Here is a 144,179-nt window from a genome sequence, read left to right as displayed (position 1 = left end):
CAGACGAATGGCCAGACGGAGCGAACTAATCAGACCTTGGAAACTTATTTGAGGTGTTTTGTTTCTGCTGATCAAGATGACTGGGTTGCTTTTTTGCCACTGGCCAAATTTGCTCTTAATAATCGGGCTAGTTCTGCCACGTTGGTCTCTCCTTTTTTTTGTAATTCGGGGTTTCATCCTCGTTTTTCCTCTGGTCAGGTGGAGTCTTCGGATTGTCCTGGAGTGGACGTGGTGGTGGACAGGCTACATCAGATTTGGAATCAGGTGGTGGACAATTTGAAGTTATCTCAGGAGAAGACTCAGCAGTTTGCTAATCGCCGTCGCCGCGTGGGTCCCCGACTTCTTGTTGGGGATTTGGTGTGGTTGTCTTCTCGTTTTGTCCCTATGAAGGTCTCTTCTCCTAAGTTTAAGCCTCGGTTCATCGGTCCTTATAGGATCTCGGAGATTCTTAACCCTGTATCTTTTCGTTTGGATCTCCCAGCATCGTTTGCTATTCATAATGTGTTCCATCGGTCGTTGTTGCGGAGGTATGAGGTACCCGTTGTTCCTTCGGTTGAGCCTCCTGCTCCGGTGCTGGTGGAGGGAGAATTGGAGTATGTTGTTGAGAAGATCTTGGATTCTCGTGTTTCCAGACGCAAACTCCAGTATTTGGTTAAGTGGAAGGGTTATGGTCAGGAGGATAATTCCTGGGTGGTCGCCTCCGATGTTCATGCGACTGATTTGGTCCGCGCCTTCCATAGAGCTCACCCTGATCGCCCTGGGGGTTCTCGTGAGGGTTCGGTGACCCCTCCTCAAGGGGGGGGTACTGTTGTGGATTCTGTTTGTGGGCTCCCTCTGGTAGTTGCTGCTGGTACTGGGTGACTTTGGTGGGTTGCGGCCTTTGGTTTCCACCTGTCCATCAGAGGCTGGGTGTTTCCTATTTTACCTGGCCTTTCTGTCATTCCCTTGCCGGCTATCAATGTATTCAGATGTGCTCTGTTTGGTTCCTGCCTACCTGCTCCCAGATCTTTCAGGATAAGCTAAGTGCTGATTTTCAGTTGTTTGGTTTTTTGTCCAGCTTGCTTATTATGTCTCTATGCTAGCTGGTAGCTCTAGTGGACTGAGGTTCTCCCCATGTGCCATGAGTTGGCACATGGGTTCTTGTAATCTCAGGATGGTATTTTTGATTAGGTTTTTTTGCTGACCGCTCAGTCCCCTTTTGTATCTTTCTGCTTTCTAGTTTACAGCGGGCCTCAATTTGCTAAAGCTATATATATCATCTCTATGTGTGTGCCTTCCTCTCATTTCACCGTCAATACATGTGAGGGGGCAACTATATCTTTTGGGGTTCATTCCTCTGGAGGCAAGTGAGGTCTTATTTTCTCTGCAGTACTAGTTAGCTCTTAGGCTGGTGCGTGGCGTCTAGAACCAACGTAGGCACGCTCCCTGGCTATCTCTAGTTGCGTTTGTCAGGCGTAGGGCAGCGGTCAGCCCAGGTTCCATCACCCTAGAGCTCGTCCGTTATTTATTTGTACTTTGTTTGTCCTGTGCTATCCCTAGCCATTGGGGATTCATGACATGTGCCATCCTGGATGAGCTGCACTACCTGAGCCACTTGTGTGGGTTGTAGAGTCAGTCTCATGCTACCACGAGTGTGAAAGCACAACCAACATTCAAAAGTGACCAAAACATCAGCCAGAAAGCATTGGTACTGAGATGTGGTCTGTGGTCCCCACCTGCAGAACCGCTCCTTTATTGAGTGTGTCTTGATAATTGCCAATAATTTCCATCTGTTGTCTATTCCATTTGCAAAACAGCATGTGAAATTGATTGTCAATCAGTGTTGCTTCCTAAGTGGACAGTTTGATTTCACAGAAGTTTGATTTACTTGGAGTTAGATTCTGTTGTTTAAGTGTTCCCTTTATTTTTTTGAGCAGTGTATATAGCCATAGGGAAACATGGCAGCTGCTCAGTATTGGGCTATCAGAAGGATGAGGAGGTGGTACAGATTGGGAATGGTTGCGAGAAATCAAGTCACTATACATAGATTCGCTCTTATACCCAATCTGCACAACCTCCTCATCCTGCTGATACCCCAATACTGAGCTGCTGCCATGTTTCCCTGTTACTGCACCTGCTGCGTGGTACAATAACGGCTCCTCTTATTGCCCTACAGAATAATGCTACCACTCTGCCCCTTAGATCGTAATAATGCCTCCTTTGTGCTCTTTAGATGTTAAAATTGCCCCCAGAAAATATGAATGCACTGTACAAGTGCCCTATAAAACAGTGCCCACATTTTGCAGTTATTATACAGTTTGGGGGCTAATGCGGGGGCCATTATAGAGTGTGGGGTTAATTAATTGATTAAGCTGGGGTTGTCTAGTGGTGAAAAAAACATTTGAAGGGAGTGCTGAAGGACAGGCCAAAGTAAAGCAGAATCTGCTGAGCCTCGTATTGCGCGCTGCTGTCTTTCCTTGTTGCGGAGAGGAGGGGAGGCAGTGGCGTAACTACAAAGTTATGGGCCCCGGTGCGAACTTCCAAATGGGCCCCCCCCGCCATACAATTCAATGTAACCCCCATAGAATACAATGCAGCCCCCCTCATAGTATAATGCAGCCCCTCCATAGAGGGGCAGTGAGAAAGACACGAGCAAATGGTGACGAGGGGGCAGGGGAGAGGGCACAAGGGGGCAAGGAAGACAGGCACAAGGGGACACATGGGGGCTAGGAGGCAGGGGAGAAGGTTACAAGGGGACTAGTGGGCAAGGGAGACTGACACAAGGGGACAATGGAGACTGACACAAGGGGCACACGGGGACAAGTGGGCAAGGGAGACTGACACAAAGGGCACATGAGGACTAGTGGACAAGGGAGACTGGCACACGGGGACACGGACTAGTGGGCAAGGGAGACTGACACACGGGGAATAGTGGGCAAGGGAGACTGATACAAGGGGACTAGTGAGCAATGGAGACTGACACAAGGGGACACACGGGGACAAGGGACAAGCACAAGGGGAGGACAAGGGAGACAGGCACAATAGGACACACAGGGACTAGTGGGCAAGAGACTGACACAAGGGGACAAGGGATACAAGCACAAGGGGACACACAGGGACAAGTGGGAAAGGGAGACTGGCACATGGGGACACAAGCATAAGGGAGACAGGCTCAAGGGGACACACGGCCCCCTGACCTGCCAGAGCCGCTTGCAGCTGCGACTGTGGTAGTTATGCCGCTGCCTCACACACACACACACTACAGATATCACACACACACATACTACAGATATCACACACACACACACACTACAGATATCACACACACACACACTACAGATATCACACACACACACACACACACACTACAGATATCACACACACACACACACACACACACACACACACATACTACAGATATCACACACACACACACACCAGAGATACCAGCTCATATACACAACTCACAATCTCCTCTCTGGTACAGGGGTGGCTGATGTAAACCGGCTGCAGCTCCTCAGCTTCCCCTGACTAAAGCGGCTCTGTCCCGCACCTCCCCCCTGCTCTCGCCTTCTGTCCCGGGGTTATTATGGCTTTCTCTTAAATACGATCTCATTCAGACGTACATGAGATGTATGAGGCGGGAAAAATACAGACTGAGAAGCTGTCTCATGGTAAGGACTGGAGCTGCTTCCTGTCTCTCACGTGCCCCGGCTGCCCCCTTCCCCTAGATAGGCCACGGACTGTTGCCGTGCAGGAGGAATCTCCTGCACTGCAACATGGTGTTGGGTGCCAGCACAGCCCGCACAGTGGTCTATCCAGCACAGCCCGCACAGTGGTCTATCCAGCACAGCCCGCACAGTGGTCTATCCAGCACAGCCCGCACAGTGGTCTATCCAGCACAGCCCGCACAGTGGTCTATCCAGCACAGCCCGCACAGTGGTCTATCCAGCACAGCCCGCACAGTGGTATATCCAGCACAGCCCGCACAGTGGTATATCCATATCCAGCACAGCCCGCACAGTGGTATATCCAGCACAGCCCGCACAGTGGTATATACAGCACAGCCCGCATCTCTCGCCCCCCCCCCCCCCCCCGGAGAATGCCCCTACAGTCCAGTAAAAAAAAAAAAAAAACCACTCTCCTTACCTTTCCTCTTGCCAGCGTTGCTTCTTGCTCCGGTCTCAGGCTCGGCTGCAGTCTGCCCGGGACACAGCAGGTGCGCGATGATATGACGTCATCGCGCACCCGCAGTGTCAGAGGCAGAGCGGGGAATGGGAGACGGAGCGTCTGTAGACGCTCTCTCCTCCGTTATTGCATTCAACTGTACCGGCGTCATAGACGCCGGTATAGTTGAATGCGACGGCAGGGGGGGTGAGTCGGCGGCGGCGGGGGGAGGCGGATCGAGCGGCCCATGACTGGCACCGGCTCTTCTGGCATTTGCCAGAAGTGCCCGATGGCCAGTCCGGCCCTGCTCTGGCCTGCCGGCCCCGGGCCCCTGACCTGCCGGGCCCGGTCGCAATGGCGACCGCTGCAACCGCGGTAGTTACGCCCCTGTCCATACTGTACAATGGCCACACATAGTGCTCCATACTGTACAATGGCCACACATAGTGCTCTATACTGTACAATGGCCACACATGATATTGCCTACAGTATAATGGCCACACATAGTTACTCTTACACACGCGGCTGAGCTCCGTACACATTGCACATGCGGCTCCCCTCCGTACACCTCGTACACACCCGGCTCCGCACCATACACCTTGCACACACGGCTCCGCTCCGTATACCTCGTACACACATGGCTCTGCTCCGTACATCTCGTACACACACGGTTCCGCTCCGTACAATTCGTACACACGGCTCCGCTCCGTACACACATGACTCTACTCCATATACCTCATACACACCCGGCTCCGATCCATACACCTCATACACACACGGCTCCGCTCCGTACACCTCGTACACACACGGTTCCGCTCCGTACACCTCGTACATGGAGCGCCCCCACACCGCCGCAGGGCCTAGGGGTACCCGACACCGGGCCTCTGGGTCTCAGTCCTGGGGTTGTCACGGTGGCTAGACCCGGTCCGTGGCCCTGTCTGTCAGTGGGGGACGTCCGGTAGAATGAGTGACGGTGTAGCGGTGTAGTTGTGGGGTGCAGGTCGCGGTAAATAACGAGGACACCAGGTTGCAGTCTCTTTACCTCTTTACTGGAGATCTCTGAGTCCTCAGTCCAGAATATGGTTCACCAGGCTGCGCAAGTCCGGCCGGTCCAATGGCACTTCCAGAGTTCTCTTCACAGGTGGAAATCAGTGCCTTCCTTCTTAGCGCTATGTGTTGCAGTCCTTCCCTGCTATGCTTACGGAAAGTACCCCACAACTGTTGTGTCTGTTTCTTAAGTTCCCTCACAACAACTCGATTAACTGATCTTCTGCTAATCCTCCGTCCCTCCCTGTTGTTACGGTTAGAATGGCACCCGTTTGACGGGTAGGCTCGGAGCTCTTCCGGGACCCTAGAGACGCCCCTCTCCACTAGTTGCCCCCCAAGACTTCATAGGTGATTAAGGTGAGACAGCCCGCCTGTGACTGACTGTCCTGCCGCTGTTTAGAGTATTGCTTGAAGCTGTCTATTGAAATACTCCCTCGGCGTTCCGGCCACCGGTAATGCGCCTCAGTAGGATGTTGCCCTCTTCTCACAGCATCACCCCTACTGGTATTCTCCTATTGCTTCGATCTCGTTTCTCACTCAGCACAATATATCTCTCTTCTAGTCCTTCCTTAGGGCACCGCCGCTTCTCTGTGCAGGCACGGTCCCGTTACTTTCTTTCCTGTAGCCAGGTCTCCATCAGGGTCCCAAACCTGACAGAGACCCTACCGAATCCTCTCCTGCAACACCCTCTGCCACAAGGTGTTGCCTGGTTCATATCCAGTCAGCTTTCTTCCTAACTTCCTGCCTGACCCCCAGTTTTACCAGTATGTGAGGAGTGGCCTAATGAATAGAACCCTTAGCTCCCCCTGGAGGCCCGACTGTGAAATGTATTGGTGTATGTGATACCTGGTCAGATGAACTCCTTCAGTGCCATCAGACGTACCATAGCTCCCCTTAGTGGCTGAGCCATAGTACTGCAACGACCAGGACTCTGGGGCGCTGCATACACACCCGGCTCCGCTCTGTACACCTCATACACACACGGCTCCGCTCCATATACCTCATACACACACGGTTCCGCTCCGTACACCTCGTACACACACGGCTCTGCTTCGTACACCTCGTACACACCCGGCTCTGCACCATACACCTCATACACACACGGCTCCGCTCCATACACCGCATACACACCCAGCTCCGCTCCGGACACCTCATACACACCCAGCTCCGCTCCGAACACCTCGTACACACCCAGCTCCGCTCCAAACACCTCGTACACACCCGGCTCCACTCTGTACACCTCATACACACCCAGCTCCGCCTTGTACACCTCGTACACACACACGGCTCCGCTCCGTACACCTTGCACACACGGCTCCGCTCCGTACACCTCGTACACACCCAGCTCCACTCCGTACACCTCGTACACACCTGGCTCCGCTCCGTACACCTCGTACACACCCAGCTCCGCTCTATACACCTTGCACACACGGCTCCGCTCCGTACACCTCATACACACATGGCTCCGCTCTGTATACCTCATACACACACTGCTCTGCTACATCCACACAAACCCCTCCTGACCTCACACAAAAGCTTACCCTCCTCCAGCACGATGACAACCAGCACCGCACTACTGTCCTGCACTACACGGAAGCCCTTGATCATGTGACTGACTCCGACTCCTCCCTCCTGTGACCTCATCACAGGTCCTGTGCGCACAGAGCCATAGTTGTGGTGTGCGGCTCTCTGCGGTGGAGGGGCTCTGCTGCGGGACAAATGCAGTCCCACCCGTGATCGCGCATGCACTGAGAGAGTGCACGCGCACCAGGGCCTGTAAAGAAGATTTATTTAAAGGGCTGGCGGCCCATTTTGTAGCTCAGAGTTCTTAGGGGCCCGCCCAGCCTGCTGGACTGGGCGGGCCCCTAAGCACTGCGGGCCCCGTCGCAATTGCGACCCCTGCGACCGCGGTAGTTACGCCCCTGAGGGGAGGTCATATAATATGTGGGATGGTGGGGATTTAGTACCAGTCCGGCCCTAATGGCTTCTATCTTGTATGACAAGATGTGATGCGTTTGGTGTGGAGGAACTCCGTCAGTACAGATCACTGAGCTCAACGTCATCAACCACCTGTGGGCTAAATCCAACATTAGTATCTGACCTCAGCCCCATCCAACACCTTTGGGATGAACTGTGTTATGGATCCTGGTGGTAAGGATAACAAAACTGACCTGATAGGTAAACCAGAATAACAGAACCAGCTCTGGGGATGTGGTAACTATACTGACCGCGACCCTGATCCTATCCAAACACACGAAAGGCAGCCGTGGAGCGTTACCTAAAAACCTAGACGCCTCTTCACAGCCTGAGAAACTAGCTACCCCTAGAGAGAAAGCAAGCCTCACTTGCCTCAGAGAAATAACCCCAAAGTTTAGACAGCCCCCCACAAATAATAACGGTGAGTTAAGGGGAAAGCACAAACATAGAAATGAAAACAGGTTTAAGCAAATGAGGCCCGCTAATACTAAATAGTCAGAAGATAGCAAGGGATCTGTGCGGTCAGTACAAAATGCTATCAAAAATATCCACGCAGAGAATACAAGAACCCCCACACAGACTCACGATGTGAGGGGGCGCACTCCGCACCCCAGAGCTACCAGCAAGCAAGAAAATCACATATAAGCAAGCTGGACTGAACTCATCATATAGTGAGAAACATTTTCAAGGAAACAATGAGCAAATGAACTAGCAAGACTTAGCTTCTCCAGGAGGAGACAGGTCACAAGGGAAGTCCAGGAGAGATCAGAAGCAGTACTGAATACAACGACACCAGGCAACCAGTAAAGGTCCAGGTGAATTAAATAGGAACCAGAATAGCAGGAAACGAGACAGCTGAGCCACCTACAGACCAGCCGTAACGCTAAAGGCCACAAGAGGGAGCCCAAGAACAGAACTCACACAGTACCACTCATGACCACAGGAGGGAGCCTGAGAACGGAATTCACAACAGTACCCTCCCCCTTGAGGAGGGGTCACCGAATCCTCACCAGAGCCCCCAGGCCGATCAGGACGAGCCAAATGAAAGGCACGAACCAAATCGGCCGCATGGACATCATAGGCGACAACCCAGGAATTATCCTCCTGACCATAGCCCTTCCATTTGACTAAGTACTGAAGCTTCCGTCTTGAAACACGAGAATCCAAGATCTTCTCCACCACATACTCCAATTCTCCCTCGACCAAGACCGGAGCAGGAGGATCAACAGAAGGAACCACTGGCACCACATACCTCCGCAACAAAGACCTATGGAACACATTATGAATGACAAACGATGCTGGGAGGTCCAAACGAAATGACACAGGGTTGAGGATTTCGAGAATCTTATAGGGACCGATGAACCGAGGCTTGAACTTAGGGGAGGAAACCTTCATAGGAACATAACGAGAAGCCAACCATACGAAATCCCCCACCCGAAGTCGGGGACCCACACAGCGACGGCGGTTGGCAAAGCACTGAGCCTTCTCTTGTGACAGCGTCAAATTGTCCACCACGTGGTTCCAAATCTGCTGCAACCTATCTACCACAGAATCCACCCCAGGACAGTCAGAAGGCTCAACCTGACCTGAGGAAAAACGAGGATGAAAACCAGAATTGCAAAAAAAAGGCGAAACCAAAGTAGCAGAACTAGCCCGATTATTGAGGGCTAACTCAGCCAAAGGCAAAAAAGTCACCCAATCATCCTGATCAGCAGAAACAAAACATCTCAGATAAGTTTCCAATGTCTGATTAGTTCGTTCGGTTTGGCCATTCGTCTGAGGATGGAAGGCCGACGAAAAAGATAATTCAATGCCCATCTTAGCACAAAAGGACCGCCAAAATCTGGACACAAACTGGGATCCTCTGTCAGACACAATGTTCTCCGGAATACCATGCAAACGAACCACATTCTGAAAAAACAGTGGAACCAAATCGGAGGAGGAAGGCAGCTTAGGCAAGGGCACCAAATGGACCATTTTAGAAAAACGATCACAAACTACCCAGATGACAGACATTCTCTGAGAGACTGGAAGATCCGAAATAAAATCCATGGAAATATGCGTCCAGGGCCTCTTCGGGACAGGCAAGGGCAAAAGCAATCCACTGGCATGAGAACAGCAAGGCTTGGCCCGAGCACAAATCCCACAGGACTGCACAAAGGAACGCACATCCCGCGACAAAGAAGGCCACCAAAAGGACCTAGCCACCAAATCCCTGGTGCCAAAAATCCCAGGATGACCCGCCAACACCGAAGAATGAACCTCGGAAATGACTCTACTGGTCCATCTATCCGGGACAAACAGTCTCTCCGGTGGACAACGGTCAGGTCTATTGGCCTGAAATTCCTGCAGCACCCGTCGCAAATCAGGGGAGATGGCCGACAAAATCACCCCCTCCCTGAGGATACCAGCCGGTTCCGAAACTCCCGGAGAGTCAGGCACAAAACTCCTAGAAAGGGCATCAGCCTTCACGTTCTTCGAACCCGGAAGGTATGACACCACGAAATCGAAACGGGAGAAAAACAGCGACCAACGAGCCTGTCTAGGATTTAGCCGCTTGGCAGACTCGAGATAAGTCAAATTCTTGTGATCCGTCAAGACCACCACACGATGTTTGGCTCCCTCAAGCCAATGTCGCCACTCCTCAAATGCCCACTTCATTGCCAACAACTCCCGATTACCATCATCATAATTCCGCTCGGCAGGCGAAAACTTTCTTGAAAAGAAAGCACATGGTCTCATCACAGAGCCATCAGAGCTTCTCTGCGACAAGACAGCCCCTGCTCCAATCTCAGAAGCATCAACCTCGACCTGGATGGGAAGAGAGACATCCGGCTGACGCAAAACAGGAGCCGAAGAAAACCGACGTTTCAGCTCCTGAAAGGCCTCAATGGCCGCAGAAGACCAATTCGTCACATCAGAACCCTTCTTGGTCAAATCCGTCAAAGGCTTAACCACACTAGAAAAATTAGTGATGAAGCGACGGTAAAAATTAGCAAAACCCAAGAACGTCTGAAGACTCTTCACCGTTGTAGGTTGAGTCCAGTCATGAATAGCCTGGACCTTGACTGGATCCATCTCAATAGTAGAAGGAGAAAAAATAAAGCCCAAAAAGCAAACCTTCTGGACTCCGAAGAGACATTTAGAGCCCTTCACAAACAAGGCATTGGCTCGCAGGACCTGAAATACCATCCTGACCTGCTTCACATGAGATTCCCAGTCATCAGAAAAGACCAAAATATCATCCAGGTACACAATCATAAATCTATCCAGATACTCTCGGAAGATGTCGTGCATGAAGGACTGGAACACAGAAGGAGCATTAGAAAGCCCAAAAGGCATCACCAAGTACTCAAAATGGCCTTCGGGCGTATTAAATGCTGTTTTCCATTCATCGCCCTGCTTTATACGCACAAGATTATACGCTCCACGAAGATCTATCTTGGTGAACCAACTGGCACCCCTAATCCGAGCAAACAAATCGGACAACAGTGGCAAAGGATACTGAAATTTGACCGTGATGTTATTTAGAAGGCGATAATCTATACAGGGTCTCAGAGAACCATCCTTCTTGGCAACAAAAAAGAACCCCGCACCCAAAGGGGACGAGGACGGGCGAATATGCCCCTTCTCCAAAGACTCCTTTATATAACTCCGCATAGCGGCATGCTCTGGCACAGACAAATTAAAAAGTCGTCCCTTAGGGAACTTACTACCAGGAATCAGATTTATGGCACAATCACAATACCTATGAGGAGGTAGGGCACTGGATCTGGGCTCATCAAATACATCCTGGTAGTCCGACAAAAATTCAGGGACTTCAGAAGGAGTAGAAGAAGCAATTGACACCAAAGGAGCATCGCCATGAATCCCCTGGCAACCCCAACTTGACACAGACATTGCTTTCCAATCCAGGACTGGATTATGAGCCTGCAGCCATGGCAGACCCAACACGACAACGTCATGCAAATTATGCAACACAAGAAAGAGAATCACCTCCTGATGTGCAGGAGTCATGCACATGGTCACTTGAGTCCAGTACTGAGGTTTATTCTTGGCCAATGGAGTAGCATCAATTCCCTTTAGTGGAATAGGGAATTGCAAAGGCTCCAAGACAAAACCACAGCGCCTGGCAAAAGACAAATCCATCAAATTCAGGGCAGCACCTGAATCCACAAAAGCCATAACTGAGTAGGATGACAGAGAGCAAATCAAAGTAACAGACAAAATGAATTTAGGCTGTACAGTACCAATGGTGACAGACTTAGCAAAGTTTTTTGTGCGCTTAGAGCATGCTGAGATAACATGAGCAGAATCACCACAGTAAAAGCACAACCCATTCTGACGTCTGTGATTTTGCCGTTCAATTCTGGTCAGAATCCTGTCACATTGCATAGACTCAGGCTTCTGTTCAGAAAATACCGCCAGATGGTGCACAGGTTTGCGCTCCCGCAAACGCCGATCAACCTGAATGGCCAAAGACATTGACTCATTCAGACCCGCAGGCGTGGGGAACCCCACCATAACAACTTTAAGGGCTTCAGAAAGACCCTTTCTGAAAATCGCTGCCAGGGCACACTCATTCCACTGAGTGAGCACAGACCATTTTCTAAACTTCTGACAGTAAACCTCTGCTTCATCCTGACCCTGAGAGAGAGTCAGCAAAACCTTTTCTGCTTGGTCTACCAGATTTGGTTCCTCATAGAGCAATCCGAGCGCCTGAAAAAATGCATCCACATTTAGCAATGCAGGATCTCCTGGCGCCTGAGAGAATGCTCAATCTTGAGGGTCACCACGTAACAAAGAAATAATAATTTTAACTTGCTGAACAGGGTCACCAGAGGAACGAGGTCTCAGAGAAAGAAATAACTTACAATTATTTTTAAAGTTCAAAAACCTAGATCTATCTCCAGAGAACAACTCAGGAATTGGTATTTTAGGCTCGGACATAGGACTGTGAACAACATAATCCTGGATACTTTGTACCCTTGCAGAGAGATGATCCACACTAGAGGACAGACTCTGAATGTCCATATCTGCAGCTGAATTCTGAACCACCCAGAGATTAAGGGGAGGAGAGAAGCAAAACACACTGCAGAGAAAAAAAAATGAACTCAGGATTTCTCTTATCCCTCTTCTGCGATGCATTAACACTTTAACGGCCTGCTGTACTGTTATGGATCCTGGTGGTAAGAATCACAAAACTGACCTGATAGGTAAACGGAATATAGGACAAGCTCTGGGGATGTGGGAACTATACTGACCGCAACCCTGATCCTATCCACACACACTAAAGGCAGCCGTGGAGCGTTTTCTAAAAACCTAGACGCCTCTTCACAGCCTGAGAAACTAGCTACCCCTAGAGAGAAAGCAAGCCTCACTTGCCTCAGAGAAATAACCCCAAAGTTTAGACAGCCCCCCACAAATAATAACGGTGAGTTAAGGGGAAGGCACAAACGTAGAAATGAAAACAGGTTTAAGCAAATGAGGCCCGCTAATACTAAATAGTCAGAAGATAGCAAAGGATCTGTGCGGTCAGTACAAAATGCTATCAAAAATATCCACGCAGAGAATACAAGAACCCCCACATCGACTCATGATGTGAGGGGCGCAACTCAGCGCCCCAGAGCTACCAGCAAGCGAAAAGTCACATATAAGCAAGCTGGACTGAACTCATCATATAGTGAGAAACATTTTCAAGGAAACAATGAGCAAATGAACTAGCAAGACTTAGCTTCTCCAGGAGGAGACAGGTCACAAGGGAAGTCCAAGAGAGATCAGAACCAGTACTGAATACAACGACAGCAGGCAACCAGTAAAGGTCCAGGTGAATTAAATAGGAACCAGAATAGCAGGAAACGAGACAGCTGAGCCACCTACAGACCAGCCGTAACGCTAAAGGCCACAAGAGGGAGCCCAAGAACAGAACTCACACAGTACCACTCATGACCACAGGAGGGAGCCTGAGAACGGAATTCACAACAGAACTGGACCAGAGATTGTGATCCCGGCCTCTCCCCAACATCAGTAACTGACCTACAAAAATGCTATTCTGGATGATGGGGCAAAAATTCCCACAGACACCTCAAAAAATCTTGTAGAAAATCTCCCCAGAAGAGGGGGAGCTGTTAAAGCTGCAAAATAAGGGACCGACTTCCTATTTACAGTCCATAACCTGTCTCCTACATATATTTCCAAACTAATCTCTCAATATCTTCCCTCACATAATCTCCGGTCCTCCCAAGACCTCCTTCTCTCCTCCACTTATTCGCTCCTCACCCAACCGCCTCCAAGACTTCTCCCGAATATCCCCCATCCTCTGGAATTCTTTGCCCCAACACGTCCGACTATCAACCACATTCGGATCCTTCAGACGAAACCTGAAAACCCATCTCTTCAAGAAAGCCTACAGCCTGCACTGACCCCGCTGCCTCCTCACCACTATCGGAGCTTCCGCCACCCCCGACCTGCTGTCTCCTTCCCCATAATCCTGTAGAATGTAAGCCCACAAGGGCAGGGTCCTCTTCCTCTGTACCAGTCTGTCATTGATAGTTTTGTTTACTGTAAGTGATATTTGTATTTTGATGTAATCCCTTCTCATGTGCAGCTCCATGGAATTAATGGTGCTATGTAAATTATTATTATTATTAATAATAATAATAATAATAATAATAATGGTTTTGGAACGGTACCTTATATCCAACAAGCTCTATTCTGTAGGCCTGAGGGTCAGGGGTTCACTTACTTCTGACCATTTAGATGAAAACTTATGTGGTACAGAATTCTACAAACAATGACCAGAGTGACATCTAGTGGTACATTTTCTAACTGCAGCCAGTTGGTGAAAAACTAATTGATACTAATTACTGGTTAAAAAACAACAACATAAGTGAGATCATGTTGTAGCTGCAGTTTGAACATATGTGGATGCTCCTCCTAATTAGGGGGTCGATTCTCTCATGTGAGACAATTGGGTCAATTATGCTAATGTCACTCTGTCAGTGTTATGTTGCATGAGACAGTTGGATCACCGCTGCGGAGAAGACAGAGAACTTAATTTCTTCATCTTCTCCATTCTCTGAGTCCACGGTAATTGTACTGTACTCGGATGACATCTAAGTGCAGTCTGATGTTCCGCATGCACACAGAGACTTGTATGGCTGCTAATGGTCCAATTTTATTGGATGCATTCGATCGGTTTCTCATGCATGAGCAAATAAGCGCTGGTCAGCACTGCCTCATAGTATAGCATTGTGCCGAGTGCTATCAGATAAGGCCGGTTTCACATTTGCGGATGTGTCCGCAGCGTTTGTGCCGCAATTATCCGCATGCGTCGTGTATTCCTATCTTTAACATTAGGGATGCAGGTGTCTGCGATTGGTTGCGTTTTGCCACGTTTGATGACGCATGGTTCGTTTCGTCGTCTGCGGTTTGGCGCGGTAAACGCTACATGTAGTAATTTTAGAGGCGTCAATTTGCCGCCTAGAAACGTATGCGGTTGTTAGTGGAAGGAATGCGGCAAAAAAACGCATTACGGTCTATGTAAACGCATGCGTTCGCAAGCACATGCGTTTGTGAATGCAGGCATTGCAGCACAGGAAAACATGTCTAGACACTGATTAGCCACCCCCCACATATAAACTGATAAAGGGAGGGAGTGGACATTTGCAGGTCATTACTCAGGAGACAGAGAAGCAGAGCAGACGCAGGCAAGAACCTTGGAGGAAAGAAGACACTGAACAATGTGAGTATATCCCAGCCAATGCCTTTATTTTCTATTTTCTGTCTCTATTTGTCCTAATTTCTGCCATTTCTTTCTTTCTGCATGCATCAGAATGTCATCTTCTGAGGAGGAGCAACGTCTTGGGCCTACACAAGCCGAACATGTCAGTGAAGTGAGTACTCACCTCCTGAGATTGGTAAGTATTCACTGTCACATCTACACATATGACAATTTTTTTTTTCCTTTTTTTAGAGCACTTCTTCCAGTGCGGCAGAGGGTGAGCAGGAACAGCGGGTTCACGGTCGGGTGGCAAGGCGACAGCTTGTAAGTATACCTGGCTGACTGTTTACTGTATCCTCACTTTACTATTGGATGTTCATTTCTTTACTTTCCTATTTCTTTCCCTTTTTCTTCTTGACTCCTGTTTTTCTTGACTTTCAATATTCATGCCAGTTTTCAGTCTGTTTTCTTTCTTTTCCTTATGTTAATGTCTCCTACATTAATGTCTTTATTTATTTTTTAGGTTCCAGAACGGGATGAGGTCCTCATTGACAACGATATCCTAATCTCCCTGGTCCAGGAGCGAGTCCCGTTGTGGGACACCCGGGTTCCGCAGCACTCGGACAACGTGACGATCCGGCGGCTATGGAATGAGGTGGCCAAAGCGATGTGGGATGGCTGGGACAACGCCCCGACTCAGGTCCGAAATGCATTTTGTAAGTATTGCAATGCAGTGTAATGCAGCAGAGACCTTGGCCGTGCTCACACAACTGTGTGTGATGAGAGAAACTCTCAGGAGTTTCTGTCATCACACATAGTTGTGTGATCATGGTCAAAAGTGCATTGTCTAACCATTATTTATATTTTTCAACAGTGCTCAAAGTCAAAACACGTTGGCGTTCGATGAAGGACTGCTTCAACAAGGACCTTCGTCAAGAGAGCCGGGTTCCTAGTGGTTCTGAAGCAAGGATCCGCAAATACAAATATCACCGCATCCTTGCATTTTTTAGACCGGTCCTCGCCCAGAGAATGTACTTTTTTTTTGGTGTATTAGGTTGTGTTGTATTGCCTAAATCAGTTTCTATTCCTCAGGAGTTGGCGCTTAACTTTTGTAAATGTTTGGTATAAAATTTTTTTTCTTCTTTTTTCACAGCACATGGAGCAGCACTCTTGACCCTGGTTCTGGAGCGGTCCTTCATCAGACAGCCACGGACCCGTCCCAGCCATCCAGCAGCGCTGCAGCAAGCGGGCCTGCCACACAAACTGGAGACCAGGAAGTTGGTCCATCAGGTGTTCCCCTTTCCCAGTCCTCTGCCTCTTTTTTGGGGGGGGGCTCTTCCCGGCAGCGGCAGAGGGCCTCAGACAGGTCACTCATGCCCGAGTTTTTGCATTTGAGCTCGGTCTTTCATGATGGACTCAAGGCGATTGGTGACCGACTGGATAGTGCCATAAACCATATGAATACACGTATCCAGGAGGTCACCAAAAGCCTTGACCAAGTAAAAGCCGACCTCCAGAGGCCAGCACATCATTTTTTTTAATCAAATAGAAAAGGGCATGTCGGTAAACCTTACTCCTGATCTCCAGCTTAGTGTCATGTAGGCCTGCAATGCTGCTTATGTGCAGGCTATGCAGCAGAGTCGGTATTTTTAGCAGACAGTGGCGGCATATCCACCTGTGCCTACACTGTCACGCTTGACCTCAATGCCGAGCTCTGCTGCATACCACTGCACGGCCACCTCCATTCCAAGCACTGCCGGACACCACTTCAGCACCACCACCATGCCGAGTGCTGTTGGACAGCCCACCGCCACCACCATGACAACTGCTGCTCCTGCTTGGACATCCTCCACTGCCACCACCATGCAGCAGCAGCACCTGGATCAGGACAGGTCGGCCACCATCACCAGGTCCCAGCTGCAGCAGCAGCACCCGGATCCTGGCATGCTTTTCACCACCACCACAACCATGCAGCGGCACACGGACCCTGACAGGTCGGCCACCACGACCAGGGCGCAACAAATGAGCCCACCGAGGCTCCCCAGACCGCAGCGCCGATCCCAAAAAGGGAAACAAAATAAAAAACAAAGGAAGATCTCAATTCCTCCCCCCTCACCTCCCAATGTGTCTGTAATATCAGGTTTGTCTCACCCTTCCAGTGTGTCTCAGCTCTCTCATGCGTCAAGCCCCATCCCCAAACTCCCAGACCCCACTACCTTAATTGCCCCTTCTCCTGCCACCCCTGCATCATCCACAGTTAGCCAGGCCTCACAGCTACACACACCCCATTTCCGTCACTCTACCCCAAGCAGGCGCAGTCAAATTAATTTATTTGCTAAAAAATAAATAATAATGTTTTTTGCCCCCAATAATGTTTGGTTAATTATGTATTTCGCCACCGGCAACACACACCGTGCACCGAATAAAACACTGCGCCGTACACTTTATTTTTTGGCCAACTCATAACTCCAGTAGTTATTAAGTAGAACACTGCACCTTTGTGTGTTTGGTATAGAGCTAAGAGGTGGCAAAAAAAACCAAAATTACTTGCATTTTCTCCATAATCTCTTTAGTCTGATTAATCTGTGTCGCAGACTGAAGAGAAAATGGCGGTAATACAAAGCAGAACTATACTCAACATGTCATTTTTCAAAAAAATAATTATTTATTACACCTGACCTGGTGAGTAGAGAACTGCCGTGTATAACCTCCATTTTTTTTCAGTGTACGTAATCTATTTCACACAGACGGAAGAGACGATGGAGGTCATACAAGGCATATCCATACTCACCTGGACATGTGTCAGAAATAGTGAATTCATGAGGCTGTTATATGTGCATCATGAATTCATTATTTCTGACACCTGACTTGATGAGTATAGATCTGTTTTGTATTAAACCTCCATCGTCTCTTCAGTCTGCGTCCACTAGATACTGCAGAACAGAATCAGAACATAATAACGTCAACTACCTTACCGCTAACAACCTAAGTGGTTTTTAGAGGAAATACATAGGAGACTCGGTCAAGATATCAAAACACTTCAGCAGTTGACCGCAGTGGGTGATGCTCGTAATCTGGCAATGGGTTTGCAACTGGTTCATCCAGTTCAATGTTGGGTCGCTCCTTAGCCATTATGTAATTGTGGAGCACCACACAGGCTTTGACAACCTCATCAACTGTCTCCATTTTTAGATTAATGGCTGTCCCAAGAATGCGCCATTTTGAGACTAGAATCCCAAAGGTACACTCTACTGTTCTTCGGCCCTGGTCAGTCTGTAGTTATAGATCCTTTTGGTGTGGTTCAAGTCCCGACTGGAATATGGCTTCAGTAGGTTTTCACACATCTGAAAGGCCTCATCCCCAACCATAACAAATGGCATCGGTGAACCTTGAGTGTTATGGAGAGGTCGTGGCGGGGGAAAAATAAAATTTTTGCCATACACACGGCGGCCCATATCCGAGTTCTTGAAAGTCTGGGAATCGTTGCCATGGCCAAATGCTCCAATGTCCACGGCGATGAAGCGACAGTCTGCATCTGCTATTGCCATGAGCACAACAGAAAAATATTTTTTGTAGTTAAAGTACTCTGATCCTGTTCTGGCAGGTTTGATAATGCGGATGTGCTTCCCTTCCACCGCTCCCAAACAGTCGGGGAAATCACACACACTCCAGAATTTCTCTGCAATTTCCATCCACATGTCCTCGGTGGGTAGTGGTATAAATCATCCTGGAGAACGTTCCACAAAGCCCGGCCCGGCAGGTGTCCGCAACTATTCCCGACAGGGTGGTCCAAGCCGGTACTGAAAGTGGAGGGATGATAAACTCTCTCCGGTTGCCAGAAATCTGAAATAAAATAAAGAAATAAAATTTCAATCAATTCTATTTATGGTGGGGTTTAGCTAAAGACATAAAGGAAAATACAAATAATACATGGCAGACCAACATTTATTATGACTGGCATTTGTTAAGAATTATTACGTACCTTAATGTAACCAGGAGACGTTCCTCTGCTGGAATCGCTCTACGGAGCTGGGTGTCCTGTCTCCGGATGGCTCCTTGGATACGGCCAAGCAAATCCCGAAAAGAGTCTTGAGACATCCTTGTATATTCTGGGAATTTGTCCGGGTTGGCATTAAGCTCGCCATACAGCGTGTGATAGGCTCCACGGCTCTCACGTAGTTCGATAATGGGGTGTCTCCAAAAAAGCAGACGCCGTGTCCTTCTCTGTCGTTCTCTATTTCTTTGTTTCTCCCAAGCAATCGCACAGGCAAGAAACAGCTTGATGCTTAAATCCAGGTTGAAATAAAAGCTCTCCATGCGAAGATCCATCATGACACAGGATACAGTAGCAAACTGTTAAGATTTCAGCAGTCCTAGGGTCTATATATAGAGATCCCATAATACACGCCCTCTGTAGTCCCATTGGCGGTGTCTGGTTATCTAGATTTTTCTCCTGTTAAATTTTTCACCATGAGCACAGAAAATGCAACCGCATGCAAAACGCATGAAAAAGCGTGAAAACGCAGTGTTTTTTAAACGCTTGCGTTAACGTATGCGTGTAAAAAAAGCTGCGTTTGTACGCGTTTCAATGTGGTTTTTCCTGCATTTACGGTTGCGGATTAAACGCTACGGATTCTAAAGCAATTGTGAAACTAGCCTAAGACATCAGATAGCCGCACTCAGCTGAGTTATACGCTTGTGTCAGTGAGCTCTAATAGTCAGTCTCTGTTCAGCCTGGATAGTCCAGGAGTCTAGAGTAAAAAAGGGAAAGTCTGGACAGGAGAATTGGAACCTATTGTGTGCCGCAGTTAATGGGGGGCCTCTCTAGCCCTGTTAGTAGGGGACACTCATGTCATTATGGCAATTTTACTTTCTGCAACACAAACTAAACAGCATTTAACGTGTCCCTGAGATGGATTCTTGGTAGAAACAGTAGTAGAGGGTGCGTTTCATACCTCATGTTTGATGATGTCCTGTACAGAACCTTCTCATAGTGACCCCTTATGACGCATTGTTAAACAGTGTACTAATACCCAGACCAGACAGTCCGGGCTCGATCCAGGATTGTGCCCTTGGAACCACTGGGATCCTTTTTGAGTCTATTTTTTCCTTCTTGCCTTCCAAGAACTAGATCTGTTGTATTTTTTTGTCGATAGAGTTATATCAGGACTTGTTGTTTTGGGGTTATTTTACATATGAGCTGTAGTTTTTCTATTACCATATTGGATTTTATATGTCCTTTTGATCTCTTTTTAGTCCATTTGTGGGGGAGGAGAGGGCTATATTACCAAAAAACAACGATTCAGTCATTTTGATTTTTTTTCTCTATTTTGACATTCACCGTGTGGGATAAATATACAGTTACATGTGGTGATGTTAAATGTTAGGTTTTTTTTAATTTTAATAATGTTATAAGAACTACACCTGGTGCCAAAGTGATTTTTGCATCATGGTGACACCATGACAGACCTTCCAATCTGAAGATTCCGGAAGGTAGGAGGTGGTTCACAGGGCTCTCATTCGGTACCCACGGACTACTGACAAATCAATTAACTTGTTTATATATATATATATATATATATATATATATATATATATATATATATATATATATATATACAGATATATATAGAGAGAGATATTTATATATATATACCTATAGACACTGTGTTCCAAATTATTATGCAAATAATATTTCCTCATATTTTCTCTAAATTACCTATCTGAATTGCAGTCATTGCTATTTTCCAGTCATCTACTATTCTAGTATAATTGCAATGTTTTGGAACAAACAGCCTATGAAAACAGTATCTTTAAAAAAAAAAAATAAACACTCAAAATGCATGTTCCAAATTATTATGCACAGCAGAGTTTTCAACCTTTTTTTTTATTTTGAACTAAAAAATGGTCATGGTCAAATGTGAAGTTATAAGCATTATCAGCTTATTACAAAATGAAATCAAACAGTTTTCAAGTGAAAACTTTATTCTAGGTGATGTTACATTTGCACATATGTTCTGTCCATTCTAATCAAGGACAGGGTGTTCGTTTCATGCATTAAAGGTTCACTACTAGGGTTGAGCGAAACGGGTCGTTCATTTTCAAAAGTCGCCGACTTTTGGCAAAGTCGAGTTTCATGAAACCCGATCCGACCCCTGTGCAGGGTCGGCCATGCGGTACGTGACTTTTGCGCCAAAGTCGCGTTTCAATGACGCGAAAAGCGCCATTTCTCAGCCAATGAAGGTGAACGCAGAGTGTGGGCAGCGTGATGACATAGGTCCTGGTCCCCACCATCTTAGAGAAGGGCATTGCAGTGATTGGCTTGCTGTCTGCGGCGTCACAGGGGCTATAAAGGGGCGTTCCCGCCGACCGCCATCTCACTGCTGCTGCTCTGAGCTTAGGGAGAGGTTGCTGCCGCTTCATTAGAAGCAGGGAGAGCGTTAGGCAGGGTCCATTAACCACCAAACCGCTTGTGCTGTAGCGATTTCCACTGTCCAACACCACCTTCGGTGTGCAGGGACACTGGAAGCTACATTTTTTTTTTTTCCCTCAGCGCTGTAGCTCATTGGGCTGCCCTAGAAGGCTCCGTGATAGCTGCATTGCTGTGTGTACGCCACTGTGCAAACCAACTGCTTTTTTCAAAGCACAAATCCTCTTGTTCCTTCCTTTCTGCACAGCTATCTTTTTTGTTTGTCCACACTTTTTATTTAATTTGTGCATCAGTCCACTCCGTATTGCTGCCTGCCATACCTGGCTGAGATTACTGCAGGGAGATAGTAATTGTAGGACAGTCCCTGTTTTTTTTTTTTTGTGGGAGATTAAGATTGGCATTTCTGCTAGAGTGCCATCCCTGTGTGTGCCATCTCTCACTCAGTGGGCCATAGAAAGCCTATTTATTTTTTTGCTTGATTTGGGTTCTAAAATCTACCTGAAAAAAAATCACTACATCAATCAGTGGGAGAAAAATATTGGCCTCAGGGCTTGTGTGCCACTCCTGACTCCTGTGTGTGCCATCTCTCACTCGGTGGGCCATAGAAAGCCTTTTTTTTTTTTATTATTTGGTTTCTAAATTGTCCCTGAAAAAATCATTTTATCTTATTTGGTTTCTAAAGTCTCCCTGAAAAAAAAATAAAAAAATAAAACAGTGGGAGATTAATATTGCCCTTTCTGCTTGTGTGCCAGTCTTGACTCCTGGGTGTGCCATCTCTCTCTCTCAAATTGTGGGCCATAGAAAGCCTATTTATTTTTTTGCTTGATTTGGGTTCTAAAATCTACCTGAAAAAAAATCACTACATCAATCAGTGGGAGAAAAATATTGGCCTCAGGGCTTGTGTGCCACTCCTGACTCCTGTGTGTGCCATCTCTCACTCAGTGGGCCATAGAAAGCCTATTTATTTTTTTGCTTGATTTGGGTTCTAAAATCTACCTGAAAAACAATCACTACATCAATCAGTGGGAGAAAAATATTGGCCTCAGGGCTTGTGTGCCATTCCTGACTCCTGTGTGTGCCATCTCTCACTCAGTGGGCCACAGAAAGCCTTTTTTTTTTTATTATTTGGTTTATAAATTGTCCCTGAAAAAAACATTTTATCTTATTTGGTTTCTAAAGTCTCCCTGAAAAAAAAAAAAAAAATAAAACAGTGGGAGATTAATATTGCCCTTTCTGCTTGTGTGCCACTCCTGACTCCTGTGCGCGCCATCTCTCACTCAGTGGGCCATAGAAAGCCTATTTATTTTTTTGCTTGATTTGGGTTCTAAAATCTACCTGAAAAACAATCACTACATCAATCAGTGGGAGAAAAATATTGGCCTCAGGGCTTGTGTGCCATTCCTGACTCCTGTGTGTGCCATCTCTCACTCAGTGGGCCACAGAAAGCCTTTTTTTTTTTATTATTTGGTTTATAAATTGTCCCTGAAAAAAACATTTTATCTTATTTGGTTTCTAAAGTCTCCCTGAAAAAAAAAAAAAAAATAAAATAGGTGGGAGATTAATATTGACATTTGTGCTTGAGTGACAGTCCTGCGTGTGTGGCATCTCTGTGATTTGGTGCCACAGAAAACAGAGTGTGTAACATTGGGCCTGATTTTCCTTGTGGTCTCACCAACCTGTAAAGGGATATTGAAATCATACTGAAGTTATAGCTCACCGTGTAAGTTGTTTGACAGCAACAAATAAAGTTACTTTGGTTAAGTTTTTAAAACAATGAGGAAGTCTGGTGCAAGAGGTCGTGGCCGTGGGCGTTCATTGTCAGCTGGTAATGATGGTAGTGGTAGTGGAGCATCAGGTGGTCATGGGGATAAAAATATTCCACCTAAGTCTGGAGCTGTGGAGCCAGGTTCGTCGTCTGGCTACACAAGGCCTCGAACGCTCTCTTTTCTGGGAGTAGGAAAACCGCTTTTAAAGCCGGAGCAGCAACAGCAAGTTTTGGCTTACGTTGCAGACTCAGCCTCTAGCTCTTTTGCCTCCTCTTCTGAAACTGGTAAATGTAAAAGCAGCGCGTCGCTTGTGGATGTTCACGGTCAGGGACAAGTCGCTTCCTTGTCCTCTTCAGCAAAAACAACAACAAGAGAGAAGGATGCAGCAGGCGACACAACGGGTTACTCCATGGAGCTCTTTACACATACCGTCCCTGGCTTAGAAAGTGAAACACTTAACAGGCCATGCCCATTACAAGTAGATTCTGACATGGAGTGCACTGATGCACAGCCACAGCCAGAGTACTATGCTGCTCCTTTGACTCAGACCACAACATTGCCCTCTCAGGGTACTGATCCACAATCAGACCCTGATGAGACTATGTTGCCCCGCCACGAACGCTATACCACCGACCGACACGGTGACACAGACGAAGTTGCACACGAGCTCGAAGAGGAGGTAATAGATGACCCAGTTGTTGACCCCGATTGGCAGCCATTGGGGGAACAGGGTGCAGGCGGCAGTAGTTCAGAAGCGGAGGTGGAGGAGGGGCCGCAGCAGGCATCAACATCGCAACAGGTTCCATCTGCCGGGCCCGTATCTGGGCCAAAACGCGTGTCAAAGCCAAAACCTGTTGGAGGACAGCATGGCCATCCGGTTAAAGCTCAGTCTGCAATCCCTGAAAAGGGATCCGATGCTAGGAAGAGTGCAGTCTGGCATTTTTTTAAACAACATCCAATTGATCAGCGCAAAGTCATCTGTCAAAAATGTTCAACTAGCTTAAGCAGAGGTCAGAATCTGAAAAGTCTCAATACTAGTTGCATGCATAGACACTTAACCACCATGCATTTTCAAGCCTGGACTAACTACCAAACGTCCCTTAAGGTTGTAGCACCCTCGGCCAATGAAGCTAGTCAGCAACGCAACATCCCTTCCGTCACTGTAAGGCCACCATTTTCCGCACCACCGGCAGTATCTGTGCAGGTTTCTTTGCCAGCCAAAAGCAGTCAGGGTCAGGGAATCACCAGTTTTGTAGGAGGAAATATTGCATCTAGGGCACCGGCGGAAACAATACCGTCTCCAACCGTCTCTCAGTCTGCCATGTCCACAGGCACACCCGAAAGTTCCACGATCTGCAGCTCTCCAGTCCAGCTCACCCTACATGAGACTCTGGTTAGAAAAAGGAAGTACTTATCCTCGCATCCGCGTACACAGGGTTTTAACGCCCACATAGCTAGACTAATCTCGTTAGAGATGATGCCCTACCGGTTAGTTGAAAGCGAAGCTTTCAAAGCCCTGATGGAGTACGCTGAACCACGATACGAGCTACCCAGTCGACACTTTTTTCCAGAAAAGCCATCCCAGCCCTGCACCAGCATGTTAAACAGCGCATCGTCCATGCACTCAGGCAATCTGTGAGTACAAAGGTGCACCTGACTACAGATGCATGGACCAGTAGGCATGGCCAGGGACGTTATGTGTCCATCACGGCACACTGGGTGAATGTGGTGGATGCAGGGTCCACAGGGGACATCAATTTCGGGACAGTTGTGCCTAGCCCACGGTCTAGGAAACAGTTGGCTGTAGGCGTTCGCACCCCCTCCTCCTCCTCCTCATCCTCCTGCAGAAGCGACAGCTCTTCCACAGACCGCAGTCGGCCAACCACTCCATCGGCAGATGACACTGTTGCACACCAGTTGTCCCATTATGGGCCAGCTACTGGCAAGCGTCAGCAGGCTGTATTGGCTATGAAGTGTTTGGGCGACAACAGACACACCGCGGAAGTTCTGTCCGAGTTCTTGCAACAAGAAACGCAGTCTTGGCTGGGCACAGTAGATCTTGAGGCAGGCAAGGTAGTGAGTGATAACGGAAGGAATTTCATGGCTGCCACCTCCCTTTCCCAACTGAAACACATTCCTTGCCTGGCTCACACCTTAAACCTGGTGGTGCAGTGCTTATTGAAAACTTATCCTGGGTTCTCCGACCTGCTCCTCAAAGTGCGTGGACTTTGCTCACATATCCGACGTTCGCCTGTACACTCCAGCCGTATGCAGACCTATCAGCGGTCTTTGAACCTTCCCCAGCATCGCCTAATCATAGACGTTGCAACAAGGTGGAACTCAACAATGCACATGCTTCAGAGACTGTGCCAACAGAGGCGGGCTGTTATGTTTTTGTGGGAGGATACACATACACGGGCAGGCAGTAGGATGGCAGACATGGAGTTGTCTGGTGTGCAGTGGTCGAAGATACAAGACATGTGTCAAGTCCTTCAGTGTTTTGAGGAATGCACACGGCTGGTTAGTGCAGACAACGCCATAATAAGCATGAGCATCCCCCTAATGTGTCTGCTGATGCAAAGTTTGACGCACATAAAGGATCAGGCGTCTGCACCAGAGGAAGAGGAAAGCCTTGATGACAGTCAGCCATTGTCTGGTGAGGGCAGTGTACAGGACGAGGTAGCGGGCGAAGAGAAGGTGGAGGACGAGGAGGATGAAGGGGATGAGTATATTTTTAATGAGGAAGCTTTCCCGGGGGCACTGGAAATTGGTTGCGTGGCAAGGCCAGGTTCTGGTTTTTTGAGGGACACAAGGGACGTAGATTTGCCTGAAAATGCCCCTCAACCAATCACAACCGGAGATTTGACAACTGGAACTTTGGCCCACATGGCGGATTATGCCTTATGTATCCTAAAAAGGGACACACGCATTACGAAAATGATGAACGATGACGATTACTGGTTGGCCTGCCTCCTTGATCCACGCTATAAAGGCAAATTGCAAAATATTATGCCACATGAGAACTTGGAACTAATATTAGCAACCAAACAATCAACTCTTGTTGACCGTTTGCTTCAGGCATTCCCAGCACACAGCGCACGTGATCGTTCTCACACGAGCTCCAGGGGGCAGCAGACTAGGAGTGTTAGGGGTGCACACATCAGAAGTGGCGTTGGACAGAGGGGTTTTCTGACCAGGTTGTGGAGTGATTTTGCTATGACCGCAGACAGGACAGGTACTGCTGCATCAATTGAAAGTGACAGGAGACAACATTTGTCCAGTATGGTTACTAACTATTTTTCATCCCTTATCGATGTTCTCCCTCAACCGTCATTCCCATTTGATTACTGGGCATCAAAATTAGACACCTGGCCAGAATTGGCAGAATATGCATTGCAGGAGCTTGCTTGCCCGGCAGCTAGTGTCCTATCAGAAAGAGTATTCAGTGCTGCAGGTTCAATATTAACCGAAAAAAGGACTCGTCTGGCTACCCAAAATGTTGATGATCTAACATTCATTAAAATGAACCACAACTGGATTTCGAAATCTTTTGCCCCACCTTGCCCGGCCGACACCTAGCTTTCCTATGAAAAGCTCTTGCCTGTGGACTACTGTGAATTACTTTTCTAATGTCTAATTTGCTGCAGCTGATTGTCCAGCATACGACATGTTTACACCTCCCTAAATGGCCAAACTCCCCACACGGGGCCGTGGTATCGCGACTTGGCGCAAGCACCCGTGAGACTGCTGTTTGTCTGAAGAGGTGGGTGTGCTCGCTTTTGGTCGACGGCATTGCTACTGGGTCCCTCATAGTACAATAAAGTGTCTCTGGCGGTGGTGGTGCGCACCCAACGTCAGACACACTGTTGTAACATGAGGGGCCCTGGGCCTGTACCGCCGGCCACAAGAGAGTTCACCCACCCCCAGGTCAAACATTGCTCTACCACTTCCACAGTTATCTCTCACACTTCCACCAATGTTTAGTCTATGCGCTGACATCCTTCCATACCTGCCACTGACAATACCATTGTGTTGACATGTATGATGGTACTTAACATAGTCAGGGGCAGTGTCCTCTATTTACCACAGTAAATACTTTGCGCTAAATTAGTAGGTCTGAAACAACGCAGAGGATCCCACCCCTGAACCTAATGATTGCACCCTTTAGTGTTTTTGTTTTGTTTTAATGCGAGACATTCACATTTATTTGTTGTTTTGGACTACTAACTGGCAGACACTCATTACAATCGGCCTCCGTTGACCAGACCACTGCTGCCCGTGTACCCCTGGAACCAATTATAAAGTGCCTACAGCCAGCCCATTTTATTATGTTAGGCCTTCGAAGCCTGTCTGCGGTCCCTCCTTCCACTAGGCCTCCACTGACCAGACCACTGCTGCCCGTGTACCCCTGGAACCAATTATAAAGTGCCTACAGCCAGCCCATTTTATTATGTTAGGCCTTTGAAGCCTGTCTGCGGTCCCTCCTTCCACTAGGCCTCCACTGACCTGACCACTGCTGCCCGTGTACCCCTGGAACCTATTTTACAGTGCATAGAGCCAGCCCATTTTATTATGTTAGGCCTTCGAAGCCTGTCTGCGGTCCCTCCTTCCACTAGGCCTCCACTGACCTGACCACTGCTGCCCGTGTACCCCTGGAACCTATTTTACAGTGCATAGAGCCAGCCCATTTTATTATGTTAGGCCTTCGAAGCCTGTCTGCGGTCCCTCCTTCCACTAGGCCTCCACTGACCAGACCACTGCTGCCCGTGTACCCCTGGAACCTATTTTACAGTGCATAGAGCCAGCCCATTTTATTATGTTAGGCCTTCGAAGCCTGTCTGCGGTCCCTCCTTCCACTAGGCCTCCACTGACCTGACCACTGCTGCCCGTGTACCCCTGGAACCTATTTTACAGTGCATAGAGCCAGCCCATTTTATTATGTTAGGCCTTCGAAGCCTGTCTGCGGTCCCTCCTTCCACTAGGCCTCCACTGACCTGACCACTGCTGCCCGTGTACCCCTGGAACCTATTTTACAGTGCATAGAGCCAGCCCATTTTATTATGTTAGGCCTTCAAAGCCTGTCTGCGGTCCCTCCTTCCACTAGGCCTCCACTGACCAGACCACTGCTGCCCGTGTACCCCTGGAACCAATTATAAAGTGCCTACAGCCAGCCCATTTTATTATGTTAGGCCTTCGAAGCCTGTCTGCGGTCCCTCCTTCCACTAGGCCTCCACTGACCAGACCACTGCTGCCCGTGTACCCCTGGAACCTATTTTACAGTGCATAGAGCCTATTTTTTTATTTTATTTAATATTAATAAAGCCATGATGGACTACGCTGTACCACGCTATGAGCTACCCAGTTGACAATTCTTTTGCGAGAAAAGCCATCCCACCCCTCCACCAGCATGTTAAAGACCGCATTGTCCTTGCATTCTGTCAATCTGTGAGTCCAAAGGTACACCTGACAACAGACACATGGACCTGTAGGCATGGCCACGGAAGGTTACGTGTCCTTTGTGGCGCAATGGGTTAATGTATTGGATGCATGGTCCACACAGGGGACAGCCTGGTAAGTCTGTCTGCAGTCCCTAATTCAAGTTGTCCTCAAATGAATAAATCTGAGCTTCCACCTTCTGGCTCTCATTAAGTGCTGTTTTTTAAAAGATTGGTGGTTCCGGCCTACTAACGGTGTCTGCCCCTGCCTGGTGTTGTCCTCAACTGAATAAAGCTGAGCTTCTACCTTCTGGCTCTGATTAAGCTATTTTTTTTTTTTTTTTCTAATTGCTGGATGGGGCCTAATACCTCTGTTTGCTGCTCCCTGGTGTTTGTCCTCAACTGAATAAAGCTGAGCTTCTACCTTCTGGCTCTCATTAAGTGCTGTTTTTTAAAAGATTGGTGGTTCCGGCCTACTAACGGTGTCTGCCCCTGCCTGGTGTTGTCCTCAACTGAATAAAGCTGAGCTTCTACCTTCTGGCTCTCATTAAGTGCTGTTTTTTAAAAGATTGGTGGTTCCGGCCTACTAACGGTGTCTGCCCCTGCCTGGTGTTGTCCTCAACTGAATAAAGCTGAGCTTCTACCTTCTGGCTCTTATTAAGCTTTTTTTTTTTTTAATTGCTGGATGGGGCCTAATACCTCTGTTTGCTGCTCCCTGGTGTTTGTCCTCAACTGAATAAAGTTGAGCTTCTACCTTCTGGCTCTCATTAAGTGCTGTTTTTTTAAAAATTGGTGGTTCCGGCCTACTAACGGTGTCTGCTGTTATGATCCTAATGGCAGAGGATCTCAGGAGTACCAGCTAAGTCTGCAAACACAAAAAACCAGCTCATAGGGAAGTGGTAACTTGGCTGACCATATACCTGATCCTAGCACAAACAACTAGCAGCAGCCGGGGAACGTACCTACGTTGGTTCTAGACGTCTCGCGCCAGCCGGAGAACTAACTAACCCTTTCAGAGAAAATAAGACCTCTCTTGCCTCAAGAGAAAAGACCCCAAAGTTAAAATACAAGCCCCCAACAAATAATAACGGTGAGGTAAGAAGAAATGACAAACGTAAGAATGAACTAGATTTAGCAAAGAGAGGCCCACTGACTAATAGCAGAAAATAGAAAGATGACTTATACGGTCAGCAAAAAACCCTACAAAATATCCACGCTGAATATCCAAGAACCCCCGCACCGACTAACGGTGTGGGGGGAGAATAACAGCCCCCCTAGAGCTTCCAGCAAAATCAGGAATCACATTTTAAACAAAGCTGGAACAAAATAAGGGAAATTCAAATGCACAAAAATAAGAAAGCAGGACTTAGCTTATCTTGCAAAATCAGGAGACCAGGAGACAGGAGAAAACAGACTAGGTCTGATAACAACGAATCCAGGCACAATACAGAGTATCCAGGAAGTTTATATAGGCACACCCAGGCCAAACGAACCAGGTGAGTGCCAACCTGGGGAAAGACACTCCAAGTGCCATACCGCTAATGACCACAAGAGGGAGCCAAGAAATATAGTTCACAACAGTACCCCCCCTTTAAGGAGGGGTCACCGAACCCTCACCAAGACCACCAGGGCGATCAGGATGAGCAGCGTGAAAGGCACAAACCAAATCGGCCGCATGAACATCAGAGGCGACCACCCAGGAATTATCCTCCTGACCATAGCCTTGCCATTTGACCAGATACTGAAGCCTCCGTCTAGAGAGACGAGAGTCCAAGATCTTCTCCACCACATACTCCAACTCGCCCTCAACCAACACCGGAGCAGGAGGCTCAACAGCAGGAACCATAGGCACCACGTACCGCCGTAACAAAGACCTATCGAACACATTGTGAATGGCAAACGACACCGGAAGATCCAAACGAAACGACACCGGATTAAGGACTTCCAAAATTTTATAAGGACCAATAAAGCGAGGCTTAAACTTAGGAGAGGAAACCTTCAGAGGGACATACCGAGAAGACAACCAAACCAAATCCCCAACACGAAGTCGGGGACCCACACCGCGGCGGCGGTTGGCAAAGCGCTGAGCCTTCTCCTGTGACAACTTCAAGTTGTCCACCACAAGATTCCAAATCCGCTGCAACCTATCCACCACGGAATCCACCCCAGGACAGTCAGAAGGTTCAACATGACCCGAGGAAAACCGTGGATGAAAACCAGAGTTGCAGAAAAATGGCGAAACCAAAGTAGCGGAACTTGCCCGATTATTAAGGGCAAACTCAGCCAATGGCAAGAAGGTCACCCAATCATCCTGATCCGCAGAAACAAAACATCTCAAATAAGCCTCAAGCGTCTGATTAGTTCGCTCCGTTTGGCCATTAGTCTGAGGATGAAAGGCAGATGATGAAAATGACAAATCGATGCCCATCCTAGCACAAAAAGATCGCCAGAATCTGGACACAAACTGGGATCCTCTGTCAGACACGATATTCTCAGGAATGCCGTGCAAACGAACCACATTCTGAAAGAACAAAGGAACCAAATCGGAAGAGGAAGGCAATTTAGGCAAGGGCACCAAATGGACCATCTTGGAAAAACGATCACAGACCACCCAGATGACAGACATTCCTTGAGACACCGGAAGATCTGAAATTAAATCCATGGAAATGTGCGTCCAAGGCCTCTTCGGGACGGGCAAGGGCAAAAGTAACCCGCTGGCACGAGAACAGCAAGGCTTAGCCCGAGCACAAATCCCACAGGACTGCACAAAAGATCGCACATCCCGCGACAGGGACGGCCACCAAAAGGACCTAGCCACCAAATCTCTGGTACCAAAAATCCCAGGATGCCCTGCCAACACTGAGGAATGAACCTCGGAAATAACTCTACTGGTCCATTTATCAGGAACAAACAGTCTGTCAGGTGGGCAAGAGTCAGGTCTACCAGCCTGAAATCTCTGCAACACACGTCGCAAATCAGGAGAAATGGCCGACAAGATTACTCCCTCTTTAAGAATACCCGCTGGCTCTGAGACTCCAGGAGAGTCAGGCACAAAACTCCTAGAAAGAGCATCAGCCTTCACATTCTTTGAACCAGGCAGGTACGAGACCACAAAGTCAAAACGGGAGAAAAACAACGACCAACGAGCCTGTCTAGGATTCAGGCGCTTAGCGGACTCGAGGTACATCAGATTTTTGTGATCAATCAAGACCACCACACGATGCTTAGCTCCCTCGAGCCAATGACGCCACTCCTCAAATGCCCACTTCATAGCCAACAACTCCCGATTACCAACATCATAGTTCCGCTCAGCAGGCGAAAATTTCCTAGAAAAAAAGCACATGGTCTCATCACAGAGCAACCAGAGCCTTTCTGCGACAAAACAGCCCCTGCACCGATCTCAGAAGCGTCTACTTCAACCTGAAAGGGAAGTGAGACATCAGGCTGGCACAAAACAGGCGCCGAAGTAAACCGGCGCTTCAACTCCCAGAAGGCCTCCACGGCCGCAGGAGCCCAATTAGCAACATCAGAACCTTTCTTGGTCATATCCGTCAAAGGTTTTACAACGCTAGAAAAATTAGCAATAAAACGACGGTAGAAATTAGCAAAACCCAAGAACTTCTGAAGACTCTTAACGGACGTGGGTTGAGTCCAATCATGAATAGCTCAGACCTTGACTGGGTCCATCTCCACAGTAGAAGGGGCGAAAATAAAACCCAAAAAGGAAACCTTCTGCACTCCAAAGAGACACTTTGAGCCCTTCACAAACAAAGCATTATCACGCAAAACCTGAAACACCATCCTGACCTGCTTTACATGAGAATCCCAATCATCAGAGAAAACCAGAATATCATCCAGATAAACAATCATAAATTTATCCAGATACTTCTGGAAAATGTCATGCATAAAGGACTGAAACACTGAGGGGGCATTAGAAAGCCCAAAAGGCATCACCAAGTACTCAAAATGACCTTCGGGCGTATTGAACGCAGTTTTCCATTCATCTCCCTGCTTAATGCGCACAAGGTTGTACGCACCGCGAAGATCTATCTTGGTGAACCACTTGGCACCCTTAATCCGGGCAAACAGGTCCGACAATAGTGGCAAAGGATACTGAAATTTGACAGTGATTTTATTCAAAAGCCGATAGTCTATACACGGTCTCAAAGACCCGTCCTTCTTGGCCACAAAAAAAAATCCCGCACCAAGAGGGGAAGAGGATGGACGAATATGTCCCTTCTCCAAAGACTCCTTAATATAAGCATGCATCGCGGCATGCTCAGGTACAGACAGATTAAATAGTCATCCCTTAGGAAACTTACTACCAGGAATCAAATCTATAGCGCAGTCACAGTCCCTATGAGGAGGAAGGGCACTGGACCTGGACTCACTGAATACATCCTGATAGTCCAACAAATACTCAGGGACTTCAGAAGGAGTAGAAGAAGCAATAGACACCGACGAGGAATCGCAATGAATTCCCTGACAACCCCAACTTGACACGGACATTGCCTTCCAATCCAAAACTGGATTATGGGTCTGTAACCATGGCAGACCCAGAACGACCAAATCCTGCATTTTATGTAAAACAAGAAAACGAATCACCTCCCGATGTTCAGGAGACATGCACATGGTCACTTGTGTCCAATACTGCGGTTTATTCTCCGCCAATGGCGTAGCATCAATTCCTCTAAGAGGAATAGGATTTTCTAAAGGCTCTAGGACAAAACCACAGCGCTTGGCAAACGATAAATCCATAAGACTCAGGGCAGCGCCTGAATCCACAAACGCCATAGCAGGGTAGGAAGACAATGAGCAAATTAAAGTCACAGACAAAATGAACTTAGGCTGCAAATTACCAATGGCAACAGGACTAACAACCTTTGATGGCCGTTTAGAGCATGCCGAGATAACATGTGTAGAATCACCACAGTAAAAACACAACCCATTCTGACGCCTATGATTTTGCCGTTCGGTTCTAGTCAGGATTCTATCACATTGCATTGAGTCAGGTGTCCGTTCAGACAACACCGCCAGAGGATTAGCAGTTTTGCGCTCCCGCAAACGCCGATCAACCTGGATGGCCAGAGCCATAGAATCATTCAGACTTGTAGGAATGGGGAAACCCACCATCACATTCTTAATGGCTTCAGAAAGGCCATTTCTGAAATTTGCGGCCAGAGCACACTCATTCCATTGAGTAAGCACGGACCATTTCCGAAATTTTTGGCAGTACACCTCAGCTTCATCCTGGCCCTGAGAGATAGCCAGCAATGCTTTTTCTGCCTGTATTTCAAGATTGGGCTCCTTATAAAGCAATCCGAGCGCCAGAAAAAACGCATCAATATTTGCCAATGCTGGATCTCCTGGCGCCAATGAGAAAGCCCAATCCTGAGTGTCGCCATGCAAGAAGGAGATAACAATTTTAACTTGTTGAGCTGTGTCTCCAGACGAACGAGGTCTCAAAGATAGAAACAATTTACAATTATTCCTAAAATTCCTAAATTTAAATCCATCTCCAGAGAACAGCTCAGGAATAGGTATCTTAGGTTCTGACATAGGACTGCTAATAACAAAATCCTGAATGCCCTGCACACGTGCAGCAAGCTGATCCACACTAGTAATCAGAGTCTGAACATTCATGTCTGCAGCAGAGCTTCAAGCCACTCAGAGATAAAGGGGAGGAAGAAAAAAAAAACAAAAACAAAAAAAAAACCTCAGACTTCTTTTCTTATAATCCCGCTTCAGCAATGCACTTTTTGGCCTGGATTACTGTTATGATCCTAATGGCAGAGGATCTCAGGAGTACCAGCTAAGTCTGCAAACACAAAAAAACAGCTCATAGGGAAGTGGTAACTTGGCTGACCATATACCTGATCCTAGCACAAACAACTAGCAGCAGCCGGGGAACGTACCTACGTTGGTTCTAGACGTCTCGCGCCAGCCGGAGAACTAACTAACCCTTTCAGAGAAAATAAGACCTCTCTTGCCTCAAGAGAAAAGACCCCAAAGTTAAAATACAAGCCCCCAACAAATAATAACGGTGAGGTAAGAAGAAATGACAAACGTAAGAATGAACTAGATTTAGCAAAGAGAGGCCCACTGACTAATAGCAGAAAATAGAAAGATGACTTATACGGTCAGCAAAAAACCCTACAAAATATCCACGCTGAATATCCAAGAACCCCCGCACCGACTAACGGTGTGGGGGGAGAATAACAGCCCCCCTAGAGCTTCCAGCAAAATCAGGAATCACATTTTAAACAAAGCTGGAACAAAATAAGGGAAATTCAAATGCACAAAAATAAGAAAGCAGGACTTAGCTTATCTTGCAAAATCAGGAGACCAGGAGACAGGAGAAAACAGACTAGGTCTGATAACAACGAATCCAGGCACAATACAGAGTATCCAGGAAGTTTATATAGGCACACCCAGGCCAAACGAACCAGGTGAGTGCCAACCTGGGGAAAGACACTCCAAGTGCCATACTGCTAATGACCACAAGAGGGAGCCAAGAAATATAGTTCACAACAGTCTGAACTGAATACAGCTGAGCTTCAACGTTCTGGCTCTCTTTAAGTGCTGTGTTTTTAAAAATAGGTGGTTATGGGCCTACTAACGGTGTCTGCCCCTCCATGGAGTTTGTCCTCAACTGAATAAAGCTGAGCTTCAACCTTCTGGCTTTTGGCCTACAGTAGCAAATATTAAACTGCATTTGGCCTATTAGTGTGTTTGGGCCCTTAAAACAGTGTCTGCTGCTCCTGGGTTTGCTACTCCACTCAACAAAGCAATGCCGCCTGTTTAGTCCTGTTACCAATTTTGAACTGCATTTAGCCTACTTTATTCTTTGGCCCTATATCTGTTTCCTCCTCATCCTGCCCACTGCCCAGCCACTGCTAGATGAGTCTGCTGGTACATTGACCTAGACCACTACATTCCCCTTGCACTCTACACAGCCAGAATCTGACCCTGCTGAAAGTAAGGTTCCCCTTCCCGCATGTTATACCACCTTACACAGGGACAAAGAGGAAGGTGCAGATGAAAGTGCAGGTTCCTTCATCAGGTGGGGGGGCATACTCGTTGGCGACGTCACTGGCACAGGGCCCCTCAGAGTACGCAAAAGTGTCGCTGCTGGTGGGAGGCGCCCCCGCCGTGCAAACACACTGCTGTACTTTGAGGGGCCCTGTGCCAGTGCCAATGCCAACGAGGTGGCCTCCCTGCTTGCTTAGGATCACAGCACTTGCAAACTTGACATACTTACCTCTCACTGCTCCACCGCCGTGACGTAGTCCACGTTTCCTGGGCCCACTAAAAGCTTGAACCAGCCCTACCCTCCACAACTTTTGCAAAATGACCCCCAAGTTCCAATGCCCAACTATTATTATAAAGTTAATTAAGATTGACAAGCTTCAGAAACAAGAGTGGATGTTTTTGGCATGAAAATGGGCACTGTAGGTGTTTTCCTGGCCTCCACTCACTGCCGACTATGCTTCCCCATTGACTTGCATTGGGTTTCGTGTTTCGGTCGATCCCCGACTTTTAGCGATAATCGGCCGACTGCACTCGACTCGACTCTGGACAAAGTCGGGTTTCACAAAACCCGACTCGATCTTAAAAAAATGAAAGTCGCTCAACCCTATTCACTACTATTAGTGTTTTGGTTTTTGCTGTGTTATAGCACCACCCAGTGGTGGTTAAATTTATTACCTGTGTTTTTTTAGTAATAATTACAGTGTTACATTGTGGGTTGCACCAAGGCATTTTGGGATGAGGAACCTCCATTTTCCTTGTGTTCTTCCTGGACACACGTGTTCTTCTGCTGTGCTGGAAATACCTTACTTAGTTGCCATCCTGGTAAAGTTTATCCGGTAAGATCATTATCCCTGTTCTTGCAATGTAGTGTTGTACAGAATGTGATTAACTGTATAGCAGCCAGTACACAGGAAATGTGATTACCAGGGACTTACTGTATGTAGTTATGCACATAGGTTGCATCATACTGTATACTTTCTTTGTCAGTTGTAAAATATCAGCTGTGTGATTGTTTAGCCCAATACTTATACATGTCATTTGTATTCCTTTAGTTTTACTGCATTTTCAATACCTGTTACCAATAAACAAGTTAGACTACAGAGAACAGTCTGCTTATTTGGAATATCAAACAGGAAAAAGAGAAAAAAGCCAGCTCACCGATATATACAAGAGGCACGGAACTTCGTCCTGACACGACGTAGTGGGATTCCAAAACCAAGAAAAAATGTTCCAGCTTCTTGATAAAATATAGAATTTTAATCCAACATGTTAAAATTGAACAGGACACACTCCTGGGACAATGCCATAGCACATGTGAAGAAAGCTACGCGTTTCGACCTGACGGTCTTTGTCACAGCTGATCTATTAGGTAGTCCATCTGGTATAAGAAGGACTACTACACCAATAGAGAAGTAAGAAAAACTCACATGACCCGAAGGTCCTATACAATGTAGAATAGAAAACATTTGTCAAATTACCATATACATACAGTAGAAAAAATTCTGTAAAATTCAACAGATCCATAAACAAACAGAAAAAACATATAAAAATATATAGATATATACACCAAAATACTGCTATTGCCAATGTTAGTAGTGGAACATAAGTTCATTTTTTTTTGTTGAGACCAAACGGAAATCTTGTACCTAAATTAAATATCTAAAAAGCTTCCCGTGTGAGTAAAGCTCTATGCATATCTCCTCCCCGTGGAGATTTTTTTTTTTTTCAATGCCTGTTACTCTTAGAGAGTCCGTATTACGTGAGTGTGCTTCAATGAAGTGTCTGGCTACAGAGGAAATAGTACGACTGTTCTTAGTTGTGCATTTGATATCGTACAAATGTTCTGATATGGGATTTTTTAATTTTCTTATTGTGCAACCAATATATGATTTCTCACAAGAGATACAGTCTATTTTATATACTACGAAGCGAGTATTACAATTAATGAAAGTTTGAATTTTATATTTATTTTCTGTGTCACTCGTGCCAAAAATTTTTGTAATAGTTAAATGTTTGCAGGTGGTACAGTTAGTGACATTGCATTTATAGCACCCTATGCAACTCAACCAGGTGCTATTCGATTGTTGAGAAGAAAAACAATTAGGGGATAACATGTTACCTAGCGTGGGTGCCCTTCTGGCTACAATATTACAACCATTGTTCAATAACAAAGCAAGAATGGGATCTTCAAATAAAATTGGAATAGCTCGATTAATGATAGTTTTAATTTCATTGAATTGCAGACTAAATTGTAAACAAACATATGGTTTATTGGAAGTTTTATTGATATTTTTATTTTTATTATTATTATTCTTGCTATTTGATTCTGTATAAATAAGATCTGATTGATTTTTCAAATTAACCACATTTAACGCTCTATTGAGCATCCATTTAGGGTAGCCCCACTTAATAAATTTTTTTCGTGATTGAAATAAGTCTTTATCTAAATCATTGTTATTGTTGCAATTCCGCTTCAATCTAGTGAATTCACCCACGGGAATAGCTTTGATTGTATGTCTGGGATGGCTGCTTTTAGCATGGAGAACCGTGTGGCCTGCTGTTGGTTTTATGAATGTACGTGTAGATACTGATTCATCCGGAATACCTATCAATTCTAGATCCAAAAAAGAGATTTTGGATACCGCATGTACAAAAGTTAATTTTATATTGAAATTATTATTGTTAATATAATCCATGAATTCCTGTATGGCAGATACATCGCCCTTCCATATAATCAACGTATCGTCGATGTATCTGCCATACCAATGGATAAATGAAGAAAACGGATTAGATGGTGAAAATAAATATACATATTCCCAATGGACCATCACTATATTTGCCAAAGATGGTGAAAACTTTGCGCCCATAGAAACACCTGTGCACTGCAAATAATAATCCCCATCAAAAGAAAAAAAATTATGCGTTAATAGGAAAAAAGTAACCTGTAGCATGAAATTAGTCAAGTCCTCTGAATAAGTGCTATATTTGTTTAGATGAAATTGAAGTGCTGTCATGGCTACATCATGTGGAATGCATGTATATAATGATGTCACATCACAGCTTAACCATGTAAAGTCTGATTTCCACTGTTTTTGTGTTATGATGCCAAGAACATCTTTGGTATCCCTGATATGCCCTGGGGTTCTTGCAACTAATGGTTGTAGCAAAGAATCTAACCATTGACCTAAAAATTCATTTAATGACCCTATGCTGGAAACTATGGGTCTCATTGGGGGAAATTCAGCCTGCTTGTGAATTTTAGGAAGCCCATATAATATGGGCATAACAGGGTATGAAACATGCAAATAATCCGCTTGTTTGGCCGTTAGAACCCCCAAAGACACACCTTCTTCAATCATTATATCAATTTGTTGTTTGAACAGAGCAGTAGGGTCAGAAATTAATTTTTTATATACATTATTATCAGAAATTAGTTTGGAGATCTCATTTTTGTAATCTATAGAATTCATTATAACGATTACACCCCCCTTGTCACTTGTTTTTATGACTATATCTTTCATAGCCTTGATTTCCTGAATAGCTTTTCTTTGTTTATTAGAAATATTCTTTCTGACTGATTGTTTATTTTCCTGTAGGAGTTTGAGATCACGTTCTACTATTTCCTGAAATTTATTCATGCACTCAGCTCAGGAATTTATGGGGTAAAAATAGGGATTTTTTGTACTGAAATTATCTGCTTGGTTCACGGATTTATTTCTTATGTCATTATCCTGCAAATCCTGCAAAATTAAAAGTGACATTTGCTCGTGAAAATCCAGTGCATGAAAATCATTTTCAACCCCGTCCTCATTTTCTATACAATCTTCCTGATTAGCTATGAAAAAATGTTTTTTTATAGTTAAGTTCCTGATGAATTTATTCACGTCCAAAATACTTGAAAAAAGGTTAAAGTCTTGATCCGGTGCAAAATTAAGACCAAAGGCCAAAACCTGCAATTGCTCCTGTGAAAAAAATTTTTGAAGACAGATTTACAATGTTCTGGCTTATCTCATCATGCCCTTGTTGTGGCGGGTTTGCACACCATCATGATTTTCTGTGCTTCCTCCCACCGCGTCTTTTACGTTTTTTGATTTATTTGATTGTTTAGCTGAATTGTGCTCAATGGGCTCATTGAGAGAAATGTCAGATGTACTGAGACCGTTGTCATCCGATTCGCCGTCTCGTGAACTGAAGCTTACATAGCGTTTATTTGGTTTTCTGCGGCGATTGGAAAAGCGTAGGATTGATCTTGGGGTACTGAAGGACTCATTGCCTTCATTCCAATTATACACTTTATTATTAGCATAATCCTCTAGGTCTCGTTCAAATTTGCGTTTTTTCCGCTGTATAATTTCATCCTCTAATGTTACTTCATCCCGGATCTTCTTATAGGAGTCGCAATTTTCACAAATGATATTCATGTCTTTTAAACTTTCCTTGGAACTGTCAATTTCCTTTTGTACATCCTGAAGTTTTTTTTCTTCGTATTTAACAATGAGCCACATGAGGTTCAGTGAGCAACTGCTTAATATTTCATTCCATTCATTGGAAAATGTTGTACCGAAGTCGGTGGTGGCTTTTTTCTTCAGCCGTAAACCTCTTGGAATCATATCTTTCGATATGTAATTTTGGAGGGTAGTTAGATCCCACCAGATTTTCATCTCTTGTATCATGTTTTTTTTTAGCGCAGTCCATGTACTGGAAATATCAGGGCTTAAGTTGGTCTCATTAAGTCCACCAGAAAACACATTAGCAGCTTTTTGCATGCGGTTTTTGGTGTAATCTGACATGTTGCAATAAAAAGTTTAGTTCTGTCACAAAAGTAGATCGAGACTTCACTAGCTTAATTGCATGCGGTAGGTCCCATATGTGGAGTGAATATCAGGTGCACGGCAGTCAGCATTAAATATCAAACAGTAAAAAGAGAAAAAAGCCAGCTTACCGATATATACAAGAGGCACGGAACTTCGTTCTGACACGACGTAGTGAGATTCCAAATCCAAGAAAAAATGTTCCAGCTTCTTGATAAAATATAGAATTTTAATCCAATATTTTTCTATTTTATGTATATGGTAATTTGACAAATGTTTTCTATTCTACATTGTATAGGACCTTCGGGTCATGTGAGTTTTTCTTACTTCTCTATTGGTGTAGTAGTCCTTCTTATACCGGATGGACTACCTAATAGATCAGCTGTGACAAAGACCGTCAGGTCGAAACGCGTAGCTTTCTTCACATGTGCTATGGCATTGTCCCAGGAGTGTGTCCTGTTCAATTTTAACATGTTGGATTAAAATTCTATATTTTATCAAGAAGCTGGAACATTTTTTCTTGCTTATTTGGAAGACAGAAGTGGTTTATGCTGTATGTTGGATCACACACCGTATCAACGTGTATGAAGACAGAACAACATAGGACCCCTTGTTCAAAAGAAGCTTCTGAACTCTCTCGTCCATTGAATTTGTCAGTTTTTAGATGGTTTCTGCTTCAATTGTTTTGCATGTGGACAGAATCCCCTCCCAGAGCTGTTGCTTAGATGTGAACTGCCTCCCGTGTTGTGAAATTGGATTCTGGGCTCCCCCGGTGGCCACTGGTGGAATTGAACTTGTGTGCATCATCCTCTCTGTTCACCTGTTCCCATCAGGATGTGGGAGTCTCTATATAACCTTGCTCCTCTGTCAGTTTCATGCCGGTCAACAATGTAATCAGAAGCCTTTCTTTGCATGTTCCTGCTACTAGACAACTCCCAGCTAAGTTGGACTTTCGTCCTTGTTTGTTTTTGCATTTTGTTCCAGTTCACAGCTGCTGTTTCGTTACTGTGTCTGGAAAGCTCTTGTGATCTGAAATTGCCACTCTGGTGTTATGAGTTAATACTAGAGTCTTAAAGTAATTTCTGGATGGTGTTTTGATAGGGTTTTCAGCTGACCATGAAAGTGCCCTTTCTGTCTTCCTGCTATCTAGTAAGCGGACCTCGATTTTGCTAAACCTATTTTCATACTACGTTTGTCATTTCATCTAAAATCACCGCCAATATATGTGGGGGCCTCTGTCTGCCTTTTGGGGAAATCTCTCTAGAGGTGAGCCAGGACTGTATTTTCCTCTGCTAGGATTAGTTAGTCCTCCGGCTGGCGCTGGGCGTCTAGGGATAAAACGTAGGCACGCTACCCGGCCACTGTTAATTGTGCGGCAGGTTTAGTTCATGGTCAGTTTAGATTCCATCTTCCAAGAGCTAGTTCTTATATATGCTGGGCTATGTTCTCTCGCCATTGAGAATCATGACAGTTTGACCGGCCAAAAGGGTTAAATTATTGGCTGAGAAAGGAGAGAAAAAAGAAGTCTGCTGAAATTTTTTTTTTTTTTTTCTCTAGTTCTGAGTGTGCTCATAATTGAATCACTTGCTAGTCTGCCTATACTGCAGCCTTCCTCTCTTTCTCTCCTTCTAATCCTTGAATGGCTCTGTGTTCACCTGTTTGAAATGGATCTTCAGAGTGTAGCTACAGGTTTGAATAATCTCGCCACGAAGGTACAAAATTTGCAAGATTTTGTTGTTCATGCACCTATGTCTGAACCTAGAATTCCTTTGCCTGAATTTTTTTCAGGGAATAGATCTTGCTTTCAAAATTTTAAAAATAATTGCAAATTGTTTTTGTCCCTGAAGTCTCGCTCTGCCGGAGATCCTGCACAGCAGGTCAGGATTGTAATTTCCTTGCTCCGGGGCGACCCTCAAGATTGGGCTTTTGCATTGACACCAGGGGATCCTGCGTTGCTCAATGTGGATGCGTTTTTTCTGGCCTTGGGGTTGCTTTATGAGGAACCTCATTTAGAGCTTCAGGCGGAAAAAGCTTTGATGTCCCTATCTCAGGGGCAAGATGAAGCTGAAATATACTGCCAAAAATTCCGTAAATGGTCTGTGCTTACTCAGTGGAATGAGTGCGCCCTGGCGGCGATTTTCAGAGAAGGTCTCTCTGATGCCATTAAGGATGTTATGGTGGGGTTCCCTGTGCCTGCGGGTCTGAATGAGTCCATGACAATGGCTATTCAGATCGATAGGCGTCTGCGGGAGCGCAAACCTGTGCACTATTTGGCGGTGTCTACTGAGAAGACGCCAGAAAATATGCAATGTGATAGAATTCTGTCCAGAAGCGAGCGGCAGAATTTTAGACGAAAAAATGGGTTGTGCTTCTATTGTGGTGATTCAACTCATGTTATATCAGCATGCTCTAAGCGTACTAAGAAGCTTGACAAGTCTGTTTCAATTAGCACTTTACAGTCTAAGTTTATTCTATCTGTGACCCTGATTTGTTCTTTATCATCTATTACCGCGGACGCCTATGTCGACTCTGGCGCCGCTTTGAGTCTTATGGATTGGTCCTTTGCCAAACGCTGTGGGTATGATTTGGAGCCTTTGGAAGCTCCTATACCTCTGAAGGGGATTGACTCCACCCCATTGGCTAGTAATAAACCACAATACTGGACACAAGTAACTATGCGTATTAATCCGGATCACCAGGAGATTATTCGCTTTCTGGTGCTGTATAATCTACATGATGTTTTGGTGCTAGGATTGCCATGGCTGCAATCTCATAACCCAGTCCTCGACTGGAAAGCTATGTCTGTGTTAAGCTGGGGATGTAAAGGGACTCATGGGGACGTACCTTTGGTTTCCATTTCATCATCTATTCCCTCTGAGATTCCTGAATTCTTGTCTGACTATCGTGACGTTTTTGAAGAACCCAAGCTTGGTTCACTACCTCCGCACCGGGAGTGCGATTGTGCCATAGATTTGATCCCGGGTAGTAAATACCCTAAGGGTCGTTTATTTAATCTGTCTGTGCCTGAACACGCTGCTATGCGAGAATATATAAAGGAGTCCTTGGAAAAGGGACATATTCGTCCTTCGTCATCTCCCTTAGGAGCCGGTTTTTTCTTTGTGTCTAAGAAAGATGGCTCTTTGAGGCCGTGTATTGATTATCGGCTTTTGAATAAAATCACGGTTAAATATCAATATCCGTTACCACTGCTGACTGATTTGTTTGCTCGTATAAAGGGGGCCAAGTGGTTCTCTAAGATTGATCTCCGTGGGGCGTATAATTTGGTGCGAATCAAGCAGGGGGATGAGTGGAAAACCGCATTTAATACGCCCGAGGGCCACTTTGAGTATTTGGTGATGCCTTTTGGTCTTTCAAATGCCCCTTCAGTCTTCCAGTCCTTTATGCATGACATTTTCCGCGATTATTTGGATAAATTTATGATTGTGTATCTGGATGATATTCTGATTTTTTCGGATGACTGGGACTCTCATGTCCAGCAGGTCAGGAGGGTTTTTCAGGTTTTGCGGTCTAATTCCTTGTGTGTGAAGGGTTCTAAGTGCGTTTTTGGGGTTCAAAAGATTTCCTTCTTGGGATACATTTTTTCCCCCTCTTCCATCGAGATGGATCCTGTCAAGGTTCAGGCTATTTGTGATTGGACGCAACCCTCTTCTCTTAAGAGTCTTCAGAAATTTTTGGGCTTTGCTAACTTTTATCGTCGATTTATTGCTGGTTTTTCTGATGTTGTTAAACCATTGAGTGATTTGACTAAGAAGGGTGCTGATGTTGCTGATTGGTCCCCTGATGCTGTGGAGGCCTTTCGGGAGCTTAAGCGCCGCTTTTCTTCCGCCCCTGTGTTGCGTCAGCCTGATGTTGCTCTTCCTTTTCAGGTTGAGGTCGACGCTTCTGAAATCGGAGCTGGGGCGGTGTTGTCGCAGAGAAGTTCCGACTGCCCCGTGATGAGACCTTGTGCTTTTTTTTCCCGTAAATTTTCGCCCGCCGAGCGGAATTATGATATTGGGAATCGGGAGCTTTTGGCCATGAAGTGGGCTTTTGAGGAGTGGCGTCACTGGCTTGAGGGGGCCAGACATCAGGTGGTGGTATTGACTGACCACAAAAATTTAATTTACCTTGAGTCTGCCAGGCGCCTGAATCCTAGACAGGCGCGCTGGTCGTTGTTTTTCTCTCGGTTTAATTTTGTGGTGTCATACCTTTTTTCAAAATGTTGTTCGTTTGCATGGTATTCCGGAGAATATCGTTTCTGACAGAGGGACCCAATTCGTGTCTAGATTTTGGCGGGCTGTTGTGAATTTGGATTCTGGGCTCCCCCGGTGGCTACTGGTGGAATTGAACTGGTGTTTTCATCTTCTCTGTTCACCTGTTCCCATCAAGATGTGGGAGTCGCTATATAACCTTGCTGCTCTGTTAGTTGCTTGCCGGTCAACAATGTTATCAGAAGCCTCTCTGTGCTTGTTCCTGCTCCTAGACAACTACTAGATAAGTTGGACTCTTGTCCATGTTTGTTTTTGCATTTTTGTTCCAGTTCACAGCTGTAGTTTCGTTACTGTGTCTGGAAAGCTCTTGTGAACAGGAATTGCCACTCTGGTGTTATGAGTTAATGCCAGAGTTTTAAAGTAATTTCTGGATGGTGTTTTGATAGGGTTTTCAGCTGACCATGAAAGTGTCCTTTCTGTCTTCTGCTATGTAGTAAGTGGACCTCAAATTTGCTAAACCTATTTTCATACTACGTTTGTTATTTCATCTTAATTCACCGCCAATACATGTGGGGGGCCTCTGTCTCCTTTCGGGGTATTTCTCTAGAGGTGAGCTAGGACTAATATTTTCCTCTGCTAGCATTATTTAGTCCTCCGGCTGGTGCTGGGCATCTAGAATCAACGTAGGCATGCTACCCGGCCACTGCTAGTTGTGTGTTAGGTTTAGTTCATGGTCAGCTCAGTTCCCATCTTCCAAGAGCTAGTTCCTATATATGCTGATGCTATGTTCTCTTGCCATTGAGAACATGACAGTTTGACCGGCCCACTAAAGGGTTAAAATCCTTGGCTGAGAAAGGAGAGAAATAAGAAGTCTGCTGAGAATTTTTTTTTTTTTTTTTTTCTCCTTTTAATCTTTGAATGGCTCTGTGTCCACCTGTTTGTAATGGATCTTCAGAGTGTAACTGCAGGTTTGAATAATCTCGCCACGAAGGTACAAAATTTGCAAGACTTTGTTTGTCATGCACCTGTATCTGAGCCGAGAATTCCTTTGCCGGAATTTTTCTCGGGGAATAGATCTGGGTTTCAGAATTTTCGAAATAATTGCAAATTATTTTTGTCCCTGAAATTTCGCTCTGCCGGAGACCCTGCACAGCAGGTCAGGATTGTGATTTCCTTGCTCCGGGGCGACCCTCAAGACTGGGCTTTTTCATTGACACCAGGGGATCCTGCGTTGCTCAATGTGGATGCGTTTTTTCTGGCCTTGGGGTTGCTTTATGACGAACCTCATTTGGAGCTTCAGGCAGAAAAAACTTTGATGTCCCTATCTCAGGGGCAAGATGAAGCGGAAATTTACTGTCAAAGATTCCGTAAATGGTCTGTGCTTACTCAGTGGAATGAGTGCGCCCTGGCGGCGACTTTCAGAGAGGGTCTCTCTGATGCCATTAAGGATGTTATGGTGGGGTTCCCTGTGCCTGCGGGTCTGAATGAGTCCATGACAATGGCTATTCAGATCGATAGGCGTTTGCGGGAGCGCAAACCAGTGCACCATCTGGCGGTGTCCACTGAGAAGTCGCCAGAGAGTATGCAGTGTGATAGAATTCTGTCCCGAAGCGAGCGGCAGAATTTTAGACGGAAAAATGGGTTGTGTTTCTATTGTGGTGATTCTACTCATGTTATATCAGCATGCTCTAAGCGCACTAAAAAGCTTGATAAATCTGTTTCCATTTGCACCTTACCGTCTAAGTTTATTCTATCTGTGACCCTGATTTGCTCTTTGTCATCTATTACCACGGACGCCTATGTCGACTCTGGCGCCGCTTTGAGTCTTATGGATTGGTCCTTTGCCAAACGCTGTGGGTATGATTTAGAGCCTTTGGAGACTCTTATTCCTCTGAAGGGGATTGACTCCACCCCATTGGCTAATAATAAACCACAATACTGGACACAAGTAACTATGCGTATTAATCCGGATCACCAGGAGATTATTCGCTTTCTGGTGCTGTATAATCTACATGATGATTTGGTGCTAGGATTGCCTTGGCTGCAATCTCACAACCCAGTCCTCGACTGGAGAGCTATGTCTGTGTTGAGCTGGGGATGTAAGGGGGCTCATGGGGATGTACCTGTGGTTTCCATTTCATCATCTATTCCCTCTGAAATTCCTGAGTTCCTGTCTGACTATCGTGACGTCTTTGAAGAATCCAAGCTTGGTTCATTACCTCCGCACCGAGAGTGCGATTGTGCCATAGATTTAATCCCGGGTAGTAAATACCCAAAGGGTCGTTTATTTAATCTGTCTGTGCCTGAACATGCTGCTATGCGAGAATATATAAAGGAGTCCTTGGAAAAGGGACATATTCGTCCATCGTCATCTCCCTTAGGAGCCGGTTTTTTCTTTGTGTCAAAAAAAGACGGCTCTTTGAGACCATGTATCGATTATCGGCTTTTGAATAAAATCACTGTAAAATATCAATACCCATTGCCGTTGCTGACTGATTTGTTTGCTCGCATAAAGGGGGCCAAGTGGTTCTCTAAGATTGACCTTCGTGGGGCGTATAATTTGGTGCGAATCAGGCAGGGGGATGAGTGGAAAACCGCATTTAATACGCCCGAGGGCCACTTTGAGTATTTAGTGATGCCTTTTGGTCTTTCAAATGCTCCGTCAGTTTTCCAGTCCTTTATGCATGATATTTTTCGCGATTACTTGGATAAATTTATGATTGTGTATCTGGATGATATTCTGATTTTTTCGGATGACTGGGACTCTCATGTCCAGCAAGTCAGGAGGGTTTTCCAGGTTTTGCGGTCTAATTCTTTGTGTGTGAAGGGTTCTAAGTGTGTTTTTGGGGTACAGAGGATTTCCTTTTTGGGATATATTTTTTCTCCCTCTTCCATTGAAATGGATCCTGTCAAGGTTCAAGCTATTTGTGATTGGACGCAGCCCTCTTCTCTTAAGAGTCTTCAGAAATTTTTGGGCTTTGCTAACTTTTATCGTCGATTTATTGCTGGTTTTTCGGATATTGCTAAGCCATTGACCGATTTGACTAAGAAGGGTGCTGATGTTGCTGATTGGTCCCCTGACGCTGTGGAGGCCTTTCGGGAGCTTAAGCGCCGTTTTTCCTCTGCCCCTGTGTTGCGTCAGCCTGATGTTGCTCTACCTTTTCAGGTTGAGGTCGACGCTTCTGAGATCGGAGCTGGGGCAGTGTTGTCGCAGAAAAGTTCTGACTGCTCCGTGATGAGGCCTTGTGCCTTCTTTTCCCGTAAATTTTCGCCCGCTGAGCGGAATTATGATGTTGGGAATCGGGAGCTTTTGGCCATGAAGTGGGCTTTTGAGGAGTGGCGCCATTGGCTTGAGGGGGCCAGACATCAGGTGGTGGTATTGACTGACCACAAAAACTTGATTTATCTTGAGACCGCCAGGCGCCTGAATCCTAGACAGGCGCGCTGGTCATTATTTTTCTCTCGGTTTAATTTTGTGGTGTCATACCTACCGGGTTCTAAGAATGTTAAGGCGGATGCCCTTTCTAGGAGTTTTGAGCCTGACTCGCCTGGTAACTCTGAGCCCACAGGTATCCTTAAGGATGGAGTGGTATTGTCAGCCGTTTCTCCAGACCTGCGGCGGGCCTTGCAGGAGTTTCAGGCGGATAGACCGGATCGTTGCCCACCTGATAAACTGTTTGTTCCTGATGATTGGACCAGTAGAGTCATCTCTGAGGTTCATTCTTCTGCGTTGGCAGGTCATCCTGGCATTTTTGGTACCAGGGATTTGGTGGCAAGGTCCTTCTGGTGGCCTTCCCTGTCACGAGATGTGCGAGGCTTTGTGCAGTCTTGTGACGTTTGTGCTCGGGCCAAGCCTTGTTGCTCTCGGGCTAGTGGATTGTTGTTGCCCTTGCCTATTCCTAAGAGGCCTTGGACGCACATCTCGATGGATTTTATTTCAGATCTGCCTGTTTCTCAGAAGATGTCTGTCATCTGGGTGGTGTGTGACCGTTTCTCTAAGATGGTCCATTTGGTTCCTCTGCCCAAGTTGCCTTCTTCTTCCGAGTTGGTTCCTCTGTTTTTTCAAAATGTTGTTCGTTTGCATGGTATTCCTGAGAGTATCGTTTCTGACAGAGGGACCCAATTCGTGTCTAGATTTTGGCGGGCATTCTGTGCTAGGATGGGCATAGATTTATCTTTTTCGTCCGCTTTCCATCCTCAGACGAATGGCCAGACCGAGCGGACTAATCAGACCCTGGAGACATATCTGAGGTGTTTTGTGTCTGCTGACCAGGATGATTGGGTTGCTTTTTTGCCATTGGCAGAGTTCGCTCTCAATAATCGGGCCAGCTCTGCCACTTTGGTGTCCCCGTTTTTCTGTAATTCGGGGTTTCATCCTCGATTTTCCTCTGGTCAGGTGGAATCTTCGGATTGTCCTGGAGTGGATGCTGTGGTGGAGAGATTGCATCAGATCTGGGGGCAGGTGGTGGACAATTTGAGGTTGTCCCAGGAGAAGACTCAGCTTTTTGCCAACCGCCACCGTCGTGTTGGTCCTCGGCTTTGTGTTGGGGATTTGGTGTGGTTGTCTTCTCGTTTTGTCCCTATGAGGGTCTCTTCTCCTAAGTTTAAGCCTCGGTTCATCGGCCCGTATAAGATATTGGAGATTCTTAACCCTGTTTCCTTCCGTTTGGACCTCCCTGCATCCTTTTCTATTCATAACGTTTTTCATCGGTCATTATTGCGCAGGTATGAGGTACCGGTTGTGCCTTCCGTTGAGCCTCCTGCTCCGGTGTTGGTTGAGGGTGAGTTGGAGTACGTTGTGGAGAAGATCTTGGACTCTCGTGTTTCCAGACGGAGACTCCAGTATCTGGTCAAGTGGAAGGGATACGGCCAGGAGGATAATTCTTGGGTGAATGCATCTGATGTTCATGCCTCTGATCTGGTTCGTGCCTTTCATAGGGCCCATCCTGATCGCCCTGGTGGTTCTGGTGAGGGTTCGGTGCCCCCTCCTTGAGGGGGGGGTACTGTTGTGAATTTGGATTCTGGGCTCCCCCGGTGGCTACTGGTGGAATTGAACTGGTGTTTTCATCTTCTCTGTTCACCTGTTCCCATCAAGATGTGGGAGTCGCTATATAACCTTGCTGCTCTGTTAGTTGCTTGCCGGTCAACAATGTTATCAGAAGCCTCTCTGTGCTTGTTCCTGCTCCTAGACAACTACTAGATAAGTTGGACTCTTGTCCATGTTTGTTTTTGCATTTTTGTTCCAGTTCACAGCTGTAGTTTCGTTACTGTGTCTGGAAAGCTCTTGTGAACAGGAATTGCCACTCTGGTGTTATGAGTTAATGCCAGAGTTTTAAAGTAATTTCTGGATGGTGTTTTGATAGGGTTTTCAGCTGACCATGAAAGTGTCCTTTCTGTCTTCTGCTATGTAGTAAGTGGACCTCAAATTTGCTAAACCTATTTTCATACTACGTTTGTTATTTCATCTTAATTCACCGCCAATACATGTGGGGGGCCTCTGTCTCCTTTCGGGGTATTTCTCTAGAGGTGAGCTAGGACTAATATTTTCCTCTGCTAGCATTATTTAGTCCTCCGGCTGGTGCTGGGCATCTAGAATCAACGTAGGCATGCTACCCGGCCACTGCTAGTTGTGTGTTAGGTTTAGTTCATGGTCAGCTCAGTTCCCATCTTCCAAGAGCTAGTTCCTATATATGCTGATGCTATGTTCTCTTGCCATTGAGAACATGACAGCGGGCATTCTGTGCTAGGATGGGCATAGATTTGTCTTTTTCGTCTGCTTTCCATCCTCAGACTAATGGCCAGACCGAGCGGACTAATCAGACCTTGGAGACATATTTGAGGTGTTTTGTGTCTGCGGATCAGGATGATTGGGTTGCTTTTTTGCCATTGGCGGAGTTCGCCCTCAATAATCGGGCCAGCTCTGCCACCTTGGTGTCCCCGTTTTTCTGTAATTCGGGGTTTCATCCTCGATTTTCCTCCGGTCAGGTGGAATCTTCGGATTGTCCTGGAGTGGATGCTGTGGTGGAGAGGTTGCATCAGATTTGGGGGCAGGTAGTGGACAATTTGAAGTTGTCCCAGGAGAAGACTCAGCTTTTTGCCAACCGCCGTCGTCGTGTTGGTCCTCGGCTTTGTGTTGGGGACTTGGTGTGGTTGTCTTCTCGTTTTGTCCCTATGAGGGTTTCTTCTCCTAAGTTTAAGCCTCGGTTCATCGGCCCGTACAAGATATTGGAGATTCTTAACCCTGTGTCCTTCCGTTTGGACCTCCCTGCATCTTTTTCTATTCATAATGTTTTTCATCGGTCATTATTGCGCAGGTATGAGGTACCGGTTGTGCCTTCCGTTGAGCCTCCTGCTCCGGTGTTGGTTGAGGGTGAGTTGGAGTACGTTGTGGAAAAGATCTTAGACTCCCGTGTTTCCAGACGGAAACTCCAGTATCTGGTCAAATGGAAGGGATACGGTCAGGAGGATAATTCTTGGGTGACTGCCTCTGATGTTCATGCCTCCGATCTTGTCCGTGCCTTTCATAGGGCTCATCCTGATTGCCCTGGTGGTTCTGGTGAGGGTTCGGTGCCCCCTCCTTGAGGGGGGGGTACTGTTGTGAAATTGGATTCTGGGCTCCCCCGGTGGCCACTGGTGGAATTGAACTTGTGTGCATCATCCTCTCTGTTCACCTGTTCCCATCAGGATGTGGGAGTCTCTATATAACCTTGCTCCTCTGTCAGTTTCATGCCGGTCAACAATGTAATCAGAAGCCTTTCTTTGCATGTTCCTGCTACTAGACAACTCCCAGCTAAGTTGGACTTTCGTCCTTGTTTGTTTTTGCATTTTGTTCCAGTTCACAGCTGCTGTTTCGTTACTGTGTCTGGAAAGCTCTTGTGATCTGAAATTGCCACTCTGGTGTTATGAGTTTAATACTAGAGTCTTAAAGTAATTTCTGGATGGTGTTTTGATAGGGTTTTCAGCTGACCATGAAAGTGCCCTTTCTGTCTTCCTGCTATCTAGTAAGCGGACCTCGATTTTGCTAAACCTATTTTCATACTACGTTTGTCATTTCATCTAAAATCACCGCCAATATATGTGGGGGCCTCTGTCTGCCTTTTGGGAAAATCTCTCTAGAGGTGAGCCAGGACTGTATTTTCCTCTGCTAGGATTAGTTAGTCCTCCGGCTGGCGCTGGGCGTCTAGGGATAAAACGTAGGCACGCTACCCGGCCACTGTTAATTGTGCGGCAGGTTTAGTTCATGGTCAGTTTAGATTCCATCTTCCAAGAGCTAGTTCTTATATATGCTGGGCTATGTTCTCTCGCCATTGAGAATCATGACACTCCCGCCATCATAGACACTCCTTTTGATGATGCTCCAGAGGTTCTCAATGGGGTTGAGGTCAGGGGAAGATGGTGGCCACCCATAAGTTTGTCCTCTTTTATGCCCATAGCAGCCAGAGATGCAGATGTGTTTTTTGCAGCATGAGACGGTGCATTATCATGCATGAAAATGATCTTGCTGCGGAAAGCATTGTTCTTCCTCTTGAACCCTGGCAGGAAGTGTTGTTTTCGAAACTCCACATAGATTATGGAGTTCATCTTTACCCCTTCAGGGATCATAAAGGGGCCGACAATCTCTCTCCCCATGATTTCAGCCCAAAACATTACTCCACCTCCTCCTTGTTGGCACCTTAACTGTGTTTTCATGGGGTGTCCATCCTCCACTCCATCTATCTGGACCATCGAGTGTTGCACGGCACTCATCGGTGAACAAAACAGTTTGGAAGTCAGTCTTCATGTATCGTTTGGCCCACTGGAGCCGTTTCTGCTTGTGTACAGTGGATAGAGGTGGTCAACAGGATGGCTTACGCACAGCTGCAAACCTCTGAAGGACCCTGCATCTTGTTGTTCTGGGGACGTTGGAGGCACCAGCAGCTTCAAAAACTTGTCTGCTGCTATGACAAGGCATTTTTGCAGCTGCTCTTTTAACCTTACGCAATTGCCTGTTGGAAAGAGTCCTCAATTTTTCCTTATCAGCACGCACACGTGTGTGCTGGGAATCAGCTACATACTTCTTGATTGTGCGATGATCACGATGAAATGTCTTGGCAATGTTGATTGTAGTCATGCCTTGACCTAAATACTCCACAATTTGTTGCTTCTCAGCAGCCAACACATCCTTTTTCTTTCCCGTTTTGGCAAAAAATGTAGGCTGCTTAATAATGTGGAACAGCCTTCTTAAGTAGTCTTGCCTTTATTTGGACACACCTGCCAAACTAATGTGCACAGGTATCTGCAATTGCTTTCAGTGATATAAAGAGCCCTGACCCACATCACCAGCAATGAGTTTAAATGACAAACAAAAAAATTCTAACCTTATCACTCCTAAACTCTTTGTGCATAATAATTTAGAACACAGTGTATATATATATGATAAACGGCAGCAATCAAAGCTACTGTTTAACATAGGTGACTCAGTTTCTGATCAGACCCAATACATACAGTGTGTACAGGGCCATGGCGTTTGCGTGCGTTCATCAGATGCTGGTGTATTTTTATTTTATTTTTTATATACTTTTGTATTTTTTTTTTTATTTATTTTTTTTTTACCCTTGTTAGTGCTTTCTACTGTGTAATGAAGAAAGTGACAAAGATCTGATCAAGTTTATTATTCATGTATAGTCCTTTTTTGAGTGCAAAATATCACTATGTTCATAAAGGGGATGAGAGAAGAACATGTTAAATAAAAAGAAATAAATAAAAATGAATGCCTGGCTTCATTTTTTTATTCCCTTTATGTTTCATGCATACATTACCAAATAACTTCATTTGTGCAATAACGAAAAACTCCAAACTAGATGGAAACAGTCAACAAGCAGCTCATTGTTGCCAATAGATCTTGTGCCGCTTTATTTTTACTATTTAAATTGCGACATTGCCAACTAGGCGTGAAACTTAGACTTCATTTGTCCAACAAAAAGACCATTCTAAACCACAAGGAAACAGTCATCAGGTAGCTTGTTGCTGCTAAAATATATTCTATGGTTTTATGTTTGTACTACTTGTTGTTTGCGCTTACATAATGTTTACGCAAAACTTCCTACACCCTTTTGGAGATAAGTAGAAACTTTTGACTTTTTGATAATTTTTATTATTACACTTTTTAGATAGTAAAATGAACAAGCACATTAGAAATTTAGGATTTATTTTTTTTTTTATTTTAAACTAAACACTGGTCACTAATCAGTTTAATTGGCATTTACATTATTTTTCACGTCAATGTAATACTAACAATACCAAGGTTTTTTACATCGAAAAAAAATTACATCTAAAAAACGAACATAATATTTGTGTTGCTGAATTCTAATACCAATAATTTTTTTTTTCCTTACACAAGCCCGAACAATGATGGCGCCTGCGCAGGGGAGACAGGTCACTGAGAGAAGAATGAGCTGTCAATCAGTGACCAGAGGCCGTCAGTGGGTGCCGAAGTACAGCAGAGCTGAGGAGTGAAGTGCCCGCCTTGCTGTACTTAAAGCACCACTCCAGTGTTTTTTTCTTTTTTAATTTTCCCACTGGTAGTGCTTCTAATCTAAGGTCTTCACCTTCTATCACCGCCGCTCCCGTTAGTCTCCACCAGATTGTTTCATGGAGCGCGCCGCAGATCACAACTCTATACTAGTCTATGAGAAACTGATTCTGGCTCTCATAGATTTGCATTGAGATCTTGTGACGTAACTTCTGACTTCAAACAGAAGTTACAGTCATGAGATGGCACGGGGGGTGGGGGGGGGGTGGCGAACAGAGGGGCGGTGAAAAAAGGTGAATGGGTCTTGCAACTCAATGCCCGGCACTGCCGCCGGCACTGGGACCGGAGTGAGCGGTTGCATGTATTTCTATGTAGCTGAGCGCTCCAGTCCGAGTGCCGCGCATTGAGGTGTGAGACTCGGACGAGTTTCTCGCAAGTGTGACCCCCACCTGATCTGGAGAATCGTGTTGTCAGGTCACTTTTCCTGCATTATAAATACTATAGAGAAAAAACTAAATAAAACAAAAACATTGCAGAATTTAGTTTTGATTTTTTTTTACATTATTTCCATCACAATTGGATTTTTTTTTACCAAGTTTTCAGAACTTAATATGGTAAAATAAATGGTGTTATTGAAAACTATACTTTCTCCTGCATAAAAATAAAAATCCCTAATATGGCTAAAAAAATTATTGAGCTCTTGATTACAAAAAAAAAAGCGTAAAATTGGGGAGATGGATTAAAGGGATCTTTTCTTTGGAAAACCTCTTTTTGTTGGATGGATCCCCCAAACTTAAGATGATCGCACACTTGCTGTCATGGGGTCATATTAGACACAGAACTTTCCTTTATTCCCTTCATCCAATCACTCACTTGATCATGTTACCTGCTTATTAAAAACATCTCCAGAATCCGACCTTTTCTCACTTTTGTAACTTCAAAATCTCTTATTATCCCTCTTATTCATTCTCTTCTGAATCCATCCTGAATGTGGCAGCCAGGTGGTTGTATTTCTGTCCAGCCTCTACACCGATGCCTCCACCCTGTGCCAGTCATTGCACTGGTTACCCATTCTCTATAGAATACAATACAAACTTATCTATCTCACCCATAAATCTCCCCACAGTTCTCCACCTCCCTGTATCTCCTCCTCATCTCTGTCAGGCTCTACTTTACAGCAAGTTTCCCTACCATACGTGAAATTAAAAATTACACTATTTTCATAAAGTACTTCTGTTTATTAATGTTTTTTAAAGATTGCATGAAAAAAAAATAACAGATTTTCTGAACTGGATAACTGTAAGCTTTCTCCGGCAACACCACTACAAGGATTTACAAGGGTCATGTAGTAACTTGCACATTATGAACGCTGTCATTTATTTACTTGGTCACATACAGATGAGTAAAAATATATTTTATTTGTGCAAAACAATGGATCAAAGATTGACAATAAAGAGCGGAAGGATATCTTATCTCTCTGCAGTACAAAGTTGGCAGGTAATGGCCATGTTAGGTATGTAAAGCACATACCGCGGCAGTAGTCGGGTGAAATAAGTTTTCTGTAAGTGCTGAGCAATGCATGTCGTGATATTATGAATGACACGAAGAATTGTAAAGATAGAGCAGATAACAGAAAACTTACATCATTTAGCACTGTTGACCCTGACTTAATTAACAGGTCTGAGGAGGCGCTGAGTCGCACAGATAATTTGGCTTATTCTGGGCACATTGGTGTTCTAGTGTCAGGTTGGGTGACCAAGATGGCCCCATTCTTGACTCTTAGGGCAGGTTATTATTTATTATTATACACCATTTATTCCATGGCGCTTTACATGTGAGGAGGGATATACATAATAAAAACAAGTACAATAATCTTAAACAATACAAGTCATAACTGGTACAGGTGGAGAGAGGACCCTGCCCGCGAGGGCTCACAATCTACAAGGGATGGGTGAGGATACAATAGGCGAGGGTAGAGCTGGTCGTGACCAATTTCTCTACTGACCAATTATTCTGATCAGACATTGATCAGAGTGGCATCTGTTTTTCTCGTATGTGGACAGAAAAAAAAAAAATTCTCCACTTTGTCCATTTTGTCAGTCCAAGAGCATCACACGGCAGTTGAATGTCGTCCGAGTGCGGTACGATTTTTTTTCAAGCACCCATAGACTTGCTTTGCCGATTTTGATCCCACCCCTCGGTTCAAAATTGGACATGTCTCTAATTGTTCTAAGTTGACCACTGAGTCCAAGGAAAAAAATCGGACCTGAGCGAGTCACAGGTATGAGTTCTATTCATGAAAACCATGGAGATAACATCGTACGAGAAAATCGGTCGTGTGCCCTGATACGGCTAAATCCAGCTCTGCACCGCTACATCCCATGTCCTGCCTGTAGCATTACACCAGCTTCACGATTCTCTTCTCGTTCGTTACAGTGTATCAGGGCAGTGTCTAAACTGGATGCAGTGGACAAAAAAATTGTGCGGACATAACGTTTTAATCCAGCTAAAAAAAAACGGATTGCAACTGGGTCTGTGTTTTTTTTTCCATTGAAGTCTATGGAAAATGGATCTGTTACATAACCATCTGTTTTTCTTCCTTTTGATATTTTTTCTTTAATTGATGATTTACTGGACACATGAACTTAGCCTAAAAGCAGGGCTGGGTACTTAGTCTTTGGCCGCTTGTAAACAAGGGAGTGTTCTCATTCACTGACAGCAAATAAATCTATAAAAAAAATTGTAAGGAAACAACAATCATTAGAAAGTTCATTAATATCGTAATTAGGTTTTAGTTACCAAAAAATCTAGAAAAGAAAAGAAAACACCTTTTACTTATTTGTGCAGTGCCAAGAGCACGGGGTTAGTGCCCAGCACCATGGATTATGGCACTGTGATCTCCGCAGTTATTCTGTGCAATATCTGGTGGTGGGAGAGCTGTGGTCAGAGGAGAAACTAACCGTTGTGATAAGGAAAAAGGTATTTTCAGTATCTGATTTTCAGCAAGGGCTATCACCAGTACTTGCACATCTGGGTAGATGTCAGGGCCCACCCCAATTTGTGACATTCGGCAGCACATGTACCTCAGCTCATTAGACGAGACCACTCCATACAGTGCAGGTGCCAGCTGTGTTATACAGCCGGCGCCCGAGTCTAACTGTTGCGATTGCACCTGGTAGTTTAACCTCCTACATAGCACGGTCAATCACAAAAACAGCTGCATTAGAAAGGTTGGAAAATGAAGAAAGTGTCCCTTCCGATCCCCCATCAATCACCATGCAACATGATTGTGACATTACTGAAGGCCCCCCGCGTCAGCCATCTTTGTACACCTATGGATAGGAGATATTTAACAATACGCTGTAATAATACAGTATTGCAGTGTATTGTACAGGCGATCAAGTACAGTTAGTCCTCGGGTTACAACGGTCTCGAGTTACATCGTTTCGTGGTTACAACGCTTTATACGAGGCCTCGTTCCGACTTACATGGTTTTGCGTCGTAAGTCGAACTACATGCAACTACGTGCAGTGGCAGAAGAATAGAGTCCAGTACTGTACACTGTACCCGGTTACATGAGGAAAACGAGTCTCCTGCACACCATTATACCCTAATTATGTAGGGTACTGTGTTAGGATAGGTGTTTGGATAGGCTAAGTGTTTGCAGTACTGTACTGTTATTATGGTACAGTACTGTATGAATGTATGGTCCGACTTACATCGAAATTCGGTTTACGACGCCGTGTAAGAATGGATCAACGTCGTAAGTCGAGGACTACCGGTAACTGCAAATGACAAATTAAAAAATGGGGAAAAAAAGAAGATATAAACGTTCATAAAACACCTAATCTCCTTATCCTGTAATGTAAAGAAAATCTAAAAAAAAAAAATAGGGGTCAGAATGAAATATAAAATTTATCCCATACAAAGAACCTTTGAAAGAAAAAAAAGGCAAAATGGCAGAATTGCTGTTTGTGGGTCACTTCTCCTCCCCAAAAATGGAATGTAAAGAGACCAGAAAATCGAATGGACCTCAAAATGGTGCTGATAAAACAACAGTTTGTACTACAAATAACAAGCCTTATGCAACCTTACCAACCAAAAAACAAAGAAATTAATAGTTTTTGGTAGGCAAAGAGAAAAAAAAGAACAAAGATGTACCTACTGAAACTTTGTCGTCCAAGAGCCCGCATAAACCTGCAGCCGGCCTGGCAGGGGTGATCCTCATATACAGATGTCTCTTCCCTGCCTTTGTGCTTTTGGTCCAACCTAAGTCAATGTGAGCTGCATTTTTTAAAAACATGTATTTGTGATACTCTGTTAGGGGAGGTTTATGTTATACTAGATGGTGGCCCGATTCTAACGTAAGGTATTCTAGAATATGTATGCGTATGCGTATGAATTTTGGTACTCTAAAAAATGGTTGCTTCCCCTGCGGGTCATGTGTGGCATGCCCCAATATATTGAGGTGCGGGACTTTTAAGACATCAGATGGGAGCAGGGAATTTAACATTCGCGAGTATATTTCCTGCAATACAGCATATGTGGTTATTATGCCACTTGTCCCTGCTCCCTAATATATGTGGGCTTGACATCTAGAGAGCTTAAGATTAGAACCCGTGAGCATGTATGTGACATTATAGCTTCCAGGGAAGTGGTAGATACTACCACATTAAAAACAATACCAAGACATTTTAGGGATTTTCACGGATCCGATCCCCGTGGCTTAAAGGTGAGGGGCATTGACTGTGTTCATGGTGGGGTCAGAGGTGGAAACCTCAAACAGACCCTTGCTCAATGGGAATGTAGGTGGATTGCAATCCTTGACACGATATCCCCGAAGGGGCTCAATGAGAAACTGACGTTTGCACCATTTCTATGATCTATGGCACTAGACCTTGTTTTGCTCTGTTTCTCCACAGTCAGCGAAAAGTACAGTATTGATGTATATTGACTTAAATGTGACATAGTAAGTAAATTAATTCCCTGTTGTTACGAGTTTTAATTTTTGTTTGTTCTGTCTTTTGTCCTTTTAGTGTATTTATTGTTCTATCTTGTGAACATACATAGGATGCATATGGACTGATTCTTCCCTTGGGATTATTTCCATCTTCATTCTTTTTTGGAGGACAAGTTGACGCTATTAATGGCTACTTGGATTGCCTGTTTCTACCATTTTGTTACACTTTTTTATTGTTTTTTGTTTTTTTCTTTTTTATATGTAATACTTGTTTGTGTATATTGTGTATTGTAAGCAACATAGCATTATACACTCACCGGCCACTTTATTAGGTACACCATGCTAGTAACGGGTTGGACCCCTTTTGCCTTCAGAACTGCCTCAATTCTTCGTGGCATAGATTCAACAAGGTGCTGGAAGCATTCCTCAGAGATTTTGGTCCATATTGACATGATGGCATCACACAGTTGCCGCAGATTTGTCGGCTGCACATCCCAAAGATGCTCCATACAAGGCAGGATGGATCCATGCTTTCATGTTGTTTACGCCAAATTCTGACCCTACCATCCGAATGTCACAGCAGAAATCGAGACTCATCAGACCAAGCAACGTTTTTCCAATCTTCTACTGTCCAATTTTGATGAGCTTGTACAAATTGTAGCCTCAGTTTCCTGTTCTTAGCTGAAAGGAGTGGTACCCGGTGTGGTCTTCTGCTGCTGTAGCCCATCTGCCTCAAAGTTCGACGCACTGTGCGTTCAGAGATGCTCTTAGGCCTACCTTGGTTGTAACGGGTGGCGATTTGAGTCACTGTTGCCTTTCTATCAGCTCGAACCAGTCTGCCCATTCTCCTCTGACCTCTGGCATCAACAAGGCATTTCCGCCCACAGAACTGCCGCTCACTGGATTTTTTTTCTTTTTCGTACCATTCTCTGTAAACCCTAGAGATGGTTGTGCGTGAAAATCCCAGTAGATCAGCAGTTTCTGAAATACTCAGACCAGCCCTTCTGGCACCAACAACCATGCCACGTTCAAAGGCACTCAAATCACCTTTCTTCCCCATACTGATGCTCGGTTTGAACTGCAGGAGATTGTTTTGACCATGTCTACATGCCTAAATGCACTGAGTTGCCGCCATGTGATTGGCTGATTAGAAATTAAGTGTTAACAAGAAGTTGGACAGGTGTACCTAATAAAGTGGCCAGTGAGTGTAGTCACTTTATTACCTTTTATGGTTCTTAGAATGGTTTTTTATAACTATATAAATACTTATCGCGCTATTCATACATATGGGGCACAAGATTTTGCACTATATAGTCCTGTGTGGACTGTTTGTTAAAGGGTGCCCGCATTATTGTGTGGCTGTATATCAAAATCAGATTAATAATGACACTTCTATCTCTGCACTGTTTGTAATTGGATGTTTATGTGGCCGATAGAATGAAATTGATGGCCACAATAGAAAAAATAGGCAGTCCGTGGTTCATAGGATTACTTACTTGATGTATCCTTACTTGCCCTCCAACAAAATGGCCGCTGATAGTGCGCATGCGCACCGCGACCTGTCCCACACTGCGTGACTCAGGGAGGCGATTGGAATGTGCAGTGCGCATGTCTTTGATGTCATCGAGTGTGATTTTACCCGCATGCGCAGTGCACAAATGACGCCGACAGGAGGGGGCAATTTGAGTGTGGGAGGACGCGGGCGCATGCGCCGTTGTAGCAATTAGTAGGCCAAATCCCTATAAAAGGGAAAGTAGTGACAGGACTTGTTTATGATATCCCCTTTGAGAAAGCCATCAGGCGAAACGCGCGTCAAGGGGTTAATAAGGAGGACCACTGCATGATCCGGACCTACTATGGGTGAGCACTGAATTCTGAACTTACATATATCTTGGGGATAGGGTAGAACATTACTAGCACATATGTGCCGTTTGTATGAGTGACTATTCTTATAATTAGTTTACCTTATCCTCTCTATAGTGGCTTTGTTACACTTACGTATATATATGTGCCCCCCCAAGTCCTATAGTGGAGCAGTGGTCTCCCTTTTTGGAGTATCAGTTGCTGTCCTCCCTCCTATTTGCTTATTTATGAAGCATGTTACATGTAATTATGGTATATGTTTAATAAAATGTGTTTAATATAAAATAACAGTGGTGGTGTCGTATATACTCCCCTTTTTTTGCGTTAATAATGTTGTATTGGAGTATTTCACCCGGCGCTGTGCCAATATGAGATATATGGGGAGGGTTTTTTACTGATATACCCTTAGCCCTGATTAAAATGAAGTGCTGGATTATTTCTGTTTATAAATATGTATGCGTAGTATATTGCGCAGCCCATGCAGTACATTGCGCAGCCCACGTAGTACATTGCGCAACCCAGGTAGTACATTGCGCAGCCCACGCCGTACATTGCGCAGCCCACGTTATATATTGCGCAGCCCACGCAGTACATTGTGCAGCCCATGCAGTACATTGCGCAGCCCAAGTAGTATATTGCGCAGCCCACGTAGTACATTGCACAGCCCACGCAGTACATTGCGCAGCCCACGCAGTACATTGCACAGCCCACGCAGTACATTGCGCAGCCCACGCAGTACATTGCACAGCTCACGTAGTACATTGCACAACTCACGTAGTACATTGCACAGCTCACGTAGTACATTGCACAGCTCACGTAGTATATTGCACAGCCCACGCAGTACATTGCGCAGCCCACGCAGTACATTGCGCAGCTCACGTAGTACATTGCACAGCTCACGTAGTACATTGCGCAGCCCATGCAGTACATTGGGCAGGCCACGTTGTATATTGCCCAGCCACGTAATATATAGCACAGCCCATGTAGTATATTGCCCAGCCACGTATATAGCACAGCCCATGTAGTATATTGCCCAGCCACGTATATAGCACAGCCCATGTAGTATATTGTAAATATAAGAAAACTGACTGAACAGCAATATAGTCTGAACTGGTGCATAACCAGAAAAGTCATATAGCAAATAGATCAATGGCTGCACTCAAAATGTACTCTGCTAAGGCAAGGAAATGTGCAATACATGAAATGTGAATAGCATAATGGCTTGGGAAACATATATGTTTCGTATATGTATACGTATAATGTAGTATATTGCGCAGCCCACGTAGTATATTGAGCCCACGTAGTATATTGCGCAGGCCACGTAGTATATTGCGCAGCCACGTAGTATATAGCACAGCCCATGTAGTATTTTGCCCAGCCACGTATATAGCACAGCCTATGTAGTATATAGCCCAGCCCATGTAGTATATTGCCCAGCCCACGCAGTATATAGCAATGCGGGCATCATATCCCTCGCGAGATGGGCAGCACGGTGGCGCAGTGGTTAGCACAGCAGCCTTGCAGCGCTGGAGTCCTGGGTTCAAATCCCACCAAGGACAATGGAGCGCCCCCACTGCCGCAGGGCCGAGGGGTACCCGGCATCGGGCCTCTGAGTCTCTGTTCTGGGGTTGTCACGGTGGCTAGACCCGGTCCGTGACCCTGCTGAGGGGCGTCCAGTGAAAGGTGGTGGTATTGCGGTGCAGTGTAGGTCGTAGTAAATAACGAGGACACCAGGTTGCAGTCTCTTTACCTCTTTACTGAAGGTTTTAGAGTCCTCAGTCCAGAGCGCTGTTAACAGGGCTGTTTGAGACCGGTCGGTCCAAAGGCACATCAGGAGTTCTCTTTACAGACAGGTGGGAATCAGTGTCTACCTTCTAGCGCTGTGTGTTGTAGTCCGTCCCTGCTGAGCTCCCGGGATAGTCCTCACAACTGATTCTGTCTGTCTCTGATGTTCGTTCTCTCCGTCCCCCAGGTGATATGGTAGGACGCACCCGTATGACGGGGTAGGCCTGGAGTTCTTCCGGGACCCTAGAGTCGCCCCTCTCCCACAGCTGCCTCCGTTGTCTGCTTAGGTGATTTGTGTGAGACAGCCCGCCTATGACTGACTGTCCGGCCGTGGTTTGCAGTAGTACTTAGAGTCTCTTACTTGCTCGGCGTTCCGGCCACCGACTGTTTGCGCCTCAGAAGGATGTTGCCTCGGTCTAACAGCATGACTCCTTCTGGTCCTAATGCCTCTTTTCTGTATTCCCGTTGTTCACTGGTTAGTTCTGCTCTTAGGAGTCTGCCAGGATCCCATCCCTGACAGGTCCTCTCACTAGCTCTTCCCAGTTACTTCTCTCTCTCTTCCTGTCCAACCCCCAGTTTTACCAGAGTGTGAGGAGTGGCCTACTAGATAGAACCACCCCCCCTGGTGGCCGGAGTGTGAAGTGTAGTGTGAGTGTTACCTGGTCAGAGAAACTCCTTTAGTGCAATCAGACGTAACATCACTCCCCTTAGTGGCAGAGCGACGTTACTGCAACGACCAGGACTCTGGGGCGCTGCACTCCCCCCCCGGTTAAATCCAGTACTCCCGGACTGGGAAAACAAGAACAACAATACATGTTAACAGAAAACACACAAAATTTTGAAATAGCATAAACAATTAAACATAACAGTGCTTCCCTTTATGGGAGGTGAGGACTCTTGAACGTTGCGAAAGTTAGGTCATGCACAGTTTATGACTCTCAGTTCAATGGTTGAAACAGCGGGGACCCCGGGTAAACAAAGGGGTCCCCCTTTTGAAAGTTTTTGAGCAATTCACCGTCCATTACTCTATTGTCCATTTTAAAACCTGTAACAAAAGATATGCACACAAACATTTTCAACTAAATAGCAGCCCTCGCTAATACCTCCAAGTTTTGTAGCGGAGGGGAGTTTGGTTCTGAGTGCTGCGTGTGGACCTTCGCAGCGCAGGGGTTGCTATTGGCCTAACAGGACCCGCTATGCTTGCTACCGCTGGTGTAGTGCACTGTCTTCTAGCTACACTTCTAGTGAGTCTGGGTAGCACTGGCAGGTTGGGGCTCTCAGAGCTGCTGCTATCAACAGTGGGTACAGCAGATTCACCGATAGCAGAGGGAGGATTTGCCGGTTCAACGGTTGGCATGGCATCTTCAGGTAGGGCTTGTTGAGGCTGCGAGGCCGGATGGTCTGGTACCACCATTGCTTCTGGTGGGTCCGGCTGTTGAAACGTTAGAACAGGTACCACGACGGCCTGATTTATCTGAGTCCAGGACTGGGGAAAGTCACCAAGGACGGTATGGATCATCTTCTCCTTTTCCACCGGCGGGGAGATTCTTGGGGCCATGTCCCTCTCTCTCAACTTATTGGGGCAGACCTTAAGGTGATCCCTGGATACCGCTGTCGAGGTCTCCCCTCTGTCCTTGCTGATGAGACAGACCTTCGTGTTGTCGAAATCGGATGGCAGGATGGTATACGGTTCTGCTTCCCATTGGTCATCGAGCTTGTGTAGTCTCTTTCGTTTAAGTACTTGCTCACCAGGTGACAGGGGAATCGCAGGAGCGTGCTGGTTGTAGTCCCTTTCTTGTTTTTGCCTAGCCTGGGCGAGACTTCTTTCCACGCACTCCTGTACTTTGCGGTACCTTCGCTGCCTTTCTGCATCCCAATCTGCATCCGGCGAGGTATCTTCGGGGACTAGGACCCCCCTATCCACATCAACGGGTAACTGGCTAGGCCTTCCCCTCATTAGGTACGCTGGAGTACAGTTGGTGGAATTTACTGGGATGTGATTGTAGATATCCACCAAGTCAGGCAACTTTGTCGGCCACAGGTTCCGTTCCTCTACGGGCAAGGTCTTCAATAAGTCGATCACCACCTGGTTCATCTTTTCGCACATCCCATTGGTTTGAGGATGGTACGGCGTGGTTCGGATCTTCTTACACCCGTACAGTTGGCAGAACTCTTGGAACACTTCTGCTTCGAATGCTGGTCCCTGATCGGTCAGTACCTTCTCCGGGTAGCCATGGGGCCTACAAAAGTACTGCTGGAAAGCCTTGGCGGCAGTCCTGGCCGTTAGATCCTTGACAGGTACAACCACCAAAAATCTGGAGTAGTGATCTACGATGGTAAGAGCGTAGATATAGCCTGACCGGCTAGGTGTCAACTTCACATGATCCAGCGCGACCAGTTCGAGCGGCCGTTTGGTGATGATAGGCTGCAGGGGAGCCCGTTGGCTGCTACGGTCCTTCCTGCGTAGGCTACATGGACCGCACTCCCGACACCACTTCTCAATGGCTCTCTTCATGCCAATCCAATAGAACCTCCCTCGGAGTAGCCTCTCTAGCTTCCTCCATCCGAAGTGTCCGGCTCCATCGTGGTAGGCTCCCAGAACCATGGGCGCATCTCGCCTTGGCACCACTATCTGCCACACCAATTCATGAGTACGTGGGTCGATGCTCCTCCTGCACAGCTTGCCATCATGGATAAACAGTTTGCTTCTCCCCTTCCACAGCTGTTGGGTTTCCTGTGGATCATCTGGGCCGGGATGCAACCCTGCCTGCGTCAAGAGCTCTTTCACCCGACGGACCGCGGGGTCACCATCCTGGGTCTCCGCCCACCCGTGATGGGCCAGGGGATTCAGCGTGGCATCCGGTTGGTTCCTGTGCCTGTTCTTCACATGATGGGAGTTCTGAGTGGCTTTGGGGCGATGGAATGCAGGCAGCTCCACCTCTTCAAGTGCCTCCGGGTCTTCTCCCGTTTCTGGCAAATTGGGCATTCGGGACAAGGCATCGGCATTGGCATTCTTGTGTCCTGCCCGGTACTTGATGGTGAAATCGTAGTTGGACAGCCGGGCCATCCACCGCTGTTCCAAGGCTCCGAGTTTGGGAGTATCTAGATGCGTTAGCGGATTGTTATCCGTGAAGACGGTGAATTTCGCGGAGGCCAGGTAGTGTTTGAACCTCTCTGTCACTGCCCAGACGATGGCAAGGAATTCCAGCTTAAAGGAACTGTAGTTGTCAGGGTTTCTTTCCGTGGGACGGAGTTTCCTGCTGGCGTAAGCGATCACCCTTTCTTTGCCTTTCTGGACCTGGGACAGCACGGCTCATAATCCCACATTGCTGGCATCTGTGTACAGCACAAACGGTTGGTCGTATTCGGGATAAGCCAGTACCTCTTCTCCCGTCAGTGCCGACTTCAAACAAGTGAAGGATCCCTCCAGCTCCTCGTTCCAATCAAAGGGGGTGTTCCTCCCCTTGGTCTTCTTTGGTTGGCCCACCAATAGGTTTTGCAAGGGCGCGGCATTCTTGGTAAAGTCCTTAATGAACCTCCGGTAATAGCCTACCAGCCCGAGGAATTGCCGGACTTCGTGAAGGTCACTGGGCTTTGGCCAGTCTCTGATCACCGTGACCTTGTCGGGGTCTGGGGCCACTCCTTCAGCGCTCACCACATGGCCCAGGTACTGCACTTTAGGTTTCAGCAGATGACACTTGGACGGTTTCACCTTTAAGCCAAAGTTGGACAGGGTTTCAAACACCTCGGCCAGGTGCTTCAGATGGTCTTCGTAGGTCTTAGAGAAGACAATGACATCATCCAAATACAGCAGCACGGTTTCGAAGTTCATGTGTCCCAGGCAGCACTCCATCATCCTCTGGAACGTCCCGGGAGCATTGCACAATCCGAAGGGCATGTAATTGAACTCGCAGAGACCCATTGGTGTCGTGAAGGCCGTCTTCTCTTTGTCCGCCTCCGCTACAGGAACCTGCCAGTACCCACTGGTGAGATCTAAGGTAGAGAAGTAGTTAGCAGATTTTAAGGCAGCCAGAGACTCCTCTATCCTGGGCAGTGGGTATGCGTCCTTATGTGTAATGCGATTCAACTGCCTGTAATCAACACACATCCTCATTGTACCATCTTTCTTTTTAACAAGGACTAACGGAGCTGCCCAGGGGCTACAGCTGTCTCTCACCACCCCAGCCTCCTTCATTTCCCGCAACATGTCCTTGGCACACTGGTAATGAGCTGGGGGTACAGGGCGATATCTCTCTTTTATGGGTCGGTGGTCTCCCGTGGGGATATGATGTTGGATCCCTTTCACCTGCCCAAAATCTAAGGGGTGTTTGCTGAATACCTGCTCGTACTCGTGTACCACCCTGTAGGCCCCCTGTTTTTGATGGGATGGGGTAGAATCAGTGCCCACATGTAATTCCCGACACCAATCTTTCGAGTGCTCTGCAGAACCATTGTCCTCCGCCACGTTTGACGGGACCAAGGGTTCAGGTGTCTGTATCACACTATTATTAACAGTGAACAATCTGGCGAGCGTGGCATACTTGGTGAGGTTAACCTCTTCCTCCCCACAATTGAGGACACGTACGGGCACTCTCCCCTGGCGAACGTCGACCACCCCCCGGGCTGTCAGAATAGTAGGCCTATTGTCTGAATATACGGGTTCTACCAAGGCCTGGTAGTCCTTTCCCCTGAGGCCTATGGCTGCCCGACACCATATTAACATTTCACTCCTGGGGGGTATCGCAATGGGGTTTGAATCATTCACGGTGACACGACCAATCTCACCACCAGTCAGCTCTACCTGCTGTCTCTGCATCAGAGCTCTGATTTCCTTCTGCAGGGCACGTTGCTCACTGTGGCCAGCGGTTTCTGCCACCTGTTGCAACAAAACAATAACTTCTGCAAGACAATTTTCTATAACATTAGTACCAAGAGTCATCATGGGATTACATTCTCGACGATCAATATCAACAATCACAATCCCTTGGGCTTTCAATTCCACCCACCCCACCTTGATGGTGACCTCCTTATACCCCACTTGTGGCAACGGCTGACCATTACTGGCTATTATGGTGAAATCATCGTCAGGGCCACGAGTAATATCGGTGTCCTCCCAATACCGTTTATAAAGCACGTAAGGTATAGTCGTCACCTGAGAACCGGTGTCCAGCAAAGTGTTCAAGGGGATTCCATCAACCACTACAGGGAGAACTGGTCGTCCTCCAATGTACTTGGTTCTCCAATGCTGCGGGCCTGACCGTCCTACTCCTGGGGGTTGGCCCTTTGCCCCAGGGGTTGCTCGTTTAAAGGACAGTACCTTGCAAGGTGGCCCACCTGGCGACAGCGGCGGCAGATGGGTCGTCCGTCCTGGTGGAAGCGATCGTCGTTCCGGCCTCTGGTCGGCGGAGTCCTCCTCTGTCGCATCCAAGGGACATCCTCTGGTCTGGAGGCTAACCGGATCTTCTCCTTGGGGGCCTCCTGTAGGGACTGCACCGTCCGGGTCAGGGCAGCAACGCTCTTGGTTAGCTCCTGCATCTGGAGGCGAAGTCCTGCAGGGGAGTCATCCTCTAGGCTCTGGGCATCGGCCTCGGCGGCGACTGGGGCATCCGACGCCACCTCCTGGTGGTATGTGAGAGCGGGACGCCGGGGAGGTGTTGCACGGCTGGGCTGTTGCTCCTGCAATGCCTGGATAGCTTTATCTTTGAATTGCGCAAAAGTCAAGTCTGGATTTTGCATGGCCAGGAAGTGCAATTGGCCCCGCTGGTGACTGCACAGGAGCCCCTCAATGAACCGCTCCTTCAGGATTTTATCCTCATCCTGCATGCTGCCGGGGTCACTCTGCTTAATGGCCCGCATCGCCTCCTGGAGATTAAGGGCATAGTCCCGTAAGCTATCCTGTGGTCTCTGTTTGCATCCATAGAAAGTCAATTTAATTTCTGTAGCAGTGCGAGTATCGAAGGTAGCTTTAAGCTTTGCAAAAATCTGCTGTGCAGTTCCCTTATCCTCGGCGGGCCAGGACTTCAATTCTCTCAGAGCCGCTCCAAAGAGTTGGCCGGTTATCATATGAACCTTCTGCGGCTCTGTCAGGGGATAGAACTCGAGCAGGCTGCAGAGCCCTTCCTTAAAGTCAGTGAATGTATGCGACTCCCCAGAGTATCGTGGGAGCCAGGCCGCTCCGGGCAGGTACGGCATAGAGAAGGGCATTATGGCTTTTGTGTTAGCGGCAGTGTCCGACTGGCTGAGGGGAACAGCGGGTTCTGCGGCAACCGGTGGTGGTATTAGGGCCGCGGCTTCGCCCGCTGCGGGGCCCGGAGGTGCCCCTGCGTCCCCGGCTGCGGCCTCTTCCCCCGCTCCTCCCGACTCGGACATGGCTGGCCCTTCCTCCACTAACCTGCTGGAGATCGGAGTTCCTCTTCCGGGATCGGCACATTACCGCGCTTTCTCGTTCCGCGCTTCTTTTTGGCCGGTCCCGCCCACGAAGCTGAGGCTCCTCCCTCCACACACTGCGATGGCGAATCGTGGCGGGAACTCTTGGCGGTAATTGTCCAAGCACAATAAATCACAGTTCCAAGGCACACATGGCCTGATTCTTCAGGCTTAAGTAGAATCCTGTTCGTGACGCCAAGTTGGAGCGCCCCCACTGCCGCAGGGCCGAGGGGTACCCGGTACCGGGCCTCTGAGTCTCTGTTCTGGGGTTGTCACGGTGGCTAGACCCGGTCCGTGACCCTGCTGAGGGGCGTCCAGTGAAAGGTGGTGGTATTGCGGTGCAGTGTAGGTCGTAGTAAATAACGAGGACATCAGGTTGCAGTCTCTTTACCTCTTTACTGAAGGTTTTAGAGTCCTCAGTCCAGAGCGCTGTTAACAGGGCTGTTTGAGACCGGTCGGTCCAAAGGCACATCAGGAGTTCTCTTTACAGGTGGGAATCAGTGTCTACCTTCTAGCGCTGTGTGTTGTAGTCCGTCCCTGCTGAGCTCCCGGGATAGTCCTCACAACTGATTCTGTCTGTCTCTGATGTTCGTTCTCTCCGTCCCCCAGGTGATATGGTAGGACGCACCCGTATGACGGGGTAGGCCTGGAGTTCTTCCGGGACCCTAGAGTCGCCCCTCTCCCACAGCTGCCTCCGTTGTCTGCTTAGGTGATTTGTGTGAGACAGCCCGCCTATGACTGACTGTCCGGCCGTGGTTTGCAGTAGTACTTAGAGTCTCTTACTTGCTCGGCGTTCCGGCCACCGACTGTTTGCGCCTCAGAAGGATGTTGCCTCGGTCTAACAGCATGACTCCTTCTGGTCCTAATGCCTCTTTTCTGTATTCCCGTTGTTCACTGGTTAGTTCTGCTCTTAGGAGTCTGCCAGGATCCCATCCCTGACAGCTCCTCTCACTAGCTCTTCCCAGTTACTTCTCTCTCTCTTCCTGTCCAACCCCCAGTTTTACCAGAGTGTGAGGAGTGGCCTACTAGATAGGACCACCCCCCCTGGTGGCCGGAGTGTGAAGTGTAGTGTGAGTGTTACCTGGTCAGAGAAACTCCTTTAGTGCAATCAGACGTAACATCACTCCCCTTAGTGGCAGAGCGACGTTACTGCAACGACCAGGACTCTGGGGCGCTGCAACAACATCTGCAAAGAGTTTGTATGTTCTCTCCGTGTTTGCGTGGGTTTCCTCCGGGTACTCCGGTTTCCTCCCACATTCCAAAGACATACTGATAGGGAGTTTAGATTGTGAGCCCCAACGGGGACAGCGATGATAATGTGTGCAAACTGTAAAGCGCTGCGGAATATGTTAGCGCTATATAAAAATAAAAAATAAGGATCTCAGCATGGAGCGTCGGGAGGAGCGGGAAAGGCCTGTTGTCATTCAGGGGGCCGACGGACTGTGAGTATCTAACGATTTTTTATTTTTTTAAATTATTTTTAACATTAGATCGTTTTACTATTCATGCCACATAGGCAGCATGAATAGTAAAAAGTTGGTCACACAGGGTTAATAGCAGCGGTAACGGAGTGCATTACACCGCGGCATAACGCGGTCCGTTACCGCTGCCATTAACCCTGTGTGAGGGCAGACTGGAGGGGTGTATGCGGGCATCGGGCAGTGAGTGCGGGCACTGCGGGGAGTAAGGAGCGGTCATTTTCTTCCGGACTGTGCGCGTCGCTGATTGGTCGCGGCAGCCATGACAGGCAGCTGCCGAGACCAATCAGCGAACGAATAACCGTTACAGACAGACAGACAGAAGGACAGACAGACGGAAGTGACCCTTAGACAATTATATAGTAGATGTCTCTATGTGTCGCCACCCAGTGGTTGTGATGTGGGTTGCAGACTGTCAAGGGGGTTTGCTTGTAATTTGTGATATTGAATTGACCTCGTACTGTGAAAAATTGGAGTACGTGACAAAATTCGAGCAAAGGTAATGGTGAACAAATCTGTACCCAAATGTGTATATACTATCAGCTGTCTGTACATTTCACAATCATGGAGAGTAATGCTTCACAATAAATTGTTATAACCATTCATTTTAAGACAAAAATGGAATTGAAAAGTGAAAGTTCCCTTCCGAAACCAAAAAAAAATTACTACATTTAAATGGAATATTATTGAGTAAAAAGTACATACCAAAATGCAAAAAAATTAGACCTCTCTATTAGAAAAATGAAGGTCTAGATTAAATAGGGGCTGTATCCATACACGGCTGTGTGCTTAGTGTATACTGGCAGTTTGGGCTGTCTGACTCCTATCAAATATTTGGAAGCCTATAAATTAAACCAGGGGTGGGGAACCTTAGGCTCGTGGCCTCAATGACCTTTTATCCAGGCAGATTCCAAGGAACCGCAATGCTTGGGCCAGCAGGTGTGTTTTGATGGCCACCAGGCCTTTAATTCCTTCTTGCTCTGTGACTACAAGCACACAGTGTTCACTACTGAATGCTGAAGTGCATCCAATGATAGATTACATCCTGACACCAGTGCCAGCATCAGTATGTCCTTTAGGGGAGGAGTTAGAGCACAATTTGTACCGCCCCCGAGGGGTGGAATAAATATTGAAATGACACTTGGCAGAAAAAAGATTCCCCAACCCTGAATTAAACAATAGGAAGCAAAACTTTCAATGCTCACGCTTTCACTCTCGGGTCAGAAGAGCCGCCGGCCAGTCCGTGCACTGCGATGTGATAGTCGGCCGTGTTATACGGCCTTCTGACTGCACCCTAATACTCATGGATTTTCATCATTTCAGAGCTCGTCCTTAGTGTGTGAATAACAAGCACTTTAGATGACTGACGGTGTGAGGACACATTACTCTAATAAGTTTATGATCTTCATGATTGAACCTGCTGATGCAACTGATAACAAGTCTGTCCAGGTGAAGGCAGTTTATACAGTTCCACAAAAGACAGAGACCGGAATTCACCTAGAATTAGAGGTGCACAGTGTACACGAAATGGTCATTGTGTGCTGTAGATAATAGATAAGTATAGTAATTATTAGATAGATTGAGTGATCGAACAAGGAATTGGCGCAGCACCAGTCCAAATTGATTTAGGTGCAAGACTCCAAGGAAAAAAACAAAATATGTGACATGACTGATTCTGGTCTGAGTGTCGGATCAAATTTGGCAATGTAAGTCTATGAATCCTTGGAAAACAAGTCTGACATGCCAAGGTGAGGAGTCTTCCCGGAGGAGCATGGCAAGGCTTAAAAGTCTCCTCACCGTGGCATGTCAGGCTTGACATGTCACTCTCTGCAAAGAGAAATGTTTCCCCTTGGATACCAGTCAGATGCATCTAACACAGCCAAACCAGATCTCACACATTGCACTGACAAGGGACAGCATCCCGAAACACAGTGCCTGCAAATTGAGATTAAGGTTTTGGCTTTTGTCCTAACTTATATAGCAGGTAGATGGTCGACATTGACTTTTAGGATTGCTACTTTCAATAGATATCTTAGGCAAAATGAAGACCGCGCTCACGGGATATATTTTAGGTAGTTTATTAGAGCCTACGCGTTTCAAGAGCGTTCTTGCTCTCTTCCTCAGGGCATGTAGTACATAACACAATATGGGGTATATTTATACAAAGGAAGGGGAGGGGCGGCCAGGCCCTTGTATTATAATGCGTAAACTAGATTAAAAACATATATATAGTAACACAGAAGCAATACACATTACTATTAATAACCTAAAACAATAATTAATATAAAAACAGAAAAAAATAGAAAAAATAAAAAAAGAAAAAATAAGCAGGGATCTAAATATAAATAGGCAGGGATCTCAGGTAGCCCAACGAGTGTTCGAACCAGGGACCCTTGTGTATTATTTAGGCTGTTCAAGTCATTGTGCCACAGGATACTAATAGGTTCTTTTTTGATTTTTCTTGTGGAAATAAGAAAATCCAGAACTGTTCTTATAAGAAAAAGGAAAACACAATCTTGCAAAAAAGATGTACACTGTTGTTAATTATACAATAAATAATATTATAATTTTCATAATATAATATGTACTAGAACCCTCCAAGAAACCAGAGATAATTATTAGAATGAGACTCAGTCATTATAACCACACTTCAGTTCAAGGTTTTGTTAGGTCAAAGGATATCTGCTATTACATTTAGCCCTTCAGGCTCAAGGGAATTCAAGGTGTATATCCAAAAAACCTCTTTCCTATTAAGTGACTGTGTGCGATTAGAAACATGTTGGTAAACAGAGCATTCGAACACGTTTTTATGAATTTTAATCAAGAAATGTTATTAAAAAAAGAAAAAGCTGACACTGCAGCTAGTCTAGAAGAATACACCTGTAGTTTTTTAACCACATTCAGTACAGACCACAAATTCATTAAAAAATCTATTAATGAGTTGTGGTATATAGTAAGAGAGGATAATATACTTGGTAAGCTGGTGCCTCAACATCCTAAAATTATTTTCAGGAGAGCACCAAGCCTGAAAAATAAATTGGCTCCTAGCAGACTTCTTGATGAACGAAAAAAATCATTTGTTTCACAAAAACCAGGGATCTTTAAATGTCTCCACAAAAAATGTCTGTGTTGTGGTATTATAGCACATACCAGTACAGCATTTAAACATCCCTCCTTTCCTTATCCTTTTCCAATCAGTCATTTTTTCACCTGCACCACTTCCTTTGTTATTTACATTATCACTTGTCCATGCAACAAGATATATGTTGGTAGGACTACACAACCACTTCACCTCCGCATGAATTCCCACCGACACAATATTAAAATAGGTTACCTTAAACATGGTCTTTCCAAACATTTTAGCATCGCACACAATTCCAATCCTTTATTATTCCGTGTTCACCCCATTGATCACGTTCCTGCACATGTTTCTAATCGCACACAGTCACTTAATAGGAAAGAGGTTTTTTGGATATACACCTTGAATTCCCTTGAGCCTGAAGGGCTAAATGTAATAGCAGATATCCTTTGACCTAACAAAACCTTGAACTGAAGTGTGGTTATAATGACTGAGTCTCATTCTAATAATTATCTCTGGTTTCTTGGAGGGTTCTAGTACATATTATATTATGAAAATTATAATATTATTTATTGTATAATTACAACAGTGTACATCCTTTTTGCAAGATTGTGTGTTTTCCTTTTTCTTATAAGAACAGTTCTGGATTTTCTTATTTCCACAAGAAAAATCAAGAAAGAACCTATTAGTATCCTGTGGCACAATGACTTGAACAGCCTAAATAATAGAATTACTACACAAGGGTCCCTGGTTCGAACACTCGTTGGGCTACCTGAGATCCCTGCCTATTTATATTTAGATCCCTGCTTATTTTTTCTTTTTTTCTTTTTTCTATTTTTTTCTGTTTTTATATTAATTATTGTTTTAGGTTATTAATAGTAATGTGTATTGCTTCTGTGTTACTATATATATGTTTTTAATCTAGTTTACGCATTATAATACAAGGGCCTGGCCGCCCCTCCCCTTCCTTTGTATAAATATACCCCATATTGTGTTATGTACTACATGCCCTGAGGAAGAGAGCAAGAACGCTCTTGAAACGCGTAGGCTCTAATAAACTACCTAAAATATATCCCGTGAGCGCGGTCTTCATTTTGCCTAAGACTACTACCCTCAACATCCTTTTGGATTTCTGTGGAGACCTGCTGCTACGGTTACGCCTGCATGGGAGTTGTGACCTACTTTCACAACTTCAATAGGTGAGCACATTCCCTACAAAGTCTGTATTTATTCATATACAGTGTGACACATTGGGGGCGCCTTGTGTTTTTTTTCTTTTTTACTTTCAATAGATGGCATTAGAGTTCTAGTCCTCTTCCTCGCTGAAAAGACAATTTGTATATTTCTCAGAGGAACATTGCAAGGCTTAAAAGTCTCCTCACCTTGGCATGTCAGGCTTGACATGTCACCCTCTGCAAGGAGAAACGTTACTTCTAGGTATGGCAAAGCTTTTAAGGAAAAAAAGTGGTATTGTAAACTAAAGCTATGTGCACAAGACATCTTTTTAACTCAAGCGAACCCGATGGTTTTTTTGTTTTTTCCTAAGCAATTTAAATTAAACAATTTTTTCCGCTGTTGTTTTTTTTTTTGGAGAGTTTTCACATGTTTTTTGTGATGTCTTTTTTTTCCTTTATTTTTTTCCCTCTAATGAATAATACAAGAAATCGCTAGCATTTTTTTTTTTTTTACAACAAGAGCAATGGCAAAACGCTCTAAAAGATGTCCGGCCTTTTTTTTAGCTCTTCCATTGACTTGTATTGTAATGTATAGAGCGTTTTTAGAGCAGAAAACACGTCAAGAATGAGCAGGTCACATTTTTTTTATCCGCTAGGCGTTTTTAGAAACCTGAAGAGGTTAAAAGACGATCAAAAGTCATGATATGTGCACTGAAAGTCGTGCGCTTACCCTAAACGTCCCCTCGTGGAACCAAAGAAAAAATGTAACAGAAGTTTAATTAAAAAAATTTTGGATGGAAAAACTTCTGCCATAAAATGAGGCAATGTTTTTATAGATGCCGTAGAAGGGCTCCTGTGCTCGGCTGCAAGAGATTTATTAAGCTAAATGCTCCAGAATTGGCCCCAAAAGCTGCCACCCAGGCCGTGCACCATACTTATTTTGTGTTTTTCCCTTAATTGTGCTTTTCATTGAAATTTTTAGACTTTCTCAACAAGGTCTAGAGAAAAGAGATGTGACTTGGCAGGAAAGCGGTGTGCGCTGAAATAAAGTATAGTGGGTGCCAAAGATACACCAATATTTTGGTGCAAAAAAAACCCCAACTAATAGGTGGTGTAAAATTAGACTAAAGTGTCTAGAATAGAATAATATCTCCCCTATGGGGCTGATGAGGACGTGGCTGCCCAAAAAAAAATGAATAAAGCGGCTTTGGACATTCAGAGGAAAGTTCCTCGTTGGGGATAAAAGTGTCTTGTTGCTGATCGGTGCTGATATTATCCCCCCGATGATCAGTAAGGAATCAATTATCCTTTGGATAGGTGATAATTTATTTTAACTGGCAACCCCTTTAAGTAAGCTAGTAATCCAAAAGGGCCAGTAGTAGGGGCTCGGAAATGCGAATATTCACAGAGATTTATCATTTCATTCGTGGTCCTATATAACTTACAGAGAGAATGACAAAGCACATAAGATGAATGACGGAGTGTGGAATGTCAGGCACATTACTATTATAGCTTTACAACCTTCATGGCTGAACATGTAAGTGCAACTGATAACAGGTGTCCAGGTGAAGGCAGTTTATACCGTCCTATGTATGGCACAGACCGGAACTCACCTAAAATTAGATATACACAGTATACACGAAAGGTTACTGCATGCTATAAATAGTAGCTATCCGGATAAATAATCAATGGAATAATAGATAGATAGATAGATAGATAGATAGATAGATAGATAGATAGATAGATCGATCTAACACCTGCATCAAATTAGATCTGCTCATTAGTCTGCATCTAAAAAGGAGTGATTGCACCTTGGAGAGCTGTTGCACCAAGTGGACTGACGTGAATCATGGCTCCAACACGAGAGATGTCAATTGAAACAAAGGAGAGGATTATCAAACTCTTAGGGTATGTGCACGTCAGGATTTCATCAGGATTTTGTCAGGATTTTCCATCAGGATTTGTAAGCCAAAACCAGGGGTGGAACAATCAGAGGAAAAGTATAACAGAAACATATGCACCACTTCTGTATTTATCACCCACTCCTGGTTTTGGCTTACAAATCCTGATGGAAAATCCTGACAAAATCCTGATGAAATCTTGACGTGTGCACATACCCTTAAAAGAGGGTAAATCATCACCCAATGTTGCAAAAGATGTTGGTTGTTCACAGTCAGCTGTGTCTAAAATCTGGACCAAATACAAACAACATGGGAAAGTTGTTAAAGGCAAACATACTGGTAGACCAAGGAAGACATCAAAGCATCAAGACCGGAAACTTAAAGCAATATGTCTCCAAAGCAGGAAATACACAACAAAACAAATGAGGAACGAATGGGTGGAAACCGGAGTCAACATCTGGTGACTGAACTGTAAGACACCACCTAAAGGAAATAGGATTTACATGGGATTTAAATGAGATTTAGAAAAGCTAAACGAAAGCCATCACCTAAACAGAAAAAAACAAGGTTACAATGGGCTAAGGAGAAGCAATTGTGGACTGTGGATGAATGGATGAAAGTCATATTCAGTGATGAATCGCGAATCTGAACTGGACAAGGTGATGATGCTGGAACTTTTGTTTGGTGCCGTTCCAATGAGATTTTTCAAGATGACTGCCTGAAGGGATCATGCAAATTTCCACAGTCATTGATGATATGGGGCTGCATGTCAGGTAACGGCACCGGGGAGATGGCTGTCATTACATCTTTAATAAATGCACAAGTTTATGTTGATGTTTTGGACACTTTTCTTATCGCATCAATTGAAAGGATGTTTGGGGATGATGAAATCATTTTTCAAGATGATACTGCATCCTGCCATAGAGCAAAAACTGTGCAAACATTCCTTGAAAATAGACACATAAGGTCAATGTCATGGCCTGCAAATAGTCCGGATCTCAATCCAATTGAAAATCTTTGGTGGAAGTTGAAGAAAATGGTCCATGACAAGGCTCCAACCTGCAAAGCTGATCTGGCAACAGCAATCAGAGAAAGTTGGAGCCAGATTGATGAAGAGTCCTGTGTGACACTCATTAAGTCCAGGCCTCAGAGACTGCAAGCTGTTATAAAAGCCAGAGGTGGTGCAACAAAGTACTAATGATGTGTTGGAGGGTTTTTTTGTTTGTTTGTTTTTCATGATTCCATAATGTTTTCCCACATAATTGAGTGAGTCCATAATTTTTCCCCACTGCTTGTTCTAAAAAAGTAACCATTACTGACTACAACAATTTTTGTTCTTGAATTCTTTTAGTGTTTCTTAAAGCCACAAAGTTGCCATTTGAAATTACTTTAGTTTTGTGCCATGTCTGTGATCTGCTTTTTTTCTACAAAATTAAACAACTGAATGACCATCCTCCAAGGCCGGTGATTCCATAATTTTTGCCAGGGGCTGTATATATATAATAGATAGCTAAATAGATAGATAGATAATAGATAGATAGATAGATAGTAGATAGATAATAGATAGATAAAAGATAGATAGATGATAATAGATAGTAGATAGATAATAGATAGAAGATAGATAGATAGATAGATAGATAATAGGTAGATGATAGATAATAGATAATAGATAGATGATAGATAGATAGATAGATAGATAATAGATGGATAATAGATAGATGATAGATAGATAGATAGATAGATAGTAGATAGAGAATAGATAGATAGATAATAGATAGCTAATAGATAGATAGATAGATGATGATAGATAATAGATAGATAATGGATTGATGATGTTGGGTTGCCCGCCTGGGCCGTGGGGTACTCGGTACCGGGTCCGGTCTTAAAGGGGATGGCTGTGACCCTGTCCGTGGCCCTGGGTGCCCAATTAAAGGGGGTAAGGTCTTTTAAGGGGTTTTGCGATAAAGTCTGTCGTGACGCCACATGTGGTGTTCAATCAGTGGAGACCGACGCCGCTTTAAGGGGTCCTCTGGGATGATGGTATGGCGGCCAGATGGTGACGCTTCCCACAGGTAAAGCGGAGTCCCGCGGGGTCCCCAGGGCTCCCAAGGTGTGTGGCGATGATGGTGTATGCCAGTAAATGAGTAAAGGACACAGAGTTGTAAAGTCTTTACCTAGTTTACTGGTGGTAGTAGTCCACAGTCCAGGGTACCAGGTACAGGCGTCCTGTGGTCCGGCCGGCTCGGAGGCAATGGGGGAGTCTCCTTCCCAGTTGAGGTCCATCAGCCTTTCCTCCTTGCGCTGTTTTGTGAGGTCCCTGCTGCCATAAGCTTTCTAACAAGGTCCTCGTTGTTTCCCCCTGTCCTGGGACAGGTACCTGCATGACGGGCAGCTTGAGCCATTTTACAGGGACTCTTTCATGCCCCGGGCTCTTCAGGTGCTGCTGCATATAAGGTGTGGTGTGGCCAATTACATACAGTTCTCGGCCCTCCTGTTCTGCTCTGTGTCTTAGAGTCCCACAATAGCCTCGGGCTCCCGGTACCCAGCTGCTGCGCTCTAGCTCTGAGGGTATCTGATCGCAGTTCCCCTCTGAGCCCTTTCTCTCTCCTTTTCTCCTTCCCTCTGTAGCTCCACCACATACAACAACCCTTCAGGTTCTCTCTCTTTCCAGAGGCTGCAGCTCCCTCGGGACTGCTAGGCCTCTCTGTCTTTTCCAGACTCCTTCCTCTATCTCTCCCTCCTGGAGACTAACTCTGACTGACTAGCCCCTCCTCCAGGTCAGGATACATATAGCTTAGGGAAGCTCCCCTGAATCCGGGTCCTGAGCTCCCCCTCCTGGCCTGGATTTGTAAAGTGTTGTGTAAGTTGCTACCTGGTAAAGAGAACTCCAAGCATGATATTACCCTTCCTGAAGGAAAGGCAACATCACTGTAGCAACCGGTTACCTGGGGTGCTACACTCCCCCCCCCCATTAACAGCAGTACTCCCGGACTGGGAAAAGAAAACATAAACAACAGGTTATTAAAAGACAATTTTTGGATATGCATATCAACAGGTGAAAGCTTAAGCATCCCTTTATGGGAGGCACATTGAGGTAGCAAGGCGCATTAACCAGTCCTGGTCCCCGCTGCGCCATGCAGTTTTGCTCCAGTCCTGCAAAGCAAAACGGGTACATACAGTATATATGCAGTCCTGCTCACGCTACCAGCACGCGATAATATCAAAGAGGGGCACTGGAACAGGTGCCAAACTATTTATAAAACAGTTCTCAGGTATCACTGTCTATTTAAACTTTGAAGAAAAACATCAAAACATATTTACAGCATCACTTTCACGCAGGTGAATGTCTCTTTAATTCTGTTCCTTACAGGGCAGGTCCTGGCGTGTGTAGCTTCCTGACTGGGGAAGTTCATTAACACTGGGGTCAGCAGGTAACTCCTTAGAAAAGTGTTCACATGTGGTCTGTGTAGCCCGGGTTTGCTGTCCACTTGCAGTCGCTACACGAGTATAGGCATGCTGGATTGGGCACCTTTTAACGTGGAGGGCATAATATCCCTTTTCTCCATGGTGCCGGGTATAAGTCATTTTGTCTCCAGGGTATAAGTCACGGTCAGGGTGTCCCCTCAAGAGGTGCGGTTCCACATCCCTGCGGTTGACAAAGAGTTCCCGGTGTGCTATTTGTTCCCTGATAAATCCCCATCCTTTTTCCAAGTTGAAGGAAACAACAGTTCCAGTTCTAATAGGTCCTCTATTCGCAGGTTTAGCCTTGCGGGACTGGGCTTTGGCTAACAGGTTCTTTTCCTCCATAATCTCCCACTTGGTTTTACGTTGTCTTTCCTCTGCTGCTAGTTTTAATATTTGCTGTCTGCAGTAGTTTTCTGTCTCAGTGATTTTAACACTGTTTGCTGCTGATTGGGCCTCTATTGGGAACCCCATAAGATCTGTACTAGGGTACTTCCAGTGAACAATCCTTTTGGGCCTGCATGCTTTCATGGGCGATGGCACAGGTGTCATTGGCTCTGTTAGTGCGTCGCATATGTCAGTCATACGGTCCCAAGTTATGGCAGTTGTAATCTTTCTGAGCATTAAGGTTGGCGGGGGTGCTAGTGGTCCCACTAGGGTGTCTTCAGCTATCGGGGCAGTTAGTGTACCTGTTTCGCCGGTGCCGATGTCTTGTTCCGCCTCCTCTGCTGGGGTTAGGATGTCTGGCTGCAGGGCCTGGTCCACGGGCTGCAGGGCCTGGTGTTGCTGCGTGGTCGTCTCGGTTTTTGGCGTTTCGCTTTCCGGTGGTGCTTCACTTTCTGGCTCCATCGGGGTTGCAGTCGGTAGGCCCAGGTTCTCCGTTTGCGGCGTCACCCTTTCCAGCAGAGTGTTGCGTTCCGGCTCTACCGAGGTCGAATGTGCAAGTTCCGCCGGGGCTGGGAGCAAGGCTGGTGAGTACTGTCATTGCGGCTGGGCAGTTGTCATTCTCTGTACCAGGGATTCTTTCCAGGCAGCTATCGCTGTCATCTGGGGTCAGAAGTTGGTGGGCCAGATCCTCCATTTCTGTGGCGAGGAGTTCCGGGTCCATGGCAGGTTTCAGGTCCGAGGTTTCATGCCGCTGTGGACCGGGGACATCTCCACAAGTTTCGGCTGTTTCTAGCGGTCCTTCACAGCTATCCGCCAATGTCTTTTTCAGGTAGCGAGCAGCCATGCCGCTGCCACGCTTTCCCGCATCTTCCTCCATCACGCTTCCAAGGCTTTCAGGGCGGTGCCTTATGCACTTTCCTGCCAGCCATCTACTGGGGTGGATCCATCCTGGTGACGGACATGTTTTTCTGGCATCAAAGTCACTGTAGTAGGTGGGCCCTGCTTTCGCACCGGTTCTTGAACTCCACCCATGGCAACACATCTTCTTCTTTTATCCGCTGCGTGGTTCAGTAATGGCGGCCATTAACAATTTCACACAGTCCATTATAATCCATGGCGCACAGGACCCATTTCAATGGGTCAGTCCATCCTGTTCGTGACGCCAAGTTGAGTTGCCCGCCTGGGCCGTGGGGTACTCGGTACCGGGTCCAGTCTTAAAGGGGATGTCACGGTGGCTGTGACCTGGTCCGTGGCCCTAGGTGCCCAATTAAAGGGGGTAAGATCTTTTAAGGGGGTTTTGTGATAAAGTCTGTCGTGACGCCACCTGTGGTGTTCGGTCAGTCAGGACCGACGCCGCTTTAAGGGGTCTTCTGGGGTGATGGTATGGTGGCCAGATGGTGACACTTCCCACAGGTTAAGCGGGGTCCCCAGGGCTCCCAAGGTGTGTGGCGATGATGGTGTATGCCAGTAAATGAGTAAAGGACACAGAGTTGTAATGTCTTTACCTGGTTTGCTGGTGGTAGTAGTCCACAGTCCAGGGTAACAGGTACAGGCGTCCTGTGGTCCGGCCAGCTCGGAGGCAATGGGAGAATCTCCTTCCCAGTTGAGGTCCGTGAGCCTTTCCTCCTTGCACTGTTTTGTGAGGTCCCTGCTGCCTGAAGCTTTTTAACAAGGTCCTCATTCTTTCCCTCTGTCTTGGGACAGGTACCTGCATGAGGGGCAGCTTGAGCCATTTAACAGGGACTCTATCATGCCCCGGGCTCTTCAGGTGCTGCTGCATCTCAGGTGTGGTGTGGGCCAATTACATACAGTTCTCGGCCCTCCGGTTCTGCTCTGTGTCTTAGAGTCCCACAAAAGCCTTGGGCTCCCGATACCCGGCTGCTACGCTCTGGCTCTGAGGGTGTCCGATCGCAGTTCCCCTCTGTCCTTTCTCTCTCCTTTGCTCCTTCCCTCTGTAGCTCCACCACATACAACAACCCTTCAAGTTCTCTCTCTTTCCAGAGGCTGCAGCTCCCTTGTGGCTGCTAGGCCTCTCTGTCTGTTCCAGAGGTCCTTCCTCTATCTCTCCCTCCTGGAGACTAACTCTGACTGACTAGCCCCTCCTCCTGGTCAGGATACATATAGCTTAGGGAAGCTCCCCTGAATCCGGGTCCTGAGCTCCCCCTCTTGGCCTGGATTTGGAATGTGTTGTGTGTGAGTGCCTTACCTGGTAAAGAGAACTCCATTGCCTCCAAGCATGATATTACCCTCCCCGAAGGAAAGGCAACATCACTGTAGCAACTGGTTACCTGGGGTGCTACAATAGATTATAGATAGTTAGATACATAGATAGATAGATAAGAGATAGATGACCCCTTTAAATTTTTCACTCTTTGTTTCATTGCAGCCATTTGGTAAATTCAAAAAAGTTCATTTTTTTTCTCCTCATTAATGTACACTCTGCACCCCATCTTCACTGAAAAAAAAACAGAAATGTAGTAATTTTTGCAAATTTGATAAAAAATAAAAACTGAAATATCACATAGATAATAAAAATATAGATAGATAATAGATAGATTAGATAGATAATAGGTAGATAATAGATAGATTACATGGATAGATAGATATAGATAGATAATAGATAGATGATAGATAGATAATAGATAGATAGATAGATAATAGATAGATAGATAATTGTCGCGTCTGCGGATACTTATCTACCTTCTCCCATCACTCGGCACGCTTCCGACGTGGTCCCTCGCCGCTTCTCTTCTGTCTTTTCCGGGTGTCGGCGTGTCCTATCCCCGCGTATGCGCAGTCGCGTCTCCTCTGCCGCTGGGCTTCCTGGGAGGTCGCGACCTGATGGCTCCTCCCCGATATGACGGCGCTCATCAGGTATTTCTTCCCGGCGTCTTCCTAGGTAAGACGCCTGTGCTTCTTAGGGTATCGCTTAGCATATCTTGCCTGCATTCTCTCTTCCTCAGGTCCCTCTTTGTTCCAGTCCAGTACCTCTCCCGTGCCTGTCCTGAGTCTCCCATGCCTGCCGTTCCAGTCCTGTCCCCGCCATGCCTGCCTGGTGTCCCTGCCGTTCCAGTCCTGTGCCTCTCCCATACCTGCCTGGTGTCCCTGGCGTTTCCAGTTCAGTGCCTCTCCCGTACCTGCCTGGTGTCTTTGCCGTTCCTGCCCAGTGTCTCAGCCGTGCCTCCCCAGAATCTCTGCTGTGCCTACCTCGTGTCACTATTGTGCCAGCCTAGTGCCACTGCCACACTCGTCCTGCGTCACTGCCTTATCTTCCCTGTGTCTCCGCTGTGTCTCACTTGTGCCTCAATCCTACCGGTCAGGCTTCAGGCCTCGCCTCCCAGTTCTTCCAACTAGTTCCCTCTACCTCCGGTCCTCTGTAGTCGCCCCTTTAGCTCAAGCAGTTGTGTCTCCATCCCCTTTGGGCCTGCTCCTGACGCTCCCTACAAGAGAAAAAAGTAAGCAAAAACCCTGATGTAACTAAAGGTACCTTCACACTAAGCGACGCTGCAGCGATACAGACAACGATGTCGATCGCTGCAGCGTCGCTGTGTGGTCGCTGGAGAGCTGTCACACAGACCGCTCTCCAGCGACCAACGATGTCGAGGTCCCCGGGTAACCAGGGTAAACATCGGGTTGCTAAGCGCAGGGCCGCGCTTAGTAACCCGATGTTTACCCCGGTTACCAGCGTAAAATGTAAAAAAACAAACAGTGCATATACTCACAATCGCGTCCCCCGGCGTCCGCTTCCTGCACTGTGTGAGTGCCGGCCCTAACAGCAGAGCGGTGACGTCACCGCTGTGCTGTACTTTCACTTTACGGCCGGCGCTCAGTCAGTGCAGGAAGCGGACGCCGGGGGATGGGAAGGTGAGTATGTACTGTTTGTTTTTTTACTTTTACGCTGGTAACCAGGGTAAACATCGGGTTACTAAGCGTGGCCCTGCGCTTAGTAACCCGATATTTACCCTGGTTACCATTGTAAAACATTGCTGGCATCGTTGCTTTTTGGTATCAAACACGACGATACACGGCGATCTGACAACCAAATAAAGTTCTGAACTTTAACCAACGACCAGCGATATCACAGCAGGATCCAGATCGCTGCTGCCTGTCACATTCAACGATATCGCTAGCCAGGACGCTGCAACGTCTCAGATCGCTAGCGATATCGTTTAGTGTGAAGGTACCTTAAGTAAAAAAGCAAAAGTGCATTCAAATAACAGAGTTTTTAGTAATACTGTTTTTTGATCAAAAAATAGCACAAAAGCCATCCCGCCTCATCAAGGTAACTCTGATTGGGACAGTCCTACACTGTCTAATATTAAAACCTTACCATGTGTCAATGTTGACCTCAGTGTGAATAAGGGCAGACAAAAGGACTGGGCCCAACCAGTGAAACACTAGACTGTGGAAGCCTTATATATAATCTCTAGCTCAGAAACACACACTGAGGTCAACATTGACACATGGTAAGGTTTTAATATTAGACAGTGTAGGACTGTCCCGATCAGAGTTACCTTGACGAGGCGGGATGGCTTTTGTGCTATTTTTTGATCAAAAAACAGTATTACTAAAAACTCTGTGTTATTTGAATGCACTTTTGATTTTTTACTTAGTTACATCAGGGTTTTTGCTTACTTTTTTTCTCTTGTAGGTTTTAATGTTTTGTGGCCAATGTGAACATGCGTTTAACCTCTGCATGTGTACCAACTCAAGTTAAGCTCAATTTTTGTGTTTTTTTTCCTAACGCTCCCTGTATAGGGGGTGGTTCCAACTGGTCCACTCGCCCTCGGGGGCTCTAGAGCCATGACCCAGAGGGTCCACTCTCAGGTTATCCCTGAATCCTAATAATAATAGATAGATAATAGATAGATAACAGATAGATAGATAGATAATAGATAGATGATAGATAGATAGATAGATAGATAGATAATATATTTCTTATAAACGTGCTGTAAATTTGAGAGACAGGTTGGTGCATTCCGATATAGGTCCTCAAAAAATGGCTAGACGGAGTTTTTTAACAGATAAGTCTAGGACTGGTTGTTTTCCATTCTTACATTGTGTGAATTGTTCATATATGCTGAAAGGTAGCTCCTTTCCACGTCCAATTACCAAGGAAATCTTTTTTATTAATCATTACCTTACCTGTTCTTCGGAATTTATTATCTATCTTCTGCAATACCCGTGCAATCTCCTGTATAGAGGAGAGACCACTTGTAATTTTAAAACGAGGATGAAGGAACGTCTATATACCATCAGAAAGAAGAGGATGGGTTTACCAGTGCCAAAACACTTTGTGGAGCATAAACATGCTGAGAAAGATCTGAAATTTAGAATGATAGATCCCGTACCCCCACTGTGGAGTGAGTGAGGTTACTTAACATTAAAGAGTTGAAGCGGATTAAAAAACTTAAAACGCTAAAACCGTTTTATTTGAATGTGGATTATAAGCTTGGTATTACATTATAGAAGTCTGTGGTTTGCCCTCTGTTGTATTAATGAGTTTTCTTAAATACTCTGTGCTGTAATTGTTAGGTATTCTTTATTCATTATTTTTTATTATTATTTTCTTCTAACTAGTTATTATTATTTTTTTTTCCTTTTTAGATCAACTGACAGCTCTTTACTTCTGTCTGGATGTATGACTCCCATTTATATCATTGTTTGATATAATTGCTTCACCCATTGTATTACTCTATGATGCATTTATTGATGGAGCCTGTATAAGGAAAAATTGCTTGGAAGAAAATTTTCTTGGAAGATATTTCAAATAATTTTTTTTGCTTTAAAATTCATAAATTAAATAATTTTTCTATGTGCTTAAATGTTTCCGGTGGTGACATGCTGGTATTATTTGGATACTTACCCAATTGGGTTGTGGTTGAGAATTGATCCCTCACAAGGGGGCAGTTCTCCCACTGCCCTGTGGTATTATGGGCTACCTGTCCCAGCTCATGGGGATGTTCCCAGTACCATTGGGGCTCTTTTCCATAAACCTGGAATTCCCGGTTAGGAACTATAAGTTCTGAAATATTGCACATGGATGAACCTAATCTCCATTTGAGACCTATTTTTGGTATATTACTTTATAAACATGTTAAGAGCAGTTGTGCTCAATATTCCAATCCTTACAATGAATTTTGGGATTGTTACTTGCCGGTGCCTGCGTGTTTGAACATGGCGCCTGAGGATTCAATGGATACCCGCGCATGAGCGGAAGTACTAGTATTCTGTGTTAAGGTTTTTAACATTTCCTGACATGTGCAGTAGAACAATTAGGACGCCGTGTATTGGCGCTAGTCTTGGAATATGAATGGGGTTAAAATCAACTGTGTACAGCTGTCATTGATCACCAGTTATTATTCTAATGGTTATATCTATCTTTGTGTATGTCTGTCTGTATAATTGCACAGTATAGCGCTTTTTATACAGTATTAATGATCACATCATGCTGGTATGTTATTCCTAAGATTATGATATAACACTTAATCACAGTAATTGTCACTAAATGCTTAAACAATTTGTTTGCTATAAAATATCATGTTCTTGCACTTTTTTTGAATTGCTGGAGAAAAGTCCACACTTGGGACCGAAACGTTTCATGTGGGCCAATAAATTGCGTGTGAAATTCTACTTATTAGTGTGCTGCCTTCGATTTTTTGGAACTATTACAAAGGTTTGGTATATGCCTGGGAGGCTTTTTGCACCCTATTTTGTAATTTTGTGCTGCTTTTTGTTTTTTTAATTTAGATTATAGATAGATAGTAGATAAATAGATAGATGATAGATAGATAGAAGATTGATAATAGATGATAGATGGATGGATAGATAGATAGATAGATAGATAGATAGATAGATAGATAGATAGATAGATAGATAGATAGATAATACACAGATAGATAGATGATAGATAGATAGATAGATAGACAGACAGATAGATAGATAGATAGATAGATAGATGATAGATAGATAGATAGATAGATAGATAGATAGATAGCTAGATAATAGATAGATAGATTAGAGATAGGTAGATAATAGATAATAGATAGATAATGATAGATAATAAATATATAGATAGATAATACATAATAGATAGAGATAGATACCTTATATACTCAAGTATAAGCTGAGATTTTCAGCCCAAATTTTTGGGCTGAAAGTGCCCCTCTCGGCTTATACTCGAGTCATGGTCGGCGGCGGGTGAGGGGGAGAGAGGCTGTCACATACTCACCTACTCCTGACGCGGTCCTGATGCGGTCCTGACGTGGTCCCCGCATGTCCCACGGTCTTCGGGTGCCGCAGCTCTTCCTCTGTTCAGCGGTCACATGGTACCGCTCATTAAAGTAATGAATATGGACTCCACCCCATAGGGGTGGAGCCGCATATTCATTCCTTGTAATGAGCGGTACTAGTGACCGCTGACAGTTAGAAGCTGCCGTGCCCGGAGGCCATCTGTCCGGGAGAAGGAGCCAGGGACCGCGCCAGAGCAGGTAAGTATTTCATATTTACCTTCCCTTGTTCCACCCGCCGGGCGCCGCTCTGTCTTCCCGTCCTCTTGCTGTGACTGTTGAGGTCAGAGGGCGCGATGACGTACTAGTGTGAGCGCCACCCTCTGCCTGAACAGTCAGTGCGGAGAGACGGGACGCCGAGGAGCAGCGGGCAGCAAGAGAGGTGAGTATGTCACTTCTTTTTTTTTATTACAGTAGCAGCAGCAGCATTAAATGTGGCACAGTTTTATTTGGAGCATCTATGGGGCAATAATGAATTGTATGGAGCATCTATGGGGCAATAATGAATTGTATGGAGCATCTATGGGGCAACTAGATGGTGGCCCGATTCTAACGTATCGGGTATTCTAGAACATGTATGCGTAGTATATTGCACCGCCCACGCAGTACATTGCGCAGGCCACGCAGTACATTGCGCAGTCCACGCAGTACATTGCACAGCCCACGTAGTACATTGCGCAGCCCACGTAGTACATTGCGCAGCCCACGCAGTACATTGCGCAGCCCACGTAGTATATTGCGCAGCCCACGTAGTACATTGCGCAGCCCACGCAGTACATTGCGCAGCCCACGCAGTACATTGCGCAGCCCACGTAGTACATTGCGCAGCCCACGCAGTACATTGCGCAGCCCACGTAGTACATTGCGCAGCCCACGTAGTATATTGCGCAGGCCACGTTGTATATTGCCCAGCCACGTAGTATATAGCACAGCCCATGTAGTATATTGCCCAGCCACGTATATAGCACAGCCCATGTAGTATATTGCCCAGCCATGTATATAGCACAGCCCATGTAGTATATTGCGCAGCCCACGTAGTATATTGCGCAGCCCACATAGTATATTGCGCAGGCCACGTAGTATATTGCGCAGCCACGTAGTATATAGCACAGCCCATGTAGTATATTGCCCAGCCACGTATATAGCGCAGCCCATGTAGTATATTGCACAGCCCATGTAGTGTATTGCCCAGCCCACGCAGTATGTAGCAATGCGGGCATCATATCCCTGTAAAAAAAATAAAATAAAAAATAGTTATATACTCACCTTCCGGAGCCTCCGGATCCCAAGAGTGCATTGCGGTCTCGCGAGATGATGACGTAGCGGTCTCGTGAGACCGCTACATCATCATCTCGCGAGATCGCAGCATGGAGCGTCGGGAGGAGCGGGAAAGGCCTGTTGTCGTTCAGGGGGCTGATGGACTGTGAGTATCTAATGATTTTTTATTTTTTTTAATTATTTTTAACATTAGATCGTTTTACTATTCATGCCGCATAGGCAGCCTGAATAGTAAAAAGTTGGTCACACAGGGTTAATAGCAGCGGTAACGGAGTGCATTACACCGCGGCATAACGCGGTCCGTTACCGCTGCCATTAACCCTGTGTGAGGGCAGACTGGAGGGGTGTATGCGGGCGTCGGGCAGTGAGTGTGGGCACTGCGGGGAGTAAGGAGCGGCCATTTTCTTCCGGACTATGCGCGTCACTGATTGGTCGCGGCAGCCATGACAGGCAGCTGCCGAGAACAATCAGCGAACGAATAACCGTTACAGACAGACAGACAGAAGGACAGACAGACGGAAGTGACCCTTAGACAATTATATAGTAGATAATGAATTGTATGGCACATTATATGGAGCATCTATGGGGCAATAATGAATTGTATGGCGCATGTATATATCTATTTTTATTTTTGAAATTTTCCGGTAGCTGCTGCATTTCCTACCCTAGGCTTATACTCGAGTCAATAAGTTTTCCCAGTTTTTTGTGGCAAAATTAAGGGGGTCGGCTTATACTCGGGTCGGCTTATACTCGAGTATATACGGTAAATAGAAAATAGGTAGATACAAGTGCTTTTCACTAAATTAGAATATCATCAAAAAGTTAATTTATTTCAGTTCTTCAATATAAAAAGTGAAACTCACATATTACATAGAGTGATTACAGACAGAGTGATCTATTTCAAGTGTTTATTTCTGTTAACCCCTTCATGACAGGAGGTATTTTTGTTTTTGCATTTTCATTTTTTGCTCCCCTTCTTCCCAGAGCTATACCTTTTTTATTTTTGGGTCAAAATGGCCATGTGAGGATGTGAGGGCTTATTTTTTGCAGGACGAATTGTACTTTTGAACAACATCATTGGTTTTAACATATCTTGTACTGAAAAATGGGAACAAAATTCCAAGTGCGGTGAACTTGCAAAAAAAAAAAGCGCAATTCTACAATTGTTTTTTTGTTTTGCTTTTTTACTATGTTCACTAAATGCTAAAACTGACCTGCCATGCTAGGTTCTTTTTTATCTAAATGGTGAAAAAAAATCCAAACTTTGTAAAAAATAAATAAATAAAAAATTGCTCCATTTTCCAATACATATAGTGTCTCAATTTTTTTGTGATCTCGAGTTGGGTGAGCGCTTATTTTTTGTGCGCTGAGCTGACGTTTTTAATTATATCATTTTGCTGCGCTATCTTCTGAACATTATTGTATTTTAATGCAATGTGGAGACTAGAAGCTGCCATAACCCGGTCAGCTCTGTTACATACAGGCGATGATCAGATCACCTGTATGTAGCAGAATTGCTTACTTGCTATGAGCGCTATCCACCGGACGGAGCTCATAGCAATCCGGCAGTGACAACCATAGAGGTCTGCTTGAGACTTCTGGTTGTCATGCCAACCCATGTGCGACCTGTGGTCATGTGACACGGGCGCTGATGTGTGGGATTTCCTGAAGCGTATGTTAAATGCCGCGGGTGGATCGCGATTCCACCCTCGGCTGTTAGAGGCACATGTCAGCTGTTCAAAACAGCTGACATGTGCCAGAAAAAGATGCGCTGGAGTCCACATCAAAGAGAGGGAGTCCAACATCGGACCCGATGTTAGAAAGGGGTAAATGTTGATGATAATGGCTTACAGCCAATGAAAACCCAAAAGTCATTATCTCAGTAAATTAGAATAATTAACAAAAAATTGAACCGTTGGACATATTGGACCTTTGGACATATTGGACCATTGGACATATTGGACATGTTGGACATTTTGGGACATTGAACATATTGGACCATATGCCACCAGATGATGGTTAGGAAAAATGAGAGGTAATTAGAGTTGATCAAAAAGTTCAGAAAGGTTCACAGTACCCTGGTATAACGGCCGAATCAGTTGTCCATTGGCCCAGAGCCCTGCAAACCTCCCACTACCTCTCGGTGTCCCTGGCACCCTCTTTGTGTAATACTCCATGCCTTGGTGCTGGGTCTACTGATCAGGAGATGTGTGGTGATGCGGTCTAGTAGGAGAAGGTGTCCATGGTCTGGTCTGGTGACCACGGACTACCAACTCTAGTGAATATAATTTTTCTTTCAATTGTATCTGCAGCTGTTTTTACATTATTGTAGAAGCTGGATAACTTCTCTAATGGGGCATATCCGGTATATCCATATGGGTACTCTTCATGAGATAACTCCTTTATATATACCTCATGAACCCTATGAACACAGCTCACCTCTACATATATATTGTAGTAGTCATTTACGACGTCTGAATAGTGAGGATAGAAAGACGGAGGACAAATAAAGGCAATGAACTGAATGCTCCTGTGAACACAGTTGAACCATCAAGTCCTTGTGGCGTTCTTTCAAGAAAATAGGTTTTATACATTTCTGGTAATTACATAACTCTGTTTTTTTTTATTGCTGCATTAATTGCTGGTGCACTCAGATCAATGTTCCTGGGGAGGTGAAACAAAACAGTAACTTGACCTGAGAAAGTAACTACAATCACTCTCAATTTAAGTCAATCATTAACAAAAGTCCCCAAACCTTTCACCTTATACACGGCACAAGTCAAATCACCGTGGGAGGATCACGCTTTCTGCTTCCGCTGTATTAATCAGTCGTATTGTGAATTTCACCTAGTATATAAGAATCTTCTTCTTCTGTTTGTAACATTACTGTAAATAAAATACAAAAGTTGGATGTCGGGTGATCAAGTTCGGGAAGCTTAAACCATACATGGATGGCTCGTTTTTTAGTTGCTGCATAAGTTTTAGTTTACCATATATTATATTGAAAAATTTGAAAAAAAAATAATTGTCTGTGGAATGGAGTAAACATTGTTAAAAGTTTAATTTTTAAAACCTTTATTGTGTGGTAATGAGAGCATTTTACTGTCATTTACTGCTAAAAAAAACGCTTTGAAAATGTATACCTATAAACATTAAACCTATAAACTTTATTTTTTTCGTTGCTGGAGCTCATTGGGGAAATTTATTTACAGTATTTATTTTTTGCAGCAAGAGATGTCATTTTATTTGTACCATTTTGGGGCTTATACGGCTTTTTGTTTGCTTTTATACCATTGTTTTTGGCAGCAAATCTGCGTTCATTGTGCAGGGTGAGTATTATTTTATTTTAAAATTCAAGCGTTTTTTTTTTTAGTTGCTGCGATACCAAATATATTTACATTTTTATGTTTAATTTACATTTAGTTACAAACATTTATTTTATGGGATTTTAATTGTAAACTATTTTTACATATATTTTTTAGTCCCCGTAAGTGACTTAATCCGTAGATCATAGAGGCGTACCAGCACGACTATGCAGAGAATCAGTACAGAAAAGGCTGTCAATCAATATGCTCGGACGTCCTTACTACCGCTAGTCACTATATAATGAGCGGTGACTGAAGCTGTGGCGGCCCAGCTTCTATGACTGAAAGCTGGAGGCTGCCAGATGGATTACAGTTAATTTCCTACCGGCAGCCAGGCTTTCAGTAGAGCTTTAGAACGCGATTAACCTGCAGATTAGCCCCATATCTGTAGGTTAATAACATTAGGAGACATGACATGTTAGAGGCAGGAAAAATGAGCAAATGTGATGGCTCGATGACTGGGTTAGAGGATCTCCAAAATGGTAGGCCTAGAGGGGTATTCCCAGCATGCAGTGTCTCATATTTTATACAGGAAAGATATATATCTTGGTACCGTGTTAGCCAGTGGATAGAATATTTAGTCTATGCCTGATGAAGGGACCTGCTTAGTCTTGAAAGCTTGCAATTTGTTACCATCTTTTCAGTTAGCCATTAAAAGGTATCAACCACTGACGACTCTCAATTCTAAATATTTTTCATATTTTATATACATTTTTAATCTCTCCTTTTTTAATGTACTTTAATAAACGTGATGTTTTTATGTACTTATTTTTGCGGATACTGTCATTTTTTCTTCTTTTTCATACCAGTGGGTTTTTTTACATCAAAACTGGTACTCCAGTCTCTAACTGGAGTAGCATTTCTGGCAAGGTGAATGCTACTGGGAAGATGTGCTGAATTTATTAAGTGCTCTTCTTTATGAGTTTGACTCATCATACTCCAGCGATCCCTTCATTGACACTGGCGTACGCTAAGGCAGTCTTAATGAATCAGCTCCGAAGTGAAAAGTATGTTATACTGAGTTGGGCCACATTTAGATCATAACAGGGCTGCATTTATGGAATCACGAACACCGAGACCTTGGAATACTCGATCACATGAAATCCCATGGTGATCTAACTTCTGTTTAGTTAAACCGTAGACGGTCTGGATACTCCATTCATAGCGTAAAAACTAATATGTGACCAAGAACGTGGCCCCAGATGAACTCTCCCGTTTGCTCGGCCCCTTGCCAGGTGTCTTGGCAGCGATAGATGTCATGTACTTGTTCAGAACATTTTTATGCCCAGCCCTGGCTTATAAATAAATATGACTGGTAGATAATTACGATTAATGACTTTTGTAACTTAGCTTTCTCACATAAAGGAATGCATCGATTCGACAGTCCTTGGCAAAACATTCAAAAATTTGACCAGTTTATTACATGATAATTGCGCTGTTACTTGACAGTAAAACACCCTGAGTTTCCATGCCTTATAGTACGGAGCACAATAATCGTGTTTTATGTGTTACCCATTGTTTTCCTGCTCCCAATCATTATGAACTGTACCTCAAAACTGGACTGAGGACATCTGGTATTAAAGTTCATTGGTATCCCAACAGGGGCAAGCGGGCCCGTGCTTGAGGGGGCCGCCATATTTCAGCTAGATGTGTGTCCGAGGACGCATATTAAACTGAAATGCATTGTGGCGCAGAGACCCGCTGGGTCCCTGCACTATATTACAAGCTGCGGCCAATCAGAGGACGGCAACTGAAATCGGCGCACAATCACTGGTGGCGCATGGTAGTGACATCATACGCTGCCTGTTGCTTGAGCATTAAAGTCAGTTACCGGCTTTTGCACCAACTACTGAACAGGATGCCGCACGAGGAAGAGGAGTAGAATCATTTTTTATAGGGGACGCTTATTTTTTATTTAGGATGGAGGGCATATATACTAGGATGGGCCCAGGATGGGGAACATATTTACCAGGACAGGGTGCAGAGTGGGGTACATATATACCATGATGGGGGACAGGGACATATATACAGTACCAGGATGGGGAGCATGATGGGGTACATATATGGATCACCCAGTCTAAGGAAGCGGGCGACTCGGTTTCGGGTCCTTCGGTTCTCAAGGGGATGTCACGGTGGCTGACCCGGTCCGTGGCCCTAGGGACGTCCGTGTAAATGGGAAAGGTCTTTAAAGGGGAAGTGCTCGTGACGCCACCTGTGGTATTCGGTCAGGGTGACCGTCGCTGCTTTAACTTTAAGGGGTCCGCATGGGTGATGTTATGGCAGCTAGATGTTAGACCTTCCCACAGGTGAAGTATGTCCCCAGGGCTTCCCAGTGTGTAGATGGTGGATGGCGAGAGGCGCAGTGAAGAGCGAGGACACAGGGTTGCAGTCTCTTTACCTTTTACTGTAGGCTTCAGCTTCCACAGTCCAGAGCACCAGATCACAGGGCAGACAGAGTCTGGCCAATTTGGAGGCAAATCCAGAGTCCCCTTATCCAGGTAGAAATCAGTAGCCTTCCTCTAGCGCCTGGGGGTTGTAGTACCTTACTGCTAAGCCTCACATAAGGTCCTCACAGATGTTGTAGATGTTGTTGATATTATCTCTCTCTCTCTGTCCCCCAATGGATAGGACAAACCCGTATGACCGGTGGCTTGAGGCTTTTTACAGGGACTCTATCATGCCCCAGCCTCTAAGCGGTGCCACCTTGCCTCCTGGGTGTAGGGGCGGATCAGTAACTTGCAATTAGCTGTCCTGCTGGTCTCTGGAGCAAGGCAAAAAGGACTGTTGCTCCCTTGGTGTTCCGGCTACCGGGATCCTGCGCCTCAGAAGGAGGCAGCCTGTGTAGGGCAGAACTCCTCCTGGTATCCACTCCATTGCTATGACTTCTTCACCCTCTCTACAGTACAATTCTCTTTTCGTGTCCTTTCTTAGGAATTGTCGCACTTAGGGCAGGCACAGCCCTGTATCCTTCCGTCTCAGCCTCTGACAGGCTCCCACCCCTGCCAGGGACCAACTACCTGAGCAAAGCTCAGCCAGCAACTGCCTAACTTCCTCTCCAGACAACCAGTTTTACCTAAGTGTGAAGAGTGCCCTAATAAATAGGAGCATAGCTCCCCCTGGTGGCCTGGAGTGTGAAATGTGTTGCATGTTTGTGATACCTCGATTTGGTTGTCCTTCTTTTGCCTCCAAATGCAACATCACTGCCCCCTAGTGGAGAATGATATTACTGCAACGACCAGGAACCTGGGGCGCTGCACTTATACCCGGATGGGAGACATATATACCAGGATGGGGGACATATATACCAAGAAGGGGGATATATATACCAGGATGGGAGACATATATACCAGGATGGGGGACATATATACCAGGATGGGAGACACATATACCAGGATTGTGACGACTCTCGGGTATTACTGCTGCGGGGAGCGCTGCACACAGCAGCAAGGGAGCTGAGCAAAGCACCGGGAACTAACCAGGTACCAACCAGGACCTGAACCATGTGACAGAGTAAAAGGTGATGACAGAAAAACGACTGGCACATCCAAACTAGTATGAATAGGTGCATACCAGGAGCAGCTACCTCCATATATAATATACAAAAAAAGGTTGCACTCTATCGTGCCAAAACACGTCAAATATGAAATACATGAAATATGAATAGCAAAATGGCTTTTTGAACATTAGGAAAAAAAATTTGAGATGCTTAGCACAAAATTTGGCCATTGAGCCCATTTTGTATATTATATATGGAGGTAGCTGCTCCTGGTATGCACCTATTCACACTAGTTTGGATGTGCCAGTCGTTTTTCTGTCATTTCTATGTTAGCTTACTGACTGAGCACTCCTCCCTTCACCATCTGATTTTTAATTACATCTAATCACACTTGGTTCCGGCCAACCCATATGTAGGCTTTGCTGAGAGAGGTGTCCATATTCACCCAAGCATACAGACATTAGCCTTCGGTAAGTGTTCACATTTGGACAGGGAGGTCAGGTACCCATCAGTTTAATGAGACCACCTTGACGATGGTTGATGGGCTCACACTATTTGGCCAAATTTTGTGCTAAGCGTCTCAAAACTGTTTTCATATTTCATGTATTTCATATTTGACGTGTTTTGGCACGATAGAGAGTAAAAGGTGGTCGGGGCGGAGCCAGACGCCGGAGTGCAGAGGAGAGATGAACACAGGAGAGTTGTCAAACAAGCTAAGATCGGAGCCAGGAAATCACGAGGTACCTGAGTCACCCGCCAGTGCCGTGGGGTACTCGGCACCGGGTCCGGTCAGCTTATAGGGGAATGTCACGTGGTGGCGACCCGGTCCTTGGCCCTGGGCGCTCATGCAAAAGCGAAAAGTCTTTAAAGGAGTTTTAGGAATAAAATTTGTTCGTGACGCCACCTGTGGTGTTCGGTCAGTAGGGACTGACGCTGCCTAGAGGGGTCTTCTGGGGTGATGGCATGGCAACTAGATGGTATAACTTCCCACAGGTGAAGTAGGTCCCCAGGGCTCCTGTATGTAAATGGAGATGGTGAACGGTTCAGTAAAGAACAGAGGACACAGGGGTGCAGTCTCTTTACCTGGTTTACTGATGGTAGCAGGCAGCCACAGTACAGGGCACCAGATCACAGGTACAGGCAGGGTCCGCCCGGCTTGGAAGCTAATCCAGAGTTCTCCTTTACCAGGTGGAGTTAAAAACCTTCCTATAGCGCAGTGGTGTTGTAGTCCCTTACTGCCTATGTCTGATAAGGTCCTCACAGTTCTTCTCTGTCCCCCATATAGGTTTGGACACAAACCCATATGACAGGTGACACGAGCTTTTTTACAGGGTCTCTATCACAACCCGGGCTCTATGTGTCACTGTGTCTCCTGGGTATTAAGGCGGACAGGTAACTTGCAATTCATCTGTCCTGCCGGTTTCTGCTGCAAGTCATAGAGTCCCTCACAACCTCGGTGTTCTGGCTACTGGTAACCTGCGCTTCACAGGGAGATAGCTCATTCGCAGCTGTCCTCCCCTGTTGTCACTCTCCTGTGCCTCGCTCTCCTTCTGAACGATGTTCTTTCCTTTTCTGTTCTCTTTCTCCAGGGGCTGTAGTACCTCAGACTACAGGGCCCCTTCAGACCTTCTGACACTCTGTGCCTGTCTGCGCTCTCCTCTGTCTCTCTGACAGGAACTAACTGACTGACTGAACTCTCTTTCCCTCCAAACCAGAATTTATATAGGGAAGCCACCCTAAACCAGGTTTAGAGCTCCCCTTTCTGGCCTTGAGTGTGAACATGTTGTGGGCATTGTGGTACCTGATAAAGAAGATCTTTCATCACTTCCAAGCGTAACATCACTCTCCCCGAGAGGAAAGCAATGTCACTGTGATGACCAGGACCCTGGGGCATCACATACCAAAGGGGTGAGACAGGGGATTGTCAGAAAAGAAGCCAGAGGTCAGAAATCCAAAAGAACGAACAAGCAGAGTAAAGCATGGAGAGCAAGGATAACAATTTCAAACTTGGCACACACTCCAGGTGTCAGGCACACAGACTAGAACGAAAGTATAGCTGACAGGGAATCCTAGTCTGGAGTGAGTATAAATACCCCTCCCAGATCCAAAGGGAGGCCAGAATAATTAACCCTGAGAGACGGACATTAACCATGTCCTAACCATGACAAGGATGTGGGATATATATACCGAGATGGAGGACATATATACCAGGATGGGGTGCAGAATGGGGGACATGTATACCAAGATGGGGAAATATATACCAGGATGGGCAATATATACCAAGATGATCCCAGGATGGGTGAAATATATGCTAGGAAGGGGGACATATATACCAGGATTGGGAACATATATACCAAGATGAGCGACATCCACTTTTGCTTTGAACGTGAGGCTAGCATCATTTTATAGACAATCATCTCACCTATCTCATACATAAATTTGACATGCAGCTATTTAGCATATTATTAGTCATGCAGATTATTGTCATGTCACTGCATTGTTACTGTTTTGCTCCTGGTGGTGGAAGAATAATTTTCTTCCTGAATATTACAATGTACAACTTGTTCTCAGATTCCTTAATAGCTCAGTGTATTGTTTGGTTGATTTTGAAACAAAAGATCACTGGTTACAATCGAGGAGCAGTGATGAAGAAGATTTCCCAAGAAAAGAGAAACAGCGTCATCCAGCTCATTCACAGAGGCCTCTTGGCCATGAAAATTGCCAAACTGCATCACGTGAGCTCCATGACAGTTGGAAGAATACAAAATGAAGTCCATCTATCCATTCAAAAATCAAGAGGTGGACGTCCAGGTAAAATATCAACAAGTCGGCTCATCACAAGGTCTATCAATTCTGTTGCGACAAACACGGTAATGGAGGTGGCTCGTATGCTTCGTAGTAGAGAGGCCACAGACACCCATGCAAGCACTGTGTAAGGATAGTCCCACAAGCACGCTTGTCACCTGTCTACTGGTGCAACCCCCATGAATCAGGAGGCTGAGGGTCCTGGGATTGAATGGAGTGGCAGTTGACCATGCTCCATAAAAGGCCTATGGAGAATATGGAGATAGCCAAGAACTGCGCTCACCTACGTCCATCAAACACATGAACTTTTTCTGCAGCAGCAGTAACCATGGTCAGCTACTTCTCTGGTGGTTCAGGAGCTCCATTCTCGTGACTTGATGATGGGACCCGCAGCAATCTTGTGCATCGGTAATGATTGTGGAACAACCTCTTAAAAAAAACAAAATAGGCTGGTCACCAAGGGGTAAAATGTAGACATGCACTTGCTCTAAAGTGTGAGTCCTCAGAACCATTTACTCAGTTTGGACCGAGGTCAGCCAAGCAACAAGTACAGTAGCCACCTTAAAGGGAATCTGTCACCTCATTTTTTGACTACAAGCTGCGGCCACCGCCATCAGGGGCTTATCTACAGCATTCCGTAATGCTGTAGATAAGCCCCTGATGTAACCTGAAAGATTAAAAAAACAAGTTATATTATACTCACCCAGGAGCAGCCCGGTCCGATGGGCGTCGCGGTGCGGGTCCAGTGCCTCCCATCTTCATGCGATGACATATTCTTCCTTGCTTCCTGTCGCGGCTCCTGCACAGGCGTACTTTATCTGTCTTGTTGAGGGCAGAGCAAAGTACTGCAGTGCGTGGGTCTCTGTGCTGGAGCTGCGACAGGAAGCAAGGAAGGTGGGAGGCGCTGGACCCGGACCACAGCACCAATCGGACCGGACCGCACAGGGACCGTCTCTGGGTGAGCATAATCTAACTTGTTTTTCTTATCTTTCAGGTTACATCGGGGGCTTATCTACAGCCTTACGGAATGCTGTAGATAAGCCCCTGATGGCGGTGGCCGCAGCCTATAATCGAAAAATGGGGTGACAGATTCCCTTTAACAATCATCATGCTAGAAAATCTCCAGTTGCGTAAGTCATGGACTAGATGCTTGGAATGGGCATCTTTGCTCTACCTAACCAGGAACAGATAGCGGTAATCATATGCACTCAGCCCTTCCTGCACACCATTGGTAAGGGCACACGTCGCCTCCTCGATAAGTGATATTATAACACTTTCTAATTGGGACATATTACTGTAGACATGTCACAACCGTGCCCAATATGGTAACCATCCAGTAAATGATATATCTATTGCTTGTAGCATAGCTCCTCCTGTTACACTGAATCTTTATGTCCTGAAAAGGAAATTATGCTTGTGGTTGCATAAGATTTACTTCTTTGTCATTGCTTCCTACCTGTACAGGTCAGGTGCTGATGAGTCACTGCCATCTAATGCAAAGTAACCTAAAAACTTCGCACCCCGACACTTCTAATCATAAAAACTGAATCAGTAAACCTTACGAAATGAAATGTTAAGATAAAAAATAAATAAATAAATAAATATATATATATATATATATATATATATATATATATATATACATACACATATTACAATCTTCACATCGTGGAGTAAAGTAATGAAAACATACCTGTCAATTATTTTTCAAAGAAGTCTATAAAATATGGATCTATCACGGAAAGAAAGATAAGGGCCATGGAAATGTCTTTTTTTGGGAGGGTGGAGGAGAGGAGTGGTTTTGGGAATTGGGAAGTGCTATGTCTCACCTGGTGAGGTGGATCCTCAAGGCTCTCGGTCCAGATGAGCAGTTGTTGTGCAGCACAGACAGATAACGTTGACGCAGCGGGACAGTCTGGTTGACCCAACGGGGACTTGAGAGGCTAGACAATAACTAAATAACTACAGGAGCTGAGAAGTAGACCGCTTGGAAGCCAGATATTTAGTGTAGACAGACTGATGAGGCAAAGTTGAAATAGTGGCAGAGTAGACTTAACGATGTAACAGAGCTGGAATCGTCAGAAGACTCAATGGAGAGAAGATCAGCTGAGTTGATCAATGTGGCAGAGACGAACTATGAGGCAATGCTGGATACTTCAGGTGGCTTAGTCAAGAGGTGCTCAATAAAGTTTACCAATGTAGCAGAGCCCAGCTTTGCAGCAGAGTTCTGATATTAAGCAGACTCATTATAATAATAATAATAATGCAGAGCCCAATATTGTAAAGCATTGGCGATGATGTCAACTACCCGAAAAATCAGGTGGTTGGTTGACTGGTCGAGATGACCTATAAGGCTAGTGAGTGTGCCAGGTTATCATGGTAAAATTATGTGATGAAGAACAGAGGTAGTCATGCGTAGTAGGTAGAAATAGGAGTGCCTGGTGGCTGGTGCTAAAGCCAACAGAGGTGAGTGGCTGAGCGACTCAATGGCAAAGTCAATGGCTATTACCGCCATATGGTCAGTGGTAGATACCAGCCCTACAGAACATATAACTGATTATTGTACAGTAACAGATAGTGACTTACAGCTGACATTCTTTCTGATCGAATTGTTCACTTTTCCCGTCTTTTCCATCTGGCCCAGACCGACATTATAACTTCTCAGGACTCGGCTGCAGAGATTACAACAAAAACACATCTGACTTCTCACATTTCCAGCCCCGTCCCCATCTATTCCCAACCTACGAAAACTCCTCATTCTGCTGATACCCCAATACTGAGCCGCTGCTGCCGTATGTGACCCTATTACTGCACCTGCTGTGTGGTTCTTTGTGCCCTCTAAATGGTAAATCAAACCTCTAGAATATAGTAATGCTTTGTGCAAGTGCCCTAGAAAGCAGTGCCCACATTATGCCCCCTAGAAAGTAATATTGCCCTGTGCGTGCCCCTTTGACAGTCCCAATAACCTGATTTCCCCTATAACAATGTGTTCAATAATGTCCCGAGTCTCCCCCTGTACAGCTCCCCTATATAGAGTATGATGCTCTCTTATACATAGTATAATGCCCAAAGACCCCACATTATCTCCCGCACTGTATGATGGCAGCTTCACTGTAATCCCCACACTCTATGATGGCCCCCTAAATAGCTTCCATATAGTAATGACCAGATAGTCCTCAGTATAGTTGTCACGACTGACATGGTTAAGTCCAGCGGGCGACACAACATATACCAACAATGAGATGGAATGGGGTGAGGAAAGCCCTAACCGTAGGGAGTGAGGGATGGGTCACCTCCTGAACTCCATGTAGAAAAACCGCGGAGACACCATCACGTGTTTCTCAACGCAAGCAATGAATAGCCAGGTCTTTCACCGGGAAGGAACAACCACGGGAAGGGCAGCATCCAATAAAGGAAAACCACCTAATCCAAAACATGGTATCCATCCACAGACAGCTGTTTCGGGGTATTTGCCCCTCATCAGTGTGGAGTAGGAAACTGGCTATTAGGAGCAGTGCCTAGTGAAAAGACTATAAACATGATGTGACAAAACACTCCGGGATCGCCTTTGCTGGGGTCAAAGGTCACGTGGTTTGTGCAATAAACTCTAAGGCGTACAGCAGGATTCCGAGTAGACTGACCGTAGGTCAGGTTTATTAACGTGAAAGCAATCATAAAACAAAAACAAACCATAAAAATAAATCCTTAGCCTGTCCGGCTCTAACTAAACAGATACGATGCTATCTAACAACTGGGGGGGCTTCTCCCACCCAGCTAACATTACACGGTTCATGAGCACAGCTCTCACTCACGTTTGTCCCACACAGACAGGCATTCTGTGTGCCCCAGGCTGACGCCTGATTCCTCCAGCTGGTCATCTTTTAAACCTGCACTTATTAACCCATGAGTATGCTGAAGACACTGAGCAGCCTAACTCACATAGGACAGGTATCTAGGCGAGATATACCTGCCCCCAACTACCAGACCGACATGACTCTTACATATCCCCCCCCCCCTGCTCAGACCACTCCGGTCGAGCAAGGACACCCCCGAAACAGTGCACTCGGGATAGGGCATCGGCGTTTCCCATCTGCGTCCCTGGGCGATGCTCTACTGTGAAAGGGCAAGGAACCAGCGAATTACCCTACTATTACGGTCCTTGTGGAGGTGCATCCACTTGAGAGGGGCATGGTCCGTGACCAGCTTAAACTTCCTACCTGCCAGGTAATACTTGAGGGAGTCGAGAGCCCATTTAATGGCTAGGCACTCTTTTTCAACCACGGCATACCTCTGCTCATGTACATTTAATTTCCGGCTGAGGTAGAGGACCGGGTGTTCCACTCCGTCCTTCACCTGGGAAAGTACAGCTCCGATACCAGTATCAGAGGCATCAGTTTGCACCACAAACTCGCTGCTGAAATCGTGAGTCACTAGTACGGGCTGAGAGCACAAAGCCCGTTTCAGGCTGTGGAAGGCCTCTTCGGCCGCTGAAGTCCACTTTACCATGACGGAATCCTTCCCTTTGGTAAGATCCGTCAAGGGGGTGGCAATGGCTGCAAAGTTGGGTATGAACCGGCGATAATAGCCGGCAATCCCCAGGAACGCTTGAACTTGTTTCTTGTTCACTGGCTGCGGCCAGCTCTGAATAGCCTGTATTTTGTCGATCTGGGGCTTAATCACTCCTCTGCCTATCACGTAGCCCAAATATTGGGCTTCTTCAAGCCCGATGTGACATTTCTTGGGGTTCGCAGTTAAGCCTGCTTCTCGCAGGTCATCAATCACTGCCTGTACTTTCTGGAGGTGAGTCCCCCAGTCCATGTTGTAAATTACGATGTCATCGAAGTAGGCCTGGCCTCAAGACTCGATCCATCAGTCTCTGGAACGTTGCTGGTGCTCCGTGCAGTCCAAATGGCATGTAGATATACTGGAACAGACCTTCCGGTGTAGCAAACGCCGTCTTTTCTCTGGCCGCCTCGGCTAGAGGGATCTGCCAGTACCCCTTTGTTAGATCCAGGGTCGTAATGTATCGGGTTTTACCAAGCCGGTCGATCAACTCATCGACCCGGGGCATAGGATACGCATCAAATTTAGAAGCCGCATTCAGTTTCCTAAAGTCATTACAAAATCTTATGGAGCCATCCGGCTTGGGTATCAACACGATTGGACTGGACCAAGCGCTGTGCGACTCCTCAATGACTCCTAAGTCCAACATTGCCCTCACTTCCCGGGAGACGGCTTCATGGCGGGCTTCCGGAATCCGGTAAGGCTTCACATGGACTGTGACCCCGGGTTCTGTGACGATCTCATGTTTCACCAGCTTAGTCTGGCCAGGTTTTTCTGAGAAAAACTGTCGGTTCTGTAACAAAAGCTGCTTCACCTCAGATTTTTGTCATTCCGAGAGAGTCTCGGCAATCTGCACCTCCAGTACGGTAGGTGCGCAAACCGGGCGGGGTATATCCACCGCTAGGGCAGAGCGGTCTTTCCAGGGTTTTATCAGATTCACATGGTAAATCTGTTCTGGCTTTCTTTTACCAGGCTGGTATACTTTATACTTCACTTCACCAACCCTCTCCATGACCTCAAAGGGGCCCTGCCATTTCTGGGCTCCCTGGGCCTGTAACATATGGTCCCTAACAATGGGCATGACCGCGGCAATATGGTCTTGCATTTGTGTTACATGGTTGATCACCGTTTTAAAGGGAGTGACTTGACCTTCCCAGGTTTCTTTTGCGACGTCCAACAGACCACGGGGACGATGTGCGTACAATAGTTCAAAAGGCGAGAATCCTGTGGAAGACTGGGGAACTTCCCTAATGGCAAACAGCAAATAGGGTAACAAGTAATCCCAGTTCTTCCCGTCTTTGTCTATCGCCTTCCGGAGCATTTGTTTTAAGGTTTTATTGAACCGCTCAACCAACCCATCTGTTTGAGGGTGATAGACAGATGTACGCAATGGGTCTATTTGTAGGAGCCTACAGAGCTTCTTCATTACCCTTGACATTAAGGGAGTCCCCTGGTCGGTGAGTATCTGTTTAGGAATTCCCACCCGACTAAACACTTGTACCAACTCTTTAGCAATCGTTTTGGTAGCCGTGTTTCGTAAAGGGATGGCTTTCGGGTAGCGAGTGGCATAGTCCACAATGACGAGAATATGTTGGTGCCCACGTGCGGACCGGGGAAGGGGCCCAACCAAATCCATCCCAATTCTCTCAAATGGGACTCCAATGACAGGGAGAGGTACCAAAGGGCTACGGAACCGAGTTTTAGGTGCGGAGATCTGGCACTCTGGACAGGACTCACAATAGTTACGCACATCACTATGTAAGCCGGGCCACACAAAACAATGGGATATCCTTTCTGTGGTTTTCTGCACCCCCAGATGTCCCCCCATTATATGTCCATGGGCCAGGTCCAGTACCTTCCACCGATAAGGTTTGGGTACCACTAACCGTTGCACAGTGTCCTCCCCTTTTTTCTCTACCTGGTAGAGCAAATCATTTTCAAGAACCATATACGGGTATGCTAGCCTAGAGTCAGGGTCTACGGGTACCCCATCTATTATTTTTACGTTTTTCCTAGCCGGAGCCAGAGTAGGATCTTTCATTTGCTCGCTGTGAAAGTCATCCACCTGGACTTCCAAATCTGGCAGGAAGGGGGCTGGATGGCTACCTGCCCCCGCCTCTCGCTGAGTTTCTTCAGTTTCCCCCGCCATAACTGAGAAGGGGTACTGAAGGTTAGATTCACTAATCTCCCCAGCAGCATCTTCCTGTGGGGTCTCCTCCAGGAGCTCGGGACCTCCAGATAGCATGGGAGAAGATTCACGGTTACAGCTACCGTGAAGGAGCAACTGATTCTCCCATAACTGCCAGAAATGAGGAAAATCCCTGCCCAGGATTATATCATGTAACAATGCGGGAACGAGTCCCACTTTGTGTTGCACCGACCCATAGGGAGTGGAGATACATATGACCGCTGTAGGATACGAGCAGGTGTCACCATGCACACTCGTTACAGAAAATTTATCAGACGGACCAGATGGAAGTGCCACCAGACTGGCTTTCACCAGAGTCACCACACTTCCAGAGTCTAGTAATGCCACAACATTTTTCCCATCAACAGATAATTCACACAGGTGTTTCACTGTATCATTTTGACCCGCATTCACACTTACTAGCCGTGTAACCAAAGACATGCGTTTCTTAGAGTCCGTAACGTCGCACTGCATGGGTTCAGTGGTAACAGGACAGTTCGCAGAAACATGGCCCTTCTCATGGCAACGGAAACACCTAACAGGCCCCCTATTGAAACCAGAGTCCGACACCCTTGATCTCGGGGTGCGAGCAGTCCCGTGTTCCTCCCCCACAGTTTTTGGCAATTTTCCTTCCCCCGCAGTCCCTGGAACAGTCTTACCGGTTCCACGAGGAGGAGGTACAGTTCGGGTAGTAGCGGTATCATCAGGAAGTCCTTCCGCCACAGAATAAGGCTCCACCAAGTCCACCAATTGATCCGCTGTCGCCGGATTTCCTTGGCTCACCCACTTTTTCAGCGCCGGTGGTAGTACTCTCAGGTACTTGTCCAGAACGAACCGCTGGATTATCTCCGGAGTTGTCAGTACCTCGGGTTGCAGCCATTTCTTTATCAAGTAGATCAGGTCGAACATCTGCGATCGCGGCGGTTTATCTGGCTGATAGGTCCACTGATGTACCCTCTGTGCACGGACAGCCGTCGTCACACCCAGCCGGGCCAGGACCTCAGCTTTCAGCCTCTCAAAGTCCTGAGCGACTTCCGGGTCCAAGTCATGGTAAGCTTTTTGGGCCTCACCGGAGAGAAATGGAGCAATTAGATCGGCCCATCGTTCCTTTGGCCACTTCTCTCTCAACGCTGTCCGCTCAAACGTTGTCAGGTACGCCTCAACGTCATCTTCTGCGGTCAGCTTTTGCCAGTACCGACTCACATGGATTCTCCTGGACTCTGCTTCCGGGTTAGCCTCAGGCATGCTCACCAAGCGCTGCGCCACCTGTTGGAGAAGCTGGCGGTCTGCAGTTGTCACGTCCACCAACTCCTTCAGCTGTGCGGCCATCAAGCGGTTAGCTTCCTGCTGTACGGCAGCGGACTGTACTAGGGCTTTCACCACATCTTCCATACTGTCGCCTGTGCCACGGAGTGCCCGCATTCTCCACCACAATGTGACAAAACACTCCGGGATCGCCTTTGCTGGGGTCAAAGGTCACGTGGTTTGTGCAAAAAACTCTAAGGCGTACAGCAGGATTCCGAATAGACTGACCGTAGGTCAGGTTTATTAACGTGAAAGCAATCATAAAACAAAAACAAACCATAAAAATAAATCCTTAGCCTGTCCGGCTCTAACTAAACAGATACGATGCTATCTAACAACTGGGGGGGCTTCTCCCACCCAGCTAACATTACACGGTTCATGAGCACAGCTCTCACTCACGTTTGTCCCACACAGACAGGCATTCTGTGTGCCCCAGGCTGACGCCTGATTCCTCCAGCTGGTCATCTTTTAAACCTGCACTTATTAACCCATGAGTATGCTGAAGACACTGAGCAGCCTAACTCACATAGGACAGGTATCTAGGCGAGATATACCTGCCCCCAACTACCAGACCGACATGACTCTTACAATGAGGATGAATGACCTCGGGGAGAGCAAAAGATCCAACATTGAGGAGACACAATCACGTGTTTCTCAACTCAGTGATCCAGAACACTGCCCCCATCCCTTATGGGAAATATGCAAATGCATGTAGAAAAGCCGCGGAGACACCATCACGTGTTTCTCAACGCAAGCAATGATTAGCCAGGTATTTCACCGGGAAGGAACAACCACGGGAAGGGCAGCATCCAATAAAGGAAAACCACCTATGCCAAAACATGGTATCCATCCACAGACAGCTGTTTTGGGGTATTTTCCCCTCATCAGTGTGGAGTAGGAAACTGGGACTATTAGGAGCAGTGCCTAGTGAAAAGACTATAAACATAAGGATGAATGACCTCGGGGAGATCAAAACATCGGATGCTGCCCTTCCCGTGGTTGCTCCTTCCCAGTGAAAGACCTGGCTATTCATTGCTTGCGTTGAGAAACACGTGATGGTGTCTCCACGGCTTTTCTACATGCATTTGCATATTTCCTATAAGGGATGGGGGCAGTGTTCTGGATCACTGCGTTGAGAAACACGTGATGGTGTCTCCGCGGTGTTGGATGTTTTGATCTCCCCAAGGTCACTCATCCTCATGTTTATACCTCCTGAACTCCAAACTGTGCCTGTCCCTAAACTCCCCTAATGCCTTAAGCGGGTCCTTCCCCCCTGCTGCTGTCATGTGCCTAGTCCCTGATTATCACCTCACTATTCTCTGGCTAGTGCACTGAACGGCATGCACGCTAGTCTGGGAGGTCTCCAGTTTTACCGATATCCTTCTGGATGGGTCCCCCAATGTCCTCTCCTGTCTGGCTAGTGTACATATTTCCAGCTGATATTTAGCCATGTGACAAGTAATATATAGGTATGTCTCACAAAATTAGAATATCATCAAAAAGTTAATCTACAAAAAAAGTGAAACTCATTTATTATATAGAGTAATTGCAAACAGAGTGATGTATTTCAAGTGTTTATTTCTCTTAATGTTGATGATTAGGGCCAATTACAGCCAATGAAAACCCAAAAATCATTATCTCAGTAAATTAGAATACTTTATAACACCAGCTTGAAGAATTATTTTAAAATCCAAAATGTTGGCCTTCTGAAATGTATGTTCACTTTCAGTAAATGCACTCAATACATGGTGTGGCATGGAGGCGATCAGCCTGTGGCACTGCTGAGGTGTTATGGAAGCCCAGGTTGCTTTGATAGCAGCCTTCAGCTCCTCTGCATTGTGGGGTCTGGTGTCTCTCATCTTCCTCTTTACAATACTCCACAGATTCTCTATGGGGTTAAGCTCAGGCGAGTTTGCTGCCAATCAAGCCCAGTGATACTGTTGTTTGTAAACCAGGTATTGGTACTTTTGGCCATGTGGACAGGTGCCAAGTCCTGATGGAGAATTAAATTTCCATCTCCAAAAAGCTTGTCGGCAGCGGGAAGCATAAAGTGCTCTAAAATGTCCTGCTAGATGGCTGCGCTGACTTTGGTCTTGATAAAACATAGGCAGCATCAATAGTAAAAAGTTGGTCACACAGGGTTAATAGCAGCGTTAACGGAGTGCGTTACCCGTGGCATAACGCGGTCCGTTACCGCTGCCATTAACCCTGTGTGAGCGCTGACTGGAGGGGAATATGGAGCGGGCACTGACTGCGGGGAGGAAGGAGCGGCCATTTTGCCGCCGGACTGTGCCCGTCGCTGATTGGTCGTGGCTGTTTTGCCGCGACCAATCAGTGACATCGGATTTCCGTTACAGACATACAGACAGAAAGACGGAAGTGACCCTTAGAAAATTATATAGTAGATATGAGTTTCACTTTCTGTATTGAAGAACTGAAATAAATTACGTTTTTTAAGATATTCTAATTTTGTGAGAATCACCTGTAGTTATTACTATACCTATATGGTTTGTAATATATTTTGTTTAGAATCTACGTAATTAATCCATACTACATGAGGGCTACATTGTTTGTCACTGAGTTTTCCTATACCTTCAAAAATAATAAAACAGACAATGGAAAGACATCTAGTCACCGCTGATGTAAGGGAGAACTGCTGACCCCCTCAGTGACATGTGACGCATCTTGTATCGTGGTTGGACATTTCTCGTTGTAAAAGAGGAAGGGACAGAGTCAGTTTCTCTTGTCCTTTAGTAATGAAGACATGCACGAGGGGTGATCTCATACACATTACACTTAGCACAGACTAATTGAGTTTTTGGAGAAATGCCAGATCTGAGTAAGATATGAAGTCATCAGCACCCACTTTACAAGAAAATACTAAAAATATGCTGTGGAATCATATCTTACATCTATTGGCCAGCAGGAGGTAATAACCTCCAATAGTAGACTATAATAAGAAAGCCTGACCAGCAACTTCTTAGTGTGAACAGGTGCAAGCTGCAATGACTGCACAATATGTAAAAAGAAAACACAGCAGCACTCTGTGAGGATCAAGATAAATAGAAACAATGGAAAGATTAAACCTAAGCTGTATTGTTAGGGTACCGTTACACAAAACGATTTACCAACGATCACGACCAGCGATACGACCTGGCCGTGATCGTTGGTAAGTCGTTGTGTGGTCGCTGGGGAGCTGTCACACAGACGGCTCTCCAGCGACCAACGATGCCGAAGTCCCCAGGTAACCAGGGTAAACATCGGCTTACTAAGCGCAGGGCCGCGCTTAGTAACCCGATGTTTACCCTGGTTACCATCGTAAATGTAAAAAAAAACAAAACGTACATACTCACATTCCGGTGTCCGTCAGGTCCCTCGCCCTCCGCTTCCCGCACTGACTGAGTGCCGGCCGTAAAGTGAAAGCAGAGCACAGCGGTGACGTCACCGCTGTGCTCTGCTTTTACTTTACGGCCGGCAGTCAGTCAGTGCGGGAAGCGGACGGCGAGGGACCTGACGGACACCGGAATGTGAGTATATACTGTTTGGTTTTTTTTACATTTACGATGGTAACCAGGGTAAACATCAGGTTACTAAGTGCGGCCCTGCGCTTAGTAACCCGATGTTTACCCTGGTTACAAGCGAACGCATCGCTGGATCGGTGTCACACACACCGATCCAGTGATGACAGCGGGAGATCCAGCGACGAAATAAGTTCCAAACGATCTGCTACGACGTACGATTCTCAGCGGGGTCCCTGATCGCTGCTGCGTGTCAGACACAGCGACATCGTATGGATATCGCTGGAACGTCACGGATCGTGCCGTCGTAGCGACAAAAGTGCCACTGTGAGACGGTACCCTTACTCAGTAAGATGTATTACAAAAAACGAAGGTTCTTAGTGCATTAATTGGCCAATTTGTGTGTGCCCATCAATCACGGCAAGGTGACACTTCTCTAATGGGTCCTATCTAGTCTGACACTGCACTCCTCCCATTAACCTGCAGGTGATTTTAACCAATTCTACTTGCCCATATAAATTGTAGACTTATAGTACAAGAGAGACATGTTTGTCCATTTAACTGTAGGCGTTTAACCCAAGAGTGGCATGTTCAGTAGGATAGGAAAATGGTATGAAAGTGCAGCGCCCCAGAGTCCTGGTCGTTGCAGTAATGTCGCTCTGCCACTAAGGGGAGTGATGGTACGTCTGATGGCACTGAAGGAGTTCATCTGACCAGGTATCACATACACCAATACATTTCACAGTCTGGCCTCCAGGGGGAGCTAAGGGTACTATTCATTAGGCCACTCCTCACAGTCTGGTAAAACTGGGGGTTAGGCAGGAAGTTAGATTAGAAAGCTGACTGGGTTGGAACCAGGCAACACCTTGTGGCAGAGGGTGTTGTAGGGGGAAGATTCGGAAGGGTCCCTGTCAGGGGTGGGATCCTGACAGAGGCCTAGCAACAGAGAGAACGTAACGGGACCGTGCCTGCACGACATTGCGGCGGTGCCCCAAGGAAGGATAAGAAGCGAGATATATTGTGCTGAGTGAGAAACGAGATCAACGCAACAAGGAGAATACCAGTAGGGGTCGTGCTGTTAGACGAGGCAACATCCTACTGAGGCACATAACCGGTGGCTGGAACGCCGAGGAAGTACAGTGCTCCAGGCCATACTTCAAACCTACGGCAGGACAGTCAGTTAGAGGCGGGCTGTCTCACGAAGAACACCTAGGAAGGCACAGGGAGGTAACAACAGGAGTAAGGTGACGCGAGGGTCCCGGAAGAACCTTCGAGCCTCCCCGTCAGACGGGTACCAAGAAGAACATCAGAATCAGAATCGAGTTGTGAGGGAACACGAGAAACAGACACAACAGTTGTGGGGACTTCCCGTAAGCACAGCATGGGAGGACCACAACACACTAGCGCTGGAAGGTAGGCACAGATTTCCACCTGTGAAGGGAACTCTGGAGGTGCCATCGGACCGGCCGGACTTGCGCAGCCTGGTTAACCGTATTCCGGATTGAGGACTCAGAATTCTTCAGTAAAGAGGTAAAGAGACTGCAACCTGGTGTCCTCGTTATTTACTGCGATCTGCACAGCACCACAACCCCACCACCATTTACCACCACCTTTCACTGGACGCCCCTCAGCAGGGTCACGGACTGGGTCTAGCCACCGTGACAACCCCAGAACTGAGACTCAGAGGCCCGGTACCGGGTACCCCTCGGCCCTGCAGCAGTGGGGGCGCTCCATTTTTGGCGTCATGAACAGGATCTACGTAAGCCTGAAGAATCAGGTCATGTGTGCCTTGGAACTGTGATTTACTGTGCTTGGACTGTGCTTTATTAGAAGGACTGTGTATTGCCATTTACCGCCAAAATCCACCATTACAGCGCCCTGAGGAGAGCGCAGGAGAAGAAGAGGGGCGTGGAGTGGGCGTAGGCAAGCTGGAGAGCGCGAAGGACAATGGCCGCCCAGTCTAAATATTTCTGCACCGTGAGGACGTGTCCGTCAGCAGCCGAGATCCGCCTCCTAATCCTCAATGGAGGGCGGAGACAGAGAAAACGAAACCGCCCACGAAGGAGAGAGCGGAAAAAGGACCAGGAAGTGACCCACGTGGAGGACGCCATGGCCAGCAGCTCAGAACCCGAAAGTGGGGTTGAAGCAGAAGTCTCCCCCAACTACCCGGATGAGCACCGCAGCCGCTTCTCCACGGACAGCACCGATCTCTTGCAGGCTGAGATGGAGAACTTGATCGACCAGCTCCTTCAGCTGAACGTGAAGGCCCAGGCTCCGCACCAGGTAGCGCCGGAAGAAAGTCCTCTGGCATCGGATCCTGTACCGCTACCGGAACTGCCGCTGAGGACCTCGCCGATACCGCCAGAGGAACCCGCCACGGAGGGGGAGCCTGCATCGGCTGGTGAGTCCGCCGACCTCATACCGCCAGCCGAGGACTTGCTAGTAGGCCCCGTTGCGGCACCCCCTCTCCCTGGGACCCATAGACTCCAGCGCCTGTTACCATAGGAGGAGGCCACGGGTCTGGAACACCGCCTGAAGGCCCCAATTCCGCCCACTACCCTGTTGTGTGAGATCCGCGCGGAGCGCACAGTGTGCCGCTGGGTGAACCCAGGATCCAACCTTATGGGGTTCCCCGGGGTGAAGACCCAGGAGGGAGAGATGGTACAGACCCTAAGCTGGGAGGAATACCAGACCCAGCTAGAACAGCAGTGGGAGGAGAGGGAGAAGGTGTACCAGGCCGGACTAGAGGCCCACCATCAGAAAGACGTGGCGGTCAAGGACCGGGCCTGCAAGGACCCCACCGCTCACCAGGCCCCGCGCAGGCAGGGCACCGTTGTTGCCTTCAAGCTCCGCGGAGGATGGGGCTTCATTAAAGAGCCGGGCTTGTACGCGGAAGTGTTCGTCAACCGGAGGGATGTCGAGTCTCACTTGAGGGAGGGTCACCCGGACCGGGACCTCTACCCAGGGGACGAAGTTACCTACACCTGGCACTTGGGGGAGAAGGGATGGTTCGCTTTAAATGTCCACAAGAGAAAGCCGATGGAACCCCCGACTAAGGTACCGGAAAAGCTGTCCCCCGTAGCCAAGGTGTCCCCTTGTGGCCGGCCCACGATCACCACCAAGACCACCGTGGTCACTCCAACATGCACGGTTGTGAAGACCACGACATGCAGTATTGTCACCTCCACCGCCGTCGTGGCCCAGGAGGCACCTCCTCAGGTGACCGGTGTCCCTGCTGCCCCAGAACTGAAGACTGTGGGTACACAGACCCCCAGATGGGACAACAGACCCCCTTATGCAGTACCAGGCGGTTCGCAATACCCAAAGGGGTTGCCTCCGCCGGTGCTGCCTCCTGAGTGGTTCAAATAAATGTCTTAATCTACTGATTCGTTACATGTATATAGTTTAGTTAACTGTTTTCCTGATTTTGCTGCTAAAACCCGTACGGGGTTAGTTAGCGAGTCCTCCTAGGAGCCATGTAGAGATGGCTCAGTGATCTTGAACTGAAGGAAAAATGATATGTTCTATACTTTGTATAGTAGTGGAAAAGGCAGAAGGCTCGGGCAGAAAGGGGCGGTCCTGTATAGAAAGGAGAGGCAGCAGGCCTGGAGCAGTTAGGACAGGCGGTCCTGCAGACTTAAAGTAGGAGAATGAAGAAAAGTTAATTAGCCTTATAATGTGTTATAAGAAGGTCTTTAGTGGATGCAAAGTGTACGTCCTTAAGGGCAATGTTAAACTATTGTTCAGAAATTTGCACTAAGTAGAATACCCGGTTGGGTGAGAAAAGTTATTTATAGTAAGTTATTCAAAGTATTTAACCATGTTTGTAACGTTCAAGTGTCCTCACCTCCCATAAAGGGAACCTCTGTTCAAACTTGCTTATTGTTATTACACTCCAAGAAAATTGTATGTCTTTTTGCTGACATGTATTGTTGTTTTCTTCCCAGTCCAGGAGTACTGGATTTAACCGGGGGGAAGTGCCAATTTGTGTGTGCCCATCAATCACGGCAAGGTGACACTTCTCTGATGGGTCCTATCTAGTCTGACACTGCACTCCTCCCATTAACCTGCAGGTGATTTTAACCAATTCTACTTGCCCATATAAATTGTAGACTTATAGTCCAAGAGAGACATGTTTGTCCATTTAACTGTAGGCGTTTAACCCAAGAGTGGCATGTTCAGTAGGATAGGAAAATGGTATGATAGTGCAGCGCCCCAGAGTCCTGGTCGTTGCAGTAATGTCGCTCTGCCACTAAGGGGAGTGATGGTACGTCTGATGGCACTGAAGGAGTTCATCTGACCAGGTATCACATACACCAATACATTTCACAGTCTGGCCTCCAGGGGGAGCTAAGGGTACTATTCATTAGGCCACTCCTCACAGTCTGGTAAAACTGGGGGTTAGGCAGGAAGTTAGATTAGAAAGCTGACTGGGTTGGAACCAGGATACACCTTGTGGCAGAGGGTGTTGTAGGGAGAAGATTCGGAAGGGTCCCTGTCAGGGGTGGGATCCTGACTGAGGCCTAGCAACAGAGAGAACGTAACGGGACCGTGCCTGCACGACATTGCGGCGGTGCCCCAAGGAAGGATAAGAAGCGAGATATATTGTGCTGAGTGAGAAACGAGATCAACGCAACAAGGAGAATACCAGTAGGGGTCATGCTGTTAGACGAGGCAACATCCTACTGAGGTGCATAACCGGTGGCCGGAACGCCGAGGAAGTACAGTGCTCCAGGCCATACTTCAAACCTACGGCAGGACAGTCAGTTAGAGGCGGGCTGTCTCACGAAGAACACCTAGGAAGGCACAGGGAGGTAACAACAGGAGTAAGGTGTCGCGAGGGTCCCGGAAGAACCTCCGAGCCTCCCCGTCAGACGGGTACCAAGAAGAACATCAGAATCAGAATCGAGTTGTGAGGGAACACGAGAAACAGACACAACAGTTGTGGGGACTGTGGGGATATCTTGGCCCTCACAGAGTGCTGCCGTGTTTTCTTTTTACATATCTATCTATCTAGCTATCTATCTACAAATAAAAGAATACAACAGCACTCTGTAAGCGCTAATATGTATGCAAACGTTAAATATTTGTTCGCCAATTCATAAGAGCCCACCAGCAATGACAAGGCGTTCTTTCTTTGAGTCCGTAAGCCTAATATGTATCAGACATACCCATACCAGGCTATACGCTTACAATTTTAAAGGGCAGGTAGGATTCAGCACTAAGTAAAAACAGCCTTAGGTTTTATTTACACCTCAGTATTTTTTATCAGTATTTCATCAGTATTTGTATGGCAAAAAAGGAGTATTTGCAAAACACAGGACAGGTGTCAATCTTTCAATGACAGTTTTTCTCTAAATTTTAATCCTTGTTTTGGCATAGAAACACTGATGCAAAATACTGACATGTGAATGAGGCCTTAGGGTGATGGGAGACGTTCTCAGCAAAGTATGGTCAGTCACCACCTCCAACAGTATACTACAACAAAACTGATTAGCACTTCTGAACAGAATAAGGAAAGTGAGAACAGCTGCAAGCTGCTGTGACTGCAAAATATACAAGCAAAATAATACAGCAGCACTCTGTCAGAGCTAAGATCCATGCAAACATTGAATACAGTGGGGCAAAAAAGTATTTAGTCAGTCAGCAATAGTGCAAGTTCCACCACTTAAAAAGATGAGAGGCGTCTGTAATTTACATCATAGGTAGACCTCAACTATGGTAGACAAACTGAGAAAAAAAAATCCAGAAAATCACATTGTCTGTTTTTTTATCATTTTATTTGCATATTATGGTGGAAAATAAGTATTTGGTCAGAAACAAACAATCAAGATTTCTGGCTCTCACAGACCTGTAACTTCTTCTTTAAGAGTCTCCTCTTTCCTCCACTCATTACCTGTAGTAATGGCACCTGTTTAAACTTGTTATCAGTATAAAAAGACACCTGTGCACACCCTCAAACAGTCTGACTCCAAACTCCACTATGGTGAAGACCAAAGAGCTGTCAAAGGACACCAGAAACAAAATTGTAGCCCTGCACCAGGCTGGGAAGACTGAATCTGCAATAGCCAACCAGCTTGGAGTGAAGAAATCAACAGTGGGAGCAATAATTAGAAAATGGAAGACATTCCAGACCACTGATAATCTCCCTCGATCTGGGGCTCCACGCAAAATCCCACCCCGTGGGGTCAGAATGATCACAAGAACGGTGAGCAAAAATCCCAGAACCATGCGGGGGGACCTAGTGAATGAACTGCAGAGAGCTGGGGCCAATGTAACAAGGCCTACCATAAGTAACACACTACGCCACCATGGACTCAGATCCTGCAGTGCCAGACGTGTCCCACTGCTTAAGCCAGTACATGTCCGGGCCCGTCTGAAGTTTGCTAGAGAGCATTTGGATGATCCAGAGGAGTTTTGGGAGAATGTCCTATGGTCTGATGAAACCAAACTGGAACTGTTTGGTAGAAACACAACTTGTCGTGTTTGGAGGAAAAAGAATACTGAGTTGCATCCATCAAACACCATACCTACTGTAAAGCATGGTGGTGGAAACATCATGCTTTGGGGCTGTTTCTCTGCAAAGGGGCCAGGACGACTGATCCGGGTACATGAAAGAATGAATGGGGCCATGTATCGTGAGATTTTGAGTGCAAACCTCCTTCCATCAGCAAGGGCATTGAAGATGAAACGTGGCTGGGTCTTTCAACATGACAATGATCCAAAGCACACCGCCAGGGCAACGAAGGAGTGGCTTCGTAAGAAGCATTTCAAGGTCCTGGAGTGGCCTAGCCAGTCTCCAGATCTCAACCCTATAGAAAACCTTTGGAGGGAGTTGAAAGTCCGTGTTGCCAAGCGAAAAGCCAAAAACATCACTGCTCTAGAGGAGATCTGCATGGAGGAATGGGCCAACATACCAACAACAGTGTGTGGCAACCTCGTGAAGACTTACAGAAAACGTTTGACCTCTGTCATTGCCAACAAAGGATATATTACAAAGTATTGAGATGAAATTTTGTTTCTGACCAAATACTTATTTTCCACCATAATATGCAAATAAAATGATAAAAAAACAGACAATGTGATTTTCTGGATTTTTTTTTCTCAGTTTGTCTCCCATAGTTGAGGTCTACCTATGATGTAAATTACAGACGCCTCTCATCTTTTTAAGTGGTGGAACTTGCACTATTGCTGACTGACTAAATACTTTTTTGCCCCACTGTATATAAAGTTTGAACTGTATTACTGCTATATAAAACATATTTATAAAATTAAAATATCATAGCACAAATTTGCCAATTTATGAGAGCCCATCAGCCATGACAAGGCATACCTTTTTGGATGGGACCCTAAACCTAATATACTGTATATATGAAACACGAATCTCTGTCTAAAATCCTACAAATTTGAACGGCAGGTGGATTCAGCCCGAATTAAAAACTCATAGATTGATAGACAGAATTTGGTGCTCACAGTGGCTGCTGCACTCTATGGTGATAATAAGTATTGCTGTCTGACCTTTGGGGGGACAGCCTCAGAAGAGGGTAGCTTTGATGGCCCACACTCTTTTATTTTTTCAGAACGATGTTACAATGATGTGAAACAAAGAAAGTCCTACCGTGTTTCCTAAGTAAACAGACACGACACGGCCCAGTATTAAAATAATATTTAAGGAAAGAATATTTTGACTTTTTAAATATTTTGACTCAAAAATAACTATATTGTTTCTGCACATCCCTTTTACAAGGTCCTGCCAGAATCAACTATAAAACGGAAGGCAATTGTATTTAGAACAGTAGGACACTTTCATTGCGCAAAACCCTGATCTAATCTGTGTCCACTACTGGGACAGTAGCCAGAAAATGTTATTAATGGAAACCTGGGGCTCCTGACATGTCTGCCTTAGTGAATACTTCCCCATGAAATAACGCTGGGACGTCTTCTCAAACATAGGTGGTCATGCAGTGTCAAGGGAATATTTTTAAGGTAGTTCTCTGGCCTAAAGACATTGATGATCTATCCTTAGGATTAGGTCATTAATATCAGATCTTTGGAGTCCGGCACCCCCACCCCCATGAGAAGCTCCATTGCATGGTGCTGAAATGTCCAGATCAATTCAAAGTGTAGTTGCTGGTGAAGGGTACTGCAGAACAGATCTAATTCAATGTGTTTACATCTGACCGATTGGTGGGGATGACAAAAGTCAAACCCTAACCTATCTGATAGTGATGACCTATCCCTAGAATACATCCTCAATATCTTTAGACTGGACAACCCCTTTAAGTCACTTTTTAGGAGTGTGATTTTTTTTTTCCTAAACTTTTCTCCAAATTTATAAAATGGTGAAATTTAAAAAAAAAACGACAAACAAATCTAGAGCTGTCAGGAAAAAAAATATTTCCACATCCATAGTAGTACCAAACTAATAAAATTGTCACATTATTTTACATGAAAGGTCAACACCACCATCTGTATATGTGATATATTTTATTAGATTGTATTATTTAATTAGCTGTCTTGCCAGAAAAAGATTATATATATATATATATATATATATATATATATATATATTTATATATTATAAAAAATAATTTTGCACCAAGAAATGCTAAATATTGTAAAAATGTAATCAACTAAAATCTTCCAAAATTGGCGGACAAAATTATAAAAGATGCATATAAAATACCCTAAAAAATGATAACTTGATATCAGCGATCTGATGTCTCATTCCCAAGAAATACACGTTTTTCTTAATATGTAAATGAGCTATTCAGATCTATGTGTCGGATGTAGATCTCACAGAGACGTGTAAATCAGGAGAGCAGACTGTCAGTCATTACATGTCTCATACATGCGCAGAAACGGCCATAGTCTGATCTTGTCTCCCGTCGCCATGCTTTAATTGTTTTGAATAAAGGACTGCATCAGGAACGGTGAGTGCGACCTTTTTCTTTTTTTCTCGGTGCTTATAAATATTTGACCTATATTGTGAATAGATGAGTAATGAAATGGATGTCTTGGGCCAACGTCTTTAATTAATTTTTGTGCTTAAAATTATCATTTTTTACTAAGATATATTAAAATAATTTCTTAGTATATCTTTGCGGCAGTGGAAATACAGATCTCCAGGTGTAATACACAGTTATGGATTGATGAAACTGTCTAAAAAAAAAGCTGTCCATAGCAACCAATCACAACACAGCTTTCATTTCCTATAGTCCTCTTGAAAAATATAAGCTGCACTATGATTGGTTGCTATGGGTAGCAAAGACAGTTTTGTTTAGAGACAGTTTTAATAGCTCTGTCCTACAAAAATTAATGAGAAATTGAGTTGGAAACTTAAAGGGGATCAACATCTAAGGTAATTATAACATATCATAAGTATGTAGCTAAATGTATGGTAGGTTGGGGTCTCACCTCTAGGTCCCTCTCCTCTTGCCGCCTGGTTTTGCTCCAGCACCACATGAGTGCTTCTTCCCATTCATGTTTATGGCAGTTATGAAGATTGTTAAGCAAGAGCATTTGTTTAATAAGGGGCCTCAGTGGTAGCAGTAGCAGTGCAAGGTTTTGCAGCATTTGGCAATGAAAGTGAATGGGGCAATCAGGGGCTTACATAGAAATCATGGGTCCCATAGCAGAAGTTCTAAGTCCCCTCCAAAAAATGATAATAATTAATATTTAGCTGGGTCACAGAAGAGCATATCTCAAAACTTTGCAGCCTTTACAAAGTAATTTTCTTCCTACTGAAGTCCCCTTTCATTGTACCCATAAAGTATGATGCCAACTATAGTGTACCATCCATATGCCGAAGACACTCAGATCTACCTCTGTGGCCCAGATGTCGCCTCTCTGCTGTCCAGAATCCCAGAGTGTCTATCAGCCATATCCTCCTTCTTCTCCTCTTGCTTCCGCAAGCTCAATATGGACAAATCTGAACTAATTATCTTTCCTCCATTTCGCATATCTTCCTTACCTGATCTATCTATCACAATAAATTACACAATAACTGACATCATACTTTCACCTGTCCCGGAAATCCGCTCTATCAGAGTAACCCTTGACTCTGTCCTGTCCTTCAAACAGCACATCCAAGCTCCTCCTGTCACCTCCAGCTGAAAAATATTTCCAGATTCTGTCCTTTCCTCAATCCTCAATCTACCAAAATGCTTGTGCATGCCCTAATCATCTCCCACCTCGACTACTGCAACATCCTCTGTGGCCTACCATCTAACACTCTCGCACCCCTCCAGTTCATCCTTAATAACTCTGCTGCCCGACTAATTAATCTCCCTCCTCGCTACACTCCTGCTTCCCCTCTTTGCAAATCCCTTCACTGGCTCCCACTTTCCCAGCGTATCGAGTTCAAACTACTAACACTGACCTACAAAGCCATCCATAACTTTTCTCCTCTGTATATCTCCGAACTAATCTCCCAATATCTTCCCTCACGTAATCTCTGGTCCTCCCAAGACCTCCTTCTCTCCTCCATGCTTATTCGCTCCTCACCCAATCGCCTCCAAGACTTCTAAATATCCCCCATTCTGTGACCCAACACATTTGACTCTCCACCACATTTGGATCCTTTAAACGGGTCCTGAACAGCCATTTCTTTAAGAAAGCTTACAACCTGCAATGACCACTCTGCCACCTCAACACCACCGGAGCTGCTGCAATCCCCAACCTACTGTCTCCTTCCCCATCATCCTGTAGAATGTAAGTTCACAAGCACAGGGTCCTCTTCCCTTTATACCAGTCTGTCATTGTTTGTCTACTGTAAGTGATATTTGTATTTTGATGTAACCTCTTCTCATGTACAGCACCATAGAATCAATGGTGCTATATAATAAATAATACTAATATAATAGCTCAACACCTCACCACACTGTATAATAGTCCCCACTAGCCCTCCAAACAGTATACTGGCCCTCACACAGCGCTCAACACAGTATAATGGACCCCACACCAACCTTCACTCTGTATAATTGCTTGCATACAGTATAATGGCCCCCACATAGCCCTCCAAATATTATAAAGACCCAGCATAGTCCCTCAAATGTAATGGCCCCCACAAAGACCTCCATAAATTATAATGCACCCCATAGTCCTCTATATAGTATAATGCACTCCCTATAGTCCTCCATATACTATAATTCACCCCATAGTCCTCTATATAGTATAATACACTCCCCATAGTCCTCCATATAGTATAATGTACCCCATAGTCCTCTATATAGTATAATGCACCACATAGTATAATGGACTCTCCATACTCCTCCATACAGTATAATGCACTCCCCATAATCCTTCATACAGTATGATGGCCACCAGATTAAAAAAAATAACAGTACTCACATCTCCAGTCTATGTGCTGAGACGTCAGGCGCAGAGGAAAAATGATCGAGGAAGAAGTTTCAGCTGACGCTCTCTCTTTCCTCATTACTTTGAACAGTTTTGGCATCCAGGATGGCCAGAGTTTGGTAACAGAGAGCTGGCTGTCAATTAGGAAGACGTCGGCAATCTTGCCTCGTCAACAGAGAATACCAGAAGTGAAGCCGCTGCTTGCATATATAAGTACACCGTCTTTGAATTCAATTGTCTTGTATATCAGGACATCAAGAAAAAACATTGTGGCCTTATAAAATCTTAAAATTCTTTAAATACTACCTCCGATGAACAACAACACATTGCAGATTACACCCAAGTCATTATTTATTTGCTAAACATTAATCCAAAGTACAGAAGCAGTGTATGAAAAATTAAGTACACCCCATTTACCAATAGCTTGTAGAACAAACTTCATCAGCAATAACTTGAAGGAATGTCTTCAGTATGACTTTATCAGTTGCCCACATCGCTCTGGAGTGATTTTGTCCCGCTCTTCTGTACAGCGTTGCTTCAGCACATTGAGGTTTGCTGGTATTCGTTTCCGCACAGGCATCTTAAGGTCCCACCACAACATCTACAGTATGTTAGGTTTTGGTTTGGACTGTGACTCAGCCAATGTAACACCTTGATTATTTCCTGTTTCAGCCATTCTGATGTAGATTTACTGGTAAGTGTGGGAGAATTGTCATGTTGCATGACCTAGTTTCAGCCAAGCTTTAGCTTTTGGACAGTTGTCCTCATATTTGACTTTAGAATAGTCTGTTGTACATAGGGTTTCATGGTTGACTCAATGACGGCACGGTGCCCTGGTCCTGCGGCTACAAAACCAGCCCAAATCTTCATCCCTCCACCACCGTGCTTGACTTCAGATGTTTGTGCTGTGTTTGGATTTAATCAGGTATAAGGGTTAACTTTTCTTTTTGGTTTGTCCTATTCTAATGGTCCTACCCAACCCCGTTTAGAGTAGATAATTATACAATTTGTATTTAGCACTGATTACTTTACAGATGTTTCACAATGAGTAGACCTATTGAATAAAGGAGAGACAAGGAACGAGGGAGAAAAAAATGTTTTCCTTTCTCTCTGTTTATTCTTGAAAGAACAGGACATTCTCTTTCTATGCTATTGTTGATTTTGGGAAAACTGAGAAGATGCCAATAGTAGATCCAGAATACTGGACTGTATTTCCGTTACTTTTTGTTTCTTGCTTTACGCAAATCAGTATCGCTACAGGAATTCGACTATTGGTAGAGACCTGGTACAAGGTGGCAGAATCAATATTTCTATGGGAATTCGACTATTGGTAGAGGCCTGGTACAAGGTCACGGTGTAAACGTAGGCACCGTGTGCTTAGTTTATATAGGAAAGTCCTGTTCTCCAAAATCCAGTCCTTCTTGCAGAAAGGAAATGCAATCATGTTTTTATCCTGGAACCCTAAATAATGTAATTTCTAATATCAGCAGTGATAATCGACATTTGTTAATTTATTAGCAATTTTACATTTTTTCCTCTAAAACTTAATCTGGTAAAATATCTCCCCTTTCTATTCCCAGACAGTTCACAAGTAGACTTTACATTTAAAGGGTTTGTCTCAACTTCGTTAATGGCTACAATTACAAGGAGCTTGTAAAAAACAAGCAAATTTGTATTTTACCTTTTACTAAAAATCCTTTTTCTCCAGAACAGAGTTCATTTAGTGACAATATGATTGTTCCAGTTAGTACAGTTATGGTGATACCAAACTTATACGTTTTTTGTTTTGGTTTGATCGCATTGTAGACGGGGTGATGGATGCCAGTGCATGTAAATACACCAGCAACCCGGCCATTTAAATGTCGATTCTCGACCTCCATCTATCAGAAATTTATGGCATACTTTGTGGTAGACATTCAGCACCTCTTTGGACGAATGATTCCCGGAAATCCGATATTTCTTAAAACATCTATTTATTTCTTCATATTAAAAACAGGTAGCAAAAAAGATTAGGCAGTTTGGATACATTCATGATTAAAAAAATGCACAGAGACCAACATGTTTCGACCCAGGCAGGTCTTAATCATGGAGTTGTCACGATTAAGACCTGATTAAGACCTGCCTGGGTCGGAGCATGTTGGTCTCTATGCCTTTTTCTTAATCATGAGTGTATCCAAACTGCCTGACCTTTTTGTTTTTACATGTAAAAACATATAAAGACAAAATAGATGTTTTAAGAACTCTTGGATTTCCTGGAATCATTCGTCCAAAGAGGTGCTGGATGTTAATTATTTGATGCATATCAACCTTCATTAAATGGATCCGTGCAGCCTGGAGGACATATTAACCAGAGGAGGAGGTGAGCTAACAATCTCATTTTATATAAATTTTGTGGTTGTGCCATGAATGTCTAAATAATAAAATAAAACACATTTTCTAATATACGCATATTACCATTTAAAGGGAACCTGTCACTAGATTCTTGCTGACTAAATCACAGGCATCATGAATCAGAGCCTGGCTGCCCGATTGTATCCAAGTATCCATAAAAACCAGATGGTACTATAAGGAAAAACATGACTAGTCCGGTGTAGTCCCCGGCCGACGTCTCCCCACACCGCTCCAAGTGTCTGACAGATCTGTCCTTCTGTACAAACATGATAGAGACCTGTCAAGCAACTGGGGGAAAGTCAATCGGGGGCAGGATCAGACCAGCTAGCTCTGCAATTGTTCAGGCAGGCTCTGATTCATGCTGCTTGTGGTTCGGGCAGTATGAATCTAGAGATAGGTTCTCTTTAATTTACAGATCTGCTCCCCAATCTTGTCTGGTCTAGTTTATGGCCAGGAGAAGACCAGTTAGACTAGTAACTTGCTCCTGAGCTCCAATGCAAAATCTCTTACAGGACGCCCAACTATGACGTCTCATTTGTAGGACTGATCTATAGATGCTATAGAGCTCAGAGACAGGATATATCTGTGGCTTATGTGGTGGGACAGGCTGCAGCACTTCTCACTTTGCAGGCACTGATGTCTTCGTTTCACTCCTGATTTTGCTTTTGTATGTAAACTGCTTGGTAATTGTGTAGTCTGAGGACAACAGCCACCACCACAGGTCACATTGTTTCCACTCCTCCTCATGTGTGCAACCTCATGGTGCAGGGGAACACAACTGCTTCACCCCCTGATGGTGCAGAGGCTGCCTGGATGCTGGAGGTATCAGACCCTGACAACTGATGAGTTGGAGGAGGCATGCTAAATGATTAACACCCTGGGACTTGTCTGCAGAGATGGAGCTTGTTATATATGGCTATGCATTGGGGTGTGCTGTCTATGATACAGGGCACTGAACTGACCATCATTTACAAGTCTGTGTGGCTGGCAATAGCATAGGGCGGCAGATACCCAACCTTTCTTACCGTGAGATTCACATTCAAAACTGAGAGATGGCTCTGGGCCACAGTCTATGCAAATAAATCTTAAATGCCCCCTGTTTTCTCCTTCACATAAATCTTAAATGCCTCATTTTGAAGCAATAACGCCCCAAATTACCCAGTTATATGGTAGTAATTCTAAGCACCCACTTATAAAATAATAATGCCCAAAGTGGCCCTTTATAATGAGCTTATGACCCATGTACCTCCTTATAATATGCCCCAAATTCGCCGTTATAAAGTAAGAAAGCCCTGAGGTTCCCCTTATTAAGTACTTGTGACCTGAGTACTCCCTTATAATATGTCCTGAGTTCCCCCTTATAATGTACCTATGCCCCCTTATAAAATAATAATTTACTAAGTGCCACCTTATAAAGTAATAATGGTCAGAGTGGCCCTTTATAAAGTAGCAATGCTCCAAGTTCTCCTAATAAAATACTATTGCCAAAAGTAATATTGGCCCTCTCCACAAGTAATAATCATTGTCCCTGGCAGTGATATGGGGCACTGTGTTTGTCTATATGTTATAGGTCTCTGTGTCCAGCAGTAATATGGGGCACTGTGTTTGGCTATGTGTTATAGGACACTGTACACAGCAGTTATATGGGGCACTGTGTTTGGCTATATGTTACAGGTCTCTGTGCCCGGAAGTGATATGGGGCACTGTGTTTGGCTATATGTGTCATGACTTGGTTGTCAGGTGACCCGCGACCAGGGGATCCTACCTTGTCCCTAACACTAGGGGGCACCCTAGCTTGCCCTATTCCCCGGTTCCTTCTGAAGGTGAAGATGCCGGGGCCGCCAGCCTTGCCTTATCTCCTGTCTTACTCTCCGTCTGATCCCTTCCCCCACCCAGGGAAGTGGGGAGCAACCTTGCACCGCAGTACACCATCTAGACGAACAAGGCAACACAAACAAGGGCAACTGAAAATACCAGGCATACAAAATATTCAGTTATATATTACAGAGGAATACACCAGGGAGTGGAGGATGGGAAAACCAAAGAAAGAGGAGGAAAGGGAATTATCACACTTACAAACCCAAGCAACAGTCACAGATAAAGCCACCAAACTCCTTTTCATATAACCACCAAACAACTCTCCTCCAAGCCATGCAGCATAAGCTAGCTCTGACATGTGTTTGAATCAGGACCCAGATTATATAGGGGATAGGAGTGGCTAACTGTGCTCAGCTGAGAGCTCAGACTCCCAGAGCTCCCAAAATGGCTGATTAACCCGTGTACTGCCAAAATACATTAACACCATTTAAAAAGAAGGTGAAATGTTTATTTTCCGCACTGAAGTAGGAGCAATCAGACGCTGTGGTCTTCTGGCTCCTCTCTGTTGTGGTAACCCCGTGACATTACCCCCTCTTCTATGAGGAACCTCAGGACCGGGTTTATCGGGGTGTGCCACGTGAAAAGACCAGATCAGTCTGGCCGAATGGACATCAGACGCAGGTACTCACATCCTCTCCTCAGGACCGTATCCTCTCCAATGTACCAGATACTAAAGCGACTGACGAACCAAACGAGAATCCATGATTTTCGCTATCTGAAATTCTAAGTTTCCATATACAATGACAGGAGATGGTGGTAGCTGTGATGGTTCCGAAGATGCAACTTATTTTTTGAGGAGAAATCGATGAAACACATTATGGATCCTAAAGGTAGGTGGCAAAGCAAGGTGGAATCCTACAGGATTAACAATGGCTATGATCTTTTAAGGACCAATAAACCTGGGACTCAGTTTCCAAGATGGAACCTTCAACGTAATGTTCCTAGAGTACAACCACACCAAGTCACCAATACACAGGTCCGGACCCACCAAGTGTCTCCGATCAGCCACACTCTTATATTTGGACCCCATCTTCCTCAATTATTAGTAACCCTCTGCCACAATGACGCAATAGATGATGAAAACTGTTCTTCTTCAGGTAGTCCAGAATAACAATTCCTATTAACCCCTTTACCCCCAAGGGTGGTTTACACGTTAATGACTGGGCCAATTTTTACAATTCTGACCACTGTCCCTTTATGAGGTTATAACTCTGGAATGCTTCAACAGATCCTGATGATTCTGACAATGTTTTCTCATGACATATTGTACTTCATGATAGTGGTAACATTTCTTTGATATTACCTGTGTTTATTTGTGAAAAAATGGAAATTTGGCAAAAAGTTTGAAAATTTTGCAATTTTCCAAATTTGAATTTTTATGCCCTTAAATTACAGAGATATGTCACACAAAATACTTAATAAGTAACATTTCCCACATGTCTGCTTTACATCAGCACAATTTTGGAACTAACATTTTTTTTTTTAGGGAGTTATAAGGGTTAAAAGTTGACCAGCAATTTCTCATTTTTACAACACCATTTTTTTTAGGGACCACATCACATTTGAAGTCACTTTGAGGGGTCTATATGATAGAAAATACCCAAGTGTGACACCATTCTAAAAACTGCACCCCTCAAGGTGCTCAAAACCACATTCAAGAAGTTTATTAACCCTTCAGGTGTTTTACAGAAATTTTTTGAATGTTTAAAAAAATGAACATTTAACTTTTTTTTCACAAAAAATTTACTTCAGCTCCAATTTGTTTTATGTTACTAAGGGTAACAGGTAAAATTGGACCCCAAAAGTTGTTGTACAATTTGTCCTGAGTATGCTGATACCCGATATGTGGGGGTAAACCACTGTTTGGGCGCATGGCAGAGCTCGGAAGGGAAGGAGCACCGTTTGACTTTTCAATCCAAAATTAACTGGGATTGAGATAGGACGCCATGTCGCGTTTGGAGAGCCTCTGATGTGCCTAAACATTGAAAGCCCCCACAAGTGACACCATTTTGGAAAGTAGACCCCCTAAGGAACTTATCTAGATGTGTGGTGAGCACTTTGACCCACCAAGTGCTTCACAGAAGTTTATAATGTAGAGCCGTACAAATAAAAAATCATATTTTTTCACAAAAATGATTTTTTCGCCCCCAATTTTTTATCTTCCAAAGGGTAACAGAAGAAATTGGACCCCAAAAGTTGTTGTGCAATTTGTCCTGAGTACGCTGATACCCCATATGTGGGGGTAAAGCACTGTTTGGGTGCATGGCAGAGCTCAGAAGGGAAGGAGCTCCATTTGGAATGCAGACTTAGATGGAATGGTCTGCAGGCGTCACTTTGCGTTTGCAGAGCCCCTGATTTACCTAGACAGTACAAACCTCCCACAAGTTACCCCATATTGGAAACTAGACCCCCAAAGGAACTTATCTAGATGTGTTGTGATAACTTTGAGCCCCAAGTGTTTCACTACAGTTTATAACGCAGAGCTGTGAAAATAAAAAATAATTTTTTTCCCACAAAAATGATTTTTTAGCCCCAAAATGTTTATTTTCCCAAGGGTAACAAGAGAAATTGGACCCCAAAAGTTGTTGTCCAATTTGTCCTGAGTACGCTGATACCCCATATGTGGGGGTAAACCACTGTTTAGGAGCATGGCAGAGCTAGGAAAGGAAGGAGCGCCGTTTGACTTTTCAATGCAAAATTGACTGGAATTGAGATAGGACGCCATGTCGCGTTTGGAGAGCCCCTGATGTGCCTAAACAGTGGAAACACCCCAATTCTAACTGAAACCCTAACCCAAACACACTCCTAACCCTAATCCCAACCATAACAATAACCCTAACCACACCCCTAACCCGAACATGTCCCTAACCCTAATCCCAACCATACCCCTAACCCAACACACCCCTAACCCTAATCCCAACCATAACCCTAACCACACACCTAACCCTGACACACCCCTAACCCTAATCCCAACCCTAATCCCAACCATAAATGTAATCCAAACCCTAACTTTAGCCCCAACCCTAACCTTAACTTTAGCCCCAACCCTAAACCTAACTTTAGCCCCAACCCTAACTGTAGTCCCAACCCTAACTGTAGCCCTAACTTTAGCCCCAACCTTAACCCTAATAAGAAAATGGAAATAAAAAAAAAATATATATTTTATTATTTTTCCCTAAGTAAGAGGGTGATGAAGGGAGGTTTGATTTACTATTTATAGTTGGGTTTCTTAGCGGATTTTTATGATTGGCAGCTGTCACACACTAAAAGATGCTTTTTATTTCAAAAAATAGTTTTTGCGTCTCCACATTTTGAGAGCTATAATTTTTCCATATTTTGGTCCACAGAGTCATGTGAGGTCTTGTTTTTTGCGGGACAAGTTGACGTTTTTATTGGTACCATTTCCAGGCACATTACATTTTTTGATCGCTTTTTATTCATATTTTTGTGAAACAGAATGACCAAAAACCAGCTATTCATGAATTTCTTTTGGGGGAGGGGGGCGTTTATACCGTTCCATGTTTGGTAAAATTGATAAAGCAGTTTTATTCTTCAGGTCAGTACGATTACAGCAATACCTCATTTATATCTTTTTTATGTTTTGACGCTTTTATACGATAAAAACTATTTTATATAAAAAATAATTATTTTTGCATCGCTTAATTCTGAGGACTATAACTTTTTTATTTTTTTCGCTGATGACACTGTGTGGCTGCTCGTTTTTTGTGGGACAAGATGATGTTTTCAGCGGTACCATTTTTTTATATCCATCTTTTTGATCGCGTTATTTCCACTTTTTGTTTGGCGGTATGATAATAAAGCGTTGTTTTTTTGCCTCTTTTTTTTACGGTGCTCACTGAAGGAGTTAACTGGTGGGACAGTTTTATAGGTCAGGTCGTTAAGGACGCGGCGATACTAAATATGTATACTTATATTTTTTTTTATTTAGATAAAGAAATGTATTTATTGGAACAATATATGTATTTTTCTTCTTTATTTAGGAATTATTTTTTTTTATACACATGTAAATATATATTTTTTTACTTGTTTACTTTGTCCTAGGGTGGGACATTATAGTATAGTGTCAGATCGCTGATCTGACACTTTGCAAAGCACTGTGTCAAATCAGTGATCTGACAGGCAGTGCTGCAGGCTTGCCGGCGCCTGCTCTGAGCAGGTGATTGCAAGCCACCTCCCTGCAGGACCCGGAAGGAGCCCCTCGGCCATTTTGGATCCGGGGCCTGCAGGGAGGAGAAGCTTGGAACAACGCGATCACATCGCGTTGTTCTGAGGGTCTCAGGGAAGCACGCAGGGAGCCCCTCCCTGCGCGATGCTTCCTTATGCCGCCGGAATGCTGCGATCATGTTACGGGGGTTAATGTGCCAGGAGCGGTCCGTGACCACTCCTGGCACATAGTGCCTGATGTCAGCTGTGATAGTCAGCTGACACCCGGCCGCGATTGGCCTCGCTCCCCCCGTGAGCGCGGTTGATCAGTGATGACATACTATCCCGTCGGTTGTCATAGGGGCCCAGACCACCCCGATAGGATTGTACGTCTCATGTCAAAAAGAGATTAAATGAGCTGAACTTAGGATGAAACCAGTATGCCCCGAAGAACGGGGACTTACCAGTAGACTCATGACTACTATTCTTTACAGCAAATTCGTCTAACAGTAAGTAGGTAACCCAATCATCCTGATTCTCAGACACAAAACACCTAAGATAAACCTCTAGATTCTGGTTTACCTGTTCAGTTTGCCCATTAAACTGCAGGTGAAAGGTAGAAGAGAATAACAGATGGATTCCTAGATGGGTGCAAAATGCCATCCAAAACTTGGAAACAAACTGTACCCCACAGTCAGAAACAATATCAGTCGGGATCTCATGTAATTTTACAATTTCCCAGATGAAAATTTGCGCCAAGGACTTGGCGTTCGGTAAAGCTGGTAATGCAATAAAATGAGACATCTTACTGAATCTATCCACCACCACCAAAATTACAGTATTCTCCGCCGACACAGGTAGATATGTGATAGAATTTGACCGACAAGTTAGTCCAAGGTCTATTGAGAATCTCCAATGGTTGGAGAGACCCCGACGGATGAGTACGAGAGGTCTAAAAATGCGCACAGACACTGCAGGCAACAACATACTCCCAGTCAACCTATGACCACCAAAAACGCTGAGTAAGAAGATCAGTGGTTGCTTTATTACCAGGATGTCTGGCCAAGACCGAATCGTGATGTTCACTAAGGATTCATAGACAAAAATTCACAGGTACAAACAGTACAGGCAGCAGGGGCATTCCCTTGAGGGTCAACGACCTCTTTTTCAAGATGGAAGCAAACAGACGCTATAACCACCCCTTTTTGTAGAATAGGTACTGGCTCATAATTATTTTCTCCCACAGGAAAATGACATAAGGCATCCGCCTTAATGTTTTGGTTCCCCGGCCTATAGGTGACCAAAAAAGTTAAACATGGTGAAGCACAATGCCCATCTTGCCTACCGAGGCGTGAGACCTTTTTCAGATTCTAAATATACAAGATTCTTATGATCCGTGATCACCATAACCACATGAACTGTTCCCTCCAAAAAATAACTCTACTCTTCCAAAGCTCTTTTGATTGCCAAGAGTTCCCTATAACCTATGTCATAATTTGCACATGGACGCCATGTACCAGGAGATGCACCCTGCGACAGTCCATCGCCTTCCTAGTCATATCCGTCAGAGGTTTGTCTACTACCAAAATGTTTTTGATAAATTTACTGTAGTAGTTGGCGAAACCTAAGAACCTTTGTAACGCCTACAAATCCTCATGAGGATCCCATTCCAGTACCGCCCGGACTTTAACCGGATCCATGCGAAAACCAGTGGCCAATAACACATATCCTAGAAAAGGGATCTCCTCAACTGAGAACACACATTTCTCCGGTTTGACAAATAATTTATTGTCTCTGAGTATTTGTAAGACCTGCCTGACATGTACCTGATGTGACTCAAGTTCAGGTGAATAAATTATGTCATCAAGATAGTATACCACAAATCTACCTACCAGGTGATTAAAGATGTCAACATGGCCGATTAACCCCTGTACTGCCAAAAGCAATTAACACCATTTAAAAAGAAGGTGAAGTACTTATTTTCAGCGCAGGAGTAGGAGCAATCAGACGCTGCTGTCTTCTGGCTCCTCTTTGTTGCGGTAACCCGTGACAATATGTATTAGGTCTCTGTGCACGGCAGTGATATGGGGCACTGTGTTTGGCTATATGTTATAGGTCTCTGTGCCCGGCAGTGATATGGGGCACTGTGTTTGGCTATATGTTATATGTCTCTGTGCCCGGCAGTGATATGGGGCACTGTGTTTGGCTATATGTTACAGGTCTCTGTGCCCGGCTATGTTATACTGTAATTGCTAGCAATAAGAGAAAACTTCCAGTGACGTTACATTATTCAGTCTTCATATGACACACAAAATGTTCACACTGTGTTTAATAATCTTATTGGCCATGTAACCAAAATTGCTCCTCATAGAATGCCCTAATCAGTCGAAGAAAAAGAGGTAGAAAAATTAATAGAAATTGTAGGTTGCCAGTAAAAATAAAGCCATGCAGCGCCCAGATCAAAAGCATAATATTTCCCAACAGCTCAAAAGCAGCTTTCACAGTCAAACTTCTGCAGTGAGTCTCAGTCGCATGTTTTGTATGCAGTCGTCACTGACTGATAGAGTGAGCTGCAGAGAGAAACTGAACAACATAATAATAATAATAATAATAATTTTTATTTATATAGCGCCAACATATTCCGCAGCGCTTTACAACTTATAGAGGGGACTTGCACAGACAATAGACATTACAGCATAACAGAAATCACAGTTCAAAACAGATACCAGGAGGAATGAGGGCCCTGCTCACAAGCTTACAAACTATGAGGAAAAGGGGAGACACAAGAGGTGGATGGTAACAATTGCTTTAGTTATTCGGACCAGCCATAGTGTAAGGCTCGGGTGTTCATGTAAAGCTGCATGAACCAGTTGACAGCCTAAGTATGTAGCAGTACAGACACAGAGGGCTATTAACTGCATAAAGTGTATGAGAACATGATGCAAGGAACCTGATTATGTTTTTTTTTGCTTGTTTTTTTTATTTTTTATTAGGCCACACAGGGATAGTTAGGTTAATGCGTTGAGGCGGTAGGCCAGTCTGAACAAATGAGTTTTTAGGACACGCTTAAAACTGTGGGGATTGGGGATTAATCGTATTAACCTGGGTAGTGCATTCCAAAGAATCGGCGCAGCACGTGTAAAGTCTTGGAGACAGGAATGGGAGGTTCTGATTATTGAGGATGCTAACCTGAGGTCATTAGCGGAGCGGAGGGCACGGGTAGGTTGGTAGACTGAGACCAGAGAGGAGATGTAGGGTGGTGCTGAGCCATGGAGTGCTTTGTGGATGAGGGTAGTAGTTTTGTACTGGATTCTGGAGTGGATGGGTAGCCAATGTAATGACTGGCACAAGGTAGAGGCATCGGTGTAGCGGTTGGTGAGGAATATGATCCTGGCTGCAGCATTCAGGACAGATTGGAGCGGGGAGAGTTTGGTAAGAGGGAGGCCGATTAGTAAAGAGTTACAATAGTCCAGACGGGAATGAATAAGTGAAACAGTAAGAGTTTTTGCAGAGTCGAAAGTAAGAAAAGGGCGAATTCTAGAAATGTTTTTGAGATGCAGATAAGAAGAGCAAGCCAGTGATCGGATGTGGGGGGGTGAATGAAAGCTCGGAACAACATCAGAACAGGTCCAAAATCCAGGTCGGGTTAAATGATTTATTAAAAATATAGATTATTTTCCCAAACAGATGACAATAACAATTGATAGTGGCACCCATTGGACCAAATCGTGCCATATGGGGGGATTATAAAGATACTTTTTGGCATATGCAGTGGGGGTTAGGGGCTTATGTACAGTGTAAGGGTTCACTCGCTTTCAGGCAGCTGGTAGCGTTCACACAAGTACAAGAAAGCAACGCGGTTGAGCCCAAGCAGGAGAAGTTTATTATCTCCCCAGACAAAACTAAACAGCCTTTCTGACATAAAGCATAAGAAAACAATGTTCTCAGCAAGTACAAGGTCCCCTGTTTACTAACAAGTCCATACAAGTCTGCAAAGACGCACAGGCTCCTTCACCTTTACAGAGTCAAGTCTCAAAAGTGTTTCCACCTCTACTGCCATACATCTCTGAAGCAGCTCAGCTCCCCTTTTACACCAGCTGCACCTTTTGGATTGGAAGATGGTAATGACCAGTCCCACCCAGCTCTTCCACTCATTCCTAAAATCCGGACCCAAAATGCGGGCTCATTAAAACACTTCTCAGCACTATACCTGCTGGATCCTGCTTCTTTGGGTTTCACATCACCGAGGCTAGGCACCTCAGTGACACATATATTCTATCCAGGACCTTCTTTCTTGCAACAGGTTTCTAGACTACTATAAAAGAGGTGGCCCTAGTTTATATTGGAAAACCTGGTGTCAGGTTCCCTTTAAGCCAGAATCCGGGAGAGACAAGGAGAACACTATGGCAGATGAAGGGTCAAACAGTCCACAGTCAAAAAAAGAGCAGAAGAGTAGACACACAAAGCTGAGTGAAAGATCAGGGTTAAAAATCCAATGTGACGACAGGTTATCTAGGGACGCAATAACTGGCACAGATATAACGAAGTCCCCATCCACACATCAGTATTTTCCAGGTATGAGAAAAACAAACCAGTTATGTTGATCAAACTTTGATCAGAGTGTTATCAACAGTTTTTCTAGCACATGGCGAGAAAAAGTTTCTCCACATTCTCGTATGTGAACTTCTATGAAAATTGGACCGTATTTAGATGGTATGTCTTTCGACCAGAAACCCCTTTAAAGATATTTTAAGTATGGAACTCCCTCGGCTGTCAATGACTTTCTGATGTATCTATGCATGTCATATTTTCTGGGAATTGCGTTGCAAATTATTCTTAGCTTTGTGCTTATTGTAGTGAGGTTATACAGGATACGCACAGTTTTGTATTCCAGGACAACAAATGTAACGTAAGAGAACTTCAAGTAATGACTTTACCTATGTATACCTGTTGCAACAGGAGCGGGAGAGGCTGATTATTAGGGCGGAGTGATGTGTAATTAATGGTTTTGCATTATCCAGTATTTCATAATAATGTCACGCTCACACTTTCAGTATTTGGTCAGTATTTATAAGCCAAAACCCGGAGCGAGTAAAAAATACAGAAGTGGTGACTGTAACAGCATGTCCCTTCCCCGGCCTGTGTTCCTGGACTGTAATGTAATCAGGCCTGGGTCCACCTTGCTTGTACTGCATCTAGTGGGGGATTCTGTCTTTGTTCTTCTCAACATGGGACTCATCCAATACACAAACCTGTAAGACAGAACAGAGCCAGTAGCTTCTGGAAACTTCTCAATGTAGCCACATGTTAAAAGTTGATGTGAACCTTCCCCATGGATGGGCTGATCCAAGGACACAGGACAATAGACTCATGTTTTTGGCCAAGTCAGTTGGTGGTGACCTGCGAAGGGCTGGGATCTTATGCTGACGCGAGATCCCGGTGACCGTGCGTATTGTTAGAAGCTGCCACGTGGGACTGCGTTGTAACTCTCATCTGCTGGATACATTGAACTCATCCAAGGACTACTTCTATATTTCCCTGTCGTCGGATTACCGGGTGGTGCCCCCGAGTCGGCTCCCTTTGTGTGGACTCATTGTGGACTCATTACAGATGCAGTAGCATTACCCTTATTTGTGCTTCCCAACTCCCTGTTCCAATAAATCTCATTGGATTTTTTATCAGCCTGGTGTCTCTTCCTGCTCTGTCGCATACCCCGTCACAGTGACGTGTTTCTATTGTACTTTTCCTCTGACTGTTCCTCTCCTGATTTTGGCTACAAATACTGATGTTTATTACTGACCAAATACTGAACAAGTGAACATGGCCCAACAATATATACTGGTTTTCATCCTGCAATAGTCTACATGTACATTCACTCTCATTCTGGAGCCACATGGAGCTACGACCAAAGATGCCCTCAGACAAAAAGCCCTGATGTGACTTCTGCCTCTGTACCTCCTATAACCCCTTCTGGGGCTCCAGCATGTTTTATAGGAACTGATTTAGGCCCCCATCACATTACCAAGGACAGAGTAGAGTTCTTATTGAGTCACTCGAATTGATAGAGGCCATGCATGTCTAGTCGGAATGTGGCCATGAGTATGCATATCACATACTGATCGCTGGGTCTCGCCGCTGGCACTGGAGAATCCTCACAGCATGTATAGTGACTGCAGACGTTCGAGAAAAATCTGGACAACGTCTTTAAGAACTGTGAGAACTACAGAAGTTAGATTGAAAGATTGTACATTTCATAATAGACAAAACTATACTAACTTGCACCACAACATTGATTTTCTCATGACAATGGCACCCATCAAAGAGTCAAATATATTAGACAGCATGTGAACAGTCTATTCTTAACCTCTTCTCGAACTTCATCGTACATGTACAGCAGTTAGTGTCTTGAGTGACAGTTTAACCATCCGATCAGGGCCAGGGTGTGTCGGGGCTTCCTCCGTGTGTCTCCTGTTTGGAGTAATTACCTGACTATTTAGCCAGTTCTTTGCCTTAGATTTCTTCCAATTGTAGCTTTGCCCAGGAGGTTAGTCTTTGCTCTGTGCGCCTAGGGATGTATTCTGATCATTGTTGCTTAACCTTGGATTTAGCTTTGACCATCAGTTTGCCTAGCGCCTTGTCGTGATACGCTACCTTCTTGGAATTCTGACTGTGACCTGACTATGCTTTTGTCACACCCCTCTGTCTATGATGTACCCTCCTGGCTTTTTACTTTGGACCTCTTGACTAACTAGCTTTGTGGCTTGCGACTAGCACCACACTACAGTTGGCAACTACCTCCAACAGAAGCATTTGGTGCTATCTCCAATTTCTGCTGATTACTCACTTAAAGGAAACCTGTCATCTGACTCATGCTGCCTAAATCATGGACAGCAGGAGTCAGAGGCTGACTGCACGATTACGTTTTTTGTGCTATAGGAGAGACCTGTCAATCATCTCGAGCATTGCTAAGAAGAGACATCCGGAGGTGGAGAAAGACCAGTCTTGTTTCCAGATCTTTAAAGTATATATTTTCTTAAACGCTGCTGCATTTCAGAGAAAAATATACCTGGCTGCAATCATGCATTATTTGTGCTGCCCACGGTTTTGACAGCATGAATGAGATGACAGTTTCCCTGTAAATACTGCTGTCATTTTCTCCACTCATACACCAATTCCCCACTGCGATATCAGAGTGCTAATGGGTTGATGTGACAGTCAGAGGCCTATTGAAGGCCCCTATCTTTGCTGTCTTAGTTGTTTGGCAGCAAATGAGATTGTAAATGTCACTATATACTGCAACATTTTAGAACAAGAGATTAAAGAATTGCAGGTTCAATGGAAATTAAACAAAAAAATATATTCAAAAAAGCTTTGAAAAATATAAAAAAAAGACTTAAAAAAGATAAAGTTTAAAAGTGTGAATCAGCCATACCCCCCTTTTCACAATACAAAAATAAAGAAAAAATATATACGGGATATTTGGTATGATCGTTTCCGTAAAACTCTGATCTATCAAATTCTAAAATTATTTCACTTATATGGTACACTCCATAAAGCTTTAAAAAATTCAAATGTCAGAATTGCTGGGGGGTTTTTCTGGTCACTTAACCTCTAAATAAAAATGTACCAAAAAATGGTCAAAACATCAAGGATGTTCCCTAAAATTATCCTAATGGTCATGTCAGCCCACAACGCAAAAAGCAGCTCCATCAACCGAGCAAGAGGAGTGTGACTGTAATGTAGGTGCCAACCAAATTGTTGGCAACCAAAACCCTAACAAAATACATTTTAGGAAAAAAAAAATTAGCTAATTGTCTGTTTCTATAAGAAAAGGAAAAAGTAGTAAACCTTTAAAATCTTTTGTCTTAAGTTGTATTTTTATAATGTTTCCTTCCTTTTTGGCAGGATGAGTGGGCTGGATCTGCGCCCCAAGCCCGATATAAATAAATCACACAGCTACAAGTGCTGGCTCCATGTAACGAGCGCACACCCTTATTCAAGGGTTACGTTCAAGGTACAAGTTATAAACAGTCACATGCCGACATTAGTTACCAGAATATGGATTTCACAATAGTTATGGCAGCAAAAAATGAATATACAGTGTACAGTGTTACTGGCTTCACAGAAATCTTGCATCATGCAGGATGGAGAAAATACTGACACCTACCTATATCTATGAATCTATCTGTCTACAGTTCTCAGCATAAATGAATACACCCCCTTTTAAAAAGTAGCATTTGAATCAAGTTCAACCTTTCTCCACCAATTGTTTTTTTGTCATTAAATTAACTATAACCCAAAATGTGATGTGTACTGAGGAAATCATCCGGCCCTTGTATAAAAGCTGTTCTAGTGTCGGCCATTACTACCTCTTGTGGTCGGCGTTCCACAGTCTGACTGCTCTAACTGTAAAAAACCCTTTCCTACTTAGCTTTCGGAATCGTCTTTCTTCCACCCGTAATGAGTGCCCCCTGGTCCTTAGCATTGTATTTTTTCTAAGCTAAACAAGCCCAACTTTTAGATTTTTATACTCCTGAAATGCTATTTCTGTATTCTCGGCCTTCAGGATTTTGAATGCCCTTTGTTTAAGTCTGATTAAACTTTGTATTGTCTTATTTATCCACAATGGTTTCTTTTTATTCCTGGACATTATATTACCAAAGGGTGTAAGTTTTCTACAGGATTCTAGTAGTGTATCCTTAAACATGCCCCATTTATGGTCGGTATCCACAGTTACCCTGAGATGGTCCCAGTCTACATGATAAAGGTCTTCTCTTAAATTGTTGTAATCAGCTTTCCAAAATTTCCAGGTTTTTGCATTTCCCCTTTTTGAATGTTTGATTGAAAATTACTTTGAAACGTACCATGTTATGGTCACTGCAGCCCAAATGCTCCCTGATCTGTAGATCTCAAATTGTATCTGGTTTACTTGACAGAACTAGATCCAGCAGATTACCTCTCCTGGTCGGTTCATCTACCAGCTGAGAGAGGTAATTGTCCTGAATTGTGGATAAGAACTTGTAGCTTTTAGCACAACCAGAAGATTCTACATCCCATCATCCTCTACCTATATTAGGAGGCTTGTAGCAAACATCAGTTATTCGCTTTCCATTATTGCCATCCTCTAACTCTACATTGTCAAAGCTGCTCCCAATGTTGTCAGTGAGCACAAGTCTTAAGCACACCCATCCACCTTTTCTGTCTTTCCTGTCCTTTCTAAATGTAGTGTACCCCTCTATGCTATTCATCCAGTCATGGCTTTCGTCCAGCAAGGTCTCCGTAATGACCACAACATCGTATTCTGTGGCCGACATAAAAGTCTCCAGATCATTTCTTTTGTTTGCAAGACTTCTTGTATTTGCCAGTAGACATTTAATACTATTAGCACATTTATTACTGCTTCTCACCTTCCTTGGTTCCTTGCGTGTCCCAGCCCCCTAAATCCTCAATGACCCCCAACTGTCTCACTCTCTTTATTTACTCTACCTATCCACTTATTAGCACAACTACCCTCTTTCCCCATATCCTAGTTTAAAAGCTCTTCCATCCATCTGACCATTTTTTCCCCAAGCATAGCTGCATGCTCCCCATTGAGGTGCAACCTGTCCTTACCGTAGAGCCTATAGCCGACAGAGAAGTAGGCCCAGTTGGCCATGAACCCAAACCCTTCCTTCCTGCACCAATTCCTTTCTGCAAGCCACTTATTTATCCCCCTAAGCTGACGCTTTCCTAGTGATGCTCGTGGCACCGGCAGTATTTCTGAAAACACCACCTTGGAGGTCATGGCTTTCAGCTTCTCTCCTAGTTCCCTGAAATCATTTTTATGAACCTTCCGCCTCCCTCTAACTTTGTCATTGGTACCGATGTGTACCATGACTGTTGTTTTTTTACCAGCCCCTCCCAGCAATCTGTCTATCTGATCCGCAATATGCTGAACCCGAGCACCCGGCAAACAACACACTGTTCAGCGTTCACGGTCTAAGCGGCAAATGACCCTGACTGTCTGCCTAATTATAGAGTCCGATACCACCAACATCTGTCTGGTCTTTGCTGCACTCCTATGTCCCTTCTTCCTACAGCAATCGTTTTTCTGGCTACTAGGAGCTATGGCCTACTGTCAGGGTTGGTCTGGCCTGGGGGTTTCAGGGAAATCTCTGGTGGGCCCTTGCAGTGGATCAGGGAGATGGCGTGGGAAAAAAGTAGAGAAAAGAAGAAGACATTTTTTTTTGCAGTTTTTTAGGGGCATGGGCTCTTTAAAAGAAAGGGCAGAGTATGTGCAGCGGTGCGTGCAGCGGTGCGTGCAGCATTCATTACCTGAACCGCCACGGCACACGATTCAATCAACACTGACTAGTGTGCGCCTGTCGTCCCTGGCGTATGACATCAGTGTAATGCGCCACATGTTACAGGCACACACAAGTCAGCAATCAGCCTCTGCTATGTCAGCTGCCATCTTAACATGAGTGCGCCAGACCTACAGAGGAGGAGGACGCCGCCTGGCACCTGGAGCGCAGGCAGGTAAGAAGAACTTTTTTTTTCTGTCCATGCTGCTAGGATGGATATATGGGGGGGAGCAGCACAAGGGACCTGGATGGATATACGGGGGGGAGCAGCACAAGGGACCAGGATGGATATATGGGGGGGAGCAGCACAAGGGACCAGGATGGATATATGGGGGGCAGCACAAGGGGCTAGGATGGATATATGGGGGGGAGCAGCACAAGGGACCAGGATGGATATATGGGGGGGAGCAGCACAAGGGACCAGGATGGATATATTGGGGAGGAGCAGCACAAGGAGCCAGGATGGATATATGGGGAGGCAGCACAAGGGGCTTGGATGGATATATGGGGTTGGGGTGGCAGTACAATGGGCTAGGGTGGTTATATGGGGGGAGCAGCACAAGGGGCCAGGATGGATATATTGGGGAGGAACAGCACAAGGGGCCTGGATGGATATATGGGGGGAGCATCACAAGGGACCAGGATGGGGGGGGGGGGAGCAGCACAACGCACCAGGATGCATATATGGAGGGGAATCAGCACAAGGGGCCAGGATGGATATATGGAGGGGAGCAGCACAAGTGACCAGGATGGATATATGGTGGAGCTAGGATGGATATATGGGGGGCTCAGGATGGATACATGTGGGAGCCAGCATGGATATATGGAGGGGCAAGGATGGATATATGGGGGAGTGTGCAAGGACAAGGGATCAGGATAGATATATGAAGAGGCAGAATTGGGGCAGGACAAGGAACATATGGGAGCCAGAATAGATAAATGGGGGGGCCAGAATGGGTATATCTAAGCCAGGACAAAGGACCAGGTTAGATATATGAGGGATCCAGGATGGATATATGGGGCGCCAGGATAGATATATGGGGGAGCAGGACAAGGGAAATATGGGGGCCAGTATGGATACCTGAGGGGCAGGATGTATATCTATGGCCCAGGTTGCAGATATTGGGGCCAGGCTAGACAAGGGATATAGGGGGCCAGACTGGGACATATTATAAAATAAAGGGTGATAGGCTGGGCAAAATTATTAATAAAGGGGGTCAAGGATGAGGGACTTGGATACTGTGTGGGGGCCAGAATGAGGAACATGCTGTATTAGTTCATGGTGACTTGTGGGGAACATAATTTTTTAGGGTCCAATTAGGGAAATTATTACTACTGTAATATAATTTACTTTTTAGGAAGCTGTTTTCCATGGAGGGAACAAAAGGGGGGTCCATTTACTGGTCAGTGTTTTACATGTACACGCATGCTATACACTATATACTGTGTACATAGCTCCTGTGTATAATGTCACCAGTGATCACTGTATTACCTGTATACTGAAACTATATACAGGGCTCCTGTGTGTGTAATGTCATTGGTGACCACTGTATTACCTGTACACTGACGCTAGTGCAGCGCCCCAGAGTCCTGGTCGTTGCAGTATTGTCGCTCTGCCACTAAGGGGAGTGATGGTACGTCTGATTGTACTAAAAGAGTTCACCTGACCAGGTATCACAGTCACACATTACACTTCACACTCCGGCCACCTGGGGGAGCAAAAGGTTCTATTTATTAGGCCACTCCTCACACTCTGGTAAAACTGGGGGTTGGATAGGAAGTTAGAGAGAAGCTGACTGGGTTTTGCCCAGGCAACATCTAGAGAGAGAGTTGCTGGGAAGATCCAGGGAGGTCCCTGTCAGGGGTGGGATCCTGACAGTGGCCTAGCAAGAGACAGATCGTTACGGAGCCGCGCCTGCACTTCATTGCGGCGGCATCCTAAGAAAGTACAAGAAGCGGAGTATATTGTGGAGAAGTGAGAAACGAGATCACAGTACTAGGAGATAATACCGGGAGGAGTCGTGCCCTAAGATCGTGGCAACATCCTTCTGAGGCGCGTAGCCGGTGGCCGGAACACCGAGGGAGTACTGGCTCTACGCATTACTCCAGATCACGGCAGGGCAGTTAACTTTAGGTTGGCTGTCTCACCTTTTCACCTATGCAGACAACGGAGGCAATTGTGGGAGAGGGGCGTCTCTAGGGTCCCTATAAATTAACTCCAGGCCTACCCCATAATACGGGTGCGTCCTATCCATATCATCTGGGGGACGGAGAGAGAACATCTGAAACAGATACAAGAGTTGTGAGGACTATCCCGTGGTGCTCAGCAGGGAGGTACTACAACACACAGGCGCTAGTAGGAAGGCTACTGATTTCCACCTGCAAAGGGAACTCTGGATGTGCCTTCTTACCGGCCGGTCTCAGCCAGCCCTGTTAGCAGTGCTCTGGATTGTGGATACCGAAGTCTACAGTAAAAGGTAAAGGGACTGCAACCCTGTGTCCTCGTTATTTACTGCGACCTACACCATCACCATCTACACGTCAAGGGAAGCCCTGGGGACCTACTTCACCTGTGGGAAGGTATACCATCTAGCTGCCATTCCATCACCCCAGTGGACCCCCAGTAGCGTCGGTCGCTCTGACCGAACACCACAGGTGGCGTCACGAACACTTGACAAACTTTCACCTACTCCTTTAATTGGACGCCCCTTAGCAGGGCCACGGACCTGGTCGGGCCACCGTGACATCCCCAGGACCGAGACAGAGGGACCCAGTACCGAGTACCCCATTGCCCTGCATCTGGGGGCGCTCCACTATATACAGAGCTCCTGTGTATAATGTCACCGGTAATCACTGTATTACCTGTACACTGACACTATATACAGAGCACCTGTGGATAATGTCACTGGTGATCACTGTATTACCTGTACACTGACAGTATATACAGAGCTCCTGTGAATAATTTCACCAGTGTTCACTGTATCTTTATACAGAGCTCCTGTGTATAATGTCACTAGTGATCACTGTATTACCTGTACACAGACACTATATACAAAGCTCTTGTCTATAATGTCACTGGTGATCACTGTATTACCTGTACACTATACACTATATATAGAGCTCCTGTGTATAATGTCACTGGTGATCACTGTATTACCAGTACACAGACACTATATACAGAGCTCCTGTGTATAATGTCACTGGTGATCACTGTATTACCTGTACACTGACACTATATACAGAGCTCCTGTGTATAATGTCACTGGTGATCACTGTATTACCTGTACACTGACACTGTATACAGAGCTCCTGTGTATAATGTCACTGGTGGTAATAACAGTGTTGTTAGTATTGTGATTTGTATTCATGATCAGTATTGTAGTATTCGATCACAATGTGGTGGTAATTTGTGGTCTGATAACGGAGTGGTGGTATTTGCTGTAGGTGGCATTATTCAATTACTGTGTGGTGGTAATTTGTGGTCTGGTCACGGTGTGGCAGTATTTGTCCCTTGTATGTGGTATTTTTCAGTCACTACGTGGTGGAATATGTTGTCTAGTTATGGTGTGGCAGTAGTTCTCATTGTATGTGGTATTATTCGGTCACTATGTGGTCTGGTCATGGTGTAGCGGC

This window comes from Ranitomeya variabilis, chromosome 6 (assembly GCF_051348905.1).
Source record: "Ranitomeya variabilis isolate aRanVar5 chromosome 6, aRanVar5.hap1, whole genome shotgun sequence".
Taxonomy (NCBI): domain Eukaryota; kingdom Metazoa; phylum Chordata; class Amphibia; order Anura; family Dendrobatidae; genus Ranitomeya; species Ranitomeya variabilis.
The sequence above is the reverse complement of the archived record's forward strand: the minus strand, read 5'-3'. Positions refer to the sequence as shown.